This window comes from Quercus lobata, chromosome 8 (genome assembly GCF_001633185.2).
Source record: "Quercus lobata isolate SW786 chromosome 8, ValleyOak3.0 Primary Assembly, whole genome shotgun sequence".
Classification (NCBI taxonomy): Eukaryota; Viridiplantae; Streptophyta; class Magnoliopsida; order Fagales; family Fagaceae; genus Quercus; species Quercus lobata.
In genome coordinates, this window is record NC_044911.1 from 34,333,383 (window position 1) to 34,448,101 (window position 114,719).

A 114,719-nucleotide genomic window follows, 5' to 3' on the forward strand; every position below is an offset into this window, starting at 1 on the left:
TTTTCATTACATTACTATTACATATATAATTTTTAAACTTACTATTGTATATTACATATACAATATCAATTCACAATTATTGTTTGTGAAATTCTACTAAATATAACGCAAAATAAAATAATAAATTGATCAAATAGTATAAAATAATAAATTGGTCAAATAGTATCTCTTAAATTGAATGAGGATAGGTGTAGGAGATCATTCAGCTCAATTATAGTTTATTATGTTCAATATCTTCACATATAAAATATCTAAATAGAAACAGTATAAACCATATGCTCATTAATTCAAAGAAAAATGACAGTAAAAATCTAAATAATTTAATTTGTATGGGAAGCTATCGAAAGTAAAATCCAAGAATGAAAATTGTCTTATTGCTTTTCTGAATGAATAATACAATCTCTATATCTCTCAATATATGCATTACAATCAACTACAATCACTGCCCTGCACCAACTGCCTAACAGCTAGCTAATCCTAACTAACTGCTTCCCTAAAATTCAGCAACTAACTAACTGTCATAACAGCAACCACCAACTGATAGTAACTATCAACTGGTTCTGGTTCAACAAATTTTTATTTTTGCGGTACATGCCAAATAGCCAATAATCTATAACACTGATTGATGGGCTAACCATGTGTCTCTCAATCCTGATATTTTTTCTGGTGCTGAATATGTAGTATTTGATCATCCAATAATAATAATAATTAGTATAAAACCACTAAAATTTTTGTAAAATATTTCATAACCGTGGAAATGACATAAATGATTTCAATAATGGATCCAAAATAATAATAATAACATTGCAAAAAATAAATATTTTGAAGCATTATATACATTATTTTTTTAATAAATAAAATAATTGAAGAGCAGTAACTTTCTTACTTGAGTGTTACGGTAGTAGTATCTTGTCCACTTGATTTGTATATGTAAGCAAAGGAATAGTGAGCTAAAGATGTTTTACACCTGAGTAAATTTATGACCACAAATTATTTCACAATTTTTTTGCCTTAACTCTGATGTAGAAGATTGTAAGTGGTTAATTATCATTTATACATGAACTTATTATTTTTTACACCAATCACATTTTGCCATGGTACCCAAAAAGAAAAAGAACAGTAAAAAATTTGGTGGTACCTTTTCTTTTCGCCATAGTTGTTTTCCCCAACCCATGAGCTTACTAGTAAGCATTGGACCAAGTGTGTGATGGTTTTTTTTTTTAAGTGATTCCCTTCAAATATTAGGAGTAAGCCCAATGACGCAATCACACTGACGTACGAAAAGCCGGATCTTCTTATTCAGGAAAATTAAAAATTCTGGTTTGGCTTTTAGGTGGTACGACTTACGAGGAAACAATCTTGTCCGACTAGCTTGGCCCATGTCAAACAAACAAATGAGACACATAACTCATAAAAAAACGAAAACAAAGAAAATATAAAACACACAAATATTTGGGGAAAATATGAAACACACAAATATGTGGTGTGGATGGTACTATAATCTGTAACTCCAAATAACGCCGATCCATTTTCCCCCAGATACAAATATGTGGCCTGGATGGTCATGGTACAATAATCTTTTATCTGTCACTCCAAATTGGCGGACAGATCACCCCAAATTGACAAAATCTGCATGGCACCGTTAATTTTTTTTAAAAAAAAAAAAAAGTTTACTTCCAATCTAATTACTAATACAAGGGGACTTATAAAACTATTGTGTTATTTATGCAAGTCATATAATTTATTAAAGAAAAAAGTTTAGCTCTCTAAAACAATTTAGAGTTATCTTCCTCCAATCTAGTATGTGGCGAATAAATAAACTATTAATGTGTAATTTTAGTCACATAACTTTTTAATGAGTGACATGATTTGTTTAAATAACACACATGTCAGTCTTACAAATCGTCACATAGTGTGGGTTAGAGTTAAACTTTGTTTTTCAATATAAAAATCATGTGACCAAAACTATATATAAAAAAGATATTTTTAAGTGTCACATAGTGGGTAGGAGAAAATTTTCTTCAAAATTGGTTTGGAGGTAAGCTTTTTCCTTGATTCTTTGTTAGTATGTTTTTATTAAATTTTGGTTAATGTAAAATAATGTACCTAAAAATTTATATATTAGTAAACAAATTAAAAAAAAAAATTTCAAAAAAGTTGGTGGCTAACTCTCTTAATCTGGGTCTTATAAACACATGAAACTCACATATTATAAGGATGGTTGCATGTAATAACTCCGTAAGATTATAGTTGTAGATAAACCAAACTATCTAGGAATAGTCCAAGCTTGGTTTATGAAAATGTTTGTTTATGTTCATTTGTTTAGTAAACAAGCCAAGACCAAACATAATAAACTTGTGGATGAGGCTCAATTTAACTGTACATAGTATTATACTTTTATATGTATATTTGTCTAAAAATATACTCTTATATATATATATATATATATATATATAGACATGAGAATGGTTCATGTAATTTTGTAAGTAGGTTTATATAATATCAAATTATTATTGTAGTTATTTGATAATATTATCAATTAATTCGTAGTAAAAATTAATCGATTTAAAAATTAATTGATTTATGAAGGTAATAAGTAAATTAAGTAACTCGTGAACAAGTTTGAACTTAACCGACAATAAAATGAACCAAACTTGAATATGTAATTATGTTTGACGATGAGCTCGAACTCGACTTGTGTTCGCAATAAAATTAAATAAACAAGTCTCTAAATCTTTAACAATAGGCTCATTTATTTATTTTGATAAGATAGGCTCATTTATAGTTCCACACATAAGATAATAATGTACTTGAAATGAGATAAGGTCTAGATTTTAGAATGTGAGAAGATCCATGATACCTTTATTGTGGCCTACATTTTGGGGGAAAGTGCACTTGACCTAGTGCAATACTTTATCGCTTTCTATAACTTATTTCGCTACTAAGACCAAAATCAATTGCTCAAAAACTATAAAATAGATTCATTTCAAGTGGAAATATATATTCTAACTAATTTTATGGTAGTTTCTCAAAAAAAAAAAAAAAACTAATTTTATGGTCCTTATTTTTTAGTTTTGCATCATAAATTTTAGTCATAGCAAGAGCATGAATACTATATTTTAGTCATAAGCCCTAAGAACCATGAGCAAAATCAACCTTCTTGAAATTTCTATATTCTATCGGACATAACAAAAGCATATAACATGAATACCGGAAATTAATTTGTAATTTATTAAAAAAAAAATCATGAATATGGGATAATGGTATTTCCAATATGATAGGCTGTTGGTCTTTCCAAGGGGCTCTTTGTATCCAGAATTTTTTTTTCTTATACTGGAAATTAATTTGTAATTTAATAATACAAAAATTCTGATTGATGGGATAATGTTATTTCCAATAGGATTGGTTGTTGGTCTTTACAAGGGGCTAGCTCTTTGTATCTAGAATTTTTTTTTTTTTTTTTAGTAGGTATTTATACTTGAAATGAAAAATTCTAGTTTCTAGAAGCTAAGAACTAAATAATAAAAAAAAACCCTGTACAGGGTTTTTTTATTTATTTTTATGTACAGGATTTTTTTTATTATTTAGTTCTTAGCTTCTAGAATTTTCATTTCAAGTATAAATACCTATTAGTGTAAAGCCTTTATGTATAACAGAAAGTCAGTCTTCTCTGCAGCAAAAGAAACAGAAACTAGTTTTCAATCCTCTGTGTTCCAAATTTTTCCTTGCATTCCCATCTTGCTTCCTTCAATTAGTCAACAAAGAATTGATCACATTCACAAATAATTGGCATTGGAACTTCAGCTATCTAAACATTAATAATAATAAAAATCTACATTTTGGCATATATACCTGTCACAAAAACTTTGTAGCATTATCCAGTTATGGCAGCACTCCAAGTCCATCTCTTCTTCTTGCCCCATTGGAGCTCCTTAACACCTCATGGAACACTGAGGCCTAGGCATATGCGGTGCATGGCGAGCAAACAAGTGCTTTCCAATACAGCAACTAAAAGGCAGTCGGCCAATTACCAGCCGAGCCTCTGGAGTTACGAATATATACAGTCATTGAAGAATGGTTATGAGGTGGGATTGCTTTTCTTATACTATCATTTATTAATTTAAACATTCTTTCTTTCTATTTTTCCTTGGAAGTTTGGAATGTGCATATGTACAACCTGGAACATAACATATCTTCAACAATCATAGTATATGCATGTTTAGTTCTATATATGTAAGACAGCAAGTCCTATATTGGGGCAACGTTATGTAGAGTACAGGGGGTTCAAGTGAACCCCATGAGCTGGCATTTTTTTTTTTTTTTTTATAATATAATATTTTTAATTTTAATTTTTGATTTGTCCCTCTTAAAATGAAAATTTGAATAGCCTGACCCTAATTTTTTTTTAGTACAATTGAAATAAACTTAAATATGATATTCTTAACAAAATTTTGGTCTTTTTAAACTTACAAAAAAAGCCCAACAACAAAAATAATAAAAATTTTGTCTTAAACCTTAAAAAAAAGCCTATTTAGATTTTAACAAATTTGAAATAAACTAATAGAAAATTCTTAGTTTACATTGTATATATAAGATTTATATTGTCTCTAAACAAATGTGTATTGTACATTTTTTGCAAATTTGTATAATATTGCACACATTTGTTTAGTCTACAATTTAAATCTTACATTAATAGTACAATATTAACATATCATTGTCCTAAACTAATAGATAAAAGTATTTTAAATAGTAATAACTAAAGTTCACTTAATAAAAATAATTAATATGTTTATTATATTGAGAAATAATGTGCTAAATGAACTTATAGTTTATTTTTTATTCTTTTACTCGTGCATACTATGGGCAAATTTGTAATAAGAAATCTTTATAAAGCGCAAAATTCATCTCTTACCCAAAATACATCTTCTTGTTGACCCTCCTAGAAAAAATTTCTAGAGCCGCCACTACCTATATATACTCAATTATTGTCAAATATCATGATCATGCAGGCTGACCTGTATGAAGATAGGGCAAAGAAGCTGGAGGACGAAGTGAGGAGAATGATCAATAACAAAGATACGAAGTTATTGACCACACTTGAATTAATTGATGACATTGAACAGCTCGGTTTGGGATACCGGTTCAAGGAAGAAATAATGAGAGCCCTTGACAGATTTGTCACTTTGAAAGGATGTGAAGAGTTTACAAATGGTAGTATCCATGACACTGCCCTCAGCTTCAGGCTCCTTAGACAACATGGGTTTGGTGTCTCTCAAGGTACCCACACTCTTTTAACTGTATGTAATTTGGTTTTGTCGTTTATTGGAAGGAACTTAAGTGTGTGATTGTTTCCTTAAAAAACACAGATATGTTTAATTGTTTCAAGGACCAAAAGGGAAATTTCAAGGAGTGCCTTAGCAAGGACATCAAAGGATTGCTGAGTCTACATGAGGCATCATATCTAGGTTTTGAAGGAGAGAACCTCTTAGATGAGGCCAGGGAATTCACAACCATGCATCTCAAGGACCTTAAGGGAGATGTAAGCAGAACACTAAAAGAAGAAGTGAGACACTCTTTGGAGATGCCATTGCACCGCAGAATGCGTAGGCTAGAACAACGGTGGTATATAGATGCATACAATATGAAGGAAGCTCATAATCGCAAGCTACTTGAACTTGCCAAGCTAGATTTCAACATTGTGCAATCAGTACACCAGAGAGACCTGAAAGACATGTCACGGTACAATTCACACCATGTCCCTATAATATTGCATATTGTCCATACAAAGTTTATTTTACCCAAATATATATTGCATTTTGTCCATATCCAGAGACCAATTTTACTTCAGAAAATGAATCAAAAAAATTATTCCTATAATTTTTAAATATCTATTCAGTGTTAATGCTATAATAAATTTGCATCTGGTGATGTCGTAACATCTGCTAGCTTCTATTGTATTACTTAGATGGTGGAAGGAAATGGGCCTTGGAAACAAATTGGGCTTCGCCAGAGACAGATTAATGGAATGCTTCTTTTGGACGGTTGGAATGGTCTTTGAGCCTCAATTTAGTAACTGCCGTAAGGGGCTAACAAAAGTGACTTCACTAATAACCATCATTGATGATGTCTACGATGTTTATGCCACTTTGGAAGAACTGGAGATGTTTACCGATATTGTTCAAAGGTTTGTACTATAGTAGTATCCATCACTATATTATAGTTTAGTTTTTCTTGGATTCTAATTTAGTATTTTCAAGCAGATGGGATGTTAAGGCCGTGAAAGATCTCCCTGAGTATATGAAGTTATGTTTTCTAGCTCTCTATAACACTGTTAACGAGATGGTTTATGACACTCTAAAAGAGCAAGGAGTGGATATTCTTCCATACCTAACAAAAGCGGTATGTATTATATATATAGCAATTTAATTTCCAATGTTAATATTTGTTCAAAATTACTTTAAATTGATAATTTTAGTACGGAGAAATTAAATGTAACTTGCAATTTCTCCTTTTATTTCAGTGGGGGGATTTATGCAAGGCGTTCCTACAAGAAACAAAGTGGCGTTACTATAAACGCACACCATCGTCTGAGGACTATTTAGACAATGCATGGATGTCTGTATCAGGGGCTCTAATACTAGTTCACGCCTATTTTTTAATGAGTCCAAGTATCACAAACAAGGCACTAGAGGGCTTAGAAGATTACCATAATCTCTTACGTTGGCCTTCAATCATCTTTCGACTTTGCAATGATTTGGGTACTTCAATGGTATGCTCTTTCTTTTTTGGCATTGAATCAAAATTCTAAGAACTCATTAAGAGTGGCAGTGATTTATCTACGTTGACAAGCTATTAAAAAAAAAAAATTGTGATACGTACAGGCGGAGTTAGAGAGAGGTGAAACAGCAAATTCAATCCTGTGCTACATGTGTGAAACAAGTCTTTCTGAAGATTTTGCTCGAGAACATATAAGTAATTTGATTGATAAAACTTGGAAGAAAATGAACAAAGATCGGTTCAGCGATTCTCCATTTGAAGAACCATTTCTAGAAACAGCAATTAACCTTGATCGGATATCCCATTGCACATACCAGCATGGAGATGGGCATGGTGCCCCAGATTCAAGATCAAAGGACCGTGTTTTATCATTGATAATAGAACTCATACCATGTTATGACCCTAGTACAAACTTCCACAGCCAGATCCACCTTTAGACATATAAAACCTGTATATTGTTAGTTAAGCTGCCTATGCTTAGTGTGTTATACTTCGGCAAATTAGGCACATGTTTGATAGTTAGTTAATCCTGTTAGCCAGTCACAGCCATGTACGGCCATGTAGCCGAATATAAAGGAATAAATCTCGTTGTAAGCTGCTTATGTTGAATAGTAATGCAATTGCTCAGTTTTACATTGAGATACTAGCTTGGAGGTTTGATAAAACTTGTATAATCTGGAAATTGGATTTTGTGACTAAAAATATAATCACTCCCAATTTTGCTAATAACCTCAAAAAGTTTTCAACTCCAAGTGCCTTGGTAAAGATATCTACCAATTGATTTCTTGAAGATACATAAAAAGTCTCAAGTGTACCATCCAAGATTTTATTCCTCACTATGTGGCAATCTGCTTCTATGTGTTTGGATCTTTCAAGGAAGGCTGGATTAGTTGAGATGTCCAATGCTGCCTGGTTGTCACAGTACATCAATACTAGCTTCTCATGTGGAATGTGTAAATCCCTCAATAGATACAATAGCCAAGTTACTTCACATGTAGTGGTGGCCATAGATCTATACTCTGCTTCAGTAGAAGATCTTGAAATCACATCCTGCTTTTTTGACTTGCATGAGATCAAGGCATCACCTAAAAATACACAATATCCAGTTAAAGACTTCCTAGTGTCAAGGCAACCTGCCCAATTTGCATCATAGAAGGTTTTAAGTTGTAAATCTGATTCAACAAGGAAAAACACCCCCTGACCAGGTGTACCTTTAATGTATTGTAAAATTCTAGTAGCTGCTCTCATGTGTGGTACCCTTGGTTGTGCCAAAAATTGACTGAGCCTATGCACTGCATAGGTTATATCTGGTCTACTTAGTGTTAAGTACATTAGCTTTCCAATCAACCTTCCAAACTGACTAGCATCTTTGAGCAACTATCCATCACCTTTGGACGACTTTAGTTGCTGCTCCATTGGTGTTTTAGCAGGCTTACAACTAGTCATACCAGCTTCCTTGAGTATATCAGGTGCATACTTTCTTTGATTGATACTAATTCCTTTAGGACTTCTAGCAATTTCAAGCCCTAGGAAATTTTTAAGGGAACCAAGTTCTTTAATCCCAAATTTCTGGTCTAATATCCTTTTCAATCTTGCAACACAAGCTGGATCATTGCCTGTGATGATCATGTCATCCACATAGATTAGCAAGGCAATGAAGTGAGAGCCACTAGAATGAACAAACAAGGAGTGGTCAGCTTGTGATTGTATGAAACCAAGACCTAAAATAGTGGCAAAAAGCTTGGCATTCCACTGCCTAGAAGCTTGCTAAAGACCATAGAGAGATTTGACTAACTTACACACCATAAGAGTGGCAGTACTGGTAGAATTAGACTCCCCCTTACTGTGATAATTAGGAGGTAAAGCCATATATACTTCTTCATCAAGATCACCATGAAGAAAAGCAGTATTGATGTCAAGTTGGTGTAAGGGCCAACCTTTGGTTGAAGCAAGGGCAATGAGCACTCTCACTGAGATAGTTTTGGCAACAGGTGAGAAGGTCTCTAAAAAATCAAGACCCTCTCTTTGAGTATAACCCTTAGCCACCAACCTTGCCTTGTACCTTTCTACACTGCCATTAGGGTTAAGTTTCACCCTATACACCCACTTGCATCCAATTGGTCTTTTTCTAGGTGGTAGAGGAGTAAGCACCCAAGTTTTGGTTGCTTCCAAAGCTTGAATCTCCTTATCCATCGCCTTTCTCCATAATGGATCCTGAACTGCTTGAGAGAAAAATTGAGGTGTTGAATGGCCTTCACTAACAGTCATGACATATGACATGTACTTAGGATCCAAATGAGAATATGTTAAACAAGCTGAGATATCATAAGGTGATCCTGAAGCATGAAAACCTGTAACTGGACTTGGTAATGCAGTGGCTGCAGTGCCAACATAGTCTTGTAAATACACTGCTGTTTTGTGAACTCTAGTCGACCTTCTTATTGGTGGAGGATCTGCAGAAGGGTTAGTAACAACAGTAGGGACATAATCTAATAGCGTGGTTGAATTAGAAGCTAAAGAATCATGAGTGGAAGATGTTGATGGAAAAGAAATAGGACATGATGAATTCAGTTCCATTGTCAGTTCTAATGGTTTTTACCTTTTTTGAAAATTGTGTTTCAACCATAATGCAAAATTGCTCTAAAGTAGATTGAGTATGAGACTTGTGCTTGAGCAAATAAGCCAAAGTACATCTTGAGCAATCATCCACAATGGTTAAAAAAACCTACATCCATTAATAGTAGAAACATTAAAAGGACCTCACAAGTCACAATGAATCAAATCAAAACATTGATTTGAAACATGAGTACTTGAATTAAAAGGCAATCTTTTCTGCTTGGCTAATGGACAAATTTCACAATGAAACTCTTTATTATCATTGAAAAAGGGTACATTATTATCTTTCATCAAAGCCAACTTGGCATTTGACAAATGCCCTAATCTAGAATGCCAAATTTCTAGCTTGATAACATTATTTATAGCACTATTTACAAATCTAGCTGTAGAACAAAAAATGGTTTTAGCCAATTAACTAATAGAAAGGAGATTAAAACTGAATGAGGGAACACACAAAACATTTGTAAGAGTGTTTAGGGTAGCAATAATAGTAGTGAAACATGATATAGGATGTACCATGTGATTTGTTGCTCCTATATCAATCACCCAATCAGAAGCACTAAAAGCTTTTCTATATTTTGGCTGAAAAGATGGAATGTTCTAAATTGGGAGTAAAAGGCACATTAGAATGTGTACCTGACATTAGATCAACATTGAATTGTGGATTGATTTGTGCAAAAGTCCCCACCATATCAGAAGTCATATTAGACATTCCTTCCACACCAACAAAAGTACAAGAAGAGCTTACACTTACAGCATGAGGTGCATCTCCAAGAACAACTCCTAAATTGGTACTTCCTGAGTTGAGAAAAGCCAGAAGTTGCTCATATTATGCCTTAGAAATGGGACACTGACTTGTTGTGACCAAGGCTTTGTCTGCTCCATTGATTGAATTACAAGATGCTTAATTTCCATTAGCATTTGCACCAGGCTTCCCTTTAGGCTTGTAACCAAGAGGGTACCCATGCAACTTATAGCACTTCTCAATTGTATGCCCTTGCATGTTCAATGAGTGCAAAAAGGTCTCTCTTTCTTACCATTCCCTTTGTTCCAATTGGAATTGGAATTTCCTTTGGAATTGGTGAAGATAGCCATAGCATCTGATTGGGAAGATCCAACAACTCCATGACCAATGTTCTTATGAGATTCTTTTTGAAGTACCAAGGAATAGACTTTGCTCATTGAGGGAAATAGATCTAACATGAGAATTTGACTTCTCGAAGTCTCATAATTCTCATTCAATCCCATCAAGAACCTCAAAACATAAGCCTTGTCATGTGAAGCACTCAAAATCTTCATTGCTCCACAAGAACATTCAGGAAAAGGCTCAAAATTCAGCAATTGATCCCACAATCGCTTGAATTTAGTACAATACTCAGTGACAGACATTTGATTTTGAGAAATGTGAGAAATTTCCCTCTACAAGTTGTAGATCTTTGGTCCATTTCCTTGTGAAAACAAATGCTTCAACTCAAGCCACATCTCTCTTGTTGTTTCGCAATACATGATGCTGCTAAAGACATTAGCAGGCATTGAATTAATCAACCATGACAGAACCATGGTATTGCAGCTTTGCCAATCCTCATATAGAGGTGAATCAACATCTGGCGTTGGAAGCTTTCCATTCACGAAGCCAATTTTCTTATTGGCAGTGAGAGCAAGCACCATTGCTCTAGACCAAGAATGATAGTTTCTCATCCCTAGCATTGGCTGAGTGACAAGAGTATTTCCTGGATTCCCATTGGAATTGAGAAAATACGGATTAGAAGCATTGGATTCACTATTGGAATTTGTGTTTGCATGTGTGGATTGTGTGTTGTGAGAATCAGAGTGAGCATCAATCTCTAAGGACGCCATTGAAGGACCTTGAAGCAGAGAGAGAGAAAATTGAAAGAAAAAGAAGATTCTAGAAGAGAAAATATCTATGCTCTGATACCATGTAAAATTCTAGACTCTCTCTCTCTCTCTCTCTCTAAATAGAAACTGATTTTATTGATTGAAAAAGATTACAATCCAACTGAGCAACTAATTAACTATGCCTATCTTTTTATAAACAATCATGTACAGAGAAAACACAATAACTAACTCCCCTGATTTCAAGGAGAAAATTGTTACAACTAAAACTACCTAGCTATGACACGTGTACATCAACCTGTATCTACCGGTCCACTTGGCATCATTCCTTGTATAGAATGCATAATCTAATCATGATAAGGGATTGATTCTATTAAGTCTTCTAAGTTTTCATTGCTCAACATTACACCTCTATTCTTCCTTTGATACTATGATGCATTGTGTCCTACATTCAATCGCAACCTTCCCTACTCCTGTGGTGCATGCTTGATTGCACCCTAATGCTTCAATGCACGCTTAGCTACACAAACCTGCAACTTCCCCTGATACTGGGTTCTAGTTTCCTGCTTAAAAGCTTGTTGCTGCAGAAGACACATATCTGGTTTGAGATTCTTTTCAACAGTTTTTGTGATAGGTATATATGCCAAAATAGATTTTTTTTTTTTTTTTTTTCGTTTTATTAATGTTTAGACATAAAGTTCTAATGCCAATTATTTGTGAATGTGATCAATTCTATGTTGGCTAATTGAAGGAAGCAAGATGGGAATGCAAGGAAAAATTTAGAACACAAGTCACGCCCTAAACCCAAAAGGGTCCAAAGCATGAGAAAACACATCTCGAAGGTACCGGTAGATTTTTTTTTTTTTTTTTGACAATTCAATCCAAATGATTCATATCAAGTACCAACATCAAGAATTATCATAGTAATTTCATTAACAATACTCCCAAAATAAGTCAGAATTCTATACAATAATTACAAGGACCATTGGCCACAAAAGAATGGAGGTCTGAATAAATACAATTACATATCAATAACTTGTCCCATCAGTGAAAATAAAATCATAACCACTATATATACAAAAAAGAGTCAAGTCTACTGTAATACCCCAATTTTGTTTTTATGATTATCATCGTACCTTGTCATTTTTAATATAGAGTTGAGGTATTATATGTGTATGCATAGTAAAATGGGAGTAGACAATTTTGTGATGCTAAAAATAGGTAAGAAAATTAAAGTTTTAGTGCATACAATTTAGTGCGACAATTAAAATAATAAATAAATAAAAAATGAAGATGTTTTATGGGCTTTTTGGAGACTAAAGAGATAAGTTCAAGTGGGTTTTAAACTCCAACCCACTATCCCACCAAGCCCACATCTTTGATGCATTAAAATATAAGGTAGAGGAAAAGATAAATTAGGGTTTTCATTAGAAGGGTTTCTTAGTAAAAGTGGACACCAAAGAAAATTTGAGAGGGGGAGAGAGAGGTGGCATGACAGAAGGAGGCAAAATTGTTTAAGGGCACAAGGTTTGGCTATAAAATCAAGGTGAAAACTCCATCTTAATATTACCATATTGTTTATAAACCTTGAGATATATTTATGGTTTTGGCAACGTGGTAAGATTAAGTCATGTTAATTCGATTACAATGGAAAGATGTTTATATATTAGTGTTATTCAAATAAAGATCTGACAGTTATACTCTTATGTTTATGGTGGTGTTGTAATTTATATTGGTTGCCCATTGAATTTGAGGAATTTGGGTTTAACAAGAGATGATATATATATATATATATATATATATATATAAAAGATTAATTTGATAGTAGTCAGTGCACGATTTCACTAGGTTGCCTACGGTTAGTACTTTTAAAACAAAATCATGGAATCTCAAATCTTAATTATGAATATGGCTTTAACGCTTGGGGTTATATATATTAGGTAGCTTTATCGTTTTTCTTGGGTTATATATATATATATATATATATTAGAAGATGGCTTTAAAGACCTCAATAAAGTTAATCCAAAAGTTGCTGAATCTTTAGAGATAGTTGCAATTTGGAAAAACAAAAGAGGATGGCTTTAACGTTGTTTCGTTGGGATATATATATATATATATAACATGTTTTGCAGATTTACAATCAATTCTTATTAAAAACTTTTGATTCAAAAGATCGCTTTGAAATTTTGAAATGCATAGTACTATAGATAAAATCTCTTTTTTAATAGTACTATAGTTGAGTTGAGTGGGAGTCCAAATTCCTGAATGAAAACAGACAATCTGTTCAGGGGAAGTGGAACTAACACGCTGAAGGAGAATGCCACCATAACCAATGTTAGAGGCATCTGTCTGGACAATCTTGAAGGAATTTTCTGAAGGGATTCCAAGGCAAGGGAGTGTCTTGACATATTTTTTGACCTGTTGAACAACCGATGTATGATTAGGTGTCCAAGGAGGGGGATTGGTTCGGAGTCTATCAAAAAGGGGCTTGCATTGTTGCCTAAGGTTTTGATAGAAATCAGAAATGTAATTGAGGGATCCTAAGAACCTTTGGAGTTGGGTTTTTTCTAGGATCTCATCAGGGAATTTTTCAGCAAATTGGATGGCTCTATCTATGGGTTTGATGACTCCATGTCTGATATCAAAACCTAAGAACCTGACATTTGTCTGAAAGAGTTTAATCTTCGGGGCCGAGACAACAAGACCATTTTTCTTGATGGTTTGGAAGAATATTCTGAGATGCCTCCAATGTTTGTCTAGGGATTCCGAGAAGATGAGTACATCATCAATGTACACAATGGTATGACTGGAGAATGGATTAAAAATCTCATTCATGATATTCTGGAATTCAGAAGGTGCATTTTTGAGACCAAAAGGCATTACATTCCATTCGTAATGACCAAAGGGTGTGGTGAAGGCTGTCTTGTACCTATCAGACTCGTTGATTTGTATCTGCCAAAAACCACTCTTCATGTCAAACTTACTGAAAACCACTGCTTTACTAAGTCTGTTAACTAAGTCTTTTTTATTGGGAATAGGATACCTAATCCATTCTAAGACTTTGTTAAGGGGCTTGTAATTGATGACAAGTCTAGGGACACCTCTCTCAATCTCAGCGTTTTTCTGGACATAGAAGGCTGGACAAGACCATGGTGACCTGGAGTTCCTGATGATTCCCTTTTTAAGAAGATCCTCTATTTCTACCTTACAAGTATCCATAAGTTCTTGACTCATTTGGATAGGTCTGGCTTTGGTAGGGATGTTCTTTTCATGGAAATCTTTGACATAAGGGAGTGCAACTTCGTGCCTTTTCCTATGCCAAAAGGCTGTGGGAAGATCTGAGCAGACATCTTGCTTAAGTATATCTTCAAACTTCCTAATGTCTGATTGATAATCTTTGCAAGCTAATTGCTCGTCAGTCCTTTTGTAACTTAGTTCATTTCCAAGGTACTTAAGGTGTTGGGTTTTGGCATTAATCAGATTAAGGGTCTTGGAGATGGAAACCTCTTGGAGACTATTGATGTCTTTAGGTTTAGGACTCCTAAGAAACTTAAATTTGACTGGCTGGCCAAAAGGGTGGGTAGTGATTCCTTCACTATCCGTGGTGAAAGGATATAACAGACACATAAATGGGTTTCCTAAGATGACCCTATCTGTCATATTTTTGACAAGAACAAAGGTGGTTTTAAAACACGCATTGTCTTGGCAAACATGTGCTTTTGGAATTTTGAATTCAATCTGCATTTTTCCTCCACTTGCGGAAGTTAACCGTTCCCTAGTTTTCCGGAAGTATTTGGAGGGGATGATTCCTTCTTGAATGCAGTTGAGATCAGCACCCGAATCTATTAGGGCAATAACCTCAAATTCAAAGTTTTTGCTTATGACAATCCTGACTTTGGAATGCCATTTCTGGAAGTTAATCCTACTGATGGTGTGCAGGAACGATTCATTGGATGGTTCTGGTTCCATATCTGCAGTAGGGTTAACCTTATCATCTGTTTCTTCATCAGAAGGGTTCTGTAATGAGGTTCCTTCCTCATTGCCTTGCTGTGAAGTGAACTCTAGATTTTTGACCCTTAAGTCTATGAGGCCATGATCAACCCTAAGGATGGTTAATTCCTGCTTAAGGTTTCTCAGTTCAGTTTTGTTATCCTTAATCTCTTTCTGGAGATCTTGGACAGTTATCTCTTTCTTGGATTTGGTAAATCTGTTGTAGATTTTGTCCAAGTCAACTTTTGGTTCCTGAATCCTAGGCTTGGATGTATTGGGCTCCTTGACTAGGGTTTTGTGGAAATCACTAAGTCTTTGAGATTTCTCTTCTGGGTCCTTGATCTGTTCTATGAGATCGAGGAGAAGTTCTTCTTGCTTGGAGAGGACATGGACAGTTTTGTGTCTACAAGCTAATTTTGGACATTCGTTCCTGGAATGACCTTTCTTCATGCATTTGAAGCATTTTCTGTTTGGCTTCATTTTGATGCTTCTCTTATAGGAATCATTGCTTTTGAACTTCTGTTTCCTATATGTTTTGGAGTTTGTTTTCGTCCTATGAAAATCCCTAAAGGCAGGGTTTCCCCTAAACTTGGATATCCATTTTTTAGGAGGAAGTGAGGGTGTATGGTCTTCTAGGGAGAGTTTCTTGGTACTGCTAGAAGATGTGTGGGTTTCCTGAGGATGGCAAGACCTAGTAATTTTTGGTTTGCTAGTTCTTGGTGTATCCTTTTTGGGAAGTGGTTTCTTGTTAGTTTTGGTAATGGCACAGTTCTTTTTATGCCATTGGAAATGTTTCTCAAAGTATTCAAAGAAAGGATAATCTGCTTTTACCTCTTTCATGAATAACTTCCATTTCTCCAAAACTTTAACCTTTTGTTCCTTGGTATGGTTGGCTCTATAGGCTTCTCTTTTAACTCTGTTCTTTTCAGAATTAAATTCCTCTTCGAGCATGTCCATATTTGGAACGAACTCTTTGGTTATTACTAGGAGCTGATGGTCGTATTCAGTTTCTTGCTGAATAGGATTCTTGAAGTCAGATCCTGATGGTGAGGGGGGTTTAAGACTGTCCTGACTGTTGTTGTCTTCTTCTTGATCAACAACTGAGTCTTGCTTGGCTGTGTAACAAGGGGTACTAACCTGGGAGTGGTCTTTAACACCTTGAAACTGTGGACCTAAGTCTGGACCTAAGTCTCTTCTAGATCTGGGATAAGGAGCTCGTGTTCTAGACGAACTACTTTGGGATGCAGGTCTATCTTTTAAGAGGATAGTTGGCTGCCAAAAGGGTTGTCGTAGATCTAAAGAAGATCTGGACCTTGGTTCCTGGTATGTTTCCTGGTGCAGATCTAACGAGGATCTGGGCAAGGGTTCATCATACTCTAAGGGTGATCTAAACCTAGACTGGTCAAAGCTAAGTCTAACCGAACCGTCGGCTAGTTGCTGGACATAATCTAGATCTGGATTCCTAACAGGATTCTGGATCTGTAGAGGATAGTTTTCATTCTCTAAAGACCATTGGACAGGGAATGTTATTTCAGACCATTTCAGGGTTCTTGGTACCTGAACGGTGGATCTAACATCTGAAGTTTGGATAAGAGTGGTTTCACCTGGTTTTCTCTTATCGAAAGCTTGAACGGACATGTTTGTCCTCATGCACTTATAATACACTCTGTATATAAGAGCAAGCTGCTTGGTGCCATGTAATACAAAGATTCCATGGGTTTTGATGTTGAGGGTGAGGACCTTCAAGATGTGAGGGTCGTCAAGTGCAACTGTGAGGTTTGGAAAACAGTCGAAATGAATTGGACCGTTACTCAAACTGGATTCTATGGTACCTAGGAGACTATCTCTAAACCTGATGAGGCGGGTGTCTCTGAGGGCCATAAGAACCGAGTTGTCTAAACCTTCTCTGATCAATGGTTTAACTCCGACTTGGACAAGTCCTATATGGAGGTATTTGTGACCAGATTCCCTATGCGCTTTTATGGCTGCAGGGGATAGCAAATAACAGGTTTCATATTCCTTGTTAATGCTGTAGACTTGTTCTATAGTCCTAACATGGTAGTCATTCTTGAAAGACTTCTTTAAAGACCATGACGAAGACTTATAGACCTGGGTTGTGGGAACTTTGGGTATGTTCCAATCTCCTAACTTCTGATCTAGATCTGTAAGCTGGTACGACTCTGAGTTGATTGTTCCATCTTCTTGTGGAATCTCAGGGGGGTTTGTACTGCTAGATCTATTGGAAGTGGAAGAGTCACTCCTTCTAAACATCCTATTTATCATTTTGGATTAAAAGCCTAAGAAATCAATTGCAACCTAGACTTTCTTTATCCTCCAATTTCTGGATCTATCCTTAGATCTGAGACAGGATATGTTCAAAGAGCTTGCTGCCTACTATGACAAATGTAACCTCCTACTGCCGTTGAATTCTATTCAAATGTATTACTCCACCGTACGCACACCCTAACGCTCTCCTGGCTAGACGGGCTTTACTGCTTAGTGCGAGTACAGACACTGAACTAGGACTCTGGTCTCACCGGATTACAAACAGTCATAGAACTGGACTGACGCTTCTCAACAGGACACATCTGTAACAAATTTTTAGGCTAGAAACAAAGATAAGAGAAAAAGATGACCTGGGAAACAAAGGATTAGCTCAAACAGATAATCACAAGATAATAAACAGTTTGAATGAACGGGAGGCTCAGCCTACCACCAACAGAAAGAACAATAAAAACTGGCTAAGATGAAGTAGTAGATGAAAAATGCAACATATGGGAGTGGAAGTGCTATCAGAAAATAGATGTAAAACAAAATAATGTTTGTTAGAGATAACATACTTTCAAAGTAATGAACACAACAAAATAATGGATAACTATGGCGGTATAACCGGCCAACTTGATTGAAAATACAGTAACTTACAAACACTTACGATCGAGCTCAAATGGCTCTGATACCAAAGGGGGGTAAGCTACAACAAAGAGGTGCCGTCTATGAGGGCACTGGGGCGGAAGCATAAATAGGTTACAAGTGCAGTGCTATTACAAGTGTAAACTAAGGAAAGGGGGGAGGAGAGAGCCATTCTGATTACAATTGTAGTTCTGAGTACAAAGTAAAGAGCTCTGGAAGAAAGGAGGTCTAAGTGTGAAATTTAGCCTACTGAAGACTGAGGGGAAGTGTCCCTTTTATAGCTGGAGGGAGCTTCGGATCAGGACAGGAGACCGCTGGAATCACGGGTGGTGAAATGCTTTTACCTTCAGGTGAATATCTTTTCAGCCGAAAGCAACAGTAATTCCAATGATTCTGTCTGGGCACTGTAGAGTGAACAGTAACTGGTCACTGTTTATGAACAGTGTTTTGTCCCCTTGCTTTTCTGGAATAGTGACTCTGCATAGTGTTCTGGACTGTGCAGTGAATAGTACTTTGTTTGTCTCTTTTGCTGGTGCGGGTACTGTTCATGGAATAGTAACCGTGTTTTTAGCAAAGAAGAATCTGGAGCTTTAAGCTGGGCTTCTGGAGGCTGTTCTGGAGCATTCAGGAGTCCAACCTGGTGTTGCTTTTAGTCGCTGTCCAAGTTGTAGGCATCATAAGGATCTTGAGAATCCTGGAATGGGTCAAACTGGTAGCGATTGCAAGAAGCTTCAGAAGAGGCAGGAGAATTCTTTTCTACTGACTCAAGCTGAGCTGACTGGAGAAGAAGCTGTTGGGCAAGATCTTTAAGTTCCTTGCTAGATTTTCCGGAGAACTGGGCGGAATCTAGGCTAGACTGTGATCTTGTGCGATGGGCTATAGTCTTCTGAACTGGAAGGGGAAAGTCATTATACATTTTGGTGATAGCATCAGTAGGTCTGAACCTATCCCACAATTTTGTAAAGAATTCCCGATCGAGTATATTCTGGTTGATTGCATAATTCCACATGCTTATCCAGTGGATCTTGTACTTAACTGTCATGTGCAAGATGGCTGGGAACTGGGAAGAATGCTTATCAGTCTGAAAACTGGTACTGAAATACCTTAGTGCATCTTGTAGGGGTTCTGGGAAGTTTTGAGGAGTTGATCCAAACATTTCCCACCACTTGAGGAACCACGAAGGGATTTGTCCTTTGAAATTCTTATCAAATTGGATGAACCATGAATGATCATAGGTCATATTCTGAAAGAACAATATTTTTTCAAATGCATCCATATAGTCATAATAGTTGTACAGGGGTTCTGAGCCCTTGAGTACTGTAAGTTTTCTGAGAGTGGAGGGATGTCCCCAATCTTTGCAACTGACAAAACTCTGGATTATGAACTTATGGTAAAGAACAATTGAGGGATTAGTTCTTTCTCTGATGTCTTCTATTCTGGCAGACTTTTCTTGAAGAAGGATGCCTTTATAGTATCTGATACCTTTTTCTGGGCTTTTGGGAAGGAAATGCCATTCATGAGGCAATACTTCTATTGCTAATGCCAACGGATCTGTTATGTGGGCTAAGTGTGGCTCAATATAAGAGATGTGCTGAACAAAAGGCTTTTTGATGTAAGAAGCTCTACCTGTTTTGGGAGGGAGAGTATAGGACTGCTTAGGAACGATTGGACCAAAGGGTTCTTCTACTTTTGAAGGAGAAGCTACTGCTTTGGGAGGTAGTGTGGCTAAGGCAGAACTGTAACTGTGTTGTCCTTGGGGCCTTTGGTAGTTTGGTTTGGGAATTGTGGAAACCAAATAACGATTGGCAACAACGGATGGCGACACAGGTGGGTGCATTGGTGAACTGGAAAAGGGTACTAAAGGGCCAGGGTTCTGTGCCTGACTGGTACTCCTAGTGTTATGCTGTTTAGGCAATTTGGGAGGTTGGGGTTGTACGGGCTTTTTCCCGGACATTTTGTTCTGGATTCTGCAAAAATTCACGGGTTAGGAAATCAGGGATACTGTTTTGAGTTCCTGCAATGAATTCAATGTCAAAATCGAAAACTGAAAGGCTTGTCGTAGATCTAAAGAAGATCTGGACCTTGGTTCCTGGTATGTTTCCTGGTGCAGATCTAACGAGGATCTGGGCAAGGGTTCATCATACTCTAAGGGTGATCTAAACCTAGACTGGTCAAGGCTAAGTCTAACCGAACCGTCGGCTAGTTGCTGGACATAATCTAGATCTGGATTCCTAACAGGATTCTGGATCTGTAGAGGATAGTTTTCATTCTCTAAAGACCATGTTATTTGAAGCGGAACATGTTCCAGAAGGGATGTTACTTCTCTGGGTTCTGGTCCAGGAGAAGTGCCTTCATGCATAGGGGCTTTTCCCTTGTTCCGGCTTGAGGATGCCATTGTCCACTTACTAGTGGAGTTATAAAAAGTTTTTTGCTTTTTGACCTGCCATGTGTTAACAATGTGATTAATTTTTGAAACATATTTGTTAAAATCATGGGATGTCATGGAGCAAATTCTTTTGTATGCAATGTGATGGGATGATAATTGATGAGATTGAAGAAGACTCAAAGAATTATCAAATATGATAGTTGGTACAATTTGATCAAGGTTCTTGGCTTGATTTGGACCGAATGGAGATGTTTTGGCTTTGCTGAAGTCCAGATTTTTAGAAACAGAAACTTTCTGGAGATACTCAATCTCTCTAGGTTCAGGGTTCCTAAGAAATTTAAACTTGACTGGCTGGCCAAAAGGGTGGGTAGTGATTCCTTCACTATCCGTGGTGAAAGGATATAACAGACACATAAATGGGTTTCCTAAGATGACCCTATCTGTCATATTTTTGACAAGAACAAAGGTGGTTTTAAAACACGCATTGTCTTGGCAAACATGTGCTTTTGGAATTTTGAATTCAATCTGCATTTTTCCTCCACTTGCGGAAGTTAACCGTTCCCTAGTTTTCCGGAAGTATTTGGAGGGGATGATTCCTTCTTGAATGCAGTTGAGATCAGCACCCGAATCTATTAGGGCAATAACCTCAAATTCAAAGTTTTTGCTTATGACAATCCTGACTTTGGAATGCCATTTCTGGAAGTTAATCCTACTGATGGTGTGCAGGAACGATTCATTGGATGGTTCTGGTTCCATATCTGCAGTAGGGTTAACCTTATCATCTGTTTCTTCATCAGAAGGGTTCTGTAATGAGGTTCCTTCCTCATTGCCTTGCTGTGAAGTGAACTCTAGATTTTTGACCCTTAAGTCTATGAGGCCATGATCAACCCTAAGGATGGTTAATTCCTGCTTAAGGTTTCTCATTTCAACTTTGTTATCCTTAATCTCTTTCTGGAGATCTTGGATGGTTATTTCTTTCTTGGATTTGGTAAATCTATTGTAGATTTTTTCCAAGTCAACTTTGGGTTCCTGAAACCTAGGTTTGGATGTATTGGTTTCCCTGACTAAGGTTCTATGGAACTCACTAAGTCGCCGAGATTTCTCTTCAGGATCTTTGATCTGTTCTATGAGATCGAGGAGAAGTTCTTCTTGTTTGGAAAGAACATGGATAGTTTTGTTCCTACAACAACTATCCTGGCAAGGTAGGATTTCATCTGTGTCACTAGAGGAACTAGAAGATACTCTAGAGGTTTCAGAGGATGTCCTAAACAACTGGTGTTTCTCTTGATCACTGGACTCACTACTTGGGTGGTCGAGTTCTAGAAGTTTGAAGATCTCATTCTTGCTGGTTTGGTCACTAATGAGGGTATTGATAAGGGTTTTGGCCTTAGCTTTACACTCTTTTTGGAAATGACCTTTCCTTCCACATTTAAAGCATGTTTCTGATGCTTTGGTTGTGAATTTCCTTACAGGACTGGTTCTACCTTTCTTATAGAAATCATCAGTTTTGAACTTATGTTTTCGATAATGTTTGGAGGTAGGTTTCTTCCTATGGGGTTTCTCAGAGGGTTCTTCGCCTCTGTGTTTGGACTTTCTTTTGGGAATGATGGAAGGTAAGCCATATTGGGTACAGAAATTTCCTATTTCGTACTTGGCTTTACTCTTATTGGCTTGGCTCTGTATTTTGAGATCTCTACACATCTTCATTCCCTCATTTCGGATTGTGCTTGAGATGTCACCATAAGTTAGGTTATCATAATCAATGATACCTAAAGAGCTAGCAAGAGTTTCTTTGACCTTCTGTCCAAACAATGTGGGTAAGCCATTGATAAACTTCTCCTTCCAAAATGGAGAGTTACAATCGCTTCTATGCATGACACGGGTGGTGAATACATCTTCATACCACCGGTATTCTCCAAGGTTTTTACATCTAAGGTTACTTAACTGATCATAAATCCTAGATGTGACATTACTGGGTTTACCTATGAAGTGTTTCATGATCGTATAGATCAGGGTATTGACTCCATCGGGAACACCTCTTCCTATGCGTTCGTCAAAGATAGGGTTCTCATCCTCATCTTTCTGAACAGCATGCTTAATGTCGTCCTTAGAGGTGGCTGTCATACAGTGGTTCCACCAATTCAACAACTTTCCAGTAAAACCTAAAACAATGAGCTCTACAACCTCAGTATTTGGAATACCATCATTAAGATAGTTATTTGCTACCATGGTTATATGCTGGATTTTGTTTTGGATTTCTTGCTCGGATAAACCATCTATGTTCCATTCATAGAGTTTACCACTGGATACTGTGAATTGCATGGTTCTTTCCTCAAACTGGAGGTCAGGGGGTGTTGGTCTGGGATACCAATTCTTGGTAAGGCTAGTGGGCGTTACCTTGGGTTGGTAAAGCTTATTTACCTGTAAACCTCGAAATTGGTCTTCTATAAGTTCTATCTCCTTTTCAGTTTCTGAGGAGGTTCTGCTAGAACTGCTAGAAGCTGTATGAGCATGTAGGGTGTTTGCCTGGTGTTCAAGCCTAGGGTCCCTACTGGTCAAGGTGTGATCTGGTGAAGGGGTTACTGGTTCCTTTTTCACTAGATCATCAAGCTTTTGGGCCATCTCCTTCAGGGCTGCTTGCTCCTTTGGTTTGAGGCTAGCTTGTCTGGTTGTGGGAAGCTTGACTAGAGGGTTTTCTAGTGGTTGGATTGGTTTAGAAAGGTTTCCTGGTTGGAGGAGAACTTTGTTGTCAATCCTATCTTCTATCCTGTCAAGTTGTTTCCCTATAACTCCTAAACACTGGTTGGTATAGTTGTTTTGCTCTATTACCTTTCTGACAACCTTTTCTTCTGGGGCTGGATACTTGAAAGGTGAGGCAATAACATCGGTACCACGCTGGTTAAAGAGAATGGCTTCCTGAGGAGGATGGCTAGATCTAACAATTTCTGGTTTGCTAGTACTTGGTGCATCCTTCTTGGGAAGTAATTTCCAGTTGGTTTTGGAAATGACATAGTTCTTTTTATGCCAATGGAAATGCTTCTCAAAGTATTCAAAGAAAGGATAATCTGCTTTTACCTCTTTCATGAACAACTTCCATTTCTCCAAAACTTCAACCTTTTGTTCCTTGGTATGGTTGGCTCTATAGGCTTCTCTTTTAACTCTGTTCTTTTCAGAATTAAATTCCTCTTCGAGCATGTCCATATCTGGAACGAATTCTTTGGTGATTACTAGGAGCTGATGGTCGTATTCAGTTTCTTGCTGAATAGGATTCTTGAAGTCAGATCCTGATGGTGAGGGGGGTTTAAGACTGTCCTGACTGTTGTTGTCTTCTTCTTGATCAACAACTGAGTCTTGCTTGGCTATGTAACAAGGGGTACTAACCTGGGAGTGGTCTTTAACACCTTGAAACTGTGGACCTAAATGTCTTCTAGATGTGGGATAAGGAGCTCCTGTTCTAGACGAACTACTCTGGGATGCAGGTCTATCTTTTAAGAGGATAGTTGGCTGCCAAAAGGGTTGTCGTAGATCTGATGAAGATCTGGACCTTGGTTCCTGGTATGTTTCCTGGTGCAGATCTAACGAGGATCTGGGCAAGGGTTCATCATACTCTAAGGGTGATCTAAACCTAGACTGGTCAAAGCTAAGTCTAACCGAACCGTCGGCTAGTTGCTGGACATAATCTAGATCTGGATTCCTAACAGGATTCTGGATCTGTAGAGGATAGTTTTCATTCTCTAAAGACCATTGGACAGGGAATGTTATTTCAGACCATTTCAGGGTTCTTGGTACCTGAACGGTGGATCTAACATCTGAAGTTTGGATAAGAGTGGTTTCACCTGGTTTTCTCTTATCGAAAGCTTGAACGGACATGTTTGTCCTCATGCACTTATAATACACTCTGTATATAAGAGCAAGCTGCTTGGTGCCATGTAATACAAAGATTCCATGGGTTTTGATGTTGAGGGTGAGGACCTTCAAGATGTGAGGGTCGTCAAGTGCAACTGTGAGGTTTGGAAAACAGTCGAAATGAATTGGACCGTTACTCAAACTGGATTCTATGGTACCTAGGAGACTATCTCTAAACCTGATGAGGCGGGTGTCTCTGAGGGCCATAAGAACCGAGTTGTCTAAACCTTCTCTGATCAATGGTTTAACTCCGACTTGGACAAGTCCTATATGGAGGTATTTGTGACCAGATTCCCTATGCGCTTTTATGGCTGCAGGGGATAGCAAATAACAGGTTTCATATTCCTTGTTAATGCTGTAGACTTGTTCTATAGTCCTAACATGGTAGTCATTCTTGAAAGACTTCTTTAAAGACCATGACGAAGACTTATAGACCTGGGTTGTGGGAACTTTGGGTATGTTCCAATCTCCTAACTTCTGATCTAGATCTGTAAGCTGGTACGACTCTGAGTTGATTGTTCCATCTTCTTGTGGAATCTCAGGGGGGTTTGTACTGCTAGATCTATTGGAAGTGGAAGAGTCACTCCTTCTAAACATCCTATTTATCATTTTGGATTAAAAGCCTAAGAAATCAATTGCAACCTAGACTTTCTTTATCCTCCAATTTCTGGATCTATCCTTAGATCTGAGACAGGATATGTTCAAAGAGCTTGCTGCCTACTATGACAAATGTAACCTCCTACTGCCGTTGAATTCTATTCAAATGTATTACTCCACCGTACGCACACCCTAACGCTCTCCTGGCTAGACGGGCTTTACTGCTTAGTGCGAGTACAGACACTGAACTAGGACTCTGGTCTCACCGGATTACAAACAGTCATAGAACTGGACTGACGCTTCTCAACAGGACACATCTGTAACAAATTTTTAGGCTAGAAACAAAGATAAGAGAAAAAGATGACCTGGGAAACAAAGGATTAGCTCAAACAGATAATCACAAGATAATAAACAGTTTGAATGAACGGGAGGCTCAGCCTACCACCAACAGAAAGAACAATAAAAACTGGCTAAGATGAAGTAGTAGATGAAAAATGCAACATATGGGAGTGGAAGTGCTATCAGAAAATAGATGTAAAACAAAATAATGTTTGTTAGAGATAACATACTTTCAAAGTAATGAACACAACAAAATAATGGATAACTATGGCGGTATAACCGGCCAACTTGATTGAAAATACAGTAACTTACAAACACTTACGATCGAGCTCAAATGGCTCTGATACCAAAGGGGGGTAAGCTAGTTCATAGCTTAGGGATCCCAATGGTACCTATCAGAGTCACTCTGTATGGGTCTACGCCGCAACGGACCACGACACAACCGGTAGGCGGAGAGCCCTCCTTTATCCCCATATGGGAAGTGAGAGTTCCTACCACAACCCCTCCAGGTCCCAGAAGGACCAAGGGTTGGCTCTGATACATATATATATATATATATATATATATATATATATATATATATAATCCTAGTTTTGGGCCACCGTGTGTATCCATGAAAATAGTCATGGATCAAAATATTATTCATGTATATGGCCTTCATGTTTTCAACGGAGTTATATAATTAAATCCTAGGTTGCCCACTATGTGTCTCTAGAACAAGCCATGGATTACGAATCTCTATTCAGGTATATGGCTCTTACTTTTTCATTGGGGTTTTATATTAAATCCTAGGTCAATGATATTTTGCCTGCTGCCTTCCTCATGGCAATATGAGCTTCGATTAATGCAAGGGATTATTATTGGTTAGAGAAACTTTAATTTAGTGTTTAAGTGTTGTCAGTTCAGCAAAGTATTTTTCCTAGTGAGTCAGTTTGTACAATTCAATAAGTTTTATATTTTGTGGAGGATACTAAGTAATTTATATGATTGAATATAGGTCTTATTTAAGAGTATTTTGAGGCTTTTTGGAGGTTGTTTCGGTTGGACTATCAGAGGGATTCAAGTGCTGCAAGTAATTATGCATAATATGCACAAATTTTGTCCATTAGGTTCATAGAAGGTAAAAGTTTTCAAAAGTTTTGTATTTCAAACTTATATTTTCTAAAGTTTGTCAAAAGCATTTTTGCATCATTGAAAGAGAAATTTCGACTATTAAATAATGTTTTAAAGAGATACTTCAAATTTTAAATAACGTTTTGAATGCCCAAATCTCACTTAAAAGATGATTTCTAAACTAAACTATTTTTCGTAAATAATTGAGTTCCAATGTAAGTTTTCTAAAAAGGTTCTTGTTCTTTAAATTTGTTAACACCAAGTGATTTCGAAGTCATATTCCTATCCGCCAAATGGTATTTAAAATGTTTCTTTTTGCAAATTGAATTTTCATATTTACTCAAGAATTGTAATTTATTTATATAAACTCCTCAGTTTTTATTCATTCCCTAAGAGAATCAAGCATCCTTTGATTTATGTTCTATTTGATATTGTGATCTTTGATATGCCTATGTATTTGGAATAATTGTTAATATCAAGTAAATTATTATATTTTGTATAAACTTTGCTTTTGTGATATGTGACTCAAAATAAGTGTTTTTAGAATTGATCAGATATGTGTGTAAATCCGCTCACAGGATTGTATGTGAGAAATATGTGTTGATCCCTCATCAACAGGGGTTAGATGTTGGTATCCAATCATAGGATTGTATGTGAGAAAAATGTGATGTGTATATGTAACACTGTGCTCTGATCAATTATATGTATGTGTTTTTTTTTAATGATTTTGAGATGTGATTACATATGTATTAAGTGATTCATTATATGTTTTGGAATAATTATTTTTGATATCATTGAATGAGTTTGTGAAAAATCAAAATACTCGTGCTTTTCTTGACTCTATTCTGTTATGTATTCTGTATAATTACTTACTAGATGTGTAGCTCATCCCATCAATTACTATTTTTAGATTAAAGTGTAGTTGGGAATATAGAACCTTTGGATCGCTTTGTAAGGTGCAAGGTAGAGTGTGGAAGTTGTAGACGACTTCAGTATTACTTGAAAACTTATAGAATTTCAGTTATCTTTATTTTGTAATTCATGTTTTATATAGTGGAGATTATTTTCAATTTGTGGAGTTTAGATTTTTGTAAGAGGTTTTTAAGAGTACTTGTCTCTTGGAGTTTTAATTTATTTTGGATCAATTATGTTTTTTTTAGTTATATAAGTTCACAAATTCATGTTCCATGGATTTGGGTCGTGACATCTACTCTATGATGTACATCATCTAAATATCTCCATTACAAAAGTTCATCCTCCATCAGTAGTTAGTCTAATTACTACTAGCCTCCAAAAAGCTATCTCAAAATGATTGTTGCCTACTCTGAAAAGTTTGTAAAATAATGAGATGAGACAGAGCCCAGTAAGTAGCATAATTAATGGGGCATGGGGAAAATGCAAGTTTCATAATGACAAACAGTATACAAAGCATGTTTTGATTTGGGAAATTTCTAATTGAATATTGCAAGAGCATTTTCAATTATAATATGAAAAGAATGATTAAAACAGTATAGCACAAAACTTTTTTGAAATATCTCAATGTGAAACTGCATAAGATATACTGTGAGCAATAATAACACCATTCCAAAACTAAAAAATCCAACCCAATGCCACATGACAGTCGCCAACACAAATTAAGCCAGAACTCAATTGTCGACACAAAACCAGAATTCATCTACTGACACAAAGCCAGAACTAATAACCATCACAAAGATGGGTGCTAAGATACCAATGTCACACAGACTATAGTATCTAGCTGGGTAATCACCGGGTAATCACATGTCACAGCCCAAGGGTAAAAACATGAAGAGTTCACAGTTTATATGAAATCAAAACACGGTACCCAATATATTCACAAGGTTCTCAAATTTTCCAAAATTGTTTCTTGTCAATAATATTTTTTATCAATTTCTCAAATATCACAAGTCAATATAAAAACATCTTTAGAATCTTCAAATAATGCAATAAATCCATAAATTCCATTCCTAAGAATTCTATAAAAGATGCTTATCATTTCCAAGTTAACAAATCATGCATTTTCCCATTCGCATTACCAAATATGATGCATTTTTCATATATAATAATATATAATAGGGTCATAAAACAACACTTTTAAGAAAACATATATTCATATATAATTTTCCAAAATATGTTTGACCCAAAAATAATGTTTATGAAACATAGTTATTTTTCAAAAATTTCATTAAAAAGCTACTTACCCTGCAACCCGCAAAAAACGTAACTCTCCAAGTTCCAAATGAGATTAGCTAAAACCTAAACAATATCAAGCAAACCTATCACAATAAGCATAAAACTTGAAATTGTATCTAGCTACAAATTAGGAATTGCCAAATAAGCACTAATTAGGGAAGCCTAGTATTTAGCCTCACAAATAATATTTTCCACTTCCAAAGTTTCTTAACCAATGACTTTACAAGGCATAGACTTCCATTATACTCATGAATCATTCAAGGTATTATCTCTTACATCAAAACCTCAATAATTTATGAGTAGTTCCCACAAGATTTTCACAACATCATCAGGAGACCTATGAAACCAAAATCACAATATGCTTCAAAACAAACAATTTAAATCTTTGACTAACTCCAAATCTTTATATATCTAAAAACTGAAGCATAGCATTTATTATTGTTACGCTATTGTTAAGCCACCTCATCCACCATGTCATTATTCTTTTTCATATTTATTTTTTACTTTTAATTTTTTTACAATATTAAATATATAAATATATTGTCTTTACAAAATCATCTTAGACTGTTTTAACTTTACATATTCAAGGACTTTCATTTTGATGTTATAAATAAATAATTCAAAACAAAAGTATTGTCTATACATATTCATCTTGGGTGGTTTAACTTTACATATAATTTTTTGCCAATTTATCTTCCTTCATTTTGGCTCTTCTTATTCCTAAACTCTTACTGTAACTTTGTCACTCTTTTCCATTCTATGCATAGTTTTTCCATCAAAAAAGGTACTCTCTCTCTCTCTCTCTCTCTCTCATTTGTTTCATTTTTTGTTGGATTTTTTTATTTCTACCTTAGATTGATGAATATTTGTGTTTTCTAAAACTTTACTTTTGGTTTATTATAACTGAAAATGAAAAGATAAAAGGCTAGCCACTATACCTCCTATTATCTAATTCATCATGTACATAACTCATAAACTTGATGATTGTCTAATGAATCAAAAAGATAGACACCTAAACTATAGATATTTTGTAATATATATCTTCAACTACAAAATTTTGCAATCAACGTCTTAATTTAGGATTAATTGTAATGTCTATGCATTGTATCCAAATGTTTGATTGCATTAATTTTTATAGTAAGAATGCACATTGTAAGTGTTTGTTAATTTAGATGCTGATTACATATTGTCATTTTTTTTCCCTTTCCTTTTTTCAAACCAGTCTTAATTATCACCTGGATCATTGCAGGACAAACTGTTTTTGTTTTTATTTTTCACTTGAAACCAATCTGAAATTCTTTTTATAAATTCATTCTTTTGTTTTCTATCTCAAAAACAAATATGAAATTTTTTTATAAACTCATTCTTTTAATTTCTATCTCAAAAATAGATATGAAATTCTTTTTATAAAATTCATTCTTTTGTTTTCTGTCCCAAAAAACATATCTGAAATTCTTTTCATAAAATTCATTCTTTTATTTTCTATCTCAAAAACAGATCTAAAATTATTTTTATAAAACTCATTCTTTCTTGCATCATAAAACTAGATCTGTATTTTCTATTAAAAATATAATTCACAGTTTTTCATCATAAAATTAGATCTGGGATTTTCTATCATGAAGTCATGGTATTCTCATAAAAAAATAAATAAAACGTTTTTCTTTTTTTGCATGGAGCAAGGTGTAGGTCTAGGATTTTTGAATGACATTTATTCATAGATCTAGGAAAACTAACACAACATATTGCATTTCATAATTTGTTGCATGTCATTAGTCAATATATAAGTGTTCCTTGATGCAAATATTTTTTTATCATTTTATTTACAACACTAAATACTTTTAATGAATATTTTTGTTATTGATATAATTTGGAGAAAATCGTATTATAATATGTCATATTTTGAGTTGTTGTCAGGTTTTAGTTTATTTGGAAAATAACAGGATATGGTCTAGACTATATATTGACAAAAATGATCTTTGTACAGTATCCTTTCCCTGATTTTTATTAATTTTCTGGATACGTTTCGGGATGTTTTTTATTGTATGGTAGAAAAAATTGGGTTTGAAAAAGTTTGTTTAAAACTAAAAGAATAATTTTAAAATTTTATATATTTTTTAATGATACACAAAATGTTATGAATAATTTTTATTAAAAAATTAATATTTTTGCTAACTTACCATTTGAATTCTTAAAAAAATTGTATTGTTTTCATTTTGATACAACATAAATTATATATATTACATTTGTGATTGTCCCTATAATAAATGAAATATAATTATGGAATGCATTACTACTTATTAAATGAGGCCAAATTGTAAAAAAAATAAATTTAATGAAACCACCTTAAAAATATTATCACACGCAACCCCCGAGTTAGCGACTAATAATCAATAAAAATTATATTCACTATTATTTTACATTAAAAAGCCAAAACTCTCAAATCTTCACCGCTTAGATATCCACCATTGTAAAAACTATAAAACCACTAATTAAATAATTCCACCAATACAAAACTTATACATATAAACACATAAATATTACTTCCAAAACTCATAAATCACATGGATATCATTATCAAAACTTAGATTAAAATAAGCTAAAGCAAAAGTGTAAAACCCACCAAAAATATTAAAAACTTTTATCTAAAATAAAATATGTGAAGGTGTTTAGAGATTCTTAAGGATTTTTATGTGATCTTGCTAAAAAGTGGTGAGGAATTAAGGGGATAGGTGAGGGTCACGTGTGGCTCCATAAAAAATCTGTTTTTTTTTTTTGTTTTTTTTTTTAATTTTTTTTTTTATTTTAAGGGCTGGTTACAACACAATGGATTGAGTTCAGTTTCTTTTGCTGCAGAGAAGACTGAATTTCTGTTATACATAAAGGCTTTACACTAATAGGTATTTATACTTGAAATGAAAATTCTAGAAGCTAAAAAAATTCCTGTACATTAAAAAAAAAAAAAAAAAAAAAAATCCTGTGCCTACATAAGTATCCTGTACATAAAAAATATCCTGTACAGGATTTTTTTTATTTTATTTAGTTCTTAGTTTCTAGAATTTTCATTTCAAGTATAAATACCTACTAGGAAAAAAAAAATTTAGATACAAAGAGCTAGATACCATTATCCCATCATTCAGGATTTTTTATTATTAAATTACAAATTAATACCATTATCCCAGCATGAGATTTTAAATTATGTGAGACTAAATGGAAACTAAATCCTTAGTATTCATCAATCTAGGCCACATTCATCAATCTAGTAGTTTAAATGTCTTTTCCATTTGTTGCGTAGGCCACATTGCTTAGCACTTGGCAATAATCAAACTTAATCAATTTGAAGTATGAACCCCAGATACTCTTGTCCTTATTTATTTAACTTCTCAACATAAAGAACAAATATTAGACCCCACACCCCATCCACCGCACCCTCTAGCACCCATTTCGTAGCCACTATTGACTTGGGCCGATCGATAAGATTACAATTTTTATCTTAAGCTCAGACATAGGCCACACATATTTTATCTCTAAATTGGTGAAACAGGTTCTATCATCAATGATAATACTCGGTTCTTCGCTCTCTCATCTGGGGCCCCATGCCCATCTCCGTACTGGTATGTGCATTGGGCAATCCGAGCAAGGTTGATTGCTATTTCCACAAACGGTTCTCCAAATGAAGAATCAGCTACTCGCTCTTCATTTATCTTTTTCCAAGTTCTATCAACCATATTTCTGATGTCTTTGCAAGCACGTTTCTCTGAAAGACTAGTTTCACGCATGTAGCAATGGATTGCATTTGCAGTTTTACCTGTCTCTAACTCTGCCTGTTTTTCAAACAAGCGACAAAATATATTAATGTAAAGTAATCTTACCAACTATGATATAGATTTTAAAATCCAGTTTAGCACAAAAAAGAACAACATGGGGGTGGGAAAAGAAAAATAGAATTAATACCGCGGAAGTACTCAAATCATTGGAGAGTCGAAAAATCATGGATGGCCAACGTAAGAGATCGTGGTATTTTTCTAAGTCCCCAAGTGCTTGCTTTGCGACAGTTTGGTTCAATAAAAAATAAGTATGAACTAGTATGACAACCCCAGATACTGATACCCATGCATTGTCAAGATAGTCCCTGAATGCTGGCACATCTTTGTTGTAACTCCACTTTGCTTCTTGTAGGAAAGCTTTTAACATATCAGCCCACTAAAGTAAAACATACAAGATACATGCATTAGATTCCTCCACTTGCTATTCATGTGTTAACAGAAAGCAATTATTAACATGTGTCCTTGTACAACTACTGAGGTTTCAATATATATATATTAAAAATGAATAATTTTTTTTTTTTTAGCATTGTTGTCCGTACCGTTCTAAAATGGAACAGTATTGTTCACATGTTGCAAAAATTATGAGATTTGGAATATCTCATAAAGGGGGGTTTTTTAGTATTTGGTATGCCAAATGTGCCAAATGCTACTGTGGATGCTCTAAGACCATATAAAAGTTGAGAATTGTGACAAAAATTGTAAATCTTTTTGTGATCCTAGCATTTTAAAAAAATTACTACAAGGTTGCAGTAGGATTGCAACATATTGCATTAACGGCTTTGTTATCAAATAAACTAGAACACCCATTAACTATAAAAGAAAACCTACATGCTATTTATTCATTAAAAGAAACGATTAAATGGCTACATATATCTACCGCTTTTGTTAGGTATGGAAGGCTGTCTTCTTCATTCTCCTTAAGATTGTCATATGCCATCTCATTAACTGTGTTATAGAGAGCTAGGAAGCTCAATTTCATACAGTTGGGAAGATTTTTCACCACACTGATATCCCATCTGAAAAAATCATTAAGAATTCAAATTAAAGCTATGACTTGCTATTATAAAAATTGGAAGGTTGAAGAGTTGGTTGGTATAAACCTTTCAACGGCATCAGTAAATAGCTCCAGTTCATCCAGAGTACCGTAAACATCATAGACATCATCAATGGCGGTTATAAGAGAAGTCACTTTCGTTAACCCTTTACGAAGATGACTGAATTGAGGTTCGTAGGCCATTCCAACGGTCCAAAAGAAGCATTCCATCAGTCTATCTCTACTGAAGCTCAACTTGTTTGCTAGACCCATACCCTTCCACCACCTAAATGCATGTGGGAAGCAAAATTAATTAGTTCCCACTTAACATGAGATCTTTTTTTTTTTTTTTTTGGGTAACGCTATTTAGCAAAAGCCCGCCTAATTGATCACATATAAATACATTGAGAATTATCTTACCTCGACATTTCTTGAAGCTCAGTTTGATGTACTGATTGCACAATGTTAAAATCCAACTTGGCAAGTTCAAGTAGAACACCATTGGCATCCTCCCTCTTACTATATGCCTCAATATACCATCGAGCTTCCAGCCTTAGCATTCTATGGTGCAATGGAACCTCCAATGCGTGACTAATTTGTTCTGCGATGCTTTTACTTACATCCCTTTTGAGGTCCTTGAGATGCATTCTTGTGAATGCCAGGGCCTCATCCAAGAGATTTTCTCCTTCAAAAGCAAGATATGAGGCTTCATATAGACTGAGCATTCCTTTAACATCCTTTCTGAGGAATTCCTTGAAATTGCCACTATCGTCCTTGAATCTGTTGAATACATCTGGGCTCCATACAAACATTATCCAATAAGATTATGAGGTTATGAGGTTGACACGAGATGAAAAATGCTATAGAAATTACAAATTTTACCATAGTAAAAATTACAAATTAATATGATAATAAATACGATTGGTGGATTTTAACAATATAATAAATGTATGTCCCAATTTTTTTTTTTTTTTTAATTTTTTTATGATTCATGATTGCAATACTTTGTAAAACTTTTACTTTATAAAATGTAGTAAAAATTATAAATTGATATGAAAATAAATATATTGGGCAAATTTTAATCAGAGATGGAACTGGTAAGGGGCTGAGGGGGCCATTGCCCCCCACCACCCTTTTTTTTTTAAATAGTAATACTATACACATTTAATGAATAGTTTAATAATTGAGCCCAACATAATTATTTTTGGCCCCACTCCTCCCAATAAGTTACAAATTGGCCCATGAAAAATGAAAATGATAAAACCCAACTGGCAAACAACTATACTACAACATTTGTGTTACTGTATTAGCTGTTTCTTACTCTTTCTTCTTAGATCCAAGCTTTTTTTTTTTTATAAGTATTAAGATTGACTATTTGAATTTTCGTGAAAAAGATACGGCTATTTTTGCTGAAAAGAAAAAAAAATGCGCAAAGAAAAGAAAGAAGAAAGATAGATGAATACAAATTACAAACCAAGTTAATGTACTTGTAGTGAGTGAGAGTGGGGTGCGTGGGTGGCCATTAATCAGTGGGTGGGATGGTAGGTGTGTTTGGCTATTAATTTTTAACTTTAAAAAAAAAAAAAATATATATATATATATATATATTTAACTTACATCTTATTAGTTGGTTGTTTATTAGTAAATTAGTTTAATTTTATGTGGGGTATTATAGAATTGAATAGTTGCGTTAATAAATTGGTGCTAATGTGTAGTGTACAATCATTAGTATTACAAATTTTATTATATAAATTTTATAAATTCATGTATCATTAATCAAAAGAAAATTAGGATTAAAAGGGAGATTGTTGCAAAGTTTAGTACAAAATCAACTATAGATGATTTTTGTTATTTAAAAGAATGTTGAATTCTATTTTTAAATTATTAATTTAAAATTTATTAATAAATGATTATTTTGTTTCTCCTCTCTTTTGTTGATATTTTCTTAACATTAAATATATGCTAATTTGTATTTTAAAGAATTTTTTTTATTGAGGTTTTGGCCCCTCTAAATTTTGATCCTAGTTCCGTCCCTGATTTTAATAATATAATATATGTATGTCCCAATTACATTTTCTATGACTGATGATTGCATTACTTTGTAAAAAAAAAATTATGTAGTAAAATTTGTATTACCTTAATATCACAAATTCTAGAAATCATGAGGACCATTTATTGAAAAGAACCCATGATGTCCCAGAAGGTAGATATTTAATTATACCTTGAGAAACCTCATAGCCATGTTGTCTGAGGAGCCTAAAGCTGAGAGCAGTAGCGTGCAGACTCTTCTCTACTCTAACGTTACAACCTTTGGAAGATGCAAACTTTACAAGGGCTCTTGCTATGTCCTTCTCAAAGCGGTACCCCAAACCTAATCGTTGAACATCATCAATTAGTTGAAGTGTTTCCACTAAGTCCGCATTTTCATTATTAATCATACTCCTCACATCTTCTTTCACTTTCTTTACCCTATCTTCGTATGGTTCATCCTGCATGGTCACAACATGATTATAGGAGAAATAATGTAACACTATACACTTATTGTCTACTTCATGAGTTATAGCAGAATATGACAAAAATGCCAACAACCTTGTGGCTCAAAGACATTACCCAATATCTCCCATGGTGAATTTGGGTTCCAACCCTTTATTCCCCACTTATTGTAAGGAAAAAAAAAAGATATATAGCTGTTAATTAAAGATAATGGTTCTCCCACACAACTCATTTCACATTTTCATACTTGTTTCAGCCCTTTCCACGTTTAAACATGGGTATCACCTTTTTGACATTTTAAAGTGTGCATATTGCGTGTACAATTGTGGATATTGTGTGTACAAGTGTGAATAAATATTTAACTGAACTGTTAAATATGGTTTGTCTGGTACGTTATTAATTAGCAGTTAACAAACTTCTTATTATTAATCATAGTTAACAAACTTTCTTTGCTTTTCAAAGAAGAGAAATGAATGGGGGGAGAGGTGACACAGAGGAGTTAAAGAGATGTAGTTACCACAAAATCACTCTTTAAGGACTGCACAAAGTCGTAACTCCAAATGCTCGGCTGGTAATTGGCGGATTGTCTTTCATCTTGGACATGTGAAGTTGGTGCACTTGCCAAGCATCGGAATTGGTGGTGGTGGTGGTGGTGGTGCATAAGAAGAGATTTTTTCGTGGCATATTTTGGTAAGTCATGTGTTAAGGAGCACAAATGGGACAAAGGGAAGTGATGGATTAGTGCCATTCCACTTATAGCTTCTTTCTTTTTTTGATGAATTCCACTTATAGCTAGCTAACTTATATGTTCGTGATTTCTACACTGACACATGAAAGCCATATATAGAACTTCAATACTTCGCAAAACGTGGAACGCATGGAGAGGGGCCGAGGCTGTGGGGGCCGCAAACAGTCAAATTTGAAGAATAGTCCTTATATATAGGAACACACGTTAAAATTATTTATTTGTGAGTTTCAAAAAAAAAAAAAATTTCTTTGTGAAAAATATGAATTAAAGAGACTAAGAACTTGTTTGGATAGCATGAAAATTGAGTGATATCACTCAGTTTTCATGATCCATCATCCAAAGCAAGTGGGTCCCACAAATGGATGATTGTTTGGCTTGGTTTTGGATGATTGTTTTCATCACTCAATTCTTTAATTTTTGAGTGATGAGTTATGGAATGTGTTTTCAGTTTCCATAACTCTGTTTTTAATGGCATTTCAGTAATTAAAACTACATATTGGGTCCAACGATCAGAGTCAGCCACAACTTTTGACCCCTTTTTTTTTCTTCACTAGGTTCGGTGAGTTTGGTTTCTTCATCTTCTTTTTTGTCTTTTTCCTTTCACACTAGGTGGCTTCTTCTTGGTTTGGGTTCTATGCTTTTTTTTTTCTTTTTCTTTTTTTGTGGGTTCAGTGAGTTTGGGTATTGGGGGTTGAAGGAAAAAAAAAAAAAAAAAAAAGTAAAAGCTACACCAAGTTACAGATATGAGGCCCACAAACAGTTGAAAATTTTGAGTGATGACAAGTTGAGTGATGGTGCCAAACGGATGGGGTGTGTGAGTTGGGGTATTTTAAGTGACGAGTGATGAGTGACGAGTGACGAAAACTGAATAACAAAAATTAAGTGATGAAAAAAAACTAACCAAAAAAGCCCTAAACTTCCTATCTTACTCCATATATTTTGTTACTACTCTACATAACATAATACGTTGGTGTTCTTCTCAAAAATAAATAATAATAATACATGTTGCCATGCATGTTGGTGTAATTTAATTAAAAATATATAAAAATTATAGCAATAATTTTTTTGTTATAAAATATATTATGAAACATTTAATATAGCACATTAAGACAAATAGTAGTCACAAAATTTTTATATCACATTAACCCAAGTATCTTGAGATTAATTTATCCATTATCTTGTTAATTAAGTCATTAATATTATTTGTGATTGGTAGGTTTAGTACATTGAATGCATGGGGTTACAATTTACAACAAGAATTACAATCTTTATTACTGAGAATAAAATATATTATAATGAAATAACTAAACATAATCATAAGTTTAGTTGTGAGTTGAAACATTAGAATAAACTTAAGATCTATTTTAGAAAATATCTTACTCATACAATTATATTTCTTAGAAAATATAATATATTTTTTTTTAATTTGAGAGAGAGATTAGTTATTTTATGTTTTTCTAATTTCATAATTGTTATATGCATATGAAAAGTTTGTTTATTTGAAAATATATTAATTTTAGAAATTATTACACCTACTAAGAAATAACCATTACAACTATTTTAGAGAAGAATAGTTATTCATCATTTTAAAGAATATTTATTCACAAAAAAATGATTACCTTGTGTCATAAAAACATAACCAAACTATAAAATAGCTAAATAATATAAATAACTATTACTACATATTACAGTACCTATTACAGTTTACCAAACATATTCCCTAATAAATGAGAAATAGTGAGATACAATGATATATGTATACATAAGCATTAATTGAGAAATATAATCCTGTGAGCGGATTTACACACAAATCTGATCAATTCTAAAAATACTTATTTTGAGTCACATATCACAAAAGTAAAGTTTATACAAAATATAATAATTTACTTGATATTAACAATTATTCCAAATACAGAGGCATATCAAAGATCACAATATCAATTAGAACATAAATCAAAGGATGCTTGACTCTCTTAGGGAATGAATAAAAACTGAGGAGTTTATATAAATAAATTACAATTCTTGAGTAAATCTGAAAATTTAATTTGCAAAAAGAAATATTTTAAATACCATTTGGAGGATAGGAATATGACTTCGAAATCACTTGGTGTTAACAAATTTAAAGAACAAGAACCTTTTTAGAAAACTTACATTGGAACTCAATTATTTACGAAAAATAGTTTAGTTTAGAAATCATCTTTTAAGTGAGATTTGGGCATTCAAAACGTTATTTAAAATTCGAAGTATTTCTTTAAAACATTATTTAGTTGTCGAAATTTCTCTTTCAATGATGCAAAAATACTTTTGACAAACTTTAGAAAATATAAGTTTGAAATACAAAACTTTTGAAAACTTTTAACTTCTAAGAACCTAATGGACAAAACTTGTGCATATTATGCATAATTACTTGCAGCACTTGAATCCCTCTCATAGTCCAACCGAAACAACCTCCAAAAAGCCTCAAAATACTCTTAAATAAGACCTATATTCAATCATATAAATTACTTAGTATCCTCCACAAAATATAAAACTTATTGAATTGTACAAACTGACTCACTAGGAAAAATACTTTGCTGAACTGATAACACTTTAACACTAAATTAAAGTTTCTCTAACCAATAATAATCCCTTGCATTAATCAAAACTCATATTGCCATGAGGAAGGCAGTAGGCAAAATATCATTGACCTAGGATTTAATATAAAACCCCAATGAAAAAGTAAGAGCCCTATACCTGAATAGAGATTCGTAATCCATGACTTGTTCTAGAGACACACAGTGGGCAACCTAGGATTTAATTATATAACTCCGTTGAAAACGTGAAGGTCATATACATGAATAATATTTTGATCCATGACTATTTTCATGGATACACACGGTGGCCCAAAACTAGGATTATAATTATATATATATATATATATATATATATATATATATGTATGTATGTATCCCAACGAAACAACGTTAAAGCCATCCTCTTTTGTTTTTCCAAATTGCAACTATCTCTAAAGATTCAGCAACTTTTGGATTAACCTTATTGAGGTCTTTAAAGCCATCCTCTAATATAGTGATGGATACTGCTATGGTACAAACCTTTGAACGGTATCGGTAAACATCTCCAGTTCTTCCAAAGTGGCATAAACATCGTAGACATCATCAATGATGGTTATTAGTGAAGTCAATTTTGTTAGCCCCTTACGGCAATTACTAAATTGAGGCTCAAAGACCATTCCAACCGTCCAAAAGAAGCATTCCATTAATCTGTCTCTGGCGAAGCTCAATTTGTTTCCAAGGCCCATTTCCTCCCACCATCTAAGTAATACAATAGAAGCTAGCAGATGTTAGGACATCAACAGATGCAAATTTATTATAGCATTAACACTGAATAGATATTTAAAAATTATAGGAATAATTTTTTTGATTCATTTTCTGAAGAAAAATTGGTCTCTGGATATGGACAAAATGCAATATATATTTGGGTAAAATAAACTTTGTATGGACAATATGCAATATTATAGGGACATGTTGTGAATTGTACCGTGACATGTCTTTCAGGTCTCTCTGGTGTGGTCAATAGCTTCGTATCTTTGTTAAGATAATATACCCAGCTGTTTTGTTCTTATTACAGAATCTGAATCTAAATTCCCAAATTTTTAAATGTTTACATAAATTTATGATCTTTTTCACTCATTTTTATTGTGTCCATGCTTTAATTTAAAAGATATTGCATTAAACGACGTCGTTGGGTTATTTTGGCATTTTAAAAGGTGTAGGAGTGGTGGAGAAAGTAGAAATAGAGGTGAAGATAAAGGAATATAAGTATGAGAAATTAGTTAAAGCCCTTGAAAACTTTGAAAATAGGTATTATATCTTTCTATTCTTTTTGTTTGTTTATCTAATTCTTTGACTGGATTGAAAAGAATTAGATTCCCATCGGTGTATAAAATTTGTTAACCCTGACAAACTTTAGTAGTTTTGGAAATCCTTAAACATTTTTGGCAGTTATAAATAAACAGTTAAGTTCTTTCTCAATCTAACATTTTAATCTATTTAGATTTTTATAATTTTGGGTGTGTTATTCATGGTTGATATACGTGCCAATTTGTTTGGTCTGTTATCCGCTCATCCTATAACTCCCTTGATATCCTTGCTCCAGGAGGTATAAAACAATGCAAGAAAGCTTGGCAAGCTAAAACTTTTAGAGTTACTTCCTTTCCAATTGAGTCTAAAATCTTAACAATTTATGTTAGGTTTGTTGATTCTACTCCCAACAATCTCCCTCTATGTTCTTGATATTTAGTTCTTCTTTTTGTGAATTTTAATTATTTTTATTTTGCTTCATTCATCTCTCTTCAAATATTATGATTATTTGTTGGTGATATTTCTGCATTATGGTGTTTTTAAAATAAGGCTGCTTTTGAATCAATTTGTATCTATGCTAATGGTGTATATATTGAGAATTTTAATAATAAAGGCATGCAAGATTTTGATAAAATCATGAATCTTAACTTTTGTTGAGGGCTGCAAAAGTAGGAAATGAAAATTCTGGAATTCTGCTTTTGTCTGCACAGTTTTGCAAGGCAGGAAGCTTATGATGGGGGAGCTTTAGTTGTAGAGCACAGAGAAGAATGAAGCAATCCAAGAGAGACTCTTTGTGATACTGTGTAGAGTCAACAACAATATGCTTACACCTGTTTTCTCATATTTAATATGATAACTTAAACAAGTCTTATGAAGAAAATAATTTTTATTGATAAAATATAGTTAGTGAAGCTGCCCCTAGCAATTTAATAAGATTTTGTTGTTGATCTACAAAACTCTTTGAATATTATGATCATTTGTTATTTGTTATTAGTGCATGTCATATATTTTACTTTTTGTTAGTGTTTCTTTTAAATGTGATATGTAATCTTTTGATTTGAAATTTTACCCTTTTTTGTTGTGAAAGCAATAACCAGTGATAGAACATCATATTATTTTTCATCTACTCAAATTGTAAATCACAACAACAAAAAGTATGTAAGCTTCTGCCTAGAATGAACATTGTAAATTGCTTCAAATGAGCAATAATTTGCTTTGTTGGCAGATTAAGAAATATTTGACAAGGTCACTCTCTCTCTCTCTCTCTCTCTCTCTCTCTCTCTCTCTCTCTCTCTATATATATATATATATATATATTTATATATATATAAAAAGACACACGCACACCTACCTTGGTTGACCAGCTCAAATCCTAATGAAATTTGTATATTCCTTTTTGTGTGAGTTATTCCTTAAAATCCAAAGTGAAAAGGTTCATTTAAGTTGACTAAATTTCTCTCAACCCGACAAAAAATGCACTTAATTTGATTAAAAAAATATTTAGCATTTTTGAGAACTTTCCCGTGCACCGCACAGGTTAGCGACTAGTATATAAATAAATTGGAGAGGTATCCAAACTGAAAAAGGTGCTAGAATATTTATGAACACAAATCCTTTGTATCATATTTTGTGTTCCACTTTATGTTCTACCAATCATAATTTGTCACATGTTTATTTTTTTCCATTTTAAACTTTGGCTATTTTATAAGGAAGGTTAAATAAATATATGACAAATTGTGATTAGTGGAACATAAAAAATGGTATTGAGGATTTGTATTCAAAGTGCTTTAATGTATAGCAAACTCACTCAAGACGCACCAATAAAATTTTGTACCTTTTACTTTTTTTGCAATTTGTGGCGCACACCCACATGGGTGCACACACAAACACACATGCGCATGCATGCACCCATGATTGCATGCACACGCATACATGCATGTGTGTGTGAACACACAAGACTTACTCCACCTTAAATCTCGATTAAAATCCATATATCCTCAAGCACATTTTTAAAAATTATATAATTTCTATAAAAAAAATTATAAGGTTATTTATATTTAGGCTGAAATGAAAATTGTACATTTTAAGTTTGACAGGAATTTATTTCAAGCTTTTAACTTTATTTTTATTCAATTGAGTCCTTTCAATTTTTTGTGCATACTCAACACTAGAAAATGTTTTCTAGCTCATTTTCAAGGCACCATACACAAGAAATGAGATGGTTTTCTAGAAAATTCTTTTTGAAAAATTACTCATTTTTCATAAAACATTTACGTTGAACCCAACTGCATTGGGTAAGACCTCATTTTTATGAAGTATAGGGGTACTGTCGCTTCATTAGCGGAAAAAGGCCCAAGATCTAAGGCCTGAAATGTTTAATAAATGAAAAATCTTAAAGTCACAAAATTATTTTACAAATTAATATTTTTATAATATAATTATATATTGGTTCCTTCGAAATAATCAATAGAAAATTATTTATTCAAGATATTTTTATTTGGCCCGGCTCGGCCGCTGGACAAAGACTTGGTAAGTACATGCTGGGATGGAAGCAAAGAAAACTGACGGAGACCTGTCCACCACAAGTCTACTACTAAGTAGACTTGGTAGGTTGCCTTCTTGTGATTTTGTTTTCTTATGATTTTGTTCCATTAGCGTGATTGATGGCTAGACTTCGTTCCCATTCTCACTTCTGGGCAGGGGTGTGTGAGTAGGATTGGGAGTTTTTTCAACATAATCCATTATATTAGGTTTAGAAAAAATCTAATTTAACTTAACCTATTATAGGGGTTCAACCCAACCCACGTGGATTAGATTGGACTTATGGGTTAGACAATTTTTTTAATTACTATCATTATTATTAATGCTTCGTTTGTTTTGATGGAAAACATTATGCAAAAATAGTTTTTCGTATTTTTCAGTGTTTGACAGCATCAGAAAAAATGAATCAAAAGAAAACTATCTTTGATCAATTGAAAAAGTATGACTCATTTTTAGAGTTTTTTTTTCCACTAAATTTTAGGGTTGCTACCAATCTAAATACTTTTCAACTTATTTAAGGTTGTTACCAAACATAGAAAAATAAGAGCTTTATAGAAAATACTTTTTGAAAAACAACTTATTTTCTAGAAAACATTATCACTGAAACAAATAAAGCGTTAAATTGAGCATTAGAACAATACTATCACAAATAAGAACAAATTTATAACCAAATAATCTTGAGCATAACAATAAACTAACACAAACTATATGAGGACAACATAGGTTTTAGGTTTTATTTAGGAAGAGGGACAAAAAGTAAATAATGTTTGGGAGTCTTCAAGCTTCGGGCACATCATCAAGGATATCAACTTCTTCGCTTCAGCTTTTAGGAGTTTATCCTTTAGTCACACTCGTAGGCTAGGGAACAAATTTGCCCATAGACTAGCAAGATCAGTTTGTAATTTTCCCCTTTTTCATGCTTGGATGGAAGACATCCCCCCTGATATTGTCCCTGTGTATGCCTCTGAGTTGCAGTAATGAAATTTGCTTCCCCCTTTTTCAGGGGTGGTTTCTCAAAAAAAAAAAGTAAATAACAAAATTGTATAATATATTTTTAAATATATATTAATAATAGGTGGGTTGAGTTGGGTAGGCGGATTTGTGAATTTTATGATCTAAACCCAGCCAGACCCACTAAAAAAAAAAAAAAAAATCTTACAACCCAACCCAATCCACCAACTCCTAAAAATCGACCAAATTCGACAAGTTTGGTTGGATCGGGTCGGTTTTGGCAGGTTGACTGCACACCTCTTCATTTTGATAGAGACAATTTTATTTAAAGCAAGACAAAAGCTTATGTTGTCACTAATGATGCTGGCAATGTTTCTTTGAGAGAGTGAAAGAGACCACATTTACATGGAAAGTGAGATTGCGAGGTACGAATCGATTGAGAGTGTTAGGCATCTAATTAATTTAATTTAGTAAGTATTTGGTAAATAATGATAGAAATATGTTTAATATATTAAAAAATTAATTTGGATTAAGATGAGTTAGATTAGTTTTGGATGAGGATGAGGATTAGTTTTATTTTTATTTTTTGATGGGCAGGATTAGTTTTATTGATAGATTTTAGGGGATATTATTATTTTTTTATCATTTTTTATTTGGAAGTCTCCCTTATATAAATTTTGATATTGACAATGAATAAAAAAGGGTCATGAGTTTTTAAGTTATAAATTATTTATCAATTCGGAAGACTTGGTTTCCCAGAATCATTCAAATAAATAATTAGGTGTAATAAAAAGAGTATTTTTTAGCACAAAAACTAAGAACTAAACAATTGTGATAATTTTCATTGTACTATTTTTAAAAAAAAATTATGCCTTTTTTTTAATAAGTAACAATATTGAATTGCATTTTATCAAGGAAAAAGTTTACTTATAAAATTGGTTGTAGGCTACAACCTTACTCAATAAAATAAATATTATTACATATTTTAAAAATCTAATCGTTGAATTGCATGTTCTTTACGCTTTTAATACATATTTCAAATTTTGTGTTAATTGGATATTATTTACTATATGATCTATAAGTTTATATTTTTTGCATAATTTTAAATTACGAAAACTTGCAATTTAAATTACTTATTGATGACATAATTATTGATCTTTAATTTTCTAGAAATTTTGCAAGCATGGAGGATATAAGAAGAAGATGTAGTCTAATGGTGAATTTGTTAAAATTCACCTCCAATAAAAAGATATTTGGTAAGATTGTAGTTTTAGGTTACAACTAATTTTGTAACTAAATTTTGTCTTTTTATCAAACACATTTTGGTGTTAAAAAGAAGAAATTATTTTATTTTTTCTTGTTTTTATTAACCCATTTTTGAAAATCGATATCCACCCTAGTAATAGAGTTAGGCCTCCAGTTTAGAGGTCAAATTTTATAACAGAGATACATATGTTACCATGCATATGCAGACATATGCAATTTATCTATTACACTGCCTTTATTTATTTATTTATTATTAAACCATATGTATATATATATATATATATATATATTTTTTTTTTTTTTTATAGTCAAACTTTTAAGTATAATTCTCATCTAATGGATTTTAGTAGCTGAAAAACTTTAATTACAATTTACGTGACTCTTTTTTATATTTAAAATAATTAAATTGTAATTAATTTTAAAATTATGTTGTAAACATTAATCATCTAAAATTTTAGATTTTAACTTAAAAACAATACCAAAATTTGAAATTTACTATATAATTGTTTCTAAATCTTATTGCTTATAAATTAAATTTAGTGAAGAATAATAGTTTTTTATATAAAGAACTTTAACTCCTATTATAATAATTTAATAATTTTTAAAAAGTTAATATATATATATATTCATTCAATTAAGATTCTTACTTCTTTATTTTCCTATTTTTGTTTTTCCTTTTGTAGAAGACATTGATATATAAAAAATATTATTTATAATTATTTATTAAAATTTCCGTTATAAAAGAGGTAATAATCATTAACTATAACATAAAACAAACACATAATCAAGTATAAAATGAAATAAAAAGGATAAATTTTGATTTCTTTGAGTCCCCTTTTCAGTTTAAATTAAGAAAATTTATTTATTTTTTCTTAAAAAAAATCATATTTAATATGAATCATGCATGAAATAGATATATATTCAATTGAAAATTATGAAAGGAATACATTTCAGACAATTTTCGTTTCTTCTCATTCTTCTCATCCACGTGAAAGTCCATGCGTTCCATGTTTTTTTTTTGTGCTGTCAGTATCTTCCCATGACGCTTCTTGCAATGTCGCAACCATGTCCACGTGTGACGTGTATAGGGTAAAACATATATGATATTTGTCTTCTTTTAAGCAGATTAATCGTATACGCCAGTTGCTTCTCAAAAAAAAAAAAAAATCGTATACGCCAGTTGTCCAGTGACTTCACTTTTCAACATTTTTTTAATGTGATTGTGAACACAGAAAGTGACCTCACCTGCTGCATCTCAGTTAGGGGTGTCAATGTTCGACCCAACTTACGAACACGACACGAACTTGCGAACACGACACGAACTTGCGAACACGGGTTTTTTCGGGTTAGGGTTGGGCCTTAATGGGTTTGTGTCATAAACGGGTCGACCCGAAAATGACATGATAAGAAACATGTCATAAGCGGGTCAACCCATGTAACCCGCAATAGACACGTTTGACATGCCAATTTATTTGTGTCAACTTGAAATGACCCACTTAACACAACCCGTTTAACTCGTATAATAAATAAATATTTATTTTATTTTAGATTTGTCAAATACCTTTTATATCCGACATATATTTTAAATTTTAAAAGAAAAGTGAGTAATTACAAAAATTTACAAGGGATATAATTGGAAATTGAAACTTTACAGACCCTAGAACTACTAATACTTTTTTTTTTTTTTTTTGGGGCATAGAACTTGCACAAATGAAATTGGATGAACTTGTGGAAGATGTTATGAATTTCGACATCAACAAAGAATCTATGGATGATAATCGTGGTCATAGTCAGGATTAGTCTACTGTTTGCTCAAACTCTTTCAATATTGAAACTTAGCATTTGGCGAGTTCCAAGAATATTATATTTTTGTTGATCTATGTTATTTTATTTTTGTTAAACTTTGTGATTTTGAATTTGGGTTGAAGTACATGCACTTCTTTTGGAGTGTAAAGAATTATTTCTAAATAAATGTTATATTTTTGTTGAAATATATTATTTTGAATGTGGGTTGAAGACTTGAAGTGTATGCACTTCTTTTTGGGATGTAAAAAAAAAAATATTTTTAGATGGATGTTATATTTAATATTATGAAAGTTGAAATAGGTTGTGTTACATTCGTGTCAACCCAACACGACTCGTTTATTAAGTATGTCAAATGGGTTGGGTCAGGTCAACCTGCCTTATTAATAGGTCGGGTTAGGGTTGAAAGATCATGACACGATTATTAAATGGGTCGGGTTAGGGTTGAGCCATTTAGTCGAATACCCCTACCTCGACACGACACGAACCCGACACGCTAACCTGAATTGACACCCCTAATTTCAGTGTCCCAAGGAACTGGAACAGAAAGTGACCTCACCTGCTACATCTCAGTGTCCAAAGAACTGGAATAAGTCTAGGGCAACATATTGGCACAATAAATACCACAATTTATCTATGTGACGAGTTGTGATTAATGGAGGGATGATAGTGGATCCATGTGAAGACACTGCTTTTAAGAGAAATGACCGCACCATTTCATACAACTTTGGCCGTAACTTGTCACGTGATGAGTTGTGAGTGGTAGAGGTATGATCTCATATGGACCCACCACCACACATCTAATACTCACAACTCCCACATGCCTAGTTGTGGCCAAAATTGTGTGAAATGGTCCGTAACAAATTATGGCAAAAAATTGTGTGAAATGGTGTGGTCTTAGTCCTGCCTTTAAAAAGCATTATTTATTCTATAATTCTCTGCGGAGGGAATTAGCAGAGCCGGCCCAAGGATTTTAGCTAAACAATATTTTTTTACTAATGTAAAATTCTGTGAGTTGTTCGTCTATAATTTTTTATACCTTTTATTTTAAAAAAAAAATCTTATTTGTTCGTGAGATTTTTACCTATGTAACACTGTGCTCTGATCAATTATATGTATGTGTTTTTTTTAATGATTTTGAGATGTGATTACATATGTATTAAGTGATTCATTATATGTTTTGGAATAATTATTTTTGATATCATTGAATGAGTTTGTGAAAAATCAAAATACTCGTGCTTTTCTTGACTCTATTCTGTTATATATTCTGTATAATTACTTACTATATGTGTGGCTCATCCCATCAATTACTATTTTCAGATTAAAGTGTAGTTGGGAATATAGAACCTTTGGATCGCTTTGTAAGGTGCAAGGTAGAGTGTGAAAGTTGTAGACGACTTCAGTATTACTTGAAGACTTATAGAATTTCAGTTATCTTTATTTTGTAATTCATGTTTTATATAGTGGAGATTATTTTCAATTTGCAGAGTTTAGATTTTTGTAAGAGGTTTTTAAGAGTACTTGTCTCTTGGAGTTTTAATTTATTTTGGATCAATTATGTTTTTTTTAGTTATATAAGTTCAGCAAGTTAGTCATGCATCTAAATTCATGTTCCATGGATTTGGGTCGTGACATCTACTCTATGATGTACATCATCTAAATGTCTCCATTACAAAAGTTTATCCTCCATCAGTAGTTAGTCTAACTACTACTAGCCTCCAAAAAGCTATCTCAAAATGATTGTTGACTACTCTGAAAAGTTTGTAAAATAATGAGATGAGACAGAGCCCAGTAAGTAGCATAATTAATGGGGCATGGGGAAAATGCAAGTTTCATGATGACAAACAGTTTACAAAGCATGTTTTGATTTGGGAAATTTCTAACTGAATATTGCAAGAGCATTTTCAATTATAATATGAAAAGAATGATTAAAACAGTATAGCACAAAACTTTTTTGAAATATCTCAATGTGAAACTGCATAAGATATACTGTGAGCAATAATAACACCATTCCAAAACTAAAAAATCCAACCCAAGGCCACATGACAGTCGCTGACACAAATTAAGCCAGAACTCAATTGTCGACACAAAACCAGAATTCATCTACCGACACAAAGCCAGAACTAATAACCATCACAAAGATGGGTGCTAAGATACCAATGTCACACAGACTATAGTATCTAGCTGGGTAATCACCGGGTAATCACATGTCACAGCCCAAGGGTAAAAACATGAAGATTTCACAGTTTATATGAAATCAAAACACGGTACCCAATATATTCACAAGGTTCTCAAATTTTCCAAAATTGTTTCTTGTCAATAATATTTTTTATCAATTTCTCAAATATCACAAGTCAATATAAAAACATCTTTAGAATTTTCAAATAATGCAATAAATCCATAAATTCCATTCCTAAGAATTCTATAAAAGATGCTTATCATTTCCAAGTTAACAAATCATGCATTTTCCCATTCGCATTACCAAATATGATGCATTTTTCATATACAATAATATATAATAGGGTCATAACACAACACTTTTAAGAAAACATATATTCATATATAATTTTCCAAAATATGTTTGACCCAAAAATAATGTTTATGAAACATAGTTATTTTTCAAAAAATTCATTAAAAAGCTACTTACCCTGCAACCCGCAAAAAACTTAACTCTCCAAGTTCCAAATGAGATTAACTAAAACCTAAACAATATCAAGCAAACCTATCACAATAAGCATAAAACTTGAAATTGTATCTAGCTACAAATTAGGAATTGCCAAATAAGCACTAATTAGGGAAACCTAGTATTTAGCCTCACAAATAATATTTTCCACTTCCAAAGTTTCTTAACCAATGACTTTACAAGGCATAGACTTCCATCATACTCATGAATCATTCAAGGTATTATCTCTTACATCAAAACCTCAATAATTTATGAGTAGTTCCCACAAGATTTTCACAACATCATCAGGAGACCTATGAAACCAAAATCACAATATGCTTCAAAACAAACAATTTAAATCTTTGACTAACTCCAAATCTTTATATATCTAAAAACTGAAGCATAGCATTTATTATTGTTACGCTATTGTTGAGCCACCTCATCCACCATGTCATTATTCTTTTTCATATTTATTTTTTACTTTTAATTTTTTTACAATATTAAATATATAAATATATTGTCTTTACAAAATCATCTTAGACTGTTTTAACTTTACATATTCAAGGACTTTAATTTTGATGTTATAAATAAATAATTCAAAACAAAAGTATTGTCTATACATATTCATCTTGGGTGGTTTAACTTTACTTATAATTTTTTGACAATTTATCTTCCTTCATTTTGGCTATTCTTATTCCTAAACTCTTACTGTAACTTTGTCACTCTTTTCCATTCTATGCATAGTTTTTCCATAAAAAAAGGTACTCTCTCTCTCTCTCTCTCTCTCTCTCTCTCTCATTTGTTTCATTTTTTGTTGGATTTTTTTATTTCTACCTTAGATTGATGAATATTTGTGTTTTCTAAAACTTTACTTTTGGTTTATTATAACTGAAAATGAAAAGATAAAAGGCTAGCCACTATACCTCCTATTATCTAATTCATCATGTACATAACTCATAAACTTGATGATTGTCTAATGAATGAAAAAGATAGACACCTAAACTATAGAAATTTTGTAATATATATCTTCATCTACAAAATTTTGCAATCAACGTCTTAATTTAGGATTAATTGTAATGTCTATGCATTGTATCCAAATGTTTGATTGCATTAATTTTTATAGTAAGAACGCACATTGTAAGTGTTTGTTAATTTAGATGCTGATTACATATTGTCATTTTTTTTCCCTTTCCTTTTTTCAAACCAGTCTTAATTATCACCTGGATCATTGCAGGACAAACTGTTTTTGTTTTTATTTTTCACTTGAAACCAATCTGAAATTCTTTTTATAAATTCATTCTTTTGTTTTCTATCTCAAAAACAAATATGAAATTTTTTTATAAACTCATTCTTTTAATTTCTATCTCAAAAATAGATATGAAATTCTTTTTATAAAATTCATTCTTTTGTTTTCTGTCCCAAAAAACATATCTAAAATTCTTTTCATAAAATTCATTTTTTTTATTTTCTATCTCAAAAACAGATCTAAAATTATTTTTATAAAACTCATTCTTTCTTGCATCATAAAACTAGATCTGTATTTTCTATTAAAAATATTGTGGGGCCAGAGAATTTGTGGTCCCGGCTCACTTTCCATTAGGGCCCAAGGCCTGCGCTGAGGAGAGTAGTTGTCGAGGACAAGTAGCGAAAGTCCAAATGGCCTAGAGATGCAGCCGAGGATGACCCTGTCCTTGGCATCCTGAGGACTAAAAAGGAATAACGACACGTCATCAAAGGCAGCCTCCAAAGCGCTCCCAGAAGAAAAGGGGAGTGGAATAGGACTCGCCCGGGGGTGCAGTGTGGGAATGGTTTAAGGAAAAGTCGTCACCTCCGCATTCAATGCACCAAAAAACGTCCTAGCCACATTGATGGGAAAAGACCCCTGAACAGTGTGGTTTCGGTTATTTCAACTAACAGAAAGTGGGGGGAGGCGGCTGATGGGACAGGCACTTGAGTAGTTACCTGCTTGATCAACAGATGGAAGGTCAGGATCAACTGAGAAGAGCTATATAATGTAAGGGCTTATGCGCCAAAAGAAGAGGAGGAGGAATAATAAGAACATGAAGCTCAGAGGGTAAAGTCCATAGACAAACTTAGTTCACCTCTGTGCGTCCACTATGAACACCACGATGAACCACTATCCGGTGATCAGGGCCTAGCCTTTTAGCCTACTCTCTACAAATTTATTGTTTGGACCTTTACGTTCGAACCCAATAAACCAATTTGGGGTCGTTACAAATTGAGTCCTTACAATTGGCGTCGTCTGTGGGAAGACTTGTGCGTTGGCGCAGACGGTGGTAGGATAAAGCTCCTGTCAAACAAAGGTCTGCGAAAGCCCCTCTACTAGGTCCAGCAGCGCATGGTGGTTGCCTTAACGCAGCTCCCACTGGGGGCTACACTATGAAGTGCCAGTGGCTTGGGCAGTTCTAGGGGCTTCCAACATCAAGTCAACGCCCCACACCTTGGTTGAGGGGCTAATCCTCGAAACTACTTAAAGAAAATCTAAGTTTTGGACAGAACTAGGGTATTGTATGGTCCTCGGACTCAAACCTATGGGGAAACCAACTACTTAAAGAAAATCTAAGTTTTGGACAGAATCAAGGTATTGCATGGTCCTCGGACTCAAACCTATGGGGAAACCAACTACTTAAAGAAAATCTAAGTTTTGGACAGAATCAGGGTATTGAATGGTCCTCGGACTCAAACCTATGGGGAAACCAACTACTTAAAGAAAATCTAAGTTTTGGATAGAACCAGGGTATTGCATGGTCCTCGGACTCAAACCTATGGGGAAACCAACTACTTAAAGAAAATCTAAGTTTTGGACAGAACTAGGGTATTGCATGGTCCTTGGACTCAAACCTATGGGGAAACCAACTATTTAAAGAAAATCTAAGTTTTGGACAGAACTAGGGTATTGTATGGTCCTCGGACTCAAACCTATGGGGAAACCAACTACTTAAAGAAAATCTAAGTTTTGGACAGAATCAGGGTATTGTATGGTCCTCGGACTCAAACTTATGGGGAAACCAACTACTTAAAGAACCACTACAAAAAGAAAGTACTAGACAGAATCAAGGTCTTGCGTGGTCCTCGGACTAAAACCTATGGGGAAACTAGATACTCCAAGAAAATTTAAGTACCAGGCCCAGCTCAACAACACACACGGCACCTCGGATGATGCTTTTAGTTCCCCAGAAATATGTTTAGATACAAGTTCAATGCCCCATGGGCGCGAGTAAGTTAGAATTTCGGGATGTGATCCCAAATATATCATATGCACAACCATTCATACACGTTAAGATAACTTGTTCAAAAACCATGAGATTCACAACAATAGTAAATATCGGCAAGGGCAACGAACATGTAATTTAAAGGAAAAAGAAAAAAACAAATTTCATACATGTGGTCAAAGTGTTTAATTACATGCAAACTCTAAAGTTTTCAAAACAAAAGGGAAACTAATTAACAGTTAAACTAGAAACAAATACAAAAGTTGGCCAGGGCTTCTACTTCTTCAATTTCGTTTTTGCCACATCCTAGGAAGGCTGAGCAGGACTAGCCTCGGGGCCCTGGGAGACATCCCCTTCCTGGGAAGGCTGAGCAGGATTAGCCTCGGTGCCCTTGGAGACATCAGCAAGGGGAATAGCCTGAAGGGGCTAAACAAAGAGGGTCGGCTCCGCGGCACCAGAGATCTGAGCACTGACTGTAGACCTGGCAGCCTCCTGAGGCATCTCAAGATTCAGGCCTCCAGGTGCTTCTGTCGCCTCATGAGGCTCTCCTCCCTCAGTCAACTCGCCGGGGATGACAATGGGCTGAGCAGCTTCTGACTAAGTAGCCTCAGCCTCCTGTGGAACGCTCATGGCCTCGGAACTGGCGGAGGCGGTCTCACGGATGGCTGGAGGGTAAAATACGCTCTTCGCCTTCCACAAATCAGATGAAGCCTTTACCCTAGCTCGTTTGAGAGCCTTGTCCCAAACCTAGGAGCAGTATAGCCTGCATACAATAGGGATTTGAGCTTTAAGGAGGGCCTGGGTTTCAGCCACCCCTGCCTCATAACCCTCCTTCTCGACCTTGTCTTTAGCAGTTTCGGCCTCAGTCCTGGCAAACTCAGCCTCCGTCTTGGCCCTCATGGCTTCATCCCTGGCAAATTCCTCCACGTCCTTAGCATTGTCTGCCTCGATCAGTTTCTTCTTTAAATCATTGATCTGCTCCTTGGCAATCTCCAATTACTCCTCGGCAGCAAGTAGGCACCTCGTCTGTTCCTCGGCTTGTTTTTGGGCACTAGTCAAACCTGCCTCGGCACTATCTCTGGCTCTGGTAGCCTTCTTTAAGTCCTTCTTGGCCTTCGTGAGGTCAGCCTCGAAAGTTTTGAGGGTTCGCACAGCGTCTGTACGTTTATTGCACTCAAGCTCTGCAGTCTTACTCTGCCCCTTAACTTCTTCCTCCATCCTATAGGTGGCCTGAATAGTCTGCCAATTGAGACAAACACATTATGAATGAGAATCTAGGAGCAAGAATCGACGGAGTCTTAGGTTTTAGGAGTCTTATCATACCCAGGTACCTCTTCACGCTGAGGAAAACCTCCTGCATCTTCATATTCTTCAACTCTTCCATATCAGTAGGAAGCAGTAGGGCTCTCTCTAGCGTGTCGGCCACATAACCGCCTTCGCTGTCTCTAAGGCTCCTCATGGATGCGTCTTCCAGCAATGGCTCCCCGTGGAGCATTGGGGCGGGAAGCCAAGCGCTCAACGTGGATTAGGCATCGATCCCTTTCCCCTAGCCTTGGTGCTCGATCTTTAACTGTTTTTGTGCTCGTGGGGCTTCGTCCCCCTCCCGAGAGGATTGGGATTTCCCCCCATCCATTGGTTCCTTACCCTTGGGACTCCTCTTTCTCTTTGAGTTGATTGGCTCAGGCCGAAGAGGTAGAGCTGATTGAGGAGGAGTAGAAAGTTTGGGGCGAGGAGATTATGGCTGCGACTTGGAAGAGGAAGACATAGTCTGGACAAGCTGGGCTGGGCTGGGGGAGTTGGAGCACTGGACTGCGACTTTCCCTGTGCACCCTTCCCTAGCTGACCCTTAATAAGGTCGAATAAGCTGGTCGAGAGCTTTCTCTTAAGACCCATCTCGGCTCGAGAGGATGCTCCCACTGACAACAGTTCCGCTTCCGAGAGGATGCTCCCACTGACAATTCAGAGTCACCCAGATCACCGGGAGGATCCTCGGATGGGTCAACTTGGTCAAATACTCCAAATCCCTCTTCGGACAGATCCAAATCACCTTCGTCCTCCGCTGCTTGGTGAGACGAGGAAGAGCCCGCCAACGAGATATCCTTCGGGATAGGAGATCCTTCAGAGATCGAAAACCCGTGCTCGACTACAGTGATTTTCGGAAGCCAAGGATCGTTAGCCCTAATCACATTCTTTGGGGCGGCAAATGACTTCTGGATGGGATCGTACCCTAAGATTTTATGAGCGGCTCTAACTTGACCATCCTCGTCATTTACAAAAACCGCTGCTTGGAGAACAGTCTCCAAATCCATCCGGTTGACCAGATGAAAGTGTCGGTGAAAGGCGTGTGGATCTGCAAAAAAAAGGCATGTACATGGTTAGTAACCGAACCACACAAAATTAGAACGGCGCAAAGGATTGGCACCCTCCTACTCTATACACCCCACCTAATTCTCCCTCCACAATTGGGCAAGGAAGGCCATCGTGCCACTCCCCAGATACAATAAGAAAGTCCTTGTTCAACCCTTTGTTGGACTCGGGAAGGCACTGGATTAGCCGAACCCTATCGTCTCTCGTCTTCATGTAGTAGGATTTGACCCTCAAATTTTGGAGATTGTAGCACCAATTTACGTCATGATGGGTTAGTCTTAGCCCCATTTTTTCGTTTAAGGCATCCACACAACCCAGAATCCTAAACATATTGGCAGCGCACTGCGTGGGAACTAATCGAAAATGCCTAAGGTAACTCCTCATTACCGGCCCCATGGGGATTCTCATACCTCCCCTCTATAAAGGCGAGAAGGGGAATTACCACCTCGCCCGTCCTTCTCTTAAGATGCCACTCCCCCTCCTTGCAATACCTCAAACTTACGTTGGGGGAAATCCTATAGTCGGCGATGAACTTTTCCATCGCCTCTTCGGTTTCAACCAACTATTTCAATTTAACCATCTCTAGGAACTACTAAACAGACTTAGAGGCTGACAGGAGAAGGAGAGGAACAAGAGAAAAATAAACCCAGAAAAGAAAAAGCACGAATTAATGAGGGCAGAGAACTTACAGAAAAGAGGAAAGGTTCCTAGGACAGGCTTTTTGTGCTGGAGATAGACTTAAATTTGGATGAAAGTTTGACTGAACCTAGGATATGTGCGCTAGAACTCTTAAGTGCAAAAGTGAAGAGACAAATCAGTTCTAAAAATTATTTATACCTCCCATCGAAAGTAACTGCATGAATTTTCCCGCCCATAAAGGTAAGGAAATCTCCACCGTTAGATCACCAAAGCGCCGTTGAACGTGGGAAGCACAGAGCCGCCCGCATTTAATGAAGACACGTTTCACCTTACAAGGCTCCAAGAACGTGTCTCGAGCAGACGAAAAGTCTCTGGAACTGATAGATGACAAGAATTGACAAGCTATGACAGCAGCTTGATGTCATCAAAACCCTTCTCTCCGTCCGAAAATCCGGACAGTAGGATTTTGAGGGGCTATTGTGGGGCCAGAGAATTTGTGGTCCCGACCCACTTTCCATTAGGGTCCAAGACCCACGCCGAGGAGAGTAGTTGCCAAGGACAAGTAGCGAAAGTCCAAATGGCCTAAAGATGCAGCCGAGAATGACCCTGTTCTCGGCATCCCGAGGACTAAAAAGGAATAACGACATGTCATCAAAGGCAGCCTCCAAAGCGCTCCCAAAAAAAAAAGGTGAGTGGAATGGGACTCGCCCAAGGGTGCAGTGTAGGAATGGTTCAAGGAAAAGACGTCACCTCCGCATTGCATGCGCCAACAAATGTCCTAGCCACATTGATGGGAAAAGACCCCTGAACAGTGTGGCTTCGGTTATTGCAACTAACAGAAAGTGGGGGGAGGCGGCTGATGGGACAGGCACTCGAGTAGTTACCTACCTGATCAACAGATGAAAGGTCACGATCAACTGAGAAGGGCTACATAATATAAGGGCCTATGCGGCCAAAAAAGAGGAGGAGGAATAATAAGAACATGAAGCTCAGTGGGCAAAGTCCATGGACAAACTTAGTTCACCTCTGTGCGTCCACTATGAACACCACGATGAACCACTATCCGGTGACCAAGGCCTAGCCTTTTAGCCCATTCTCTACAAATTTATTGTTTGGACCTTTACGTTCGAACCCAATAAACCAATTTGGGGTCATTACAAATTGAGTCCTTACAAATATAATTCACAGTTTTTCATCATAAAATTAGATCTGGGATTTTCTACCATGAAGTCATGGTATTCTCATAAAAAAATAAATAAAACGTTTTTCTTTTTTTGCATGGAGCAAGGTGTAGGTCTAGGATTTTTGAATGACATTTATTCATAGATCTAGGAAAACTAACACAACATATTGCATTTCATAATTTGTTGCATGTCATTAGTCAATATATAAGTGTTTCTTGATGCAAATATTTTTTTATCATTTTATTTACAACACTAAATACTTTTAATGAATATTTTTGTTGTTGATATAATTTGGCGAAAATCATATATATGTCATATTTTGTGTTGTTGTCAGGTTTTAGTTTATTTGGAAAATAACAGGATATGGTCTAGACAATATATTGTCTAGACTATATATTGACAAAAATGATCTTTGTACAGCATCCTTTCCCTGTTTCTAAATATCTTGTTTAACATATTAGCAAAAAATTATTATGTCTTTGTTATATAATGTTCTTAGGTATTAGAGTAATTTTTTTTTAAGTGTTTATGAATATCATTATCTCATTAGTGTATCATTTGAGATTTTTAAGAAAACAAATTCAATTTTGTGTTTAAAATTATTTATTTATCTATTTATTTTTCATGTTGAATTAGATGTTAGATTGGATTATAACCTGCGCTCTTGCTTGGAAACAACGGCATATTTCTATTGCATTACTTCAAAGCCTTATTAAAAATTTTGAATTTGATAATGCATTGGATATTTTGGTTGATTATATCATATTTGATATGTTTTACATATTAAAGGGAAGGAGTTTTACTTTGATGTGAGTTTTATTTTTCCCTTTCTTTTTTATTTTGAATGGTAGTTTTGTTGATTTTTATTAATTTTCTGGATACGTTTCGGGATGTTTTTTATTGTATGGTAGAAAAAATTGGGTTTGAAAAAGTTTGTTTAAAACTAAAAAAATAATTTTAAAATTTTATATATTTTTTAATGATACACAAAATGTTATGAATAATGTTTATTAAAAAATTAATATTTTTGCTAAATTACCATTTGAATTCTTAAAAAAATTGTATTGTTTTCATTTTGATACAACATAAATTATATATATTACATTTGTGATTGTCCCTATAATAAATGAAAATGTAATTATGAAATGCATTACTATTTATTAAATGAGGCCAAATTGTAAAAAAATAAATTTAATGAAACCACCTTAAAAATATTATCACACGCAACCCCCGAGTTAGCGACTAGTAATCAATAAAAATTATATTCACCATTATTTTACATTAAAAAGTCAAAACTCTCAAATCTTCACCGCTTAGATATCCACCATTGTAAAAACTATAAAACCACTCATCAAATAATTCCATCAATACAAAACCTATACATAGAAACACATAAATATCACTTCCAAAGCTCATAAATCACATGAATATCATTATCAAAACTTAAATTAAAATAAGATAAAGCAAAAGTGTAAAACCCACCAAAAATATTAAAAACTTTTATCTCAAATAAAATATGTGAAGTAGTTTAGAGATTCTTGAGGATTTTTTGGTGATCTTACTGGAAAAATGATAGTGAAAATGGTGGTATGGAGTGGCACCGGTGGTAGTGTACGAGGGAGTAAGAAGAGTATTTGAGCGAGAAAAAAAACAGAAAAGAAAAGAGAAGTGAGATGGCCGGCCAAGGGCCCAAGAGGGAGAGAGTGACATATTTTGAGTGAAAAGGAGTGGTGAGGAATTATGGGGATAGGTGGGGGTCACGTCTGGCTCCATAAAAATTTTGTTTTTTTTTTGTTTTTTTTTTTTTTAATTTAATTTTTTATTTTAAGGGCTGGTGCGTTACAACACAATGGATTGAGTTCAGTTTCTTTTGCTGCAGAGAAGACTGAATTTCTGTTATACATAAAGGCTTTACACTAATAGGTATTTATACTTGAAATGAAAATTCTAGAAGCTAAAAAAATTCCTGTACATTAAAAAAAAAAAAAAAAAATCCTGTGCCTACATAAGTATCCTGTACATAAAAAATATCCTGTACAGGATTTTTTTTATTTTATTTAGTTCTTAGTTTCTAGAATTTTCATTTCAAGTATAAATACCTACTAGGAAAAAAAAAATTAGATACAAAGAGCTAGATACCATTATCCCATCATTCAGGATTTTTTATTATTAAATTACAAATTAATACCATTATCCCAGCATGAGATTTTAAATTATGTGAGACTAAATGGAAACTAAATCCTTAGCATTCATCAATCTAGGCCACATTCATCAATCTAGTAGTTTAAATGTCTTTTCCATTTGTTGCGTAGGCCACATTGCTTAGCACTTGGCAATAATCAAACTTAATCAATTTGAAGTATGAACCCCAGATACTCTTGTCCTTATTTATTTAACTTCTCAACATAAAGAACAAATATTAGACCCCACACCCCATCCACCGCACCCTCTAGCACCCATTTCGTAGCCACTATTGACTTGGGCCGATCGATAAGATTACAATTTTTATCTTAAGCTCAGACATAGGCCACACATATTTTAGGGATTTTTTAGAAAATAACAACAAAACCCAAACAATATCATTAGTTAGGAAACGTTTTAAACTATTTTGGATTCTAGCAATTCGAGTTAAGCAGAGTCGATTTCTGGGTTTTTATATTTTATCATTTACCAGAAATCGAGTTGAAGGCTGTCGGTTTTCAAGCCTAGAAAACGAGTTTAATGAACTCGGTTTCCAGGCTTGGAAACCGACAGTATTGAACTCGATTTCCAGGCTTGAAAACCGAGTTCAATGAAGTTGGTTTCAAGGCTTTGAAAACAAGTTTAATAAACTCGTTTTTTAAGCTTAGAAACCGAGTCCTTTGGACTCGATTTCTTTGTGTCTCTCACTGCCACGTTTCAGTTCCATCAGTTCCCTGTGTCACCCCTCCCATCCCACTGCATCAGCTCCCCCCCACAGCAGCAACATCACGTGGGCATAACAGTCCCCCACAGCAGCATCCTTGGACAATTCACTGCCACTACAACTAGATATTGCTGCAAAATATTATATTAAAACTTGCCTTCCAAAGACAGATTAGGGGAATTCCCAATGCCTATATTTTTACTTGATTCTCTCCCATGCACCTATTATATTAAAACTTGCCTTCCAAAGACAGATTAGGGGAATTCCCAATGCCTATATTTTTACTTGATTCTCTCCCATGCACCTGCATTTTGATTTGATTCATGACATTGCAAAGATGCTCTCACTATTTCTCCCATGCTCCCTTAGTAGTGGAAGCTGGTTCAATTTTGCAGTCGTCCATATTGCCTACAACATTGCTTCCCCAAACCGTAGGTTTTTGGAGGAAAGACAAGATTTTATGGGCTGCACAAATGGAAACCATGAATCACTGGCAGATAGATTTAATGCAGCAATGAGTTGAGATCAGAAATGAAGTTTATTAGACTATTTAATTATCTTTAAAGCAGACCAAAGTTTGACATGACAGATGAACTGAGTGTCTCTAGGACTGATGCCATTCTATGGTAGGAGACACAGACCAATCCTCAATTCTGTTGAGTGTATAACGTAACTAATGGCTATTTAAGAAGTGAAAGGCAGAAACAGAAGTTGGCCAACATTAGTTGCATTAGAAATCATACATCTAGCCTTGGGCCTGGTGGCAGGACATTTGCCATTTTTTTACCTTCTAAAACTTTATATTATGTAGGATGGGAAGATATAAGAAAACTTGTATTATGTAAACAAAGTTAACGTGCCACCAAAAAGAAACAAATGATAAAAAAGAAAAGACACCTTTTTAAAGTTTATAATGTTGCTTTCTGTGACTTTTATTCTTTACATATTTTATTTATTCCAGGAGATGACTTTTATTTAGAAGAGTATCGAGTTTTTTTTTTTTTTGATAAATAAATTAAAAGGTTTTTAAAACAGATAATAAACAATTAGAAGAGTATCAAGTTGATAACAAACAATTACACTAACCCTTTACAATGGATTTTCTGTCTTTATGACAATCCTGTTGCCCATGCATTAATCCTGATTTTTTAATGATATTTCCATCTTTCCCTTGAATATTCAAATGAATCAAATCTGCTGGAGATTTATAGTTTCCTTCAGGTTCTCCAATGTCAATCAAATGAGCATCAAATGCTATTGATTCACCAGATCTTATAGCTTCACCTTTATTCAGAAACCTGCTATCTATAAGTTTCCTGCTTGCATCATATAGCAACACCTGAAAAGGGACCGAAAAAGGAAGCTTATGCATCAATATGGACAGAACACCAGTGAAAGAAGAAAATAAAAGCAAGTCAATCTATGTACTCACTGCAAGTCAAAATGATTTCAGAAGTCTTTTGCTACAAGCCACAAGCCATTAGCCAGCAGTAGATCACTGACTAACTATAACAACATATTCATAGCCATTGATCATGATACAGGGTAAATTTATGCATGCAACTAATGATATTTATGTTCTAGCCTTCTCTGTAATAAAAAGAAGGTAAAAGTCTAAGCTGATATTCTAGTCATTCAACTAACAGAAATAAACAAGGCACCTCACTCATTTTTAACCCATGATAGGCTGCTCTGCTTTCCAGGAACGGCCAGTCAAAAAAATCACCATTGTACGTGACATAAATACCAGGCTTCACCTCTCGCATATGGGCAAACCACTGTCTAAGAAGCTCTACCTGCAAGAACAATCAGATCACTTAACAAAAATTATCCTGCATAAGCATCCTAAAGCAGTCTAGGAAACCTAATTGATATAAATGCACATGCATATTATATGGACAAACAATAAACACACGTGCTGGAACACAAACACATACACATGCAATATAAATGTATACCTAACTAAATACATGCATCTATACATACATATAAAGATTTGTGTATCATTACCTCATTTCTCACATTTGTCACTTTAAAATACCCTTCAAATTCCGGTTTTGGAGTATACTCTAAGTCCTCTATGTCATCTCCAACACACTGAAAATAAACACAAAAAAGTTGCAGATATTTATTAGCAATTGCCAATGAAGGATTGAGTCTATCAACACAGAACAAAATCATGGCTAGGGGATCAATGAATAACAAGCAATGGCAATAATGGGGCTTACATAGATGCAAAAGAAATGAATAATAATTCATTTTCATCAGCAATCACTGGAGGAAATCAAACTTTTATGAACATATACTGGCCACAATCTTAAAAATCATTGATTTGGTTAATTAATTACAAAGGTAACATAATATTGGAACTCGAGAATATAACATCTGTTGTAACCAAGAGTAAATCATAGATATTATAAGGAGATAATCTTCAATGCTTGTCAATGAACTGAATTAGTATTACCAAAATAGTTAGGATATATTACTTATAAAAATAAAAATGAAGTTCCAAAAAGGAAAGCTCTGGCTGTCTATTTAAGATGACCCACCAAATAAATTTTTAAATAAAAGTTCCTGGAACAAGACAGCCAATTGAAAAGATATCTGGAAGGGGACAGCAAACATGTAACTTGGATCAATTTATCTCCAGGGTTCACTGACTAAACTAAATAACCTGATATACTATCCTTGCATGTATATGAAAGACTGGAGCAATAGAATAACATTTAGTTGAGATTTCAGGTTAAGCAAGAATACCAAGATGTATCATTTATACTGAAAGAAAAATGGTAGGAAGAAGGTTTCATTACCAATCTTGCAATACACCAACAAAACCCCTGTCCATGATCAAGGGAAGGTAGTTTGGTCCATTTGTATGGACCACATTCATGTTTTCTGCACCAATGTATCTCCCTCTCTCTCCCTCAACCCTAAACCCAAAAATAAAAGATTCCAAATCTTAAAGATTCCACCTGCTGATGCCACCCAACCAGTGAGATTAATGCTCAGAGGACGTCCAACCTTTCAACCTCCAGCTGTAAGTCTCTATTTTCAGCAGTGGAACTAGGCGTTTAGCTATTGGGTGGGAGGGCTAATTAGGGACAGAATTGTGTGTATCTATATATATAATATAAGAAAAGAAAAGTAAGTGCATTTTTGGGGGAGCCACTTGTATACATAATTAAACTTTATCCTCAAATGTAAAGGAAAATTTAAAGCATTTAGAAAATCTTGGGGGAGCAATGGCCCCCTCAAGCTATAACATGTAATATGACTTACTTCCCAAGAGCTTTATGGTGCAGAACAAGTCCCAAACCAGTACCATCCATCCCTACATACATTCATACCAACAAAGTTTCAACATCCAGCAATTTTAAATATAAAAAATAAAAAAAAACTGACAACAATTTGCCTAATGTTTTAACCCACCAAAAAACACATTAAACATCAAAGAACAAAATCACTTAAAGAAAACCAAGAAACATATCCACTGAAATCTAGCATCAACACATATCTCGTAAACACAAAGCACAAAGCAAATTCAAAAGTAGAGAGTTGGATAAACTTTCCAACCAGGCATTAGTATTTCAATGTAAAATTTACAAAAATCAAAGACTTTGAAATATTATTAAAAAGAAAAGGGTTTTTAAGATAAACCCACATCAAATAATCAGGAATGTTTTGAAAGCATTAAAAGAATTAAATAAATAAAAAAATAGTGATTTCAGAGAGCGAGAGAGAGAGAGAGAGAGAGAACCTCTATGGGATGCTAATCCTAATGCATTTTACGCTTATGCTGTCTCGTATAGTGTCTGGTATGTGGGGGAGGGGGTACTGCATCTCCTTCGTGAGGCTCCTCACGTTGCTGCAAAAATGGAGTTACAACCAAACAATGGATTACATGAATTCCAAAACCAACCATAACAGTAGTTACTCAATATTTATTACATTAAATGACTTGTCATACCGTGGGGCCAGTGTTGTGTCCTGCTTTGTGACCACCAGTCCCACAAGGAGGTGCTTTTATTGTACGTTTAGGTCGACCTGGTAGGGGTGACTGTAACCCAACAACCTGCTCATTCTCAACATGCACAGCTGGTTGTTTTGCTTGACTCCCAACAACTGCGGGGGAGGATGGTGTAGCAAATGAAATGTGAGTGCCCGTACTCATGGGATCTATATGCAGTCTAGGAGTGGGCATGAATGACATGGAGTGACTATGGGGCGGTACATGGTCTATATGACGAATGTTGTACGATGGGGATTGCGTGTGCATGACAGGAGGGGTTTGATTGAAATCAGGGCCGAGATCAAAGGATGGTGGAGTAAATGAAAGATGAGCAGGATCAAAAAATGTATGTGAGGTGTGTGAAGGGATCTCGGGGTGAAAAGATGCATGAGTAGTGGGTAGAGAGATATCTAGGTTAGAAACTACATGAGCAGTATGTGGAGGGATCTCTGGGGAAGGAGATGCATGTGGAGGTGGAGGGAACTCTGGGGCAGGAGACGCACGTGGGGGTGGAGGGAGATCTGCCCTACTGACAACCTGATGGGATGCAGCACGCTGACCATGGCTATGGCTGGCACGAGTTGAGCTCGTGCTTGGTCGTCCAGTATCTTCTGGCGCTTCTGGATTTGCCCCATCGATATTTTCCAACGGAAGTCGAGCAGTTATACGGTGAAGGCGTTCCACTGTCTTAAGTACAGCTGAAATATGGTTGTACTCAAGACTGCCTACTGTATAAAGTCTCAACAACTTCTTGTGACTGGCAACCTGAAAGTAAATAAATACAATTAGTACATCATACTGAAGTTCCTGATACGCAACAAAAATTGAAAAGAAAGGTCAAAGCAATTACCATAATAATAAGTGAAGCCGAAGTGTGGTCGACGAACCTCCAAGTCACCCTATCGTACCAATCGAAGTATGGATGAGCAGGCGACATATCACCCTCTAGTCGTGCTCCAGGACATAGAGATCGTGCTCGAGTATTCCATACTCGGATATGGCCATAATGTCTGTCCCTCCAATTCACCTCCATCTTCCCCCTCAAGTCTATGGCATGAAGGGCTTCGTCAGTATCAACATATAGGGGGGGTTCTTGTACCATCCCGAACTGACGAACAACACGGTCCGGTGTATGTTTCTCTACTAGCCAGAAACATACAAGTGGTACCCTCGCCGTCCATACATCCCTTCCGGCGACACAAAACGCAGGCAGGTGGGCTAATTCAGTTTCATATGGTTGCCACACCACCTAAAATAGTCAAATCAAAGGGCAGCACATTATGCAATGTTCCATATCTATGAGCTCTTTTACATTTATAAATACAATAGTCATAAACAATAGAATAAACACAATGTTGGTACCTGCTTTGGATGCATACAATCTAAAAGCTGACGGTACCGGACCAGACAGATTTCGGCGGGGCTATTCAAGGTGTTCACAACCCACACAGTCCTACAATTGCGAAAGAGGGAGTCAATACTTGGAATTGAGAATATGAAGTAAAAAACTCATTTCAATGATGGGCAATCGTAAATTTAACAGTACATACCACTAAGATTATACTAATAAATGATTATCTAAACATATGATTAGTGGTGGAGCTAAAAATTAATAAGACTTATATTATACATCAATCATAACATATGACCTCCGTGGTTGTCAAACGATATATAAAAAACATAAATAAAAATCCTATTAATGAGTCACAATTAGAAGAATATCAAGGTTAAAATTTTATTTTCTATGTCTAACAATGTGTTTAAAATTATGGATATATTTCCAATAGAGAAAATCGGTCAAGGAAGAGACTTACTTAATAGACAATGGAGAAGGTGCAAATGGTGGGCCATATGCACCATCTGGTGGGAGGTCCATCCTTGGGCACAAAAAAGGGAATCTAACCCATGCCCAATACTGAACTAGCAACAAAGCCCCACCAATCTGACTAGCACCTCTGTCGGTTGCCCTGCATAACTCTCTGTACAGCCATGCAAGGCAAGCGCTCCCCCAACTGTACTGAGGTGGATTCCGTAGGTTCCTCAGCATCTGCAACCACATTGTATGCACCCTATCACCAGACTTGTCGGCGAAAATTGTGTCTGCCAGGAGTGCTAGGATATAACACCGTGCATATTGATGCACAACCACCTCTGTTGCATCATCGGGCAACCCTTCGTCAATTTTTTCTAGTAGCTTCTTTATTTGGATCCTTTGTCCTTGAAGCGTGGTGCCAGTAGTAGCAATCCCAAGCAGACTCTGACATTCATCTTTCCATTTCAAGTCAGTTGTTCCAACAATTGCCTCACCATCGATTGGAATCCCGAAAAGAACCTCCACATCTTGTAATGTGATCGTTGTCTCACCATGTGGCAGGTGGAAGGTGTGGGTTTCAGGCCGCCATCGCTCAACGAAGGCCGTGATCAGGTTATGATCAATCTCTCTACCTGGGGTCCTATACAGCCCCTCTAATCCAACTCTCTTCACAATGTCGACGATACGATCATCCACCACTATCCGGCGTCGTTTTCGGAACTCGTCATTACGACCGCGGCATTTCAGTGGCCCTGGATCCTGCACATGATAGAACTATGGTGATGAGATGCAATATGCCATAACCTTTGTATATATGATTGTAGTTATTGATCCCAAAAAACAAAAATAAAGCAGTTATGAAGGGAGCTTAAAATATCAACCCCAAAAAGAAAAAAAAAAGAAAAAAAAAAGAAAAAAAAGCAACAACGGGAGAAAAATAAAAGGATGCAATGCATTTTATACATTTGTCTAGTAATGAAAGGCTTCCCATGCGACCAGCCTATTGCTGCCTCTAAACCAGGAAAAGTCAAAAGGCTTCTTAAAGCTATTTCATTAATTTAAGAAGCTTTAAGTAACTATCTTGGAATTTGGTTGTATTTCGTTGTCATAGTTGCTGATTTGTGTTTGTTTTCCCTTAAGCTCTGTTGTTGTCCAACCCTTGAATTTACTTAACTAAGTATTTTAATGCAAGTAAGAAACTCAAGTGAAAAGGGTCCTTAAGGATTTTATTTGATTTATGACAAAAGCTTGTCTTCAATATGATTCATTAAGCTAGGTTTGTTACACAAGTTGTAATTCCAAATGGATTCCTAAATATAAACTTCTATGTTTTGCTTTTGGAACCTAAGGATCATATCCGTTTGACATGATATGGAAAATAAACAACCTAAATAGAGGAAAGTAAAAGAAACTAGAGGCAAAGGCTAGTGTTCTCAATAATAACAATAAAAATTACTGCAACAACCACAACCTGAACAACTTCTTGCCAAGCAACAATAAAATTATCACAGGTCACATTGCTTCAAACAAAAATAACTCTTATGAACCTAGGATTGCTTTGTTCATGTACACCCACACTAACAGTCAACCAATCTAACTTAACCCAACTAATGCGCATGACCATGCATTGAAAGTTAGTAATACCATTGACACTTAAAATTTCAGAAATGGGAAGAAAAAAAAAATCAACATAATGTAGAAGGATAAGATGAGAATATTCAGCAGGTGGTCGGTTTTAATTTTTACCTTGCCTTCCCAAACAGCGCACGCTCGATGTGTTTTTATAAACCTTAACACCGAATCGTCAGCGGGCCCAGGACCAAACTCATCAGGGAGCTGAGCAGGAACAGCAGCCATACTGCACGAAGTTTAGGGAGTCAAGAGTAATATAATCACATGTTAAATTGGCAAGGAAAGTGATGAACAAGAAAATGATTCAGTTTATTTTGACAACAAGCAGATGGTCCTCTTTACTCATAAAATTAATTTGGGCTACAATGAAGTTTTACAAAAGGTGACAAAAAGAATGAAGGAAAATCATATCCGCGTTGATTAATTTGGGCTACCCACATAGTTGGCCCTACTATTTTCCCTCCTACCAAATGGACCCTACAGTTACGTGCTACATAAAAGATCTGAAAAAATTAAAAAGGGGGGAGGAGTTTGTGGGGTGAGTTCTGAAAAGACTTTCTAAAATTGATTGTCTGAACTCACAACAAAACATCCAAACCAGGGTACAATGGTGAACAAAGCCTTTACCCTACCACCCCAACACAAGTAGGTACGAAAAATCTCATTTCTACACTTCATCCTACCAAACATAATGTAAGAAATCATAAAATCATTTCAACATTGCAGCATTGCCTGTGTAGATTCATGTGAAAACTATGCAGAAGAAGTGAAGAACCAGATGTTAAAAATAAGACAATATAATGCAAAATTTAAATACCAGGACAAAAAATAAATAAATAAATAAATAAAAAATCTTCAATAACAGCAATGTATATAGTAAAGCAAATGAACAAAGGTAACAAAGCAAACATGGCAGCCAAGATTTGAAATGCAGCAACATAGTAGAATCATTACCTGCAATATCACTATGCAACTACCTTCTCTAAAAGCTTATGTTGTGAAGCCTTTTCAAGCCTATTCCTGCAAGGTATAAAATGCAATTAGCACCTCAAATATGTATATATATGGATGAACATCATTTCTATGCTTATATAAAGAAGGAAGAAAGGAAAATAAATTTCTAGATAGACATTTTAATATATATGATGAATTTCATATTGTAATATTTAGGAGAGCCTTTTTTTTATAAGAATAATTTTATTGAAAAAAAGACTACATACAAAAAGCACAAAGCAGCCAAAACAATACTATTATAAACAGTATAATAAATTGATGCACAAGGTAACTACATGACACCAATTAAACATCTAACACGTCTACATTCATAACACTATCTAATGTTTCCAACCCAATTTTCCATTTTACAAGACGTTTAAACTTAACAACATATTATGCTATACTTGGAGCCAACATCCATCTTAGAAGATGCCAACCAGTTTGAATGTTTAGGATGACAATATCAGCATTCAGCACCTCTATCAGGCAAATTACTTCAACCACCATATAAAAACATAATAAAGGAATCGCAAAGTACACACATATACAAATACTTAAATCATGCTCTGAGGTACAAGTCATAATAAAATAGATTCTATTCATTTAAACATTTCTTCAAACATATAGTACTCATACTTTATACAAGAATACACAGATAATTTTCTCAAGCATGAACCGTTTCTAACACATGACAAATCAACATAATGAAACCCCATATTAATTTGATGATAGATCGTAGTAGAAACATGATCCAAGGCTATTCATTATTTTGGTACACAACAAAAACCAAAACTCACCACTCAACCAATGCTTTCGCTGAGATAAAAACTCCAAAAAAAAAAAATTCTTTAACATAAGACTCAAACTTTTCTTACTAATTTTCTTTTGCTTTCCTGCAGTTTCTCGGCTGCCAAACAGAGGGAAAGCCCAATACTTGACATTAAAAAGTTGGAAAATAAGAAATCGGTGAAGTAATAGAAACGTACCTAAATGGAAATTGTTTGTGAAAACCAGACGGCGACGGGAAGTGAGAGACCGGAGCGAGATGGAGGGCCGACGGCGACGGAGCTGAAGAGAGGGAATCAATGCGATGGAACGGCGACGGAGCTGAAGAGAGGGATGAGTGCGACGGAACGGCGACGGAGCTGAAGAGAGGGATGAGTGCGACGGAACGGCGACGGAGAAGGACGGAGCTGAAGAGGACTGAGAGTGAGAGAGAGAGAGAGAGAGACAGAGTTTTTTGAGTGATGCACTGTGAGTGTGGGAGGGAATGAGAGAGTTTTTTGAACTAAAGAGTTTTTTTTGAGAGTACTGTAAGTGTGGGGAGGACTGAGTTTTTTTGAGACTGTTTTGAATGAGAGTTTTTTTTTGAGTTTTGTTGAGAGACACGTGTGGCAAAAGAATAGAAATCAAGTCCAACGGACTTGATTTCTGTGTAGAGAAACCAAGTCTTAGACTCGGTTTTTATACATACAAACCGAGTCTAATAGACTTGTTTTTTAAACACAGAAATCGAGTCCAATGGACTCGATTTCTATGTGTAAAAACCGAGTGTATTGAACTCGGTTTGTATGCATAGAAATCGAGTTTATTTAACTCGATTTCTATGTGTAAAAACCGAGTTTGTTGGACTCGGTTTGTAAGCATGGAAATCGAGTTTATTTAACTCGATTTCTGTACGCCCATTTCCCACGTCAGTCACTGCAAAAAAGGAAAATCGAGTATTCTAAACTCGATTTTACAACCCACAAATCGACTCCAATAAACTCGAATTGTTAGAAACCAAAATAGTTTGAAACGTTGGCTAACTAATGATATTGTTTAGATTTTATAGTTATTTTCTAAAAAAATCCCATATTTTATCTCTAAATTGGTGAAACAGGTTCTATCATCAATGATAATACTCGGTTCTTCGCTCTCTCATCTGGGGCCCCATGCCCATCTCCGTACTGGTATGTGCATTGGGCAATCCGAGCAAGGTTGATTGCTATTTCCACAAACGGTTCTCCAAATGAAGAATCAGCTACTCGCTCTTCATTTATCTTTTTCCAAGTTCTCTCAACCATATTTCTGATGTCTTTGCAAGCACGTTTCTCTGAAAGACTAGTTTCACGCATGTAGCAATGGATTGCATTTGCAGTTTTACCTGTCTCTAACTCTGCCTGTTTTTCAAACAAGCGACAAAATATATTAATGTAAAGTAATCTTACCAACTATGATATAGATTTTAAAATCCAGTTTAGCACAAAAAAGAACAACATGGGGGTGGGAAAAGAAAAATAGAATTAATACCGCGGAAGTACTCAAATCATTGGAGAGTCGAAAAATCATGGATGGCCAACGTAAGAGATCGTGGTATTTTTCTAAGTCCCCAAGTGCTTGCTTTGCGACAGTTTGGTTCAATAAAAAATAAGTATGAACTAGTATGACAACCCCAGATACTGATACCCATGCATTGTCAAGATAGTCCCTGAATGCCGGCACATCTTTGTTGTAACTCCACTTTGCTTCTTGTAGGAAAGCTTTTAACATATCAGCCCACTAAAGTAAAACATACAAGATACATGCATTAGATTCCTCCACTTGCTATTCATGTGTTAACATAGAGCAATTATTAACATGTGTCCTTGTACAACTACTGAGGTTTCAATATATATATAAATATATATATATATATATATTAAAAATGAATAATTTTTTTTTTTTTAGCATTATTGTCCGTACCGTTCCAAAATGGAACAGTATTGTTCACATGTTGCAAAAATTATGAGATTTGGAATATCTCATAAAGGGGGTTTTTTAGTATTTGGTATGTCAAATGTGCCAAATGCAAACATTTGGCACATTTGACACATCTACTGTGGATGCTCTAAGACCATATAAAAGTTGAGAATTGTGACAAAAATTGTAAAGGGTGAGTTTGGTTCAGTTTTTTGAAAAAGTGCATAATGAAAAAGTGGAGTTTTGTAAAAGTGCATAATGAAAAAGTGGAGTTTCAAAAAGCTGAGTGTTTGGTAAAAACTGTTAAAAAGTGCATAATGAAAAAGTTGAGTGTTTGGCTAGCACTTATAAAAGTGGCTTTTTGAGGGATAAATGACCAAAAAGGACAATGTATATATAAGGGAATTTATTTCATACTTTTTTTTTTAATGTGAGTTTGTTTCATACTTAAATCAATTACTTCATCATACTTAAATCAATTTTTCTCTTTCTAAAAAAATTATTTTTTTCTTACCAATATTAGCTAATAATAATCTACCACTTAAGATTTATTGTAAAAGTATTGTAAAAATATTGTGATAAAAATTGATACTAATTTTAATTTGAACGTACTATTAAAATTATTTTTTTCTCTTTCTAAAAAAATTATTTTTTCTCACAAGTGTTAGCTAATAATAACCTACTACTTAATATTTATTGTGAACATATTGTGATAATATTTCCTTCTTTTTCATTTTTTTTCTCCTCCACTCACTTACCGCAATTTCTTCTTTTTTTTCTTTTTTTCTTTTTTCCCTCTTTTTTTCCAGTCCACACACGTACCCACTCTTTTCCTTTATTTCCTTCTTTCCTTTCTTTTTCCATATCACTTCTCCAAGTTCCAGAACGTCCCAGAGAGCTCTCCTTCTTCCTCTTTTTTTTTTTTTTTTTCTTAGCTCTTCGTCTGCATGATTCTTTCCCTCTATCCCATCAAAACACACAAACTTAAAGGTCACACACACCACACCATTTGATTCTCATCAAACGAAGATAGAGGGAAAATCCAAAAGGGAGGAATGGGTCAGATCGGTGCTTGATCTCTGCCTTCACCGCTGCCTGTCTTCCTCTCCACCGTTGCTTGATCTCTTCCCCACTGCCAACGACATGCGGCGGAAATGGGTCAGCTCGGTTTTTTTTTTTGGTTATGATTTCATTATTGGGTTCCTTTGTAAAATTGTGTAAAATTGGTTTGATTTTGTTGATTTTGTGTTTGGATTATCAAATGTTGAAATGGGTTGTGGTGGTAGACCGGTGATTGTTGGGTGGTGCTCTGTTTGTATTTGGTTGATACTTTCTTGACCGGTGTTGGTCTGTAACAGAGGAGCGGAGAAGAGAAAAGGGCAAAGTTTATTGGTGATGGGTATTTCGGTATTTTCAATATTGCAATGGTAACAATACAAAACGCGCAGAGTGCGTTTTCATTTATGGACCCTCAGGGGTCCATAAGTCATTCCGCGTTTTCCCTTAATTTTTTCCCAATACTCAAAACGCAACTTTTATAAAAAAGTTGCGTTTTGAGCTTACCAAACGCAAAACTGGGTTGAGCTTTTTTGAAAAAGCGCTTTTTGGACTTCAAATGCTGAACCAAACGCGCACTAAATCTTTTTGTGATCCTAGCATTTTAAAAAAATTACTACAAGGTTGTAGTAGGATTGCAACATATTGCATTAACGGCTTTGTTATCAAATAAACTAGAACACCCATTAACTATAAAAGAAAACCTACATGCTATTTATTCACTAAAAGAAACGATTAAATGGCTACATATATCTACCGCTTTTGTTAGGTATGGAAGGCTGTCTTCTTCATTCTCCTTAAGATTGTCATATGCCATCTCATTAACTGTGTTATAGAGAGCTAGGAAGCTCAATTTCATACAGTTGGGAAGATTTTTCACCACACTGATATCCCATCTGAAAAAATCATTAAGAATTCAAATTAAAGCTATGACTTGCTATTATAAAAATTGGAAGGTTGAAGAGTTGGTTGGTATAAACCTTTCAACGGCATCAGTAAATAGCTCCAGTTCATCCAGAGTACCGTAAACATCATAGACATCATCAATGGCGGTTATAAGAGAAGTCACTTTCGTTAACCCTTTACGAAGATGACTGAATTGAGGTTCGTAGGCCATTCCAACGGTCCAAAAGAAGCATTCCATCAGTCTATCTCTACTGAAGCTCAACTTGTTTGCTAGACCCATACCCTTCCACCACCTAAATGCATGTGGGAAGCAAAATTAATTAGTTCCCACTTAACATGAGATCTTTTTTTTTTTTTTTTTGGGTAACGCTATTTAGCAAAAGCCCGCCTAATTGATCACATATAAATACATTGAGAATTATCTTACCTCGACATTTCTTGAAGCTCAGTTTGATGTACTGATTGCACAATGTTAAAATCCAACTTGGCAAGTTCAAGTAGAACACCATTGGCATCCTCCCTCTTACTATATGCCTCAATATACCATCGAGCTTCCAGCCTTAGCATTCTATGGTGCAATGGAACCTCCAATGCGTGTCTAATTTGTTCTGCGATGCTTTTACTTACATCCCTTTTGAGGTCCTTGAGATGCATTCTTGTGAATGCCAGGGCCTCATCCAAGAGATTTTCTCCTTCAAAAGCAAGATACGAGGCTTCATATAGACTGAGCAGTCCTTTAACATCCTTTCTAAGGAATTCCTTGAAATTGCCACTATCGTCCTTGAATCTGTTGAATACATCTGGGCTCCATACAAACATTATACAATACGATTATGAAGTTATGAGGTTGACAAGAGACGAAAAATGCTATAGATATTACAAATTTTATCATAGTAAAAATTACTAATTAATATAATAATAAATACGATGGTGGATTTTAACAATATAATAAATGTATGTCCAATTTTTTTTTTTTTTATGATTCATGATTGCATTACTTTTTAAAACTTTTACTTTATAAAATGTAGTAAAAATTATAAATTGATATGAAAATAAATATAATGGGCAAATTTTAATAATATAATATATGTATGTCCCAATTACATTTTCTATGATTGATGATTGCATTACTTTGTAAAAAAAAAATAATAATAATGCAGTAAAATTTGTGTTACCTTAATATCACAAAATCTAGAAATCATGAGGACCATATATTGAAAAGAACCCATGATGTCCCAGAAGGTAGATATTTAATTATACCTTGAGAAACCTCATAGCCATGTTGTCTGAGGAGCCTAAAGCTGAGAGCAGTAGCGTGCAAACTCTTCTCTACTCTCTCGTTACAACCTTTGGAAGATGCAAACTTTACAAGGGCTCTTGCTATGTCCTTCTCAAAGCGGTGCCCCAAACCTAATCGTTGAACATCATCAATTAGTTCAAGTGTTTCCACTAAGTCCGCATTTTCATTATTAATCATACTCCTCACATCTTCTTCCACTTTCTTTACCCTATCTTCATATGGTTCATCCTGCATGGTCACAACATGATTATAGGAGAAATATAGTGTAACACTATACACTTATTGTCTACTTCATGAGTTATAGCAAAATATGACAAAAACGCCAACAACCTTGTGGCTCAAAGAAACTACCCAATATCTCCCATGGTGAATTTGGGTTCCAACCCTTTATTCACCACTTATTGTAAGGAAAAAAAGAAAAGAAAAAAAGATATACAACTGTTAATTAAGGATAATGATTCTCCCACACAACTCATTTCACATTTTCATACTTGTTTCAGCCCTTTCCACGTTTAAACATGCGTATCACCTTTTTGACATTTTAAAATGTGCATATTGCGTGTACAATTGTGGATATTGTGTGTAGTAGTGTGAATAAATATTTAATTGAACTGTTAAATATGGTTTGTCTGGTACGTTATTAATTAGCAGTTAACAAACTTCTTATTATTAATCATAGTTAACAAACTTTCTTTGCTTTTCAAAGAAGAGAAATGAAGGGGGGGAGAGGTGACACAGAGGAGTTAAAGAGATGTAGTCACCACAAAATCACTCTTTAAGGACTGCACAAAGTCGTAACTCCAAATGCTCGGCTGGTAATTGGCGGATTGTCTTTCATCTTGGACATGTGAAGTTGGTGCACTTGCCAAGCATCGGAATTGGTGGTGGTGGTGGTGGTGCATAAGAAGAGATTTTTTCGTGGCATATTTTGGTAAGTCATATGTGAAGGAGCACAAATGGGACAAAGGGAAGAGATGGATTAGTGCCATTCCACTTATAGCTTCTTTCTTTTTTTGATGAATTCCACTTATAGCTAGCTAACTTATATGTTCGTGATTTCTACACTGACACATAAAAGCTATATATAGTATGTGTTTGGGGTGCGTGTCTGCGCATCCACGTTTCTTCAGTACACGTTTTCCACCTTTTTTTTCCCTTTGTGCATGAACAGTAACCTCACATGGGTTCACTGTGGAGGGGACAAAAATTAATGTTCATCATTGTAGCAGCACTGTTCATAGCATTGTTTATGTACTAAAAAATATTAAAAATGGGTTTCACGGTACTATTCACACATTTAAAAATTATTTTGCTACAGTGATTTCAGTTTTCAGTTTTCAGTTTCAGCAACAATAAGTTCAATCCAAATGGACCCATAGAACTTCAATACTTCGCAAAACATGGAACGCATGGAGAGGGGCCGAGGCTGTGGGGGCCGCAAACAGTCAAATTTGAAGAATAGTCCTTATATATAGAAACACACGTTAAAATTATTTATTTGTGAGTTTTAAAATATATATATATATATATGTTCTTTGTGAAAAATATGAATTAAAGAGACTAAGAGCTTGTTTGGATAGCATGAAAATTGAGTGATATCACTCAGTTTTCATGATCCATCATCCAAAACAAGTGGGTCCCACAGATGGATGATTGTTTGACTTGGTTTTGGATGATTGTTTCCATCACTTAATTCTTTAATTTTTGAGTGATAAGTTATGAAAACTGAAAACACATTTTAGGTGTTTTCAGTTTCCATAACTCTGTTTTCAATGGTATTTCAATAATTAAAACTACATATTGGGTCCCACGGTTAGAGTCATCCGTAACTTTTGACCCCTTTTTTTTTCTTCACTAGGGTTCGGTGAGTTTGGTTTCTTCATCTTCTTTTTTTTTTCTTTTTCCTTTCACACTAGGTGGCTTCTTCTTCTTTCACTAGGTTCAGGTTTTTGGCTTCTTTTTTTTTCTTTCTTTCTTGGGTTCGGGTTTCTGGCTTTTTTTTCTTCTTCTTCTTCTTTCACTTGGTTCGGTGAGTTTGATTTTTTTTTTTTTTTTTTTTTTTTTTTTTTTTGGGTTTGAATATCACTCAGTTTTCATGATCCATCATCTAAAACAAGTGGGTCCCACAAATGGATGATTGTTTGGCTTGGTTTTGGATGATTGTTTTCATCACTCAATTCTTTGATTTTTGAGTGATGAGTTATGGAAACTGAAAACACATTTTAGGTGTTTTCAGTTTCCATAACTCTGTTTTCAATGGCATTTCAGTAATTAAAACTACATATTGGGTCCCACGGTCAGAGTCAGTTGTAACTTTTGACCCTTTTTTTTTCTTCACTGGGTTCGGTGAGTTTGGTTTCTTCATCTTCTTTTTTTTCTTTTTCCTTTCACAATCGATGGCTTCTTCTTCTTCTTCTTCTTCTTCTTCTTCTTTCACTGGGTTCAGGTTTTTGGCTTTTTTTTTTCTTTCTTTCTTTCTTAGGTTTGGGTTTCTGGCTTTTTTTTCTTCTTCTTTCACTTGGTTCGGTGAGTTTGGTCTTTTTTTTTTTTTTTTTTGGGTTTGGATATCACTTAGTTTTCATGATCCATCATCCAAAACAAGTGAGTTCACAAATTGATGATTGTTTTGCTTGGTTTTGGATGATTGTTTCCATCACTCAATTCTTTGATTTTAATTTTGAGTAATAAGTTATGGAAACTGAAAACACATTTTAGATTTTTTCAGTTTCCATAACTCTGTTTTCAATGGCATTTCAGTAATTAAAACTACATATTGGGTCCCACGGTCAGAGTCAGCTGTAACTTTTGACCCTTTTTTTTTCTACACTGGGTTCGGTGAGTTTGATTTCTTCATCTTCTTTTTTTTCTTTTTCCTTTCACATTAGGGATCTGTTTGTATTGAACTTATTTTTGCTGAAACTGAAAACTGAAAACTAAAAACAGAAAACACTGTAACAAAGTAAATTTTAAATGTGTGAATAGTATCGTGGGACCCATGAACAGTGAGTGAACAGTACATGAACAATGTGTGAACAGTGCATAAATAGTGTTTTTTGTCCCCTGCATAGTAAAATCATGTGATATTACTGTTCACGCGCAGGGAAAAAAAAAAGTCTGAAAACGCAAAACGTAAATGCCACATTCAGTTGAATCCAAACGGGTACTAGGTGGCTTCTTCTTCTTCTTCTTTCACTAGGTTCGGGTTTTTGGCTTTTTTTTTTTTTTTTTTTTTTCTTCTTGGGTTCGGGTTTCTGGGTTTTTTTCTTCTTCTTCTTATTTGACTGGGTTCGGATTTCTGGGTTTTTTTTCTTCTTCTTCTTCTTTCACTGGGTTAGGTGAGTTTGTTTTTTTTTTTTTTTTGGGTTTGGGAGTTTGGGTATTGGGGGTTGAAGAAAAAAAAAAAAAAAAAGTAAAAGCTACACCAAGTTACAGGTATAGAGCCCACAAACAGTTGAAAAATTTGAGTGATGACAAGTTGAGTGATGGTGCCAAACGGATGGGGTGTGGGAGTTGGGGTATTTTAAGTGATGAGTGATGAGTGACGAGTGACGACTGACGAAAACTGAGTTACAAGAATTGAGTAATGAAAAAAAACTAACCAAACAAGCCCTAAACTTCCCATCTTACTCCATATATTTTGTTACTACTCTACATAACATAATACGTTGGTGTTCTTCTCAAAAATAAATAATAATAATAATACATGTTGCCATGCATGTTGGTGTAATTTAATTAAAAATATATAAAATTGTAGTAATATTTTTTTGTTATAAATTATATTATGAAACATTTAATATAGCACATTAAGACAAATAGTTGTCACAAATTTTTTATATCCCATTAACCCAAGTATCTTGAGATTAATTTATCCATTATCTTGTTAATTAAGTCATTAATATTATTTGTAATTGGTAGGTTTAGTACATTGAATGCATGGGGTTACGATTTACAACAAGAATTTCAATATTTATTACTGAGAATAAAATATATTATAATGAAATGACTAAACATAATCATAAGTTTAGTTGTGAGTTGAAACATTAGAATAAACTTAAGATCTATTTTAGAAAATATCTTACTCATACAACTATATTTCTTAGAAAAATATATATATATATATATATATATATTTTTTTTTTTTTTTAATTTGAGAGAGAGATTAGTTATTTTATGTTTTTCTATTTTCATAATTGTTATATGCATATGAAAAGTTTGTTTATTTGAAAATATATTAATTTTAGAAATTATTACACCTACTAAGAAATAACTATTACAACCATTTTAGAGAATAATAGTTATTCCTCATTTTAAATAATATTTATTCATAAAAAAATGATTATCTTGTGTCATAAAAACATAACCAAACTATAAAATAGCTAAATAATATAAATAACTATTACTACATAATATAGTACCTATTACAGTTTACCAAACATATGCCCTAATAAATGAGAAATAGTGAGATACAATGATACATGTATACATAAGCATTAATTTTGTAATATTTATTTTGTTGGAAAAACTTTTTTTTTTCTTTTTTGAAACTTTTGCTCCAATATAATTTTTTTAAAAGGTAAAAATCTCACGAACAAATAAGATTTTTTTTTTTTTTTTAAAGGTATAAAAAACTATAGACGAACAACTCACAGAATTTTACATAGTAAAAAAATATTATCTAGTTAAAATCCTTGGGCCGGCTCTGCTAATTCCCTCCGCAGAGAATTATAGAACAAATAATGCTTTTTAAAGGCAGGACTAAGACCACACCATTTCACACAACTTTTTGCCATAATTTGTTACGGACCATTTCACACCATTTTGGCGAGTGGTAGATGTGTGGTGATGCGTCCATATGAAACTATACTTCTACCACTCACAACTCGTCACGTGACAAGTTATGACCAAAGTTGTATGAAATAGTGTAGTCATTTCTCTTAAAAATAGTGTCCCCACATGGATCCACCATCAACCCTCTACTAACCACGACTCGCCACATAGGCATAGTGTTTTGTTGTGCCGTGCTGCACTAGACTTATTCCAGTTCATTGGGACACTGAGATGTAGCAGCCAGCAGGTGAGGTCACTTTCTGTGTTCACAATCACATTAAAAAAACGTTGAAAAGTGAAGTCACTGGACAACTGGCATATACGATTAATCTGCTTAAAAGAAGACAAATATCATATATGTTTTACCCTATACTTACCTGGACATTGTTGCAACTTGCAAGAAGCGTCAAGGGAAGATCCTGACAGCACAAAAAAATAAACATGGAACGCATGGACTTTCACGTGGATGAGAAGAATGAGAAGAAACGAAAATTGTCTGAAATGTATTCCTTTCATAATTTTCAATTGAATATATATCTATTTCATGCATGATTCATATTAAATATGATACTTTTTTTTAGAGAAAATAAATAAATTTTCTTAATTTAAACTGAAAAGGGGACTCAAAGAAATCAAAATTTATCCTTTTTATTTCATTTAATACATGATTATGTGCAGTGCCGGCTGAACAATGGAGCAAAAAATGCGGTCGCCTAAGGCCCCAAGTAAAAAAAAGGCCCCCAAATTTTAACCAATAGGATTATTTATAATCAATAAATAAAATAATATTTTTTTACCAGATGAAAAACAAATAAAAAATAGAAAAAAATGCAACGTCCACAATGTTTTTTACAACACTTTTACAATTATGCTAAGTAGCAGGTTGTTACAACCTGTTATTGATGGCAAAAAAATAATTATAGCGATATTTTCAAAGAGAAAAAAAAAAAAAAAAAAAAAAAAAAAAAAAAAAAAAAAAAAAAAAAAAAAAAAAAAAAAAAAAAAAAAAAAAAAAAAAAAAAAAAAAAAAAAAAACTTAAAACCTAAGATTTGTTGTAAAAAAATATTGTGAATGTTGTACTTTAAAAAAAAATAAGAATAATCATAAGAGTTTAGTTAGCAAACTTTTACTAGTTCTGATTTAAGTCCACCACTAACACCACTCTTTTACTTACTATTATCAATCTACCATATCACCAAGTATGAAAAATTTTGTCAAGTTTTTTCTGCTTATAAAATTTCTAAAAAAAGAAAAAAAAATTATACTTTGTTTTTGTTCATTAGTAGTAATTTTGTATCTAAAACAAGATAATCAATTTTCGCCTTAGGCCCCCAAATACATTAAGCCGCCCCTGATTATGTGTTTGTTTTATTAATGATTATTACCTCTTTTATAATGGAAATTCCAATAAATAATTATAAATAATATTTTTTATATATCAATGTAAGGACACGATTCATGGCGGACCGTAACGGTGTTGGGTTCGCATGTAAAAAGGCCCAAACAACATCATTTGTAGAGCGTGGGTTTGAAAGGCTAGGCCTTGGTCGCCAAACGGTGGGTTTACGTGATATGCATACATGGTTAAGTCGTCTTCGCCTTAGGAGTCTTTCTCCTAGAGGCGGGTTGGGAGGCTCTGGTTTTTGGCCATTTTTCCCAGCCCCCTCTATGAATTACTTAACTTTCCTTTTATACTCGCCTGTGTTTTTTATCCTTCGTCCACGTGTAGGATCGACATTCCAAGACTGATACTTGTCCCATCAACCCATACCCGGAGTGGTTGGGGGTGGTTGAAAAAGCTGGAGCGTACGGCTCTATCAGGTGCAAAGTATTGAATGGCAGTAAGAGCAGCTTACCTGGGTCGCTATATTTCCCAGCGTACCATTTTCTAAATGTCATAGATATTTTAGATTTTTTCCGAAGTTATTTCTATACCATTTTTGCCCTTTCTTCTTGTGAGATCTCGGTTATGCCGAGGACTGAGTCGTCCTCGGCTGTGTCCCAAGGCTACGTCATATTTGTATTGCCGAGCTTGGACCATCACCCTCCTCGGCTTGGGCCTTTGGACCCCAACAAGGAAAAGGGCCTGGCCCACGGATTATTGGGCCCCACAATAGCCCCTCAAAACCCTACTGTCTGACCTCTTGGTTGGAGAGGAGGGTTTTGATAATACCAAGCTTTTATTACGGCTTATCTAACTCAACTTTTCATTTAATGCTGGCGTTTCTTTATCCGCCTGGGAAATGTACCGGTCTATGAGGCATTTTTCTGCATTCATTCACCAAGCGTTCCTGCCGTTTGGTTATCCAAAACGTACTTTTAATGACTTCTATGTACGAGACTATTTAAATTCGACGGTTTGTTTGATGAGGTGGGGAAGTGGAACGGGTACATCTTTGTTTACAGATTCTCTTGGAAATCTGGACAAATTTAATACCTTCCGTTTTGCCCTTCCTATAAGAAGACAAGTTAGGAGGCTATCGCTCTCATACAGAGACCCTTTTTATCCTTTTGAGATCTGAAATCCTTAGCCTCCCCTAGAGTTTACTTTACTCACTAGTTATACACTAAATTGTGATACGCTCACCATAACCATGAGTAATGAAGGAACCATACCCTCCCCGTAAACACCATGTTCCAATAAAGCTCGTAATGGCTCGGTCAGGGCAGGGATGGCGAAGACTCAAAATCTGTCTCACCTTCCTTTCAGCCAAAATCCGAATCAGGGGCTCGTCACGTCAAACCTTCGGCGTGACTGAGTCGAGGACACCCATTATCAGAACCAGCCGCTCTCTAACGAGTATAGCTAACATGGCACCAGCGTGTTAGGAGTCAGGATTGAGGCAGGGACTAAGTGCCCCTGCTTCTTCCTCTCTTCGTTCACTGGTGCCTCCTTTTGCCTCTCTTTCTTCTTCTTTCCACCACCAGATCCATCCTGGTGCTTTTCCTTCTCCCTCTTTTGCTCCTTTTTCTTTCTTTTCATCTCTTCCCTCTTCTTCTCCTCCTTCTTTTCATTCATCTCCTCCATCTTTTCATTCATCTCCTCCATCTTCTTCTGAAGAAGGTCCTTCTCTCAATATAGGCGCTACTGAAGCAGAGTTTAGAAGGATTTCGGAGACGAGTTTAAAAAGACATCTGACTGTTTACTTATCTGTATTGTTGTTTTTTTTATTGTTTTGGCAATCCACCTTTTGTATAGGCTTGTTTAAGCCCCTCTTTGTACGTTGTAATGCATCTTTATATTAATAAAAATTGTTATTACTTTACTTCACATGTTCTATCTCTATATTTCCGAAATGATGACGCAATGAATAGACATACAATTTTGCGAATTTTTCTTTTATTTTTAAACCGTGACCGATGTCTAGGACCAAAGTCCCAGTTAATAAAAAGATCTTGCTCTGTGTTTATAAAAACAATCTGACTTAATAATACTGAATCGAATAAGTGATACTTAGGGCTGAAACTCCCATTAGGCAGAAAAAGAAAGGACATTATGATGAGCTTACTGAGTCGGCCTGGCACAATACCGCCGACCCTAGAGTACAATACTTGGGGCCATAATCCCTTATCAAAGAGAAAGGCGCTATTATGAATTTGCGAGTGCTATTCGGCACAATAATATAGCATTTGAGTCAATGACACCTAGGGTCAAAAATACTTGCTAAGAAAAAGATATCACCATAACTTTATTAGAGTTGTTTGGCACAACAATGCCGACCTGTGAAAAACGATACTTACCCCAAAACTAGCCGAGATGATAACTGAATGCTCGATGCGGTGTAGGAAGTAACCATCCGAAGACATATCACCCGCAAAATGAACAGCCCCCCTAGGTTGCTGAATAGTGGGGCGTTTCACCATCTTCTTAACACTCTTATTGGTTTTAACCTTTTACAGTATTTGAGCCGAGGATTGAGTAACTTAGAATTTTTATTAAGTAGCCGACCTTACGAAACTCAATCTTTTTCTCATCCGAGTAGTTGGTTTCCCCATAGGTTTGAGTCCGAGGACCATACAATACCTTGATTCTGTCCAAAACTCAGTTTTCTCATCCAAGTAGTTGGTTTCCCCACAGGCTTGAGTCCGAGGACCATGCAATGCCTTGGTTCTGTCCAAAACTCATTTTTCTCATCCAAGTAGTTGGTTTCCCAACAGGCTTGAGTCCGAGGACCATGCAATGCCTTGGTTCTGTCCAAAACTCAGTTTTCTCATCCAAGTAGTTGGTTTCCCCACAGGCTTGAGTCCGAGGACCATGCAATGCCTTGGTTCTGTCCAAAACTCAGTTTTCTCATCCAAGTAGTTGGTTTCCCCACATGCTTGAGTCCGAGGACCATGCAATGCCTTGGTTCTGTCCAAAACTCAGTTTTCTCATCCAAGTAGTTGGTTTCCCCACAGGCTTGAGTCCGAGGACCATGCAATGCCTTGGTTCTGTCCAAAACTCAGTTTTCTCATCCAAGTAGTTGGTTTCCCCACAGGCTTGAGTCCGAGGACCATGCATTGCCTTGGTTCTGTCCAAAAATCAGTTTTGATAAGTAGTTGGGGGAATTAGACCCTCGGCTATGGCGTAGGATCTTGGTTTAAAGGGACCAGCCCCTTGACCAAGCCCCTGGAACCATCCGTGCTATTGACGCTACAAAGCGCAGCCCCTAGTGAAGAAACGTAGCCCCTAGTGGGACTTTACTCTAAAACACTATATCCAACTACTATAAATGACGTGAAGGATGGTATCAACCCGCCACCAATGCCAAGACACAAGCCTCCCCCACAGACGGCGCCAATTGTAAGGACACGATTTGTGGCGGACCGTAACGGTGTTGGGTTCACATGTAAAAAGGCCCAAACAACATCATTTGTAGAGCGTGGGTTTGAAAGGCTAGGTCTTGGTCGCCAAACGGTGGGTTTACGTGATATGCATACATGGTTAAGTCGTCTTCGCCTTAGGAGTCTTTCTCCTGGAGGCGGGCTGGGAGGCTCTGGTTTTTGGCCATTTTTCCCAGCCCCCTCTATGAATTACTTAACTTTCCTTTTATACTCGCCTGTGTTTTTTATCCTTCGTCCACGTGTAGGATCGACATTCCAAGACTGATACTTGTCCCATCAGCCCATACCCGGAGTGGTTGGGGGTGGTTGAAAAAGCTAGAGCGTACGGCTCTATTAGGTGCAAAGTATTGAATGGCAGTAAGAGCAGCTTACCTGGGTCGCTATATTTCCCAGCGTACCATTTTCTAAATGTCATAGATATTTTAGATTTTTTCCAAAGTTATTTCTATACCATTTTTGCCCTTTCTTCTTGTGAGATCTCGGTTATGCCGAGGACTGAGTCGTCCTCGGCTGTGTCCCAAGGCTACGTCATATTTGTATTGCCGAACTTGGACCATCACCCTCCTCGGCTTGGGCCTTTGGACCCCAACAAGGAAAAGGGCCTGGCCCACGGATTATTGGGCCCCACAATCAATGTCTTCTACAAAAGGAAAAACAAAAATAGGAAAATAAAGAAGTAAGAATATTAATTGAATGAATATATATATATATATAGATTAACTTTTTAAAAATTATTAAATTATTATAATAGGAGCTAAAGTTCTTTATATAAAAAACTATTATTCTTCACTAAATTTAATTTATAAGCAATAAGATTTAGAAACAATTATATAGTAGTAAATTTCAAATTTTAGTATTTTTTTAAGTTAAAATCTAAAATTTTAGATGATTAATGTTTAACAACATAATTTCAAAATTAATTACAATTTAATTATTTTAAATATAACAAAAAGTCACGTAAATTGTAATTAAAGTTTTTCAGCTACTAAAATCCATTAGATGAATATGGTTTAATAATAAACAAACAAATAAATAAATGCAGTGTAATAGATAAATTGCGTATATCTGCATATGCATGGTAACATATGTATCTATGTTATAAAATTTGACCTCTAAACTGAAGGCCTAACTCTATTACTAGGGTGGATATCAATTTTCAAAAATGGGTTAATAAAAACAAGAAAAAAATAAAATAATTTCTTATATTTAGCACCAAAATGTGTTTGGTAAAAAGACAAAATTTAGTTACAAAATTGGTTGTAACCTAAGACTACAACCTTACAAAATATCTTTTTATTGAAGGTGAATTTTAACAAATCCACCATTAGATTACATCTTTTTCTTGTATCCTCCATACTTGCAAAATTTCTAGAAAATTAAAGATCAATAATCATATCATCAATAAATTATTTAAATCGTAAGTTTTTGTAATTTAAAATTATGCAAAAAAATATAAACCTATAGATCATATAGTAAATAATATCCAATTAACACAAAATTTGACGTGTGTATTAAGAACGTAAAAAACATACAATTTAACGGTTAGATTTTCAAAATATGTAACAATGTTTATTTTATTGAGTAAGGCTATAGCCTAAAGTTACAACCAATTTTATAGGTAAACTTTGTCCTTGGTAAAATACAATTCAATATTGTTACTTATTAAAAAAAGGCACAATTTTTTTTTAAAATAGTACAATGAAAATTATCACAATTGTTTAGTTCTTAGTCTTTGTGCTAAAAAAACACTTTTTATTCCACCCAATTATTTATTTGAATGTTTCTAGGAAACCAAGTCTTCCAAATTGATAAATAATTTATAACTTAAAAACTCATTACCGTTTTTTATTCATTGTCAATATCAAAATTTATATAAGGGAGACTTCCAAATAAATAAAGATAAAAAATAATAATATTCCCTAAAATCTATCAATAAAACTAATCCTCCCCATCAAAAAATAAAAATAAAACTACTCCTCATCCAAAACTAATCTAACTCAAAAAGGCCTAAAACCGGTCAAAAACCAAGTTAAACCAGGAATTTTGAAAAAAAGGGTTCGGCTCTCAATTCGGTTTTTAAAACCATGGCTGTCAATCATGCTAATAAAAAAAAATCATAAGAAGACAACCTATTAAGGGTGCGTTTGGATACCGCTTATTTTGCTGAAAACTGAAAATAATAAAAAAATAATTTTCGATTACTGCTCACACTAACAAAACACTATTCATTTGCCTTAATGCATTGTTCATGAGCAAGAGGCACTGATAAAAAATAAATAAATAAATAAAAAGAAGAAGAAAACGCAAACGTGAAATGCCAATCCAAACAGCCACCAAGTCTACTTAATAGTAGACTTGTGGTGGACAGGTCTTTATCAGTTTTCTTTGTTTCCATCCCAACATGGACTTAGAAAGTCTTTGTCCAGCAGCCGAGTCGGGCCAAATAAAAATATCTTGAATAAATAATTTTCTATTGATTATTTCGAAGGAATCAATATATAATTAATTTGTAAAAGAATTTTGTGACTTTAAGATTTTTCATTTATTAAACATTTTAGGCCTTAGGTCTTGGACCTTTTTCCGCTAATGAAGCGATAGTACACCTATACTTCATAAAAATGAGGTCTTACCCAATGCAGCTGGGTTCAACATAAATGTTTTATGGAATATAAGTAATTTTTCAAAAAGAATTTCCTAGAAAATCATCTCATTTCTCGTGTATGGTGCCTTGAAATTGAGCTGAAAAACGTTTTCTGGTGTTGAGTATGCATAAAAAATTTAAAGGACTCAATTGAATAAAAATAAAGTTAAATTTCAGTCAAACTTAAAAGGTACAATTTTCATTTTAGCCTAAATATAAATAACCTTATAATTTTTTTTATAGAAATTATATAATTTTAAAAAATGTGCTTAAGGATATATCGATTTTATTTGAGATTTAAGGTGGAGTAAGTCTTGTGACACACACGCGTGCATGTATGCATGTGCATGTGGCCGTGGGTGCACGCACGCGTGCGCATGTGTGTTTGTGTGTGCAAAAGCATGCACACGTGTGGGTGTGTGCCAAATATTGCCAAAAAAAAGTAAAAGGTACAAAATTTTATTGGTGTGTGTTGAGTGAGTTTCCTATACATTAAAGCACTAAACTAAACAACATATGAAAATTGAATACAAATCCTCTATACTATTTTTTGTATTCCACTTTATGTTCCACTAATCACAACTTGTCATGTATTTGTTTAACCTTCCTTATAAAATAGCCAAAGTTTTAAATGGAAAAAAATAAACATGTGACAAATTATGATTTGTAAAACATAAAGTGGAACACAAAATGTGATACAAAAGATTTGTATCCATGAAAATTCTAGTACTTTTTTCAGTTTGGATACCTCTCCAATTTATATATAAAGGCTTTCTCAGTGTTTCTTAGGGCTTATGGTCATGCATTTAGTGATAAAATCTTGCATTTATTAGTTCAAAATATTGTTGCCAGCCAAGATTCAAGCAAAAGATAGTCACAAGGAAACCTAATTCCAGAGCAAAGGTTCTGTGTGTTAATTGCAAAAAAAAAAAAAAAAAAAGGGTAAAAAGTACAAAATTTATTAGCATGTTGAGTGAGTTTTCCTATAGACTTAAGCACTAAACTTGGCCCTTTTTTTAGTTTGGATATCTCTCTTATTTATAGAGAGAGGCTTTCTAAGCGCTTTTAGGGTTTATGATCTTGTATTTGACATTAAAATACTGCATTTATTAGTTCAAAATATTAACGCTAACCAATATTCAAGGGAAAGATAGTCGCGAGAAAACCAAATTCCAAAGTTTAGGGAGAGGAACACTTCGCATTTCTTCAGATTCCTCAACTCCGCCATATCTTGGGGAAGGAGTAGTGCCTGCTTAACCAAGTCGACCACGTAGCCAGTCTTATCCTGTTGAAAATCTCTGATGGAGGAGTCAAAGGGAAAAGGAGCCCCATCAAGTACCAGCAAACGGCTCCAAGTAGGGACTTTAGGTTACCAATCAGCAACAACGGCGAAGCCCATGCCCTTAGTGGCACTCTTTTTCTGTTGGGCCCTAATGGCCTTGGACCCCTTGGAAGGCTCTTGCCCCTATTTTGAGTTCTCTTTGCTGGGCCTTTTTCTCTCTCTTTCTCTTCTTCTCCTCGAGCTCAGTAGGAGAAGATCGAGCTGGAATAAGGGTAGAAGGTCTCAGATCTACCGGGACTTCAGGTGTGGCACCCCCGGCATGGGATTCCAACAAGCCCAACAAATTAAGAGTCTTCATTTGGATGACCATTCCTTCTAGTATGTCCGTGATCCCTTGGTTGGTGCTGACTTGCATTGTGGCCCGAGGTCTAGAGCTAGCCTAGAGTGCTCAATCAGATCAGGTTGGTTAAAAACCTTGAAGTCCTCTTCAAGGTCAACAAAGGAGGGCTCTCATGCTGTCTCTTCTTCTTCTTCCTCAGAGGATATAGGTTCCTCCTCGGTTTGGATGAGATCAGTGACTTGTTGGGCAGTAAGTTCAACCGCTTGAGTCCCTTTAGGAGGAGGAACAGTGAGAAACCCTTCAACAACTACGTTTATCCTTGCTAACGTGCTTTAAGGATTGAAAGCGGGTTGAGATAGGGGCATATCCGAGGATTACGTGGGCTACTCGGAGTTATCCGTCATTGTGGAGGAAGATCTCAAATTTCAAGATCCTGTTAAGGTCCTTGAAATTCACTAAGTTGCGGTTCCTAGCAATGAAATGTTTATTTACAAGAAGTTTAAGAAGGAAAAGTTAGGAGTTGGGCATATAAGCTTGTAAAAATTTTATAAAAAGAAAAATTAAAAAGTCAAAAACACAGGAATAGGTTCTCTATGAGCTAAGGGGGAGCTGACTTTTCGGGCCTACAATCATCACACCTAGTTCCCCATCCTTCGTGGGACAGTGTAGCCCATCATGCCAGTCTCCCAAAACGATCAAATAATCCTTGTCCATGCCTTTGTTGGTCTCAGGAAGACAAGAGATTAGCCTAACTGCAAGAACCCTAGTCTTAAGGTAATACCCTATTTCCTTGCTATTTTGACAATTATATACCCAGTTGACATCATGATGAGATAGTTTGACACCCATCTACACTACCCGATATCTAAAAGAGGTTTGGGGATTACTGGGTAGGGCAAAGTCTATAAAGGATTAGAAAATCCCTTGTTACCTTACCCATGGGGATCTCCATCCCATAAAAGCAATCATAAGGATGACCACAGCTCTAGTTAGTCTCTTGGTGTACCACTCCCCTAAATGACAATGTTCTATCTTGACCCCGGCGAGAATATTGTTTCTAGCCTTGAAGGTTTCCCTATCTTAGGGGTGCTCACTAGGCTAGAAAACCTACTCATCCTAAGAAATAAAAGAAAGAAAAAGAAGAAGAAAAATAGAAAAAGGGAACTCTGTCCTAAGTATGAACTTGAGGTAACTTACGAGTGCAAAAAGCTCAGCTCCTCGGGCAGACTCTTTGAGGGACAGGCCATTTTTTCTAAAGTAAGAGGAATTATCTCCACACTCCTTTATATAAGGGTAAAAAGAGAGTGGTAGTTTTCCCACCCATTAATTTGGGAAAATCTTAGCTATTGGTCCATCGCACCGTAGAACATGGAGGACACATAGTCGCCTGTTGCATTAATTACAGCGTTCAGAATACCTAAGCATCAGAAACGTGAATAGGACAAGTGAAAAGACACTCCTTCGTGGGAACGCATCCAGAACGTGCCAACCTTCCTGCCACTTACCAAAACCGTACTCCCCTAAATAGCAAAAAAAGTGGAGTTTTGGGGGGCTATTATGGGAGGGTGAGAGGCTTGAAGAAGGAATATTGCCAAATAGATCCGACCCGAGGAGAAGGTGGCCCGACTTCTCATCAACTCTGGCCCAGCACAATGACGATAACCCCAGATACTGAAACCAAGGAAGCGGCCTGCTTGAGGAGCGAACACTTCTCAGAAGACTTTAGATAAGCCACTTGGGCTAGAAGACTGAAGACTGAGGAAAGAAGTAGAGATGTACAAGTAAAGAAATAGGGGAAGTTTCAAGGTAAAGTAGTCATCATCTCTGTATTCAATGCACTACACCAACTCAACTCGCCGCATTAATGGTAGAGTAACCCCTAAACAATACCCTCACAATTTGTAGCACATTCTACCACCTCCAATAATGCCCTTATGGGATAAGCATCCAAGTGAAGATTAGTGGTTGTCCAAGTAGAGGGCTGAGATGCACTTCAGGTAGCTATTTAAGGAAAAGAGACTCCTCCAAAAAGGGGAACGAAGGAATTAGAGGGAAAAATATAAAGTGTAACCAAGAACTTTATAACCGAGAAAGTGTTATCATACAAGTTAAGGCTTCTCAGACCATCCCGAGAAAGAACTGATACCAACATCTTAGTCTTTTTTCATTATCTTTTCTCATGAAGTTTTTCCTTGTTTGCTCATTCTTCTTTAATCATCTGACATAATTATTTAAGCTTGAAATTTTTTTTTTCTCTCTCTCTCTCTCACCAAAAAAAAAAACTAACTTGATCTTGATAACTTCTACAAATTAATTTTATTAGGTCACAACATAGAACCAAACCTTCTCACTTGGGTCGAGCTGCTGTATCTGCCTCACATAAGATTATTCTCAAATGACATTTTGAGATGAATGTTGTATATTTGATAAACCTTTCTATGTCTATTTTCAATCTTTATTTTGTATTGAAATTATAATTGTTTTTCATTTTCAAGTAATTGTACCTTTAAGTATCAAAAAACAAAAAAACAAAATTTTTGATTGTACCTTTAAGCAAAGTGAAATATAACTTGAAAGTTCAAATAGTGTATAAAACACCCTTGAACATTTAGATCCCCAATAACCAAAATACAAATTCAAGCTTTATGACAAATAATAAGTGTGCGAAAAATAAACACAAGCTATAAACAGAATTAGTAAACAATCTAAGCCAATTAAAATCACATCCAGAGCAGAAAATAAAAGGTAAAGATTAAAGGAAGAGAGATGCAAACACAAGGACAACACAACGATGTGTTATCGAATAGGAAACTGAAGCCCTCGGCATAAAACCTCTCCGCCGCCCTCTAAGCGGTAAGTAATCAACTAGAAAATGTAGTTGGGATACATGAACAGCAATAGACCCTCCAAGCCTAATCTACCCAATGTACCTCAGCCCTCCAAACTTCTTGCTCCAATGAGGTTGCGCCGAGCTTATTTCTTTTCTAGCTTCCCAGATTCCGCTACTTGACCATAGCATCAACCAATGTGAAATTGATTTCTTCCTAATTGCTTCCCAAAACACCAAACAACCCTCTCACAGTAATGGATATAGTGAGAAAAGGTTTTGGTAAAAAGCCTCTCAAGGATTTAATAATGAAGAGGAAGAGAGTAGAGGAATTTGAAAAGTCTCTTATGTAAAAATTGTGGATGAATCAATCTTGGTTTTCTCTAGGGTTTCTCTCTCAAAATTCTCTCTGGAAGCTCTCTTTCTTTCGTGGGTATAAGAGGTATTTATACTAGGGTGAGAATGGAATGTGAAGAGTCAGATTTTTCAAAACAGGGCTGGCTCGCGGCTTGACTGAGTCGCAAGTTCCAGCCGCGAGATAACTGAACGGCCAATTGTCCTATTTTGTCCTGTAGTGCTCCAGTTAGCATGACGCTTCAACTTTTGGCATGCCTGGCACGTGTGCAGCTTCTGGCGGCTTGCAGTCGCGAGTCACCCGCGATATCCAGTCGCAAATCTCTGTTTTTCTTGCACACTCTTAAGCATTTCTTCACACTATCTCACAAACTACCCTTACAAGAATCTCACCTAAATACAGGGTTATTAATTGCTGAAATACAAGCAAATTTGGTACGGAATAAAGCCAACAAGATGGTTGATTAAATTCAACCTTACATAACTTTTGTTAAATTATTATGTAAATCGTACGGCTATAATGCATGAACGCGGCTAGGAGGGTGCCGCACCGAAGTCCAATGCAGCCCGAAGCAGGGTACGGCATCCGATGCGACTGCTCCCACATCGGTGCCACGTCGAACCTTTTTTTTTTTTTTTTTCTCTCTCTCACGGAGTCACACCAACTTAGCTCGATTCATGCTAACTCGGCTTTGATTCACACCGAACCAGGTAGATTCGGCCAGAATCAAGCCAAATTGAGTCGTATCGGCCGGCAATCGAAACGGCCGAAACGGACCGAAATGGTCGAAACAGGCTAAAATCGACCTTGAATCATGCCAAAATAACCAAAATCGGCTTTGAATGAGGCCTAAACATCCTAAATCTGTCCTTTCTTAATTTTATTCTGAATATTTGTTACTTCATTTGTGTTTTCTTTTTTGTTTTGTGTTTCTTGCCTTCTTTCTTTGTTTTGTGAATCAAGGCATAGTAATGTGTTTTTTAAGAATATTTTAATAGTAAAAATATATAGAAAATATAAATAAAAATATTTTTAATAATTTTTTAATCGCCGCACCCTGCCGCACCTTCACCCAACTTTTTCAAAAATTGTCGAGTCTCGCACCCAAATCCGGAAACTCACCCATGCTTCATAGTTGCACAGGTTAGCTTTTTTTTTTTTTTTTGGAGAATGAATACGTGTAAGCTTTATTACTCAATGGATGAAATATCCAACATAACAAAAGACATTATGCCTGGAGGAACAGACTCCATCCAGACTACAATAGGAAAAGAAAGTCTTGCTCTTTGGGCTAAGGCATGGGCAACGAAGTTGCCTTGTCTACCCACATGAGAGAAGGAACAACTCTGAAAAGAGCTTACATAAGACATTGTGTCTTTTAGAATATGACCAACAGAGGAATGCTGCATTTCTCCATGTTTTAGAGCCTTTATCACCAACTCAGAATCTCCCTCAAATGACAATTGTTGAAAACCACATTCACAGGCAAAGAGGGCTGCCCTTCTTGCAACTAACATCTCCAAGGCCACAACAGATTGTGGTTTCTGAATTTTTTCTGAAAGTGCCGCCATAAGTTCTCCCTTACAATTTCTGATAACAACACAAATTCCCGCTTCCTCCGATTCATTGAACATAGTCCCATTGTTTTGTATGAATTCAGTGGAGGAGGCTTCCATTTCTTGCTGACACTATTCTATAATCGTGGCTGTCTAAATTCCAGGTTCTTCAAATTTCTGATATGGTTCTTGGCGTAAGAAGCAATTTTTTCCAACAGCATCGAGGGTTCCTGCAAACGTGACTTGTTCCTAAGTTGCCAAATTGACCAAGCCGTGACAGCAAAGAAGGCCAAGGTCTGAGGCTTCTCCCTTATTTTGTTGACCAGGTCCTTGAAAGAGAGAGTTGTTGTTGCTATCCTATCCACCTAGCCAAAATCTTCAGACCAGATATGCTTTATTTTTACACAACCCCAGAAAGCGTGAATCACATCCTCAAGTGCTAATGAGCATAAGTGGCACACCAGGTTTTGCAGAATTTTCCTGTTTACAAAATTGGATTTTGTAGAGAGAGAGTTAGAAACAGATCTCCAAAGGAAATGTTTAATTTTACCTGGTACTTTCAGCTTCCAAATCCCATGCCAAAAAGTTTTTTGTGTTGCTGCTTCTTGAAGGAGGATCAAGTTCTACAGGTCCTCTTCACAGAGAGCTTTGTAACCGGATTTAACCGAGAACACACCTGAATTTTCCTTTGGCCAGATCAGAATATCAAGTTATGGGACAAAACACAAAGGTATGGACTTAATTTGCTGAGTTTCTGTGGGATAAAAACATAAGTCTATTAGGTGCACATTCCACCAACCCGTGTGTGGATCAATTAGAGCATCCACAGTTGCTTTCGATGAGAGAAAATAGGGAGGAGAGCTGACCTTCCCCCCTGCCGTTCACGGATTAGCTACTATTATACATCAATCACAATGTACTACCTCAATAAATACAAGAAAAGAAATTACAATTTTTTTTTATTTCTTATTATTTTCTTTGACATCCTTTCTTTTATTCACTTATCTTATATCTTATTTTGATTAAACTAAAGACTTTTTTTTTAATATCTCCAGCTGGCATCTGCACATGAAAGAATCCTAGTTATTATTATTTTCATCATTTTTAACAAATAAATAAGGTTTTTCGGCCTATTTTGTATTTTGACTTTCTTGATTATGTTCTTTTCACAATTAAAATTATTCTTTAATTATTCAAGATAATTACGTCATCCAACAAAAGAAAATAATTGTCTTGAGTACTTAGAGAAACTGGATTTTATTTCTTTAAATTATCTAGTGCTTCATGTCTGCCATAATTTGAAAATCAAGCCAATAGGTATGAATTTTTCTATTTACTTTTAGTTAATCATTTAAGGACCAATCAAAATCAATTTAAGATAATCCTAAGCATGGATTAAAATCAAAATTAAAATGAAACCGCTATTTAGTCTCACAAGCTATTTCAACTGGTAAGTTTAGACTCCAAAGGTTTGAGTTAAAATGAAATCTTTAGGATAGTTTTGATGGAACACTAACAATTTCTTATGATATCAATGAGTCAAATGTAGCAATTGAAAGTTGGTTTAATTACCATTTTGATGACCTTTGCACCATATTCTAAAATGATCTATTGTGTTTCAAATGTATTAATTTAGTCACTAACATTTTAATATTGTTTCGAAATAGTCGTGGATGGAAAAATCTGACATCGCTAACGTTGATACTAAAATATTAATTTTGATGTCACATGGAATGCCCCCTGATTTTTATTTTTTATTTTTTAAATAAAAAGAAAAAAGAAACAGCAAGGCCAATACAGTCTATTTGGTTTATCTCAAAAAAAAAAAAATAGTCTATTTGGGTTTTGTTGAGAGAGACCTGCGATGCCTACTGTCTACAGTCGGAACCCAACTTCAATTCAATCCAAAACGATAATCCTAAGCTTCAGAATGGAAAATGTAAAACCTTAAATCAATTCTTAAAATTTTTTTTTTTTTTTAAATTGAACAAAAAAAATTGAAAACCCACTTCTCAAAAGCAAACTCAAAATCAAAACCACAAGTACATTTTAATGATCATGCTTTTGCGTTCCCTTGCTCGTTTGAACAATTTTTGTTTAAAATTTTGCAACCGCAAGTAGAACAACTAAAAGAAATGATGTTTAAGTTTTTTTTTTTTTTTTTTTTGATAAATAACGTAAGAATATTATTAATAATAAAAAGATTGCCAAACCGAGTACATTGGGGATGTACTATGGGGGCACAAATCAAGAAACAAAAGAACAATGGGCAAGAAAAATAGAAAAGGAAGAACAAGAAAAATGAGAAAAAACCACACTCTTCAAAGAGAGTGTGTAAGAAAAAGGACTTAATCTCCAACAAAAAGCGTTCGCAACCCTCAAAACTTCTAGCATTCCTTTCACGCCAAATGCACCAAATCAAGCCGTGAGGCACTAATTTCCAAACATCAATGTGACGATGTCGCGCACACTTTCCTTGCCAAGCCTCAAACAACTCAAGAACAGTATGAGGCATAACCCATTGAATACCAAACAAGCAGAAAACCAAAGACCACAACTCCCAAGCTATGGAGCAATGAAGTAGAAGATGATCCACCGACTCCCCACACCTCTTACACATATAGCACCATTCAAGCACTATCACTCGTCTTTTACGAAGGTTATCTGTTGTTAAGATCTTACCTAAGGAAGCAGACCAAGAAAAGAAAGCTACCCTTAGAGAAACCTTCAATTGCCATATCATTTTCCATGAAAAGGAAACAAGATTAGGAGGGTAGAAGGAACTATAATAACCTCTAACCTCAAAACCTCTATTCATTGTAGGCTTCCAACAAACCTTATCTGGGCCAAACCCCCACAATGACGAAGAATATACCAACTCCATAAACCGGTCAAAGGCTTCTTCTTCCCAATCTTGTGGTGGACGACGAAATTGCACATTCCAGTGAAACCTCCCAGCCGACCAACCCATAACTTTAGCCACCGAGGAATCCTTTGACCTACTAAGACAGTAAAGCTCCGGAAAGGCCACTTGGAGAGTACAATCCCCACACCACACATGCTTCCAAAATTTCACTCTAGTACCGTCCCCCACATCATAAACAAGAAGTTTAGAGAAGTTCAACCAGCCACATCAAGATTATTGTTATTTTGGGGTTCGTATATACCTTTTCGAAACCTACCTGATGGTAAGATGGTTTGTTTAAAGTTGACATCATAAGTAAATTAATCAACGTATTCCCCTGTTTAACAAAGATGTACATGGAATATAACAAAGATGACCCCGTTCTATTAGATATATAATAATATAGCTAGAAAGAACCAGCGAAAGCATGGTTTCAGACACATCTAGATGTGAATATATTGAAAAGTAAAAAACAGCAAATGAAGGAGATACATATACTATGTAGTAATGCAATGTTTCTTCTATCATTAAAGAAACAAATTGCTACAAGTGACGTAGAAAGGAAAGCTTAAAAGAATCACTTACCTGCCAAGAAAATTTCTATTTACAGCATCAACAGGCAAAGCATAAGCAGGATCGATGGCTTTTAATCCCAGATATTCAAGAAGTGAAAGTCCTGCAACAACAAAGATGAATGACTTAAGATTTGATAGATAAATGTCTTGAAAAGATTATAACCTTGATTGTCAAAGCCAGAAACCTCTAATAAAAAAGGAACATCGTGTATATGGAGGAGATGGATACAAAATACGTCTGTACTGAAAAGATTATAACCTTCCTAGGTCTGTTGGATTTGCAACCCACCGGTTAAAAAATGGCCATAAAAAGAAGAGAGAGAATACTCATCCAACAAAGGGGTGAAAAACCTTCAGTCTCTCCCTGTCACTGCCTACCCCAAACCCTCCCAATAGGTTAAATAATATAAAAATAATCATAATAACAGATATTATGAAATCATTTGTTGAATCAGTTTTTCGCCTTAATGATCAGCCATTTTTAAGCAGATTCCGTTATTCCTTAACAAAATGCAGGGGAACATTAAAAGGTGATTTAAATTAAAGTACAACATTAGCATTGACAACAATTTAAATGCTTATCACATGCCATATCCATAGATTAAAAAAGAAAAAATTAAAAAGGCAGTAATGCAGCATATAGTTACCAGCTACACCGAAGTACGTATGGTAAACATCTACAGCATCATCTGGTCTATCAGAAATTCCTCCATTTTCCATATCCTGAGATTTTTGACAAAGCACATCTCAGAGAAATTAAAATCATTCAAAATAATAATGCAGAAATAAGATACAGGACCAACACCCTGGATTTCCCAACATGCCTAATTTGAATCCACATAGTAGCCTATTCAAACCTGGCAGTCCAAGATGAACTCAACAAGCTTTTCCTTATTGATCCAATGAACCCTGTCTATCATGATCAAGCTAGAAAGAACCCACCACAAGTAGCAGACCTGAAGTATGCAACAAAATCAATGAGAAAGATTAAAAATGATCAATGTCTCAAAAACTAAGTCTCAATTGAAAGAGTAAAAGGATACACTGACATCAGGAAGTTTCTCAGGACGGCCATTAAGACCTCCAGATTTAACTTGCCACTCACATAACCACCACCCAAGAAGGCCCTTGTCAATATGATGCACTGACCCCGTTATAGCAAGTGCACCCACACAACAGAAAACTGCAGTACAATTAAGCAGAGAAGTTCTTTTAGATTTCAAGCCTAGATTTGACATGCAGACAAATCTCAAGTCATAATTGTTCACAGGAATTGTTTTTTGATAGGTAAATAAGAGATTTTATTAGAAAGAAGGAATGCACCTCCTGTACACAAGATGCATGCTAGAGATACAGAATTATGACATATTACAAGAGTCTAGGAAACCAAACAAATTGGAGCTCAAGGTTTTTAAGAACCTAATGTTTCAGATTTGGAGAATAAAAATTTTGGGTCTGACATAAAGACAATACCAGTTGCTACCACTTATCAATCAGCTTCACCTTGAAGTGATTAATGTTCAACACTTTTTAACTCAACTTATTTAGTTCAAAGAGTTTAAGATTGCAGGTTAGGTGAAATGAAATCAAAAAGTTTCAAGCAGCTTGAGTGAAATATCCAGCTCTAATGGAAAGTGAGGCACTTCATAAGCTAAAGGTTAAAAAGACATTATTTTCAAGTTTCAGCTGGAATTTATTGTGGAAGCTCTTCGGTGAATGTGATCACAAAGATGAGAAGTCACATATAATTGTTTTAATCACTAAATACTTTTCTTCTGATTACAACACAGACAAATCAATTATGATGTGTACATATGCAGGATAAGGCTATAAAACAAACAAAGCTATTCAAGCTTCACATAGGATCAGGTGGTATGGAGATTTAATCATCAAAAAAATAAAAGATCAGGTTATATTGAGCACTTGATAACTTAAAAATCAAATTCTCTAACACAGCTTTTCTCATATTTTGAATCCTAGAAAGGCAAGTTATTCAAGCTCAACTACCACCAGCTCAAGAAGCTCACTCAAAATAGATCATGAGAAGAACAAGTGAGCTTGATGCAAATTGAACAGATTGATGCATGCCACATCCTGCTGGTGAGACCATGGTAATATGACAATGACACAATCCATCACACTAGAGCCAATAATAATTCATTCCGAAAGAGTAACAAAAACTATACCTTGCAGCCTCTCAAGGAAGAAGTCACTAATTCCTCTAAATTCAGTAAGGTTTTCTTTTTATTAAGAATCAATTCAGTAAGGTTAATGGCTTCTTGTCACCGCAAAGTTTGAAGCAGAGACACATATGGGACTTATGTATGCCTCAGTTTCCAAAGTTCGTAAAAAAAATCCATCTTTAGACTTTGATGATGATCTGCTTGAGATTCAGTAACTCTTAAAGTACTACAAGAAGCTAGTTGGTGATTAATTACTGCAATGTTTGCCAGCATTTAGAAGCATTCAGCAAGCTACTGATTTAATACCAGGGACAGCTTTGCTAAATCTGCCTACCTATAGAATGTCTCTCTACAATGACCTGAAATGCAAAGACAGGTTGAGGAGTTAATTGTCAAAGGTTTTGCGGGCAAGAGCAAAAGCCCTTGTTCTGTCCCCGCCTTGCTTACACCTAAAAAGGATGATTTATGGAAGATGTGTATGTATAGTAGGGCCATTAATAAGATCACAATCAGTTAGAAAATATGCTCAACAAGTTAGTTGGAACAAAGGTGTTCTCCAAAATAGACTTGAAGAGTAGGTACCCGTACCATCATATTAGAATGGGGACTACTGAATGAGCTTACAAGTGGCTATTAATGTCGTGTCACCTCTCTAATGCCCCAAACACTTTCATGTGGGATATGACCTTTTCTTGGGATCATTTGTAGTTGTTTATTTGATGATAAATTGATATATCATCAAACTGAAGAAGAGCAATTGAGTCATTTGCGTCAAGTGTTGGAGGTTGGTCACAACAGAAACCCTATGTAAACTTGAAGAAGTGATCTTTCTGGTACCACAAAGCTGTGTTTCTTGGCTTTGTTGCGTCGACAGATGGATTACAACCAGATCCTGAGAAGGTGCAAGCTATCAAAGATTGGTCTGTGCCACAGTCCATGGCCAATGTTTGTACTGATTAGCTTCATTTTACATGAGATTTCATATGTGTGTGTGCGTGTAATAAATATAAAAAATTCAGTGCAATCATGAGTTCTATCACTGAGTGCTTAGAGGGAGTTGATTTCCAATGGTCCAAATCAGCACAAAGAGCCTTTGAACATATCAAAACATTGATGACAGAAGCTCCTGTCACTGCACTACCATATTTTGGGAAACTTTTTATTGAGGAGTGGCGCAGGACATATTGGGGAATTTGTCTACGGGTGCTTCTAGTGGGTTTAGGGTTAGGAGAACTTGTCGGGTCTAAGGTTTAGAATTTTTGGAGAACATGTTTTGTGGTTGTATTAGAAATTAATAGTGGCTTAATAAGTTATTTGATGAATATTTGGTAGAATAAAGTATGTGAGATTTTAGGGTTTTGATAGGTAAAAGAATGTACTTGATTTGGGGTTTCTAGTAGTATTAGGACTCCTAGTTTGACTAGTAAACCAAAATCTAATATAACAGTACCTTGGGCACAAAGAAAATAAAACCTAAGACACTAAGGATCTCCTAGAAAATTATAAACTCTATTAAACTACCAAAATATCCTTAATTCACAGGAATTGTGGAAATTACATATTTGCCCAACTACAAAATTGACCATAACTATTAAAATAAAATTCCAAATAAAAAATATAAAATATAAAAACTGTTTTAGCCCTAAAAGACACATACCTAGACCCTTAAAACCACAACTTTTACTTCAATTGGACTTCACACATGAATCCTTTAAAATCATTTTCAAATCAGAAAAATTTGCAAAGTAATAGCAAATCATTCATCCATGGCTGCATCAGGAGTGTAATACTACACACACAGGAATGGGACTGTTCTTAGTCAAGAGGGAAGACTAGTGGAGTTTTTCAATGAGAACTTAACTGATGCTAAACGTCACTTCACCATTGGCAACATTACTTGGCATACCAAGAATTTGTGGTATACTTGAATCATCGAGCATTGAGATATTTGAATTCTTAGAAAAAGCTTAATTCACATCACGTAGGGAGGAGTTCTTTCCTTCAAGAGTTCAATTTCTCAATAAAATACAAGACTGGTGAGTGTAATAAAGTTGTAGATGCTTTGAGTAGGCAATCCTTGATGCTAAAAGTGATGACAACCCAAAGTTATTGATTTTGTAGAGTTGAAATACCAATATGAAAATGATCCATATTTTCGCTAAATCATAGCCCAATTGTGAGAGCCAAAAGGAGTAAGTATGCTGAGATGGCTACTTATTCAAGGGCAATCAGTTGTGCATTCTAGAAGGATCCTTGCTTTAGCAGATTGTTAGAGAACTTCATGGTAATGGGTGGGGGGGAGGCGGGGGATTTTGGTAGAGACAAGACATTGACAATAGAATAGGATCGTTATTTCTGCACAGGAATGTACAAAGATGTGGTTAGGTTTCTAAGACATTGTCAAGCATGCCAATTTGGTAAGGGGGTTTCACAAAATACCAGATTGTACACACCATTGCCTGAACCTAATGCTCCTTGCTCCTTGGGTTTATCTGAGTATGGATTTCATGTTGGGACTCCACATGACTCCATCCTTGTCATGCTTGATTGTTATTTCAAGACGGTGCACTTCATCCCTTGCTCCAAAACTTTTGATGCCACACATATTGCTAATTTATTTTTCAAAGAGGCTAGTGAGACCATAGTTAAAAAACTGAACCACGCATTGAACTGTCAAAGGAGTGGTATGATGGCTCACTGGTTCAACCATTGGGTTATTGGTACAACCATTGGACTAATTACGGATTTATTTGAAGATATGTGTGTGTGTATATAAACAAAGATATTGAGACAATATTCAATTTAAGAATAATTATGCAAGCATACTAAAGATTGAAATTAATAGAATATTATTCTTCAGAAAAGTGATTCAAATATAGAATTTAATGTTTTTTTCATATATAAAATGACTAACACTTGTATTGATATTTTGACTACTTACTTCAACTTTTAAAACAAAACTTACCACCACTGCACACTCTTGGCGTGATGGTCATTCCACAAGTACAAAGTTTTTGTGGGGTGGGAGGGGGCAAGAGCTAGGGTTTAAATCTTCAGGAGGGAGCTTCACATATACACTTAAATTAAGTTAGAGTAGAATTTCTATCTTATATCCAAAAACAAAAACAAAAACAAAAAACAAAAAACTTAAAAGCCCATAGATAAAAGTGCAAAATTGGAGGAAAGTATGTTTAATGATCAAAATAATTTAACATTAAAAAACCAAACAATTCGAATAAAACTGTGTCGTTTGGTATTTTTCTAAAAAAACTCTAGTAGTTTAATCAGTTTTTTTACAAATCCAATATTTCTTTTGTATTGAACAGATATATTGTCTGGTTCACCAGCTAACAATTCAACTAGTGTGGTGAATAAAAAAGAGAGGTTATAGAGGAATTTCTTATGGGATGGCTTAGGGGAGGTTGCCGTTATTGAAGAGCACGCTTTAGAGAAAAAAAAATATGTGTGGGAAAGCTTGAAAGCATGCTCTTCAATAACATCAACCTCTCCAATTTTGACAAGTACAACCTCTATCAACTAGCTAAGCAATTTTCAATTATCTCCAAAATAGGATCCCAAACTGCCATTAATTTAAAGCAACCCCCAATGGCATGCCAAGGTAAATCATTGGCAAAGACCCTACCTTACAATACAAAAGATCAGCCAAATCAGTCACATTCTCCACGTCACCCACTAGCACCATCTCACCTTTCCCCAAATTAACTCTTAACCCAGATACTGCCTCAAAACAAGTCAACAACATCCAAATGTACAAAATATGTTCAGTGTTAGCATCATAAAACAAAATGGTGTCATCTTCAAATAATAAATGTGAGATAGACAACCACCATCTTCAGCATTCCCCACTTCAAAACGTCTAATTAGACCTTCCTCCTCCATCCTCCTCAACATTCTATTAAGAACCTCCATAACCAAGATGAAAAGCAAAGGGGATAATGGATCCTCTACCATAATCCCCTAGAAATGCCAAAAAAAACCACAACGCCATTAACCAAAACAGAGAATTGTACCATGGTAATGCAGTACAAATCCAACCTCTCCATTTCTCACCAAACCCCATCCTGTCCAAGAGATAGAGAAGAAACTCCCAATTAACATAGTCATAGGCTTTTTCTATATCCAACTTACATAATGCAAGGGATATGAATTTTTACCCCACACACTCATTTGCAATAAACACCAAATCCAAAATCTGCCTTCCTCCCACAATCTATTGGCCAACATCTCAGGCCAAAATTTTATATACATTTCCAATCAGTCTGATGGGCCTAAAGTCCCTTATATTGTTAGCATTTAGCTTATTAAGGATTAACACAATAAATGATGCATTAAGAGTTTTTACAAACTTACTATACTTGTGGAACTCCTCAAAAACAACTAACACATCTGATTCAACCACCCTCCAAAATTGTTGGAAAAAATCCATGGTAAACCCATCTAAGCCTGGAGCTTTATCTCCCTCGAAATCCTTCACTACCTGTATAGTATCTCATTTCTCAATAGGCTTCTTAAGCACACTGTACTTAGCTTCCCCAATCACAGCAAAATTAAGTCCACAACCTTTAGCCTCCATTGCTTTGTTTCTTCATACAAGAACTCATAAAATTGAACCACCTGACCCCTTACCTCCTCAGAACCAACCCACCCAACTCCAACAGCCCCAAAAGTTGTATCATCTACCCCCATGACCAACCATAGCATAAAGTTGCAACCTTTTAACTCAAATTTGAATTTTATGGCTTAGATCTAGGATCTTTTGCTCGGATACCACTTGATGCGATAAGGACTTACTTCTAGTGTAGCAACAACAGCAACATTAAAGCAAAGGAAAAAATTAAAGGATTTAAGTTGATAGAATCAAATATCAATTTCTAGGCCCGAAGAGCTCAAGAAATATTCAGATTTGAAATTTCATAATGTAGATAGGAAAAACTGACAACAACGACTTAAAAGACAATTAAATGTAACAATTAAATACATCGAATTAAAAGACAATTAAGTAACCTAGAATTCTAACCATTCATGTTACATATAACAATTAAATCCCAACCATCCAAATTCATTTGAAGTCACATAAGCTATTAAAATACTCAAGACATAGTTTAATTTTATTTATTAAATAAATAAATAAATACTCAAGACAGAATAGTAGACTAAAAATAAAGTAGAGAAATAAAAGACAATGGACAAATGGCCTTTTTTTTCCACTTGGGCTTAACTTCTTCTACATAACTTGGTTTGCATCACTCTATAGGATAGTTTCTTTAAATTTATTGAAGTACTCACCTTTAAATCACCATTATCAAAGTAGACATCATAGATCAGTATAGAATCCTAGTCTACAGCTCAAAATCTTTCAAAACTTTCATCATTCAACTCAATTGCACACACCAACCGATCATCCAATCTATCTCGTGCCAAGAAAGGAGTTTTCATATTCCATATCGCCATTCTCATCCTCAAGACCAACTTCCAAGTTCCAATATGACCCAAGGTTTGTGGTCACCTTTCTGAATCTTTGTACAGGCCCTTGCTAGTTCCCATCTCTATAGAACTTGTACAGCCTGCAACAAATCTTCAATCATATGCCTCATCACATCCATCTCTATTTTCTGGCCTTGAATTCCTCTACCTTCATGACCAACTGTAGCTCAAAGTTGCAACCTTTGACTCAAATTTGAATTTTATGACTTAGATATAGGATTTTTGCTTTGACGCCACTTGATGCAATGAGAAGAACTTAGTTCTAGAGTGGAAGAAGGATTTAAGAAGAAAGTACAGTAACAACCATATTAAAGCAAAAGAAAAGATAATACAATTGAAATTGGAATAATCAAATATCAATTACTAGGCTCGAATAGCTCAAGAAATATTCAAATATGAAATTTCATAAAGTAGATAAGAAAAGGCTACCTACAATGACATAAAAGAGGCTATTTATAAATAGCCTTTAGTAACCCTAGAATCCAAACCCTTCATCTTACACATAAGATCCTAACCATTCAACTTCATTAAAAGTTGCATGCTAGTCACATGGGCTTTGAAAATACTAGACATAATAGTAGATTAAAAATATCATAGAGAAATAAAAGATTATGGACAAATGGGCCTTTTTCCATTTGGCCTTTAAATTCTCATACATCACTTGTTGTGCATCACTTTCCTAAATAGTTTCTTTAATATGTACTAAAGTACTCACCTTTAACTCACCAACATCAAACTAGACATCATAGATCGGTGGAGAATCCTAGTCTATGGCTCAAACTCCTTATAAATTTCATCCTTCAACTCAACTGTACACACCAACATGTTCTACAAGTCCAACAACATGAAAGGATTTTTCATCTTATATATCATAACTCTCATCCTCCAGACCACCTTCCAATATCACCTAGGGTTAGTGGCCGCATTTTGAAATCTCCAAGCAGGCTCCTGCCACTTTTTGCCACTGAAGAACATGTACAACTCACAAAAACTCTTTAACCAATACACCTCATGTCATCCATCTCTATCTGTTGGTGTTGAATTACTCTACCCCACAACCAACCATAGCTTAGTTGCCACCTTTGACTCAAACCCGAATGTTGTGGTTTAAATGGAAAATCTTATGCTTTGATACCATTTGATGAGGTGAGAACTTAGTTCTAGTGTAGAAGCAAGGTTTAAGAATAAAATACAACAAGAATAAGATTAAAGCAAAGAAAAAGATAAAAGGATTGAAGTTGGAACAATCAAATATCAGACTTAGAGCTCAAGAATAATTCATATATAAAATTTCATAAAGTAGCTAAAATGTTGTCTACGACTCAAAAGAGGCTATTTATAATACCCTTTAGAAAACATAGAATCCTAACTCTTCATCTTACAGGGTAGACCATATATATTATTTTCAGCCATTCTATTCCATCCGTAGTCATACTTTGTTACCTCCTTACTTCACATGTATTTTATTTACTAATTCCTATCAATCTTATTTAGGTCTCCATTCCCTCGATTTGAATCAACTCACTCTTTTACACTAGTGCATAAATTGTTCTCCTTTGCACATAACTAAACCATGCGATCCATCAACATCAATCAGCATTAATAATGATCGATTAGGTTAACTAGCATATTTGGTGTATGTACCAACAAGGAAACAAAAGAGATGATAAGCGGAAAACACAGTTGATTTATCAAAATTATTCAGAAAGTAAAACTTCATATAAAGATTGTAGGTTAATGTATAACATACTTTGCCCCGCATGGGACTCCCCACCAAGTGTGCATCCAAATCCACCATCCAAATTTTTGCAACTTACAATGTAGCTCACAGCCTTCTCCACATTGATTTTATCAATATTGAGAGACAACATATTGCAATATAAGAGAACCTATAGGAAAAGGAATTATTTTTGTAAAAACTTCTACTTGCAAAGATAACTAACTCCCAAAACTGTGACAGGCCAAATAACAAAGCAGAATGGGAAAGAATACCGTGTATCAACTTCACCCCATATGTCCCCTGAAAAAGATCCATCTTCATATTGCAGCCCAGCAATATCAGACTTCAATATTAAGAGCCACAAGAATCGGTAGAAATACACTTCCTCATATTTTGGTTTAAAAAGTAAATTTTGTTGATGAGTAAATCTCTTGTAAAGAGACATCTATGTCTCTCTACTTACTTGAGAAGTAAAAGTAGTGATTCCAACCAATATGTAATATCAATCAGATGTGCAAGTTGAAACTATCAGTTAACTAGCTTCGAAATTTGAATATGCAAATAATTGCAGTAGTTATAATAATTATAGACACTACAAACTTTCAGAAAATAAAGCACTGTATATAATATAGGATATAGAATATATATATATATATATATAAATATATAAAAAAAAGTAAAATTGTCATAATTAATAATATGATATAGAAGATTTATTAAGTTTGAAAAGTTTCAAAGTCCACTGATCAGTATACCAAAGGATACAATTTGTCACCTTATCAATGTCAAGAACATTTAGCTTGTCAAAAAGGGCCAAAACCTGCACAGCGCTCAGAGTATACAGTACATGAGGGTCATGTCCAATGTTACCACCAAACCCACCTGCACAATTAAGTATATCATCATGTGCCCATGGTTATAATCATCTGCATTTTTTTTTCCTTTTCCTAATTCTTTTACTTCAAAAAAATTTCTATGTTAACCATTAATGCATAACAGAATGCATCGTGACAACATAGTTGGTTGAACTAAGAAAACTATGCATCTATATAAACCTGACTGGTGCTGGCACTTCATGACCCATGAAACAACCTCTTCCACATCAACAGTGTCAAGCTTTCCCAGAAAATCCAGAGTGGTCAATCCCCAGTATGCCCCATTCATTCTCAGATGTTCCATCACCACAGATACAAAATCATCCTTCCTCTGAGTTACATAAATTTTATTTTAAAAAATTAAAGAATAAAATAAACAGAATTTTTAGTTATAAATGATAAAAAATTTATTCCAGAAACTCAATATATATATATATATATATATATATATATATATATATATGTGCACACGCACATATCAAACACACCTTTTCAACTGATAAAATGTATTGAACATGTTTCTCAGCTGCAAGTTCCCCCATCTGCCAATTATCACACACATTAATTCTAAGATTTCACAATTGGAGAAGACAAACAATGTAGCAGTATTTAGAAACTATTCAGCAAAAGAAAAGGAAAAATTAGAAATTTGGCAAATTTTAATACATACAGAGTTTGGTTCTTTATCTGATCTTATAAAAAATCACTCATCAAGTTCTTTATTCAATGGGGAGTTAGTAGACGTGGCAAAACGGGTGGGTCAGGTCAAACGGGTCGCGGGTCAAAACGGGTCATTTTTAAACGGGTCAATTAGGTTGCAAGTCAGTCAGGTCGCAAGTCGAGTTGACCCGTATTTTTCAAACAAGTTTTTTTTTTTTTAAATAGATGCAATCTGTCACTTGTTTATGAGTTTCTTAACTGTGATTAGATTCTCACTGGTGATATTGTTACCAATTACCACTAAACACTTGATACCTAAATTTGGTGCAACTCTTGTTCCAGCTTTCTAGAAGCTAATCTTGGTATAATCTTCGATCTATTTAAAGTAGGAAGAGAAAATGAAGGTGGCAAGTAAAGAATAACAAACTATAATGGAGTACATAACATATTAAGTAAAGACGAATAAGTAAATATTTTATAAGAATTACGCCACAATCTCAATCTACTTAACGTTGGTAGACGTGGCAAAACAGGCAGGTCAGTTCGGTTCGGGTCGAGTCAGAAAATTCTGAACTATTTTGCCATGTCTAGGAGTTACTTTCACATTACATTGATGAACAAAAAGATTCAAAACAGCTCTCCAAATGCTCCACATCTAAAAAAATAAAAACTAATATATTATATAAACTTAAGCGTGTACAAGAGATAAGTCTTTTAACAATCATTTCAATCCCACCCAGTGAAAATTCTAAGAATTTCAAAATTTTCAACACATTTCCTATGGAAAAAATTAAATTTCAAGCAGAAATCTGTCAAGCAAACATGAACATGACACTCCATTCGCTCTGTTTGTTTCGCTGAAAAACCTTCTTTAAAGATAGTTTTTCACATTTTCCAGTGTTTGCTAGTACAAAAAAAACCTGATCAATGGAAAATTATCTTTAGTCAACGGAAAACTCTAATAAAAATAAGGCTTACTTTCTATAAGTTGTTTTCCAAATTTTTTTTTTGAAAAACAATCTCTCTCTCATGCATTGCATCTCCTAAAAATATTATCTTCGTCTATAGTCGTGGGAAACATAATTTTTTGGTGCCTTCTCTCTCTCATGGTAAGTTTTCTTACTTTTTCTCTCTTTCCTTTACTTTTTCTCTCCTCACACACTCGGTGTCACTAACTCTGGTCTCTCCTCTTCCCATAGATCTCTCTCTTCTCTCTTTTCTCCATATTTATCTTCCCCTCTGTAACACAATTCTCTAATTAGATTTTTTTTCTTCCTTCATTGATAGGTCAATAGCTCTGACTTGTAAAGGAAAACAAATTTGCAACGGTAATTATTTCATTCCTCTCTATCAAAATCCCAATTTTTTGCTTTGAATTTCAAGCTCGATTTTCTTTTTTCTCTAAGAAATTTTTGATTTGATGGATTCCAAGCAGAAGTTACTTCTTTTTCGTACATAAAGTGCAAAAAAAAAAAAAAAAAAAAAAAAAAAAAAAAAAAAAAAAAAGAAGAAGAAGAAAGAATGAATGAAGTAAAAGATGAAATTTTTAAATATAGTACCTATATTGCTCTAAATTGCTTTTACATGGGACAATCTTTAACGTGGACTAATAATATTGTTATATAATGAATGATAATTGTTTAGGAGAATTGCATTTATTGGCAATTCTCTAATTAGATTTTTTTTCTTCCTTCATTGATAGGTCAATAGCTCTGACTTGTAAAGGAAAACAAATTTGCAACGGTAATTATTTCATTCCTCTCTATCAAAATCCCAATTTTTTGCTTTGAATTTCAAGCTCGATTTTCTTTTTTCTCTAAGAAATTTTTGGTTTGATGGATTCCAAGCAGAAGTTACTTCTTTTTCGTACATAAAGTGCAAAAAAAAAAAAAAAAAAAAAAAAAAAAAAAAAAAAAAAAAAAAAAAGAAGAAGAAGAAAGAATGAATGAAGTAAAAGATGAAATTTTTAAATATAGTACCTATATTGCTCTAAATTGCTTTTACATGGGACAATCTTTAACGTGGACTAATAATATTGTTATATAATGAATGATAATTGTTTAGGAGAATTGCATTTATTGGCAAATACTTTTTTTGTTGACAGATACTATGCAGTGATGATATATTATGCAGTAAATTATGTAAATACATAATTTAGAGTAATATTGAAAACTTGTAGTTGACCATAGTAGACAAATAGTTGATATGTGTGTGTGTGTATGTACGTTATTGTCTATATATATGAGCAAGATAAGTGGCAAAGATCATGAAATTTGACAACTAATTAATTTTGATTGTATCTATTGTCAAAATTTTAACATGAAAACCAATTTCATTCTTGGTTTTTTATTTATAATAATTACATTAGCTAGTTTACATAATATACACATTCTAAATTATACAAGAAATATTTAAAAAAAATTGCATATCAAACACCAGAAAACATTCTTCAACTCATTTTCAAGATCATTACCAAACACTGGAAAATAAGACAGTTTTCTAGAAAATGCTCTTTGGAAAATGAACCATTTTTCAGAAAACATTAATGCTGAAACAAACAAAGCGTTCATTGAAAATGTAAAGAGTCCAATTAACAATTAAGATTTTATTTTCACGATCTAACTGTGTACAAAGTGTCGTGTTATTTAAAATTTTAAATGACATGGCAGTTTGTACACCTTTAGATTTGTAATATTTAATCTAAACCATGAAATGGATCCATTTAAAATGGAGAGGATCCTCTTCCCATTTTTCACTGCTGAAAAATTATCCATGAATTATTTTCTGTCAAAACAAAACACCCAGGGAACAAATGAAGCCTAAGGAAGCTCAGAAAAGAAATCTAACGCCTTTGACTAATAATAATCTAAATGCCTTAGTTAGCTCAATTTCATTTTCTTACCATTGATTTGACTCTTCATTAGGAAAAATTCCCATTAGTAAGTTCTAAGTTACGACAAATCTAATCAGTTTAAAACAAAGTAAGTAAAAACCCAGAAAGAGTAACAATTGAGTTAAGAGGATTAATATGATTGGAATTGAAAAAATATCTAATTTTTGGAAGGAGATAGAGAGAGTTTACCTTGAGTCTTTGTTCTTGATTGGCTAAGACAGAGATGATCCTCTTGAACTCCAATCAAAATGAAACAATGTGAATAGCCAAACCAGAGGAAAGAAAGAAGAAGCCATTTATTTTATTATATTTCATTATATTTTTTGACCCAGTAACCCAAACTTGTGAGGTTTTTTTTTTTTTTTTTTTTTTTTTGGCTTTTTTCTTTAAACCAAACCTAGGTTTAACTCTCTTGGAACGAATTTATTGCTAAAGTTTTAATTTATAAGAAATTTTAGGGACCAAAATTGTACTTAAGACAATAAACAAGAAGAAAACACAAACTACTGTTGGTTACAATTTCACACATTCTCCATTTTTTTTCTTTTTTCTTTTTTTGCTTTCCTCAAAGATTTACCAAATTAAAAAAAAAAGACTATCCTTCAAGAACTTAAAAGCATAATTATCAAAACCATACCCAACCAACAGTTGAGCATCAAACTGGTGAACTGTGCAAAATTCTGAGTCGATATGAAAGAAATATGCCAAATTTACAACAACAAAAAAAAAAATGAAGAACTACGAAAAGCCAGCAGTTTTTTTAGAAAAATACTGAATTACATGATCAAACCATCCAGTTTTTTTAAATTACATTATTTTCATCAAAATAATCATACTTTCCTTTAGTTTACACTTTTATGTATAGGTTTTTTATTTTTCTTTTAAACTTGAAATAAGTAGTCAAAGATCAATTCAAGAGTCCTTTTTTTAGTCATTTTTATATAAAGAATTATATTTGAATAATAAATTTAATGAAAAATAATATTCTATTAATTTAATCTTCAGAGTACATGCATATTTATGTTTAAATTGAGTACCAGCTCATTTTTTTATATAGTTTATCTTCATTTTATATGTGTTCTTTAATATATATCTCCACCATATCATCTCTCTCTCTCTCTCTCTCTCTCTCTCTCTCTCTCTCTCTCTCTCTCTCTATATATATATATATATATAGAGCTAAAGCTTAGAAAAAATCCAATTAAATTCTACAATTGAAGTCTAATTTTGCACAAGTGTCCTAAATTATATATTTTTAGATAAATATATTTCTTAATTTTGGAGTTAAATATGGGACCACATCATAAATATTCATCTAAGTGTGTTATTGAATACAAAAAACAAAGAGTCTAAAATTATTGAACTAAAAAAAAAAAAAAAAAAAAGTGCTTCACAATATCAAAAATTAAGAATTAATTAAAAAAAAATTTAAATGAAAATTTTACAGTTTCTATCTAATAATATTTTTACAAGATTTTTTAAAGAGTTAACAAAATATAAGAATGAATATATATCAATAGTATTTAAATTATATATGTATGAATTATACTATGCGTCTTAATATATATTTTTTAAGTATATCCATGCATATGGGTTGGGTTACAAGCTGGTATATTATTAATACAACGATTGAACTAGTGAACCATCATACCACCCTTTAACGGTTTATTTCTCACCAGGGTTCTGATAACTACGCTTAAAAGTTGGGTTTTATAAGGTGAGAATTTAAAATTCTCACCAAGATTATGTGTTTAGTTGACTAATATTGTATGAGTTTGAAATTTATGGGATATCTCAATTCCATAAGTTTATCAAATTCTAAATCTCATCTAAAAGCTAAGAATTTAAATCTCCCGTGTCTTGCACTTTATTAGAACTAGTATGTAACCCGTGCTTACACACGAGAATGATGAATAGTGGTGTTATTGATGTTAGTTTGGGTTATGAAGCATTTAGGATATTAGTTCGACCAAGACATTTGGAGGTATTAAAATAGTTTTTTCTTGTAATTTTCATGATATTGATTAAGCCAAGTTTCTCATTACACTGCTATTATGCGTATAATTTTGAAAATCATTATTGGATACTATGTATACAATATCAATTCATAATCATTGTTCGTGAAATTCTACTAAATACAACACAAAATAAAAGAATAAATTAGTCCAATAGTATCTTCTAAATTGAATAAAGATAGGTGCATGAGATTGTTCAGCTTAATTACAATCTGTTACGTTCAAGATCCTGCCATACAAAATTTTGAATAGAAAGAGTAAAAAATATGCCCATTAGTTTAGAGAAAAAATAACAGCAAAAAACTAGATAATTTAGTTTGTATGAAAAACTAACAAAAGCCAAATTCGATTTTGAATCTAATTAAACTTTCTGTAAGCATTAGTTATACATACATACATACACACACACCTATATATATATATATATGTATGTGTATAACTTAGTTGGTAATGGACCATATATAGTCATAGTATATATATATGATTAAGTTTTTTATCGTTTATTTATATTGACCTCCTCATTTTCTACGTTAAATTAACTCACTTGACACAAAAGTTTAAAAACTTACATTAGATGAGATACACGACACAAAATTAAACTCAAATTGAATTCCAAATTTTACACTGAATTAACTAACTTGGCACAAAATTTTAAAAACTTAAATTAGATGGGACACATGGTACAAAATTAGACTCAAATTGAATTCCAATTTGAAATCTAATTAGATTTTCTCTCAGTTTTGCCTATATATATATATATATAGACACACACACACACGCCTACAGCTTAGTTATATTTCCTTGCCAAGTCTCACCTACCATAATGGTCACATGGGTTTTTTTTCCTTCCCATTGATTTTACATTAAACTCTCAAGATTTCTTTTCTTATTTTTATAAGACAGCTAAGAGAGAGAGAGAGAGAGAAAGGATTTCACAAACTAGTTTGTTAGGGACTACCAAAGGAAAAATTGCAAACTAACACCAATTCTCCAATAATTTTGTTAGTTAGCAACATTTCTAAACTATTTAGGAAACTAACATCTCGAGCTTCTTAGACTCAAGTTCACTGTAGCAAATTGAGCATAAGAGTCTCGAGATCAAAGTGCTTGTAGTGAAAATTGAGTTTTACACACTCGATTTCCTTTCTTGTTGACCCACTGTTCTTCCTTTTCTTCCTTCGTTCTTCATTCTCCAAATCAACAAACACACTTTTCTTCCATCGTTCTTCATTCTCCAAATCAAACCCAGAACAAACCCCTTCGTTCTTCATTCAGTCCGAGCCTTCGCCACCACCTGGGTTCAATCCGAGCCGCTACCTGGAGCCTTCTTCGTGGTTTCCATTTTCCATCTTTGCTGGGTTTGTGTTTCTGTTGATCTCTTTTGCTGGATTTCTGTCTATCTCTTTGCTTCGTTGTAGACTTGTGTTTTTGATCTCGTTGCTGGGTTTGTGTTTCTGTCGTTCCCTTTACAAAACTCGAGCCTCAAAGGCTCGATTTAGCACATCAAACTCGAGATGTTAGTTTCCTAAATAGTTTGGAAACATTGCTAACTAATGAAATTGTTTGAAGATTGGCGTTAATTTGCAATTTTTCCCGACTACCAAACATTGAAATCTTATTTCTCAAAAATTCAAACAGTCAGAAGTTTAAACCCACGGGAATTTTAAATTATCAAAAATCTTGCTAACCAAATAGGCCATTAGCAGTAAAGCTTTTGTCTTAAAGCTTTGGTCAATGTAGCTTTCATGAGAAGAGCTGTCATTGAAAAGTAGTTCAGCTATTTGGGAAGTACCCCCTTCACATTTTGTTTGTCCACTTTAAAAAAACCAACTTTTTAAGGGACAGCATTTAATGCTTTGTGTTTTAAACACAAGATTACCCTTTCCCAAAATTACCTTTCTTTATTTAAACTCAACTAAAACGCACAGAAAAAAGGCGTAGACTCTTCAAATAAATGGTAAACTAGCCACTTTAGTGGGGACTTTGGAAGCCGATGGTCCCCACTAAAGTGGCTTTCTTCCTTTGGGTTGCTTCCTTGGAGAAATCCTAACAATGGAGTAGGGGTGTGCACGGTTCGGTTTTGGTCGGTTTTTA

At 34.8% G+C, this 114,719-nt stretch overlaps 7 protein-coding genes across 7 annotated transcripts; 1 reads left to right on the forward strand and 6 right to left on the reverse strand.

Annotated features, from left to right (window-relative positions):
- The first annotated feature begins 3,654 nt into the window (after positions 1 to 3,654).
- Positions 3,655 to 7,372, forward strand: LOC115955012 (probable terpene synthase 12). Its single transcript, XM_031073035.1, has 7 exons — positions 3,655 to 4,085; positions 5,010 to 5,277; positions 5,367 to 5,739; positions 5,966 to 6,184; positions 6,261 to 6,399; positions 6,521 to 6,769; positions 6,882 to 7,372. The coding sequence occupies exons 1-7, from the start codon at positions 3,885 to 3,887 to the stop codon at positions 7,212 to 7,214; spliced, it is 1,782 nt and encodes a 593-aa protein (XP_030928895.1). The 5' UTR covers positions 3,655 to 3,884; the 3' UTR covers positions 7,215 to 7,372.
- Positions 7,373 to 10,812: 3,440 nt separating this feature from the next.
- On the reverse strand, positions 10,813 to 11,250 carry LOC115956776. Its single transcript, XM_031075073.1, has one exon. It carries the CDS (start codon positions 11,248 to 11,250, stop codon positions 10,813 to 10,815), a length of 438 nt encoding a protein of 145 aa, XP_030930933.1.
- A 20,677-nt stretch (positions 11,251 to 31,927) lies between these two features.
- On the reverse strand, positions 31,928 to 36,844 carry LOC115955086 (probable terpene synthase 12). Its single transcript, XM_031073137.1, has 7 exons — positions 36,567 to 36,844; positions 35,778 to 36,045; positions 33,977 to 34,349; positions 33,624 to 33,842; positions 33,401 to 33,539; positions 32,651 to 32,899; positions 31,928 to 32,520 (listed from the first exon to the last, which is right to left on the reverse strand). The coding sequence occupies exons 1-7, from the start codon at positions 36,795 to 36,797 to the stop codon at positions 32,224 to 32,226; spliced, it is 1,776 nt and encodes a 591-aa protein (XP_030928997.1). The 5' UTR covers positions 36,798 to 36,844; the 3' UTR covers positions 31,928 to 32,223.
- Positions 36,845 to 59,527: 22,683 nt separating this feature from the next.
- Positions 59,528 to 75,630, reverse strand: LOC115956777 (tricyclene synthase EBOS, chloroplastic-like). Its single transcript, XM_031075074.1, has 8 exons — positions 75,403 to 75,630; positions 74,602 to 74,869; positions 73,769 to 74,141; positions 73,416 to 73,634; positions 73,193 to 73,331; positions 70,951 to 71,199; positions 70,517 to 70,820; positions 59,528 to 59,840 (listed from the first exon to the last, which is right to left on the reverse strand). The coding sequence occupies exons 1-7, from the start codon at positions 75,628 to 75,630 to the stop codon at positions 70,524 to 70,526; spliced, it is 1,773 nt and encodes a 590-aa protein (XP_030930934.1). The 3' UTR covers positions 59,528 to 59,840; positions 70,517 to 70,523.
- Positions 63,966 to 69,718, reverse strand: LOC115958056 (serine/threonine-protein phosphatase 7 long form homolog). Its single transcript, XM_031076419.1, has 8 exons — positions 69,645 to 69,718; positions 68,617 to 68,682; positions 67,777 to 67,888; positions 66,032 to 66,789; positions 65,580 to 65,670; positions 65,068 to 65,466; positions 64,176 to 64,982; positions 63,966 to 64,073 (listed from the first exon to the last, which is right to left on the reverse strand). The coding sequence occupies exons 3-8, from the start codon at positions 67,885 to 67,887 to the stop codon at positions 63,984 to 63,986; spliced, it is 2,256 nt and encodes a 751-aa protein (XP_030932279.1). The 5' UTR covers position 67,888; positions 68,617 to 68,682; positions 69,645 to 69,718; the 3' UTR covers positions 63,966 to 63,983.
- A 17,298-nt stretch (positions 75,631 to 92,928) lies between the features above and the next one.
- Positions 92,929 to 93,414, reverse strand: LOC115956778. Its single transcript, XM_031075075.1, has one exon. The coding sequence runs from the start codon at positions 93,412 to 93,414 to the stop codon at positions 92,929 to 92,931; it is 486 nt and encodes a 161-aa protein (XP_030930935.1).
- Positions 93,415 to 102,543: 9,129 nt separating this feature from the next.
- Positions 102,544 to 107,599, reverse strand: LOC115956779 (geranylgeranyl transferase type-2 subunit beta-like). Its single transcript, XM_031075076.1, has 10 exons — positions 107,546 to 107,599; positions 107,238 to 107,388; positions 106,958 to 107,064; positions 106,406 to 106,525; positions 106,213 to 106,351; positions 103,605 to 103,690; positions 103,329 to 103,455; positions 103,029 to 103,039; positions 102,803 to 102,935; positions 102,544 to 102,695 (listed from the first exon to the last, which is right to left on the reverse strand). The coding sequence occupies exons 1-10, from the start codon at positions 107,597 to 107,599 to the stop codon at positions 102,544 to 102,546; spliced, it is 1,080 nt and encodes a 359-aa protein (XP_030930936.1).
- Positions 107,600 to 114,719: the final 7,120 nt, after the last annotated feature.

What these genes read in the sequence shown, in the direction of transcription:
- LOC115955086 (XM_031073137.1), bottom strand. Translation starts at nt 36,797, where the DNA reads ATGGCACTAATCCATCACTTCCCTTTGTCCCATTTGTGCTCCTTAACA. An exon ending in CCTTAAAGAGTGATTTTGTG is followed by an intron (nt 36,046 to 36,566) that starts GTAACTACATCT and finishes GTGACCATGCAG; the next exon opens with GATGAACCATACGAAGATAG. An exon ending in GAGCTTCAAGAAATGTCGAG is followed by an intron (nt 33,843 to 33,976) that starts GTAAGATAATTC and finishes ACATGCATTTAG; the next exon opens with GTGGTGGAAGGGTATGGGTC.
- LOC115956777 (XM_031075074.1), bottom strand. Translation starts at nt 75,630, where the DNA reads ATGGCACTAATCCATCTCTTCCCTTTGTCCCATTTGTGCTCCTTCACA. An exon ending in TGGCTATGAGGTTTCTCAAG is followed by an intron (nt 74,142 to 74,601) that starts GTATAATTAAAT and finishes TATGGAGCCCAG; the next exon opens with ATGTATTCAACAGATTCAAG. An exon ending in TTTACTGATGCCGTTGAAAG is followed by an intron (nt 73,332 to 73,415) that starts GTTTATACCAAC and finishes TGATTTTTTCAG; the next exon opens with ATGGGATATCAGTGTGGTGA.
- LOC115958056 (XM_031076419.1), bottom strand. Translation starts at nt 67,887, where the DNA reads ATGGCTGCTGTTCCTGCTCAGCTCCCTGATGAGTTTGGTCCTGGGCCC. An exon ending in CCTTCTCCATTGTCTATTAA is followed by an intron (nt 65,671 to 66,031) that starts GTAAGTCTCTTC and finishes TCGCAATTGTAG; the next exon opens with GACTGTGTGGGTTGTGAACA. An exon ending in CGGCTTCACTTATTATTATG is followed by an intron (nt 64,983 to 65,067) that starts GTAATTGCTTTG and finishes ATTTACTTTCAG; the next exon opens with GTTGCCAGTCACAAGAAGTT.
- LOC115956779 (XM_031075076.1), bottom strand. Translation starts at nt 107,599, where the DNA reads ATGGGGGAACTTGCAGCTGAGAAACATGTTCAATACATTTTATCAGTT. An exon ending in ACATTTTATCAGTTGAAAAG is followed by an intron (nt 107,389 to 107,545) that starts GTGTGTTTGATA and finishes TATGTAACTCAG; the next exon opens with AGGAAGGATGATTTTGTATC. An exon ending in ATGTTCTTGACATTGATAAG is followed by an intron (nt 106,526 to 106,957) that starts GTGACAAATTGT and finishes TTAATATTGAAG; the next exon opens with TCTGATATTGCTGGGCTGCA.
- LOC115955012 (XM_031073035.1), top strand. Translation starts at nt 3,885, where the DNA reads ATGGCAGCACTCCAAGTCCATCTCTTCTTCTTGCCCCATTGGAGCTCC. An exon ending in CATTGAAGAATGGTTATGAG is followed by an intron (nt 4,086 to 5,009) that starts GTGGGATTGCTT and finishes ATGATCATGCAG; the next exon opens with GCTGACCTGTATGAAGATAG. An exon ending in GACCTGAAAGACATGTCACG is followed by an intron (nt 5,740 to 5,965) that starts GTACAATTCACA and finishes TGTATTACTTAG; the next exon opens with ATGGTGGAAGGAAATGGGCC.
- LOC115956776 (XM_031075073.1), bottom strand. Translation starts at nt 11,250, where the DNA reads ATGGCGTCCTTAGAGATTGATGCTCACTCTGATTCTCACAACACACAA.
- LOC115956778 (XM_031075075.1), bottom strand. Translation starts at nt 93,414, where the DNA reads ATGGAAGCCTCCTCCACTGAATTCATACAAAACAATGGGACTATGTTC.